This window comes from Erinaceus europaeus, chromosome 4 (genome assembly GCF_950295315.1).
Source record: "Erinaceus europaeus chromosome 4, mEriEur2.1, whole genome shotgun sequence".
NCBI classification, from domain to species: Eukaryota; Metazoa; Chordata; class Mammalia; order Eulipotyphla; family Erinaceidae; genus Erinaceus; species Erinaceus europaeus.
In genome coordinates, this window is record NC_080165.1 from 82,150,854 (window position 1) to 82,295,032 (window position 144,179).

General features: G+C 38.0%; 1 protein-coding gene and 1 non-coding gene across 3 annotated transcripts; one reads left to right on the top strand and one right to left on the bottom strand.

Annotated features, from left to right (window-relative positions):
• Positions 1-1,969: 1,969 nt before the first annotated feature.
• Positions 1,970-110,701, bottom strand: PHF3 (PHD finger protein 3). Of its 2 annotated transcripts, XM_016194816.2 has the most exons (16): positions 110,316-110,701; positions 92,742-93,010; positions 54,563-54,721; positions 46,763-48,542; positions 39,077-39,386; positions 32,572-32,752; positions 26,137-26,284; positions 25,905-26,061; positions 19,839-19,955; positions 18,947-19,078; positions 18,048-18,183; positions 14,543-14,738; positions 12,545-12,692; positions 8,815-8,904; positions 5,212-5,407; positions 1,970-4,810 (listed from the first exon to the last, which is right to left on the bottom strand). In XM_016194816.2, the coding sequence occupies exons 2-16, from the start codon at positions 92,983-92,985 to the stop codon at positions 2,700-2,702; spliced, it is 6,105 nt and encodes a 2,034-aa protein (XP_016050302.2). In that variant the 5' UTR covers positions 92,986-93,010; positions 110,316-110,701; the 3' UTR covers positions 1,970-2,699. The 2 variants fall into 2 exon arrangements, with proteins under 2 accessions (XP_016050302.2, XP_060045978.1); XM_060189995.1 differs by lacking the exons at positions 1,970-4,810; positions 5,212-5,407; positions 8,815-8,904; ... (6 more) ...; positions 26,137-26,284; positions 110,316-110,701 and adding an exon at positions 110,088-110,234 and having other exon boundaries at positions 31,464-32,752.
• A 2,241-nt stretch (positions 110,702-112,942) lies between these two features.
• Positions 112,943-113,046, top strand: LOC132538465 (U6 spliceosomal RNA). The gene has a single exon (XR_009549825.1). It is a non-coding gene; the product is annotated as a U6 spliceosomal RNA (small nuclear RNA).
• Positions 113,047-144,179: the final 31,133 nt, after the last annotated feature.

Below are 144,179 nucleotides of genomic sequence, written 5' to 3' on the forward strand. Positions count from 1 at the left end.
CTTTCTTCACCTGAATCTTACAAAAAAAAAAAAAAAATCTGATCAAACCCTCCATCCAATTAAACCAGTAAAATCAGACTTAATGACTACACATTTTAAATTAAAAAGCTAGTTTGGGAGTAGAGCACTAGCGCAGCAGGTTAAGCACAGGTGGCACACAAAGCGCAAGAATCAGCATAAGGATCCCAGTTTGAGCCCCCGACTCCCCACCTGCACGGGAGTCGCTTCACAAGCGGTGAAGCAGGTCTGCAGATGTCTTTTTCTTCCCATCCTCTCTCCCTTTCTGTCCTATCCAACAACAACTACATCAATAACAATAAGAACTACGACGATAAAAAACAAGGGCAACAAAAAAGGGAATATATATTTTTTAAAGCTAGGTGGTTTTTTTTTGTTTGTTTTGTTCTGTTCTGAGTTTTCCTTATGAAGGGCAGGCTGGGATGGGGAGGCTGAGAAATGGATAATAAAGCACTGAAATCGCTACAAATGGTGTTTAGATTGTCTACAATGTTTTCTAACAGTTTAACTTCCAGAGGAAAAGATCACAATAGACTTTATTCAAACACAAGTACTCTGCCTCAAAACTTTTTAAAAGTATTTATTAATGAGAAAGAAGAAAGACATCACTCTGGTATATGTGCTGCCAGAGATTGAATTTGGGACCTCATGCTTGAGAGTCCAATACTTAATAATCCACTGCACCACTTCCTGGACCACTGCCTCAAAATTTTTATGACAACTTCCAAAAAAAAAAAATATATATATATATATATGGAGGTGAGGTAGTAAACTAGATAAATAGCTAGATTTAGAGCTTCATTTTTCTTCTCTCCAGTGAGAATAGTAAAGCAGGGCTGGGGAAATAGCACAATGATGATGCAAAAAGACTTTCAAGCCTGAAGCTCTTAAGTTCCAAAGTTGCTGGTTCAAGTACCACCTCTGCCATTGCTGAGCAATGCTCCGTTTACAACACAGATTCAGTTTCAAAACCCATTTTTAATTCAATCAACAGATTTTCTAATTTTATTTATATATATTTAGGATAGAAACAGAGAGTAATTGAGAAGGGGTAGGTGGAAAGAGAATAAAACATCTACAGTAGCTTCCCTCTTATAGGTGGGGACCAACGGATTGAACCCAGGTCCTTGTCCACTGTAATGTATGTGCTTTACCATGTGCTCTACCACCTAGCCCTATCACTACTTTTAAAGAAAACAAGCTTTATCCTAATTATGTGAAACTGCTTATACCTTCTGTTCATTATGGGTCAGTGAAGATAGTGATCTTGCTCTTTTTCATGGCCCATCAATATAGTGTGTAGTTTAGAATGCAAACGCATTTAGATGTAGATAAATAATAAACTGTTTTCTATTTAAGCAAAACTAGCAGAAGAACTCAGTTACCACCAAAACAAACTAAAAGTTAGTATCACTTAAAAAAATTCACAGGGACCAGGTGGTGGTGCACCTGGTTATGTGCTCACATTAGTGTGCAAGGACCAGGGTTCAAGCCCCTAGTCCCCACCTGCAAGGGGAAAGCTTCACGGAGTGGAAGCAGGGTTGCAGGTGTCTTTCTGTCCTTCCCTCCACTTTCCCTCTCAATTTGTCTCTTACCATTAACAAATAAATAAAAATATATGTATATTTTTAAAAATTCACATCACATTTCTCTTAAGAGTTCCTATGGTTGTACAATAACTAGTCAGTGTAACAAATTTTTGATATGTTTGTAGCTTTCAGAAACAAACATATAGTAGGACATAGCTGCACAGTTTTTCATTGGTCATTCCAAATTATAGCCTATTTAGAAATAGACATTTTGTCAATAGCCTACAATTCAATCTTTCTCCTCCTCATCAGACATAGCTACCCAAGTGTGTTTGACTAAGTGACAAAGAATGTCTGGAAGATAATTTAAACTCTTAAGAAGTATTTTACTACTGAATTTCAAATCACACACACACAGAGAATAGGTGAGAAATTTTTATCATATTTAGAATCAAAATATCCCTTAAAATATTTACATTTTACAGTAAAAAGGATAGCAAAACACAAGATCATGTACAAGCTTAAGTATTCAAGTTTCTGAAGAGCCAAAATAAAAGGAAAATGAGAGCCTAACACAATGCTATAGCATATGGTAATAAATGCTATCAGTGACTGCAGAATAAAGCAATAAATTTACTCTTTAAGTTTCTGATTCTTGGTAAAAAAAAATGCGCGATTAATGATTAATATAATCTGGTTATGACGTTGGTTGGCTTTTTGTTGCTCCTCTACAATCTCTTTAACAACAGTGCAATTTGAAACAAACTTACAGAGCACACTCAAATTACTCTCAAATTAGTCATATAAAAGACATTCACTAAAAGCAGTAAATATATTCCATAGTTAACCATATTTACCAATTAAAGAATAAAACTAAATTTTCTAAGCCTTTATTGCATATTAATAAAACAAATCTTTGAATATACAGCAATGTGAAACTTTTAAAAATATTAAATTCCTATTACTAAGGACAGTTGGTATGAAGAAGGGATGAACACTGGTACAGAAGACTCTGCACCGTACAGAATTTATTGTTCTGCAAACCACCAATATTAAAAATTTAAAAGATGGCACGATCCTAGCAGGCAATCAGTTTTTAAGATACAACATTTAAAAGTTACTTAAATGTAATCTTGAAGCCGCCTGCAATTTTTACCTTTTGCTTTTAGCTCTGTCAGTGTGGTCTCTATCTTTGTGGTACCTATCTCTGTCCTTTTCTCCTTCTCTATTATGTTTACTTTTCTCTCGTTCTTTGTCCTTTTCATGGTCTTCAGTTTTAGGCTTATCTTGTTTCTTGTCTACATTTCTACTATCTCTGCTTGCCTTTCCATCTGCCCCACGATCAGATAACCGTGCCCTCTCTTTATCTTTGTGACCTTCCTCTCTGCTTTTTCTGTCTCTGTCTTGGGGTCTGTCTCTGCGTCTATGCCTCTCAGATTCTTGATCCCATTCCTTGTCATGCCTCTCTCTTTTCAAGTGATGTGAGTCACTATAAAATCTCTGGCGGTCCCCTTTGACCCTATTAAATGGCCTGTCCAGTTGCTGTTGGTCTTGCCTACCCCAAGGATCACTGTGACGCCTTTCTGGTCTTCTAATGTCTTTAACCTGATAAAAATTTTGTGGCCCTATGTATCTCGATGCTTGTGAAAGGGGACCTATCATGCGCTGTGGTTGGCCTGTCACATGAACAACAGGTGGCCAGGGAACCATAGGATTTTGAGCAAATCCAAAGCCTGGAGGGGGAAGTAATGGGGGTGGCAAGTGTGGGGGAAATCCAAACATGCCTTGTGGGGGGATATTAGGAGGCCCTGGAAATGTAAACCCAGGGGGATTGGATTTGAGATGCTGAAGGCTGGGCTGTTGTGGCCTTATCAGTGAGAAGTTTGCACTTGCCCTGGGGCTGGTGCTTCTAGAGGTAAAGTTGACAGTTTTAGAAGGAAATTCTGATTGGCATGTGCTTCCACCTTCAAAATGAGATGTTGCTGTTGATCCTCTTCGAAACTGGTGTAAAGTTTCAATGTTTTGCATTAAAGTATCTTCTTTTAAGGGTTTTGTTTGTTCTGCTTGAGAAGTGTATATCTTTTCAACTGATGGTGAGTTCTGTGCCACTCCTGAATCATCACTCTGCTGAACACAAGAGGTTTTCTCTATAGAAGACAACTTTTCCTCTACACTGACCTGTTCTGCTAAGTGTTCCTTGTTTGATAGACTAGGCAGGGTGTTTTTTTCACCATTCTGGCAACTATCTCCATCTTTGCTTTCTGAAGACATTATCTGCTGACTTCGCCCTGCAGCTTGTCTAGGGTCTCTTTTCAGGTTGATAAATTGTGGGGATCTTGTATTAGCAACAATATTCTCACTACAACTCACATTGCCATCTGAGTTTCCTTTTCCCACATTAGACCTGCATGAAGAGCTGGTATTTGATGTCTGATTATCTTGTAAATTATTCTCTTGATCTGGCAGCAGTTGCTTTTTTAATGTTCTCTCTTTATTCTCCACAGTTTCCTCCTGCTTTGACTGAATTGATAAATTTGTTAAGAATGCTTCTGTAGAAACATCTGGTGGTTTACCTCTAAGACTAAGATTTGTCAAAGGTCCAGGAGAAATGGAAGATCTCATTACTGGTGTTTCTTCTACTACTACTGAATTACCTTCAGATTCTGAAAGATTGTCTGCTTTGACTTTTACCTCCTTGGCCTCACCATCAGTTACTTCCATTTTATCTATTTTCTCTGCATTTGGGCTGGCTTGCTCATTTATAAATGGAATTTCTTTAAGAGTGTTTTGTTCCATCACTGACTGATCTTGTTCATATACTTGATCAGTAGTTCCCAAAAGGCTTTGAAGAATATCATCCACAGGAAGAGGCTTATTTGCTAAATCCAGAGTAGAAGGTTGATTTTCCCAGCCAATCAATACCCCAGGAAGGAATCTTAATGGTTTTGATGGCTCCTGTTTGGTGACTTCTGTTAAAGGCTCAATTAGTAGTGGAATGTCTTCCTGAAGAGTTTGCTGAGGCTTATTTCTCTGCTTGTGTAATACAGTTGTAAAAGAATTAAAAAAGTCACTTTCTTCCTCTGGTGCTTCCTCTGTGGAAACTTCTATTTTACTTTTTTTATCAGGTGGCACTGCTATTTGCACATTTTCAGGAGCCTCCACTGTATGACTAGTACTAGCACTAGCACTAGCACTATGTTGCCGCTTCAGTTTCTGACGAATAATTAAGCCCAACAACAGATTAGGTCTATGCAGTTCAAGCCCTGTATAAAATAAAGAAACATCAGTTAATATTCACTTTCAGAAGTCATAGTAAAAAGTAATATTCTATCACAGCCGACTAAATGGGCATCTCTACACCTGCCACGCCAGTTCTTAAGTGCTGGATTCCAAGAAAGTAAATAAATTTCCCAAATCCCACTTTATTTTAATCATAATCTTTTATTAATGTGTACCTACAAAGCCAGGTAGTGGCACACATAGTTAAGCATACACATTACAGTGTGCACGGACCCAGGTTCAAGCCCCTGGTCCCCACCTGCAGTGTGGAAGCTACAGAAGAGGTGAAGCAGTGCTACAGGTGTCTCTCTCTCTCTCTCCTTCTCTCAATTTATCTCTATACAAAAATAAATAAATCAAAATAGTAAAAGAAATGTATACCTACCAGGTCCATCAAAAGGCACAAGAGGGTGTGGAATTTTATCTGTGGCACCCAAAGGAATAAGGTACATATCTTTAACCTGCTTCATGTTATTAGCAGCTACTCCATAGCGTTTTCTGCTGCTGAAGTATGCAAATAGCAAAGTATAAGAAATTTGATCCTCTTCTGTTACAGGTGTGAAGCGAACCACACAAATTTCCTATTTAAGAAAATAACAAACATTTGCTTTAAAATAACCTAAACAATAATTTGGTTTTAAATACTATTTCTCAATAATCTATTGATTCTAGAGATAATTTATGATGGTGATAGCTACCATTAACATGATTTTCTAACTCAGATAATAATAATGAAAGGAAAAAAAACCTCAGCAAGGGATCTTTGCTAAGCTACTGAAGTATACTGAATATACTTCACCTGAAGTTATGCCATAAGAATTCAAGTAACCCATGGGATACTAATCTGCAACCAAAAAGATAATTTATTGTGTCCTTTGGGGCAAAATGGATGGAATTGGAGGTGATTATGTTTTGTGAAATAAGTAAAGAGATGAAAAACAACTACCTAATGGCTTCCCTCATATGTAGAATCTAGAGAGCTGATACACATTACAAAACAGAAACAAGAAAGTTGTTTCTAAGACTTTGTGAGAACTATGGTGGTTATCTTTGGAAGGTGGGAAATTGAGAGACACAGAACTTTGGCGGTAGGGGTGGTATATAGAACTACACTCTTTAATCTTGTAACCCACTACTCAGCGCGAGCGTGCACGCACACACACACTCTCACATAAAAAAATAAATTGAGTAAAATTAATTTGTTAGCAGTGACACACTTGTCACTGGCAAAGATAACAATTAAACTCATCTTTTGATAACCATACTATATCCAGTGTCGTAATATCCATAGAAGGTTGCCTATATTCTCGGCATACAGCCAACAAATAGTATTTACCACCACAAACACAAGTTTACTGATAATCCAATTTACAAGGACTGAATTTAGGGATAATGGGTTTAGGTTTAGGTAAAAAGACCTGTCATAAATACAACTCAGCTATTAATCCTATAAAGCCATTTTGTTTATTTAGGAATTCATTTGCTTGCATCTGGGTCCCTGGCCTTGATCAAATAGAAAAGATAGTTCCAATTTGGTATTAATGTAGTAATACAGAAGAGGATTTTTTTTTTTTTTTCACAGAATAGGGTGGCAAAATAGCTCACTTGGATAGTGTGTGGCTTTGCCATATGCATAACCCAGGTTTGAACCTTGTCCCCACTGTACTGAAGAAAGATTCAGTGCTGTGGTCTTTTTTGCTCTCTTCTTCTGCCTCTAAAATAAATAAATAAATAAATTAATTAATTAATTAAAAGAAAATAATAATTGATAGGATTTTGACTACAGAGACTATATAGTCTGTGCTGATGCTGAATACCTATTTGTGGATACATAAATGTTTTATACTCTGCCCAAATATACTGAATGGTCACTTACCTATAACTGTGTTTATTATTTTATTAATTTTGAATAAAGTTTAGATGCTTAAAATTTAGCCAAAAATAACGTTCACTTAGTAAAGATTTTTTAATGTCTACCATGTAGTAGGTACTATTATTCCATAGAGAAAAACTATGTCAATAGTTATTTTTTCCTGTGTAGTTTCTATGAGTTAAGAAGTAAAAAAAAATAGTGAGGGGGGGAGAAGTATTGTGATACAGACTACTAGTTAGTTAACTTCTAATATCTATCTTTCTTTCCTATTAGAGTGAAGCCCTTAACTTTCAACTGGGCACATGGCCGTTCCAAAAGCGATTACATTCCTCAACCTCTTTATTAACTATATAAAGCTATATAAGTTTTTACCGGTGGAAATCAGAGGAAGCAAAACTCTTGTTTTTTATATATTTATTTTATTTATTTATTCCCTTTTGTTGTCCTTGTTTTTTTTTTTTATTGTTGTAGTTATTGTTGTTGTTGTCGTTGTTGGATAGGACAGAGAGAAATGGAGAGAGGAGGGGAAGACAGAGAGGAGGAGAGAAAGATAGACACCTGCAGACCTGCTTCACTGCCTGTGAAGCGACTCCCCTACAGGTGGGGAGCCGGGGTTCGAACCGGGATCCTTATGCCGGTCCTTGTGCTTTGCGCCACCTGCACTTAACCCGCTGCGCTACAGCCCGACTCCCAGCAAAACTCTTAAGTGCAATTCCTAAGTCTTGCTTTTACAGCAACTAGCAGCAAAATCATTCCTTATCTCATTCCCATTCTTCCTCCTCCCCCCATACTTATGAATCAGTGTTAAACAGGCCTGAAGGATAAGGGCAACAATATTGGAAACAACAACAACCAACAAAAAGACAGAAGGGGTCTGGTCTCTGCATGATTCTATAGCACCACAGCTGCTCAATCACCCTCAATGACTAACCTACTTAAGAAAATAATAACAACAACAACAACTCCAGTACTGAGGCACTGTATTTAGGGTCTCTTTATTGTAACAACTTAGCCTACATCCTAACTAAAACAAATGTCTATAATCAATGCAATGTGACATTCCAAAATAAATCCTAGTAGTTATTCTAAAGTTTTTCCTTTTTCTTTTTTAAAATTTTTATTACCTTTATTTATTTATTGGATTGAGACAGCCAAAAATTGAGAGGGAAGGGGTGACAGGAAGGGAGAAAGACAGAGAGACACCTGCAGCCCTGCTTCACTACTCGCAAAGCTTTCCCCTTGCAGGTGGGAACCAAGGGCTCGAACTGGGGTCTTTGTAGCATGTATGCTCAACCAGGTGCACGACCACCCAGCCCCAAGTTTTTTCTTTTTTAAAAAAACACCAAAAAAGCACACTAGAAAGGGGGCCTGCCTGACTCCCTACAGAAGTGTTTTTTTTTTTTTTTTTAAAGATTTTATTTATTCATTAGAAAAATAGGAAGAGAGAGGGAAAGAACCAGACATCACTCTGGTACATGTGCTGCCAGGGATTGAACTCAGGATCTCATGCTTGAGAGTCCAATGCTTTATCCACTGTGCCACCTCCCAGACCACTACAGAGGTGTTCTTATGTGTGACTTTTGCACCTCCGCATTCAGTCTTAGGAAATGTCTTTAGTTTAATTAGGCAAGTTATACAGATCAGAATTTGTACTGGCAAAAATCACGCAGCATATGTACCAGAGTGATGTCTGGTTCTCTCTCTTCCTATCTTTCTAATGAATAAACAAAATCTTTAAAAAAAATAATAAAACACCTCTGTAGGGAGTCAGACAGTAGGTCAGCGGGTTAAGTGTAGGTGGCGCAAAGTTCAAGGACCGACTAAGGATCCCGGTTCAAGCCCCTGGCTCCCCACCTGCAGGGGAGTCGCTTCACAGGCGGTGAAGCAGGTCTGCAGATGTCTTTCTCTCCCCCTCTCTGTCTTCCCCTCCTCTCTCCATTTCTCTCTGTCCTATCCAACAACAACAACAATAACTACCAATAACTACAATAATAAAAAACAAGGGCAACAAAAGGGAAAAAATATATAGAACACCTTTGTAGTCTAGTTTTCAGATATTCTTTCATAGTGGTATGGTGGGGAGAAAGGAGGAAAAAAAAAAAAAACTTTCCTTACCTTGGTTCCTGATGCTTTAATTTTTTCCACATAATCCCAAACCGTCTGAGGTGATATCCTACCACCTACTTGAATACTATCTGGTAGATCCTGTGATAAAAATAAATATAATCAGAGGAATACCAAAGGAGACCACCTGGGACTGCAACAAGACAGGACTAGATTGACTTCAGAAACCCACCAAATCACCGGTGAGTGCAAACACATGTGGCTAGTGGACAGAGAGGCACCTAGGGAGAGATTAAGTGGCTGTTAGCAGCCCGGCAGTTTACCAGTTGAGACACCACTTCCAGTCTCTTTCACAAACAAAAATAATCAATCTACAAAGGATAACTTTATTATAATGCTAATCACTCACAATTTTACTTCTGAGGCTAATTTGAAACAATGACAAAGAAAGTAAATAAAGAGATCATTAAATAGTGAACAAAAATTATACTTATGCTTCCAAAGCCATGAGTTCCATAACTACAGATAAAAAATATGGACTATATAGTTAAGTCTAAAATAAATGCATACTAAACTTTCAAATTTATCTTATCCTTGAGTTAGATCCCTAAACAATATAGTATAACAACTATTTACATATTTCATTGTATTCAATATTGTAAATTATCTATTGTAAATTATGTATAGACTATGTGTATGTTACATGTGAATACTAGTCACTTTACATATGAAATTAGAATTTTCTTTTTTTATTGCCACCAGAGTTATCGCTGGGGTTTGGTGCCAGCACTATAAATCGTCAATCCCAGAGGCCATCCCCCCCTTTTTTGTTGCCCTCCCTCCTTCCTTCCTTCTTCCCTTCCTATTTTGTTTGATAGGATAGAGAGAAATTGAGAGAGCTGCACTCCCTTGTAGGTAGGGAGTGAGGACTCAAACCCAGGTCCTTGCACATGGTTATGTGTGCACTCAACTGGGTACACCACTGCCTGGCCCTGAAAACTTGATTTTTTTAAAAGTAAAGTTAATGTTTTTAAAATATAATATACCAAGTAAGCTATGCGTGAAAGTAGTAATTCAGTTAATAATCAGAAACGTAATTAAAACTAAATAAACTGATCAACACTAAACAGGAACCAAGATGGTGAGTTTACTAAGATCAGTCTATTCCAATGGAAAGTATATGTTAGCCTTTAAAAAACATAAATAGGTATGTGGCCCTGGAGGTGAAACAGTGAGTAATAAATAGGACTTGCATGTATGAAATCCTGTGTTCAATCCCTGATATCACAGGTGCTCCAGTTATACTCAGGTTACAGTTATAGCTCTTCCTTTCTCATAAATAAATAAACTTTTTTTAAAAAGTGGGCTTTTTGAAAAACTGAAAGGAATTTTTTAGCCTTTTGCCTTCGTGGTTAATGGACAGAGTGAATAAAAAAGCTAATTTCAATATGAACATAATAGCAAAATACAACCTCAAGAAAAATATAGTGTATGTGTGCTACATAGAGAAAAATATAAACTTTCTTCAAAATAGTCCAAGAAGTGCTGTACTCTCTGATTTATCATAATATTGAAAAACTACACCTAGCATTTTCAATAAATGCTTACCAGTTCCTCCCCTTAGGTATAAAAACAACCAAGGCATGATTAGTAAACAATTTGTTCAGCTTTATATGTTAATTCTTTTTTTAGCCACCAGGTTCCAGATGATGCCATAATGCAAACCAATTTCCCTGGAAAGACAACCCCACCAATGTGTCCTGGAGCCCTGCTTCTCCAGAGCCCTGCCCCAATAGGGAAAGAGAGAGACAGGCTGGGAGTATTTATCAACCTGTCAACACCCATGTTCAGTGGGGAAGCAATTACAGAAGCCAGACCTTCCACCTTCTACACTCCATGATGACTCTCGCCCTACTGGGGGTGGGGGTGGGGGGGGAGGCTGGGAGTATGGATAAGACCTGCCAACACCCATGTTCAGCAGGGAAGCAATGACAGAAGCCAGACCTTCCATCTTCTGCACCTCATGGCGACCCTGGGTCCATACTCCCACAGGATTAAAGAAAAGGAAAGCTATCAGGGGAGGGGATGGGATACGAAGTTCTGGTGGTGGGAATTGTGTGGAGTTGTAACCCTCTTATCCTACGGTTCTTGTCAGTGTTTCCTTTTTATAAATAAAAATTATAAAAATTGAAAGACAAAAAACAAAACAAACAAACACAAAAAAAAAAACAAACAAGGACAGAACTGCAGCAACTATGGCTATTGGTTTCATGGGTATACAAAGTTTCAAAGGCAATCTATATCATGTTCACAGAAAAAGGCAAATAACTGAGAGCAGTGGATTCATAGTGCTGGCACTGAGGCCTGGCAATAACTCTGCTGAGGGAAAGAGAAAAAAAGGAAAGGAAAAACTGTACTCATAAAATTGGGGTAACATAATTTTAAGATTTATTTATAACAAAAAATCTTCCTATGGTGAGCACTGAAGGTAAAAAGTATGTCAATATTTTATGTAAGTCTTTATTTAGAGAAAAACATCCATGTGGACACTCATTAATCTCTAAATTCTCGAACATATTGCAGTATATCATGAAAAGAGTACGTAAGACTCATAGGTTTAAACTTTCCAAATAATAGTTTTCTATAATTCAATAACATCCCTTTATGAACTTATAATCCCATTAGTTGAATAGTGTGATGGTTGTTGTTAATGAGTACTTTATTATTAATTAAAGTGAATTATTCACTCCTGTGAGAATGTCATACATCAGAAAAGGTAACAGCAGCAAATGCTGGAGAGGGTGTGGGGTCAAAGGAACCCTCCTACACTGCTGGTGGGAATGTCAATTGGTCCAACCTCTGTGGAGAACAGTCTGGAGAACTCTCAGAAGGCTAGAAATGGACCTACCCTATGATCCTGCAACTCCTCTCCTGGGAATATATGCTAAGGAACCCAACACACTCATCCAAAAAGATCTGTGTACACACATATGTTCTTGGCAGCACAAAGCTGCCAAAACCTGGAAGCAAGCCAGGTGTCCAACAACAGATGAATGGCTAAGCAAGTTGTGGTATATATATATATATATTCCTCAGCTATAAAAAATGGTGACTTAACCGTTTTCAGCTGATCTCAGATGGACCTTGAAAAACTCATGTTGGGGCCGGGTGGTGGCTCACCTGCTTGAGTGCACATGTTACAATGTGCAAGAATCCAGGTTCAAGTCCCCGGTCCCCACCTGCAGGGGACAGCTTCACGAGTGGTGAAGCAGTACTTCAGGTGTCTCTCTGTCTCTTTTGCTCTCTATCCCCTCTCCCTCTTGATTTCTGGCTGTCTCTATCAAATAAAGATAATAAAAAAATTAAAAAAAGAAAAATTCATGTTAAGTGAAATAAGTCAGAAACAGAAGGATGAATATGGGATGATCTCACTCTCAGGCAGAAGTTGAAAAACAAGATCAGAAAAGAAAACACAAGTAGAACCTGAACTGGAATTTGAATATTGCACCAAAGTAAATGACTCTGGGGTGGGTGAGTGGGGAGAATACAGATCCAAAAAGGATGACAGAGGACCTAGTGGGGGTTGTATTGTTATATGGAAAACTGGGAAATGTTATGCATGTACAAACTACTGTACTTACTGTTGAATATAAAACATTAATTCCTCAATAAAGAAATTTAAAAACATAAATAAAGCGATTTATTTATTTATTTATTTATTTTTACTGCCTACTGCTTTCAGAACCACATACGCTAAGAACAGCAAAATAATTCACAGTACCTCTGTCAAGTATTCAGGAGAACCAGACACCGGGTAAGCTTTGGTAACAAATTTTGCGACAGAAGGCATGTTGATAAAACCTTTCCAAATGAAGTTCAATCGAGCCAGGAAAGTTGACTCAACTTCGACAGTTCCAGGCATCTCTGGACTACAAAATAACATTAAGAAGCTTTTATTCTAAAGATATGCACATGAATAAAACCACTTCATATATCGTTATCAACTGTTTCTTTTTTAGCACATTAAAGAAGTCAAAATGTGTAAAGGCTATTGACTAAAGAATATGTATTTTTATTTCGTTGACTTATGCTATGGGAGCATACAGGCGGTTTAATAGTAGAGCACCTGCTTTACATGTACAGAGCCCTGATTTGACCCCCGGCACCACCCAACACCAACAAAGACAGAACAAATAAAAAATCCATAGGCAGTAAAGGAGCTGTGTTTTTTTTTTTTTCTTTCTCTGTCATAAACATAAAACGGGTCAGAGAGGTGACTCAACAGTAGGATGTATGTATGAAACTGAGTTCAATCTTTAGTACTGCATAAAATGATGTTCATATTAATATAGCCATGCTTTACAAAGCCATTTTTTCAGACTGACGGTGATGAATTAAGCCCCAGAGAAGTGCAGTTTTTCTTTAGTGACCAATCCCTTGCCTTTTGGGACCAACATAACTAAAGGGAATTTTAAAGTGATCAAGGCCAACTAAACAGCACACTTGGATATTGTGTTTTGTCACCTATACAACCCAAGTTCAAGCCTGGCCCTCACCACCATGAAGGAAGCTTTGGTGCTGAGAGGGAGAGGGAGGAGAGAGAGGGGAGAAGAGAGAGAGAGGAGTAGAGAGAGAGAGAGACAGACAGACAGACACGGAGAAAAGAGAAAGACTGACTGACTGACTGACTTCTGGAGGCATGGCTATGGAGTAACAACTTTCTCATATCACTTCCCTAAGCAACTAGAAAAAGGAACAAAAAAAATAACCTGAAAACTCAACAAAATACAACCAGGATTCTTTAGAAACTACTAAGCCACAGGTGAGTGCAAAAATGTGTAGATTCCCAGGACTCAAAAAGCCATACTCAGTGATGGCTGGCACCAAATTGGCACACTTGCCAGTGACAGGAATGTACCTCTGGGTGCTTAACCTGTGAATTCAGATTAAGAATACTGAACTGCCCACAAGTACCCATTAGTGTTTAAGGGAGGAAAAAAAAAATGTAAGAAAACAGGTCAAACATTCAAGTTTCTAAAATAATTTTCAGAGTCTTATTTATTTTTTTTTTATCTCAAATCAGTTTTGAATACAGGAAGGTAGAATTTCTTTCTTTCATTTATTTTTCTGCCACCAGGGCAGTCACTATTTTTTCTTCCTATTTCTTTCTTTTTGGTAGAGGGTAAAAAGACAAAGAATTACAGATGGTGAGAGACACAAAAAAGAAGAGGCACTTGCAGTAATACTCTACCAATTTCCAACTCTTCCTGGCCAAGCAGCTACACGGCCTGGACTTCCCACCTGCAGATGACTGGGGTCTTGAACCTGAGATCACATGATAACGTGTGCTCTATCAATGACTCATCACTGAGCCTTGTAGGGTTACTTTCTTGGAAAAAAAAGTCACATTTCTGCTTTTAAAGAACTCCAAGTATGATCTGACAATGATTTATAATTATTCTTTTTTTCCCTTAATTTTTAAAAATATTTATTTATTCCCTTTTATTGCCCTTGTTGTTCTTTTTATTGTTGTAGTTATTATGGTTACTGATGTCGTCGTTGTTGCATAGGACAGAGAGAAATAGAGAGAGGAGGGGAAGACAGAGAGGGGGAGAGAAAGATGGACACCTGCAGACCTGCTTCACCGCCTGTGAAGCGACTCCAGCATCCTTAGGCCGGTCCTTGCACTTTGCGCCACATGCGCTTAACCCACTGCACTACCACCCGACTCCCGATTTATAATTATTCTTAATAAAAGTCATAACTAACAGAAATTTACCGAGGAGCAGGAGAAAATGCTGACTTTGGAGACTCCTGCTTCTCCTCTTCAAAGAATTCAGAAGACAGAATATTTGAGGTTGAAGACAATGCATCAGCTAGACTGTCTGCTTCATTGTCTGAATGCTTACGAGATACTCCAATAACGACTTTCACTTTTTTGGGAGACAGATCATCTACTGGTGGTGCCATTCGACCTAAAACCAGAAGAAACCAAAATAAATCATTATTGTAAGCTGAAATTTCTGTAATATCATTAATGATAGTTATTCAGTTTTGCTGATTCAACTACTACACAACCACATATTCCTGAAGTGATTTTAAGCTATCAGCATTTCTAATAGTAAATATTATACACCTCATTTTTTATGTGAAAAGATTAACCTAGTAACTCAGGCTAAAATATAAGCATTATAATTACAGTATTTAACAGCCTTTTTGATTTCCAAATAATAATTTTTAAAATTAAAACTATATGCAAAAAAAAAAAAAAACCAACTACCTGTAACTCAAACAGCCTGGAGAATTTGAACTAAATTTATAAGGAAACATATCCTAGTTTGCGTTATATGTAGTAGCAGTTTAAGACTATATACATAGCGCAGTTACTTTGTCACTAACCATAAAAATTTCAGTGAAGTTTAGAAAATATTCATTTTTAAACCACAGCATCAAGAAAGATCACAAACTTTCTGAAAATATGTAGTCTTCAGCTAGTGTTTTTGCATTCTTTTTTTTTTTAATTTATTTCTGTAATTATTGATGTCATCGTTGTTGGATAGGACAGAAAGAAATGGAGAGGAGGGGAAGACAGAGAGGGGGAGAGAAAGACAGACACTTGCAGACCTGCTTCACCGCTTGTGAAGCAACTCCCCTGCAGGTGGGGAGCTAAGGGTTCGAACGGGGATCCTTACGCCGGTCCTTGCACTGAGCCACATGAGCTTAACCCACTGTGCTACTGCCCGACTCCCATGTTTTTGCATTCTATGTTAGTTTATTGAACTATTACTAGGAAAATTATTAAAATTAAATAGCTAAAAGTATCTTTATAATTTTTCCTATAAGACAATAGATGTACTTATGAATAGATTATGGATAACAATAACTGAAAAAAATTCTTTACTATTGCACAAATTATGAAATGTGCACAAAACTTTAAGAAGATATTTTTACTATAGAAAAACTACTGAATTCACATTTTTATCTATTCTCTAATATAATGACAACGGGTAACAGATCAACTAACCTGAAGAGTTGTTACTGAACAAGGCATACCATTCCTTTAGTATAGTACAGTGAAATCTGACAGTCATACCATTAGTCTTATCTCCTTCTTCAATAAACTGGATATAAGCTGAACTCTTCCTTAACATACCCCAGTATCTAACTTTAATCCCAGTACCTCTAGTTCTAATCCTACCACTATAGTTAAAACTATCTGATGGTATAAAAGCTCTCATATCTTATCACTGTTTTAATTATTTATTTTTTCCTGTTATATCAACCATATAATATTAAAAATTAATAAATTTACTTTTTAAAAAAAATCTACCTTTTATCTCCCACTTGGACTAGAGTAAAGGCTACCTACCTAGTTTCCCTCCTTTTCACATGGATTCTTTAATTGCAGTCTCTTCTCAAAGTCAGGTATACAAAAATTCTTAGTTATCAAGTCACTCCCTGGTCTAAAAACCCTTCGATATTATTTACTGATCTTAGATAAGATAAAATACCAATCTCTTTAATGTAGTCTACAAAAGTAGACTGTTTAACATTTATATATATTTTTATTGACAGGACAGAGAAATTTTAAGGGATGGGAGATACAGAGGGAGAAAGAAAGATACCTGTAGCACTGCTTCACTGCTCATGAAGCTTTCTGCTTGCAGGTGGGGACCTGGGGGCTTGAACCCAGTAGGTCCTTGCACATGGTAATGTCTCAATCAGGTGTGCAACCACCAGTCCCAAAAGTAATTTTTTAAAGTTATGATCTGACTGTAAAGTAATATTTTATAACAGTACCTATTATTTACCTATACATGTAAATTCATATATCTAAATATTTCATAGTGGGGTGAGATAGCATAATGGGTATGCAAAACACTTTCATGTTTGAGGCTCTAAAGTCCCAGGTTCAAGCCCACCTAAAACCATAAGCCAGAGCTTAACAGTGCTCTGGGAGAAGGGAAAAGGGGAGGGGAGGGGAGAGGAGAGGAGGAAAGGAAGGACGGGGAATGAAAGAAGGAAGGAAGGAAGGAAAGAAAAGAGAAAAGAGAAGAGAAAAGAAGAGAGAAGAGAAGGGAAGGGAAGGGAAGGGAAGGGAAGGGAAGGGAAGGGAAGGGAAGGGAAGGGAAGGGAAGGGAAGGGAAGGGAAGGGAAGGGAAGGGAAGGGAAGGGAAGGGAAGGGAAGGGAAGGGAAGGGAAGGGAAGGGAAGGGAAGGGAAGGGAAGGGAAGGGAAGGGAAGGGAAGGGAAGGGAAGGGAAGGGAAGGGAAGGGAAAAGAGAGGAGGGAGGGAGGGAAGGAGGGAGGGGGCGGGCCTATATACTCACAACCTTGTGTGTAATGCATGCATGTGAATCTGTGTTTTCTAGTCATGTATAGGTAACTGAAACTAAAGTTTGACAAAGTTCTACTTAAGTTTAGGAGTGTTATTCAAAGTAGTATTTTTTATTCTATTTTTGTCTGCTAGTCATTATTTATTTCACTACTCAATTACAATATGAAGTCTGAAAAGCTATAGCTATTAAAGTACTACAAAACCAGATTTCTAAATCTCTTTAAACAGTATGTCTCTATTTTTGTCTGCCTTTTTACATGAATTCCTAGTATCTATTAATAAAATAATAAGTGTTTCTTGGCAGACACACATCTCAACTCTCATATCTCAGCTTAACTATCAATTTCTTAGCTAATTTGCTCCTAGTACCCAGTTTAAGTTAGACTTCCTTGATAGTTAACTAAATTTGTCACTATTTTGCCACTACATTAGTTTCTCTTCTGGTATGGGTAATATCTTACTTTTTACCAGTACATTCCCTGTACAAATAAGAGCTTGTAAGAAATAATAGTTCAAAATACATTTATTTAATGAGTGGCCAGAGATAAGCACATTAGAGAGAAGGCAATTTCTGACATCTTTCATGTTGTATTATAATAAAATAGAAATACTAATTTACAACTCCACTCAGTAAATGACAGTACCATCAAAACTGTCTGCAATTTGTTTTATCTATTCTACTAGTTAAATTTTCATCAGCTGACACTGGTTAATACATTGTAATTTTACATAATATAATCAATTTAAGATAGTAAGCTACTCTATGATATTGAAATATACCAACGGCAAAAATCAGTCACAAAAGTCATACTACCCGTCAAAGGAAATGGGTAGGTAATTTACTACCAATACTAGGTTAACAAAAAGTTACTGATATCACAAGTAACAAGTACTGCCCCATCCTTTCTAAATGAAAGCAACATTTTATAAGGAAAAATGGCCAATTACCTATGCAAATTTTACAATTAAGATCAAAAAGATGTTGTCTGTGCTGACTAGTGGTATCTTTAGACATGGAGTCATTATCTTCTTTTTGTTTTTCAGATCCTTCTGTCTTTTCCGATGACTTATTCGCTGTAGATTCCTAACAAAAATTAGAGTAAAAAAGTTTTAGTAGACAAAATTTGACAATTAAAATTAACTTATAATTCAAATTAATACTTTTCCAAAACAAACTTGTTCCTTCACCTGTTGTTTTTTTGCTACTTCCTTAAAATAATAAGCATATCAATGACTTAAAATACAGCAAATCCTCAAATAGTTCTTACATATCAAAGCTTCCAAAAAGATTGCATATTACTTCCTAATATTTGGGGGGGTGGGGTGGAGAGTCAAGACTTCTAAAAAGATTGCATATTATTTCCTAATGTTTGGGGCGGGGGGAGTTCTCAACAGTCAGATGTGCCTACTTACTTCCCCTCCCCCACTAAGTCATAAAGACCCCTGGAAAATACATTTAAACAACTGTCCAACAGATGAATACTATATATGTTAATACAAATGATAAAATCTCAATAAAACCTATAAAATGGGTTACTTTTTAAAAAATTATTTATTGGGGACTAATGTCTTACAGTCAACAGTAAATACAATAGTTTGTACATGCATAATATTTCTGTGTTTTCCACATAACAATACAACCCCCACTAGGTCCTCTGTCATCCTTTTCCAGGACCTGTACTCTTCCTGCCCACCCATGCCAATCTTTTACTTTGGTGCAATTAAAATAGGCTACTTTAAAAGGTGGACTACTTTAAATTCTTCTACTTTACAACTAGGCAACTAAACCTTTTCTGAGTCTTCATGTTCTGGGCACTAGAAAATATGACATTTTAATTTTTATTTACCTGAATTTCCATTGCTGCTTCCTGCTCTTTCATTGGAGCATCACTTTCAATTTCTATTTCACCTTTATGAGTTATTTTTGTGATTGGTCGTCTTTCCACTTCTCTCTGTTCTTTCTCAATCATTTCTATGGTCTAGTAAGAAATTATTTTAAGGAAATGTTGTATAATTTAAAATATAGATTTCTAAATGTGCCATTTTAAATTGTTAAATGATAAAAGCATCATTACAGCTCACTTTTAGTCTTTGCCTGGTTTCACAAATAACATTCTGAGTATTTACATAAGCCAGGGAATTATTCCATACAGAAGCTGCATGGTGGTGCACTTAGTTAAGTATACGCATTAGACTCAGGCTTAAGCCCTTGGTTCTCAACTGCACAGGGAAACTTTACAAGTGGCGAAGCAGTGCTACAGGTGTCTCTTTCTCACCCTCTCTTCCTCCCCCTTCCATATCAGTTTCTTTCTGTCTTTATACAATAAATTAATTAGAGAGAGGGAGAGAACACAGAAGCAAGTGAGCTCTGGTTAAAGAATAAGGGTAAAAATGAATTATTAGCAAATACACACGGAACAGAAAGTCTGTGTTACTGTACATTCTTTTTTCTTTAATTTTTTTATCTTTATTTATTGGATAGAGACACTCAGAAATCAAGAGGGTAGTGGAGATAGAGAGGAGAGACACCTGCAGCACTGCTTCACCACTTGCAAAGCTTTGCCTCTGCAGGTGGGGACCGGGGGACCCAAACTCGGGTCCTTAAGCACTGTAACATGTGCGCTCAACCAGGTGCGCCACCACCCAGTCCCAATGTACATTCTGAATTATCTGTGTAATTCCTAATATCTGAAAAGCAGATTGAGATTCAGTCACAGACATATTTATAAATAATCTTACATGTCTATTTTCTCTTCGTCTCCAAGCAGCTAATTCTTTAGAAGCTAATTCCTCAGGACTCATTCTTATAAGATGATCAGGGGTTACTTCTCCTTTTAGTACTTTTTTAAATAGTATCTGAAAAATATTTAAAAATGGGAAAATAAATATTTTTGAAGCGGAGCTACTATACAGAAGCATAATAAAGATGCAATTTGAAACCTGAAGGAAATGTTTGTTTATTAATACATTATCTACAATACAGAATAAGAGAGTTGGGAACTGAATGTTTGACCCCTGGGCCATATATAAACTGTGAAGTCATCTGCTCCTGCCCTGTCAAGACAACTAGAACTTTTTTCATACCAACTCTAAGTATTAATTTTCAAGTTAATAATTTCATATGATTTGTGAATGACATTATAAATCTGTGTATAATATGAAAAAAATGCACCACGGTAAACCCTTTAATTAAATTACTTGGACACAAGTCAATCCAGGCAATAGTGATCAATAATTTGAAAAGTACTGATAAAGGGAACTCATAACATAATATATAAAATGGTTAAAAAAACAAGAAAAAATATTGGAGACTCGAACCAGGACAAGAGTGCAGCTAAAAGTCCTCCAGAGGGTGAAGCACAAAACAACGAGTTCAACATCCAAACATTAGCTAAGGAAATAACAAGAGTGAGTAAAGAATTTGAAAAAATTATAATCAGAAATGCAGGAACAACAAATGAGAATATGGAAGAAAATTCTAATTATCTCATGGTTATTAGAGAGCTGAAAGCTGAAATCGCTGAGCTAAGAAGGCAACTAGTTAAACAAGCTAAAACAGTATCAGAGCAGGGCAACAAAATAGATGAACTCCAGAAAGCAGTAGAGGGTAGAGAGAATAGAATCTATGAGGCTGAAGACAGAATTAGCAAGATTGAGGATGAATTAGAGACAACTAAAAAAGAAGTAAGAGATCTCAAAAAGAGATTAAGAGATGCTGAAAACAACAACAGAGTCCTATGGGATGACTTCAAAAGAAACAATATACGCATTATTGGCTTACCAGAGGAAGAAAGAGAAGGAGAGGAAGAAAGCATTCTCCAGGCCATAATAGCTGACAATTTCTCTAGTCTAGACAACACCAAAGACATAAAGATTCAAGAAGCCCAGAGGGTCCCAAAAGGAATTTACCAAGACCTAAAGAAACCAAGACATGTCATACTTAGAATGGAAAGGAATAAGGATAAAGAAAGGATCCTGAAGGCTGCAAGAGAAAAACAAAGAGTCACCTACAAAGGAAAACCCTTAAGATAAGCAGCAGACTTCTCCATACAAACACTACAGGCCAGAAGAGAAGGGCAAGATATCTATCGAGTGCTCAATGAGAAAGGCTTTCAGCCAAGAATACTATATCCTGCTAGACTGTCATGCAGACTAGATGGAAGCATCAAAACCTTCTCAGACAAGCAACAGTTGAAGGAAGCAACCATCACCAAGCCTGCCCTGAAAGAAGTTCTGAAAGGTCTCCTATAAACACCAGACCACCACAAATAGGACATATATCAAAACACTCTAAAACTCTTCAAGAATGGCGTTAAAATATTTTCAATCTTTGATATCAATAAATGTCAATGGCCTGAATTCACCTATTAAAAGACACAGAGTAGGAAGATGGATCAGAAAACACAACCCAACAATATGTTGTCTACAGGAAACCCACCTAACTCAACAAGACAAACACAGACTTAAAGTAAAAGGATGGAAAACTATCATACAAGCCAATGTCCCACAAAAAAAGGGCAAGAACAGCTATTCTCATATCTGACATGATAGACTTTAAAATAGATAAGATTAAAAAAGATAGGAATGGACACTACTTAATGCTCAGAGGATCAATCAATCAAGAGGACTCAACAATTATTAACATCTATGCACCCAATGAGAAGCCATCTAAATACATCAAACTTCTACTGAAAGAGCTACAGCAATATATTAACAGTAACACAATCATAGTAGGGAACTTCAACACCCCACTCTCTCAACTTCACAGATCATCCAGGAAGAAAATCAATAAAGACATAAGGGAGCTAAATGAAGAGATAGATAAACTAGAACTATTGGACATTTTCAGAGTCATTCATCCCAAGAAACTGGAATACACATTTTATTCAAATCCACATGGATCATTCTCAAGGATAGACCATATGTTAGGCCACAAAGACAGCATCAGCCAATTCAAGAGCATTGCAATCATCCCAAGCATCTTCTCAGACCACAGTGGAATTAAACTAACACTTAACAAGCAACAAAAGATTAGTAAGAGTCCCAAAATGTGGAAGCTCAACAGTACACTTCTTAACAACTTGTGGGTCAAAGAGGAAATCAAGGAAGAAATCAAAATGTTTCGAGAGTTCAATGAAAATGAAGACACAAACTATCAAAATATTTGGGACACAGCTAAAGCAGTCCTAAGAGGGAAGTTCATAGCTATACAAGCACACATTAGGAAACAAGAAAAGGCACAAATAAACAGCCTGATTGCACATCTTAAAGACCTAGAAGAAGAACAACAAAGGAATCCTAAAGCAACCAGAAGGACAGAAATCACTAAAGTTAGGGCAGAAATAAATAACATTAAGAATAGGAAAACCATACAAAAGATCAATGAAAGTAAATGTTGGTTCTTCGAAAGAGTGAACAAAATCGACAAACCTTTAGCCAGACTCACAAAACAAAAAAGGGAGAAGACCCAAATAAATCAGATAGTAAATGAAAGAGGAGATATCACAACAGACATTGCAGAAATTCAACATATCATGCGAGGCTTCTATGAACAACTATATGCCACCAAGCTAGAGAACCTGGAAGAAATGGATGATTTCCTAGATACCTACCAACTTCCAAAACTAAGTAAAGAGGAAGTGGATAACATGAACAGGCCCATCACAGCTAATGAAATTGAAACAGTTATCAAAAATCTTCCCAAAAATAAAAGTCCTGGACCAGATGGTTTTACAAAGGAATTCTACAAAACTTTCAAAGAAGAACTAATACCTCTACTTTTAAAAGTCTTCCAGAAGATTGAAGACACTGGAATACTCCCTGCCAGCTTCTATGAAGCCAACATCACCCTGATACCAAAAGCAAATAGGGACACAACCAAAAAAGAAAACTACAGACAATATCTCTGATGAACACAGATGCAAAAATATTGAACAAAATTCTAGCCAACCGGATACAGCAGTATATCAAAAAGATTGTTCATCATGACCAAGTGGGGTTTATCCCAGGCATGCAAGGTTGGTTTAATATACGTAAGTCAATCAATGTGATCCACCACATCAACAAAAGCAAGACCAAAAACCACATGGTCATATCAATAGATGCGGAGAAAGCCTTTGACAAAACACAACATCCCTTTATGATCAAAACACTACAAAAAATGGGAATAGATGGAAAATTCCTGAAGATAGTGGAGTCTATATATAGCAAACCTATAGCCAACATCATACTCAATGGTGAAAAACTGGAAGCATTTCCCCTCAGATCAGGTACTAGACAGGGTTGCCCACTATCACCATTACTATTCAACATAGTGTTGGAAGTTCTTGCCATAGCAATCAGGCAGGAGCAAGGAATTAAAGGCATACAGATTGGAAGAGAAGAAGTCAAACTCTCCTTATTTGCAGATGACATGATAGTATACATGGAAAAACCTAAGGAATCCAGCAAGAAGCTTTTGGAAATCATCAGGCAATACAGTAAGGTGTCAGGCTATAAAATTAACATTCAAAAGTCAGTGGCATTCCTCTATGCAAACACTAAGTTAGAAGAAATTGAAATCCAGAAATCAGTTCCTTTTTCTATAGCAACAAAAACAATAAAATATCTAGGAGTAAACCTAAGCAAAGAAGTGAAAGACTTGTATACTGAAAATTATGAGTCACTACTCAAAGAAATTGAAAAACACACAAAGAAGTGGAAAGATATTCCATGTTCATGGGTTGGTAGAATTAACATCATCAAAATGAATATATTACCCAGAGCCATCTACAAATTTAATGCTATCCCCATCAAGATCCCAAGCACATTTTTTAGGAGAATAGAAAAAATGCTACAAATGTTTATCTGGAACCAGAAAAGACCTAGAATTGCCAAAACAATCTTGAGAAAAAAGAACAGAACCGGAGGCATCACACTCCCAGATCTCAAACTGTATTATAGGGCCATTGTCATCAAAACTGCTTGGTACTGGAACATGAACAGACACACTGACCAGTGGAATAGAATTGAGAGCCCAGAAATGAGGACCCATACCTATGGACATCTAATCTTTGACAAAGGGGCCCAGACTATTACATGGGGAAAGCAGAGTCTCTTCAACAAATGGTGTTGGAATCAATGGGTTGAAACATGCAGAAGAATGAAACTGAATCACTGTATTTCACCAAATACAAAAGTAAATTCCAAGTGGATCAAGGACTTGGATGTTAGACCACAAACTATCAGATACTTAGAGGAAAATATTGGCAGAACTTTTTTCCACATAAATTTTAAAGACATTTTCAATGCAACGAATCCAATTACAAGGAAGACTAAGGCAAGTATAAACCTATGGGACTACATCCAATTAAAAAGCTTCTTCACAGCAAAAGAAACCACTACCCAAACCAAGAGACCCCTCACAGAATGGGAGAAGATCTTTATATGCCATACATCAGATAAGAGTTTAATAACCGACATATATAAAGAGCTTGCCAGACTCAACAACAAGACAACAAATAACCCCATCCAAAAATGGGGGGAGGACTTGGACAGAATATTCACCACAGAAGAGATCCAAAAGGCCGACACACACATGAAAAAATGCTCCAAATCTCTGATTGTCAGAGAAATGCAAATCAAGACAACAATGAGATATCACTTCACTCCTGTGAGAATGTCATACATCAGAAAAGGTAACAGCAGCAAATGCTGGAGAGGATGTGGGGTCAAAGGAACCCTCCTGCACTGCTAGTGGGAATGTCAATTGGTCCAACCTCTGTGGAGAACAGTCTGGAGAACTCTCAGAAGGCTAGAAATGGACCTACCCTATGACCCTGCAATTCCCCTCCTGGGGATATATCCTAAGGAACCCAACACATCCATCCAAAAAGATCTGTGTACACTTATGTTCTTGGCAGCACAATTTGTAATAGCCAAAACCTGGAAGCAACCCAGGTGTCCAACAATAGATGAGTGGCTGAGCAAGTTGTGGTATATATACACAATGGAATACTACTCAGCTGTAAAAAATGGTGACTTCACCGTTTTCAGCCGATCTTGGATGGACCTTGAAAAAATCATGTTGAGTGAAATCAGTCAGAAACAGAAGGATGAATATGGGATGATCTCACTCTCAGCCCGAAGTTGAAAAACAAGATTAGAAAAGAAAACACAAGTCGAACCTGAAATGAAATTGGAGTATTACACCAAAGTAAAAGACTCTGGGGTGGGTGGGTGGGTGGGGAGAATACAGGTCCATGAAAGATGATGAATGACATAGTGGGGGTTGTACTGTTTAATGGGAATCTGGGGAATGTTATGCATGTACAAACTATTGTATTTACTATTGAATGTAAAACATTAATTCCCCAATAAAGAAATAAATTATTAAAAAAAAAATATGACAGTGCAGGTTTGGGGAAACAACATAGTAGTAATGCAGGAGAAGAGTGGGTCTGGAAAATAAATAAATAAATATTTAATAAACTGAATTAAACAAGGGACATAATAGAAAGAAAACTCACATAAATTAGGCTGAGAAAAATTTATTTTTTTATTTTAAGAGATTTATTGTAAAAGCCTCGGAGTGGCACAGTATATAAAGTGCTAGACCCTCAAACACAAGACTTTTCTTGAGTCTCATCTCCAGCATTGTATATGCCAGGGTAATGCTTTGGTTCTCCATACCCCCCCCCTCCCAGTTATAAAAAGAGAAAGAAGACTTAATGTATAACATAGTCACCAATATACAAAATTCACAATTCAATTCAGTAGTAAAAGACTTTAAAATCACAGGATCCTATAAACATAAAGCATACTTACATTATTTTTAGGATCTTTCAGGTTGAACATCAAACTTCTGTATTTATTCTTGTATTTAGCATCAGTGTCCCGAAAAAAAGAGAAAAGTTCTTTTTCAATTTTTGTGGCAACTTTTGTTGCCTTTTCTTCTGGCACCTTCAAATTTGAGTCTGTAAGTCTTAAAATTAGAATTAATTAATATTTAAGTATATGAAGAATATGTTTTTAAATCTTCTATAATAATGTGTCTTACCTTTTCATAAGAATGTCTTTGAGAGAATGCCTGACACTTTGTCTGATCTGATCTGCAGAAGGCTTAGCAGTAGAAGCAGCAGAAGGATGTATACTAGGCACTCCTTTTTCACTTTTCTTCTTTTTCATCTCTTGTTTCTCATGAGCACCTAATTTAAATATTAAAACTGATTAATTTTTTAATAATTTAATGCATACATTTGTAAGAAAAATGAAATGACTAAAAGTTATTTATAAATATTAAGTCAGAACCCAAATCCCATTGTGATACTGAAACTCTAATTTGAATGAACTTTAATTAGACAGATTAAATGTAGTCCTAAAGCTATAAATAATCGTGATTAGAGCTAGATTCTTTTCACATACATAAATATTGACTTTTAAGAAACTATTTAGAAAAACAAAAGAAAAGAAACTACTTGGGAGGCCTAGAAGTAGCACAATGGATAAAGTTCAGGACCCAAGTTCTATCCCCAACATTACTTGGGCCATAACGATGCTCACATTCTAATCCCCTCTCTTCCACTCAAGCAAATAAATAAATAAGTAAATAAATAAATTAGAAAAAATATTTAGATGGTCTGAAAGGGAGTACAGTGGCTAGATCACTGGACTGACAAAACATAAGGTCTTAAGTTCAATTCCTATGATCAAATATGCCAAAGTAACAATCCCCTGTCCATTAAATTTTGAAAAAAGTCGAATTAGAAAATTTGATTGTGCTCCAGGTGGTGGTTCAGTGGGTAAAGCACTGGACTCTCAAGCTGGAGGTCCTGAGTTTGATACCCAGCAGCACATGTACCAGAGTGATGTCTGGTTCTTTCTCTCGTCTATCTTTAATAAATAAGATAAATAAATAAATCTTAAGAAAAAAAAGAAAAAGAAAGTTTGATTTAGGGAAGGGGTAGATAGCATAGTGATTATGCAAAGAGACACTCATGCCTGAGGCTTCAAAGTCCCAGGTTCAATTCCCCAAACCGCCATAAACCAGAGCTAATTAGTGCTCTGGTTTAAAAAAAAAAAAAAAAGCAACATATTTGATTTAAAAAAATCTGATGTAAAAATGGTAGATGGAACAGTCATTTGTTAATATCACATCTGATAAGTTTCTTCTAATTTTAATTGTAGTTGATATGTTAATTTGAATAAGCTTTTCAAATGATTTTTCAAATCTATCAACACTAATTCATAAAAACACCCCCAAAATCTCAATTTCAAACATCTCACTAATGTGACTAACATACTAGCTTATTGACTCATTCTGAGTTTAATTTTGTGCCTAGTAACTTCTGGTGGTCCTGCTTCATTCTTCTTCTGCAAGTGGTCAGTCAGTTTTTCCAACAACATGTATTATAGAGTAATTCTTTTCTTCACTTCATGTTCTGGATTCCTATGTTGTAGGTTAACTGTCCATAAATGTGATAGCTTAACTCTGGGCTGTCAATTCTATTGATCTGAGTGTCTATTTTAGTTCCAATAGCAAACATTTTTTATTACTATATCCATGTAATATTGTAAATCAGGGAGTGTGATACCTCTTTCATATTTCTCAGGACAGCTTCAGGAAATCTCAGGGCTTTTGTTTGGTGGTTCCAGATAAAATCCTGTAGCATTGGGTTCTATTCATTTTAAGAGGTTGATAGGGAGTTTGACAGGAATTGCATTCAACCTATGCATTGCTTTTGGTAAAATGGTCATTGTAGATGTTTATTTCTCCAATCCATGAGCATGGGAATCTTCTCATTTCATTGTGTATTACTTATTAATTTATTTTATTGGTTAGAGACAGAAAGATATCAAGAGGGAAGGCGGAGGTAGGGAGAGAAGAAGAGAGATACCTGCAACACAGCTTTGCCACTCTCGAAGCTTACTTCCTGGATGTGCAGACAAGGAGCTTAAACCTGGATCCCTAAACACAGTAGCATGTATCCTCAACTGGGTGTTGAGCCCCCTTTCTTGTTGTCTTACCCTGTTTTATAGTTATCCATAGTTTTCAACGCACAAGTCTTTTGTCTCCTTTGTTAAATTTATTCCTAGAGATCTAATTCTTTCTGATGCTATTGTAAATGGGATTGATTTCTTCCTAGTCAAGTTTATTGTATGCATAGAAATGTATCTATGACTTCTGAGTATTAACTTTGTAGCTTGCTATTTTACTAAATTGCCTAATGTTCCTAATGTTTCCAAAGAATTTTCTACTGTATTCTTTAGGGTTTTCTAAATTGTAATCTTTCCTCTTTCATTTACAATCCAATTTGTCTTCTCTTTCTTCTTCTTATGTCTGGCTAGGAGCTTGTCAATTCTGTTTAGACTTTCAAAGAACCAGCTCTTAGTTTCACTGATCTTCTTGAACTTTTTGTTTGTTTTCAGTGCTAATGATCTGTCTCAATTTTTATTATTTCCCTCCTTCTACTTACTTTGGACTTCTGTTATTCTTTTTCTGAATCTTTCAAGTGTAGCATCGCTTAGTTGAGCTTTTCCTTGGCTTCTGATATGGGTTTATATTGCTGTGAATTTCTCTCCTAATACTGCTTTTCTGTGTTCTATATTATATTCTGATAGTTCATGTCCTCTTTTACATTTGTTCCAGTAAAGTTCTTTTAAAAATTTTTTTTAGTATCTTTATTTATTTATTGGATACAGACAGCCAGAAATGGGGGAAGGGAGGATAGAAAGAGAAAGAGAGAGATCTGCAGCCCTGCTTCACCACTTGTGAAGCTTTCCCCCTGCAGATGGGGAGCTGAGGCTTGAATCTGGTACCTTGCGCACTATAATGTGTGCACTTAATCAGGTGTGCCATCACTTGGCCCCATTCCAGGAAAGTTTTAATGTCTTCCTTGATTTCTCCCTTGCTGAAAAGTTGTTTAGAAGCATTTTGTTAAGCCTACATACTTTTGAGCTTTCTCTCTTTTTTTGTCACTTGTTAACTAGGTTTAACTACACTGTGGTCTGAGAAGATGCTTGGAATGATTTTAATGCTCTTAAATTTACTGGCACTGTCTTTGTGGCCCTGTATATGATCTACTATTTTTGAAAATGTTTTATGTGGGCGCAGTTAATATATGCATTGTTTTCTTGAGATGGAAATTTAAATAGATACACATTAGGCCAAACTTATCTATCTCACTTAGAAAACTTATTTCCTCATTCATTTTCTGTCTCATTGACCAATTTGGGATAGTAGGGTATTAAGGTCCCTTACTTTTACTGTGTTCTATTGGTGTTTATCTTCAGTTCTGTTAATAGTTGCTTTATATATTGTGATTCTTCCTCATTTGATACGGATTTACATCATCTTGGTTAATCCATGATCACTATGTAATATCCACACGTCTTTTATTAATTGAACTATCACTGTCCATGATTTCTTTTCTGGCCCACTATCTTGAATTACTGTGTTTTAGCCTTTAACTCTGAGCCTGTGCTTTTCTTGTCCTCCTAAATTAAATGGGTTTCCTGTAAGCAGCATATGGTTGAGGTGTATCTCCTGACCCACTCTACTGTCTTGCGTCATTTAAAAGAATTCAGTCCATTGGTATTAATGAAACTGGATTTAAGAGTACATATTGCCATTGTTTGGGTGTTATGTTAGTGCTTTTATATAAAACTCTTTAGAACTTTTTGGAGGGCAGGTTTAGTGGTGACAGATGCTTTCAGCTTTTCCTTGTGAAACTTTTTTTTTGAATTTTTTTATTATCTTTATTTATTGGATAGAGACAGCCAGAAATCAAGAGGGAAACAGGAGACAGCAAGGGAGAGACAGACACCTGCAGCCCCACTTCACCACTCATGAAGCTTTTCCCCTGCAGGTGGAGACTGGGGTTTGAACCCGGGTCCTTGCACACTGTAACATGTGTGCTCAATCAGTGCGCCACTGCCCAGCCCTGCTTGTGAAGCTCTTTATTTTCCATTCATTATAAACGAAAAGTCTAACAGAGTAAAGTACCCAAGGCTAGAAGAGTAAAGTAAAATCTGTTGGCAATCTTATGGGGTTTCCCCCTACAGGTAATTGTTTTTCTCTTGCTGCCCTAGGAATCTTTTCCTTAGCCTTAGTTTTTGTCATTTTATGTGTATTTGGGCTTATTGTGGGTGGCACACTGCATTTCCTGGATTTGTAAATTTTTCCCTTTACTCAGAGTAAATTCTCAGCTATTATCTCTTCCAAATATGTTCTTCCCCTTTCCTTCTTCGAGGACACCTATGATGTCTATATAGCTCCTTTTAATATTGTGCCATAAATCTTTTTTTCATTTTATTTTATTTTATTTATTTATTTAGCTTTTCTGTTGTTCTCTGTCTCATCTTTAAGCTCTCCTGTTTAATTTTCAGCCTGTTATTCTATCATTTTGTTTCTCACTTTTATTTACTAACTTAGCTACTGTTGTCATTAGTTTGGTGGGAACTGAACCTGGGAATTCAGTCTCAGGGATGACAGTCCCATATGCTCTTATGTCTCCAGCTTTCTCTCTTACATCAAATATGCTCTCATTCTACTGGGCTATTAAGTCTTTACAAACATGCTATAATATTTCCTTTATTTTCCCCCCCTTGATTCCATATCTAATTCTAGCTACCACATATTTCCACTCTCTTTAATAACAAAATCCTTGCATTATATACATTATCTCTAGTTCCTTTTCATTCTCCATTAGCCACTACAATTAGCTTACTCCCTAACATTTCACCAAAATTATTTAAGATCCCTAATGAGCTTAATTTCGTGTGTGTGTGTGTGTGTGTGTGTGTGTGTATTCACTTAATTATATGTTTATATAGTATCTGGCACAATGATTTTTCCTTTTTTTTAGCCAGAGCACTGATCAGTTTACAGTGGTGTGGGAGACTGAACCTGGGACTTCGGAGCTTCAGACATGATAGTCTCTTTGCATTATGAAAACCATTATGCTATCTATGCCCACTCTGACGTTTCCCTTTTTGAGACTTCACCTGGATTTTAAGCCACCATCACTTTTAATTCTCTTACATATGCCATCTATCAAGTTCCTCTGCCGAATTCTCTTCTTTACAAATTCTAAATGCTGATACTCTCCAAGAGTTCTGTTATTCCTTACTCATTGCTGAGCTGTTACTACTAGCTGTATATATATATATATATATATATATATATATATATATATATATGCTCATGATTTCATTTTTTTCAGATGTTCCCTTTTTTTTTTGAGGTATCACGATTTGCAAATTTAGTGTCTTGAATAAGAATACCATAGCCTTTCAAAAGTTACACTGCCATACCATACTCACCACTAAACTATCAATATTTTTCCACCAAAGTCTACTGAACTCCTGTCATCCTTAACATCCACTCCCCCAACTTACTCTGGTAACCCCAGTTTTGCTCAGCTCTGGCTTATGGTAATTAACAGAGGGTTGTTTTTTTTTTATTTTTTTGCATAGTATATTATGCTTCCACCCCTGAATCTAAAGGTTTCTTTACATTTGACTTTACCTCATTACCTTTACTTTAATCTCTATATACTTTATATGAATGAGATCATTCAGTATCTTCCTGTTATAAAATCACACTTAGTATTTCTTGTAAGGTCAGCTTAGTGGTAATGATTCCATTAACTGTAGTTGTCTGAGATGCTCCTTTTGGGGATCACGATCTTACCCCCCCCTTCCCCCCTTCTGTCACCTCCAGTGCTTTAACACTGGGTTTACCTTGAGATAGAGAGACAAAGATGCAGAGAAAGAAGGAAGGAAACCACAGCTTCCTTCAGTATGGTGGAATAGGGCCTGGGAATGAGCCTGAGTCACTCATATCACAGCAGCACACTATCCAAGTGAGCTATTATGCCTGCCCTGGACTATGATTTTAAATAGTAACTTAAGTACTGGTAAATTCCATTCTATTTTTCTCTCATAAAGCACAAGCTGTGGGAAATTACTGATTTTAAAAAATATTTTACTTATATACCCATTTATTTTGTAATATAAACAGAGAGAAGTTGCAAGGGGAGGCAGAGGGAGTGGGGGAAGAGAGATACCAACAACACTGTTTAACCTCTCATGAAACATCCCCCAATAAGTGAGGACCAGGAGCTTGAACATGAGTCCTTTCACACTGTAATGCATGCTCAACTAGGTGTGCCACCACCCAGCCCCTGTATTATTATTATTTAATTGTCACCAGGGTTCTTGTTGGGGTACCTGCATGACAAATCTACTATACCCCATAGCCAGCTTTTCCTTTTTTTTTTTTTTAAGCTGTCTGTCTCTTAGTTCCTGAGTTCTGTAATGTCAGGACATTAACTTAACTATTATTTTTCTGAAATTTAATATAATAATTTTAAATTAGTCAATGACCTAAACTATGTTTACTGTCATTAAAATGTTACATTTAAATTTTTTCTGATGCTGACTGATAGCATACAAAATATATAATTATTTTAGAGCATGTTAATTTTACTACCTTGTTTTGAAGCTTTTTCTCCTGTGCAAGTGGTTACAGATTCTTTTGGTATTTTTTCACTTTTTTCTTCTGAAGATCGCCTAGGTAAGATTGGTTGTCCCATTTTTCGAAGTGGAGCTAGTTGCCATTTTTTAATTTCACTATCTCTGCTGTCTGATGAGGTTTTGCCTTCACCAGATTCCTGAAAAGAAAAAGGAAAAAAATGGCACTGACTCATTAGAATGAAAACTTAGTAAATTATTAAATTTAAAATATAAAACCAGTCTCAATAGTATGAATGTGAAATTAAATCCAATTAGTATTATAACCTATTAAGATCAAGCACATTTCATTATAGCCCAAAAACCATTTTTAAAAAACTAAGATGTAAAGAAATAACTCTCGGGGGTCAGGCGGTAGTGCAGGGGGTTAAGCGCAGGTGGTGCAAAGTGCAAGGACCCATGGTAAGGATCATGGTTTGAGCCCCAGCTCCCCACCTGCAGGGGAGTCGCTTCATAAGCAGTGAAACAGGTCTGCAGGTGTCTCTCTTTCTCTCCCTGTCTTCCCCTCCTCTCTCCATTTCTTTCTGTCCTATCCAACAACATTGACATCAACAACAACAACTATAACTACAAGAACAACAAAATAACAAGGGCAACAGAAGGGAAAATAAATAATAAAAATTAAAATAAATAAATAGCTCTCAATTAGAAGGGGGAAAAAATGACATTACTCTTTTCATTGAAAACCTGGGTTGGGGGGCCAAGTGATGGCACACCCAGTAGAGATCACATTAAAAAGCACAAGGACCAAGCACTGCAGGTGTCTCCTTTTCTCTCTTTCCCTCTCTATATCCCCTTTCCTTCTCGAATTCTGTCTCTACCCAATAAATAAATAAAATACATAAATAAATAAATAAAATAAAACCCACGCTAAGCAACTATACTCTGTAGAACATATCATAGCCCAGAAAGGAGAAACAAAAAAGATCATGTTCATAATAATATTAGGGGAAAACTTGGTATAAAATAAAGGTCTCAACTGTAGATTATGAAATTATGAAAGGAGAAAGAAATTTGTGGATATACTTGGCATCTATATTTACCACTATTTTTCTAGTAATTGTATTAGAAAGCGAGTTAAGTAGAATCTTCTTGGCTGCAGATATGAAAAAAAGGAGGGAGAAACTGTGGTTAAACAGGCATCATAGTGTCCACTATTTTTCTAAAATAAATGTTATGGGCTTTTGGAAAAGTCATGTTGCAATTTTGAACAGAAAAACAAAAAAATACATCATGACTTTTCCAACAACCCAATAATTCAACTGTATGTATTACAATGTACCTACTGACATTTTTAACTCACAGTAAGTCATCAAGATACATATCACTATCATCAAGATACATATCACTATCATCCTAATCATTATAATGCCCCCCCCAAAAAAAATACTTGTGGTGGTTCAGGAGGTGGCGCAGTGTAGAGGCACTGGACTCTCAGGCATGAGGTCCTGAATTCGATCCCCAGCAGCACATGTGCTATCTTTCTCATTAGTAAATAAATAGGGGAGTCGAGGGGTAGCACAGTGGGTTGCACAGGTGGCACAAAGCACAAGGATCTGCGTAAGGATCCCGGTTGGAGTCCCTGGCTCCCCACCTGCAGGGGAGTCGCTTCACAAGCGGTGAAGCAGGTCTGCAGGTGTCTATCTTTCTCTCCCTCTCTGTCTTCCCATCCTCTCTCCATTTCTCTGTCCTATCCAACAACAATGACATCAATAACTACAACAATAAAACAACAAGGGCAACAAAAAGGGAATAAATATTTAAAATAATTTTTTAAAAAAATATTTGTGAACTGGAATTCTAAGACCTTTGTGAGTACTTCATCACATCAAATTTAGTACTTATTTTTTGCTTCTTTTTTAGATAAGCGTCAGAGGGAAGGAGGGAAAGAGGAAGGGAGGGACAGACGGATGGACACAGAGAGACAGAGAGAGAGAGACACAAGACACAGACACCAACTAAGACCAAAGCAAGGGGCAGGGGAGGACACGACTTAAACTTGGATCATTCACATGGCAAAGCAGCACACTAAGTGAGTTATTTTGCTGGCCTAGTAAATTAGTACTTGAAAGACAGGGAAGAAAACTTTATCAATAGACTTAAAAATGTTTCATAGAGACAACGACATTTTTTTAAAAAAACTATTTCACAGGACTAGGAATCTCCTGATTTTTAAAATTTGCTTATTAACTTCCAACCTCACCAATTAGACTTGAGAGCATAAGTGTATTTCAATTGGTGCTATTTACACTAGTCTGGTGCCATAACTGTTATGTATTCAGAATTCAATAAATGGTTTAATATAAAAAGGAATAAGAAGTGAAACTTAAGAAAGCTAAGCTGGGAAAATAGCTCAGATAACAGAGTGCAGATATGCATTTTTAAGGCTTCAGGTTCAATTCCTATTGCTTCATGTACTAGTGCTGTTTCAACTTTTCTTTCTCATGTGAAATTCTTTCCCAGAAACATCTTTAAAAAAATCCGTAAGATGATTATTATTTTCAGTTTTAAATAAAAAGCAAACACCACAGGCTAAAATCAAACAAGACTAATAGAATTTAACAGTCCATTACTAAAAAATAATGACAAAGGAGTAATTTTTTAAAGGACACATTTACAAAATCACATTAACCTATATTCACCTTCTGACAGAGACTAAATGAAGGGATTTTAACAAAGCATTTCCAACATTCATGTTCATATCTTTTTAGGTAAAATGGAAACAACTCAGTTATATAACAGAATGAACTATATTTCTAAATTGCCAAGATATTCTACATGAGAAGTGATGATTGTGATAAAAATTTCCCCAAAGATATATGATAAACTATTCTCAATGGAATACTCAGACATACATTGTACAGTATCAATTATTTTAAAATTAATCAAGTCAACAAAGCAATATATCAAAAGAACAGAATCTGACCCTCAAAAGTCTTGGCAGACAGAAAATGCTTGACATAACCAGTATTTGGCAAACCAAAATGTTCTATACATTTTTCAGAAACGTTCTACCTAAAACAAGTTTATAAACAATAGTCAGGAGTTGAAACAGAACATGCTTATGCTCTTCAATCTGAATAATTGGAACAAAGAGATTTCTAAGTTTCATTCCAACTTTATAATTCATGTTTTCTGTCTTTTGGTTTCTTTTATTTGGCTACCCATATAAATTTGCTAGCGCTAAGTTTCCTCCCTCACATTAGCTAAAACATGAACAAATCAAGGATTAGAAAAATTAGACAATAAAAAAACAATGAAAATAAATTGTTCAGACAGTTGTATGTATGCAGCTGTGTTTGCTGAGTACTAACACAGTTTTATTAAGAGCACGAGTGGAACAACACAGTACATATAAGAGCACATGATGTTACACAATAATTATATAGTAAAATATGTAATACAAATTCAATGCATATACAAGAATACAGAGGTAAAACACTGGTGTATACACACAGTATTTCTGAATTTTTTATAAAATGCATTGTGCAATTCTAATTCAAATACTAACCAATCAATAAAGTTTATTTCTAATTATGTAAAAATTATATACTCAAATGTGTATAATATCTTTGTAGTAAAAGCCAATATAATTAAAATGCAAAACAGAAACCAATTTATGATGAACCACCTTCTTTTAAGCCAAACATAGGAAGACACAAATGGTAACATTATTACATGGTAAAAACTGGGGTGGTGACAGTAGTGCACTTGGGTTGAGCTCACATATTACCATGTACAAGGACGTGGGTTCAAACCCTTGGTCCTAACCTGTAATTCATGAGTAATAAAACAATGCTGCAGGTGTTTCTCTTCCTCTCTCCTTATCTCCTCTACCCTATGAATTTCTCTCTGACCTATCAAATAAAAAAAGTGTTTGTGGAGTGGGGGGAGAAGATGGTCACACAGAGTAAGGGATTTGTTGTGAAGGCACAAAGTCCCAGCAATAAACCTGGTGGGGAAAAATAATTAATTTGGTGTTTTTTTTTTAAAGCATCTGTTTACTCAGCTATTGTAATTTCATACTACTCTGACTTGTAATATTGGCTTCTGATAACAAAATATTTCCCATATGACTTGCACACTTTCTAATTGCCACCACTATTACTGCTGGAGCTCAAGTGCCTATATGATGAATCTACCACTCCTGTCAGTTATTTTCCCCTTTCTTCTTCTTTTTTTTAAGATTTTATTTATTAATGAGAAAGGAGGAGAGAAAGAAAGAACCAGACATCACTCTGGTACAAGCTGCCGGGGACTGAACTCAGGACCCCATACTTGAGAGTCCCATGCCCTATCCACTGCACCACCTCCCGGACCACACTCTTTCTCCTCCCTTTCCTTCCTCCCTTCCTTCCTTCCTTCCTTCCTCCCTCCCTCCCTCCCTCCCTCCCTCCCTCCCTCCCTCCCTTCCTTCCTTCCTTCCTTCCTTCCAATATATATAGAGAATTTGAGAGGAAAGAGTTGGGCACGATGTGGTGAAAGACATTTACAGTACTGCTTGTGAAGCTCTGCCCATGTAAGTGGGGACCAGGTCCTTGTGCATAGCACCAAGTGTTCTGTACTGGGCGAGCCACCACTCAGCCCTTACTTTGCACCTTGAATGCTGTGTTCTTTCTATTTTTCTTCTCTAATTGATAGGATATGTTACATTTTAGTTAGAAACTATGATTAAACAGTAACTTAAAATGAGAAAATGTGTGGTACTGGGACAAAAATAAGCATGCATTATCAGTAGAAACCCAGAAATAAGCCCTTATATAACTGTTTGTGTGTGTGTGTGTGTGTGTGTGTGTGTGTGTGTGTGTGTGTGTGTGTGTGTGTATGTAATTAAATCAGGGGGACTGGGTGGTGGTGCACCTGATTGAGTGCACGTTACAATGTGCAAGGACCTGGGTTTGAGCTCCAAGTCCACACCTGCAGAGGGCAAGCTTTATAAGTGGTGAAGCAGGGCTGCAGTTGTCTTTCTTTCTCTCTCCCTCTGTATCTTCCCTACTCTCTAGATTTCTGTCTCTATTTAATAAATAAAGATAATTAAAAAAATTAAATCAATGTACTACTGAAACAAAAATGGACACCGGGTCAATGGAACTAAATAAAGAGCACAGAACTAAACTCACACAAAGGGACCAAAACTGTCCAATGGGGAAAAGAAGGTCTCTTCAACAAATGGTACAGAGAACTAGACTGTCACATACAGAAAAATGAAACTAGTGGTCCGGGAGGTAGTGCAGTGGATAAAGCACTGAACTCTCAAGCATTAGATCCTGAGTTCAATCCCTAGCAACACATGTACCAGAGTGATGTCTGGTTCTTTCTCTCTTTCCTCCTATCTTTCTCATGAATAAAAACATAAATTCTTCAAAAAAAAAAAAAAAAACAAGAAAAATGAAACTAGACAACCAAGTAACACCCTGCACCAAAATTAGTTCAAAAGGGGTCAAAGATTTAGATATTAGCTCTGAAACTATAAAATACACTAATTACCATATCAATGAGACATTAATGACCATTATCAATGAAACACATTGGTACCTTAACATCAAAGATGTATCTGGAGACTCAACCCAATGAGCAAGACAATCTACAACAAAATTAGATATTTGGGACTATATCAAATTTAAAAAACTTCTACACATCAAAAGAAATCTCTACAAGGATAAATAGGCAGCCTATTTGCATACCACACATCTGACAAGTGGTTTATAATGAATATTTACAAAGAACTCATACAACTCAACAAGAAAAAGAACCTAATTAAAAAAAAAAAAAGTGGATATGAACACACAGTTCTCTAATTTAAGAAGAAATACACACACGGCCCACAGACATATGTGGGAATACTTCACACATGATTAAAAAATGCAATTTAAAACCACACTGAGAGAACCTCACACCTGTGAGAATGGCGTTCATCTACAAAACAGGAAAAGACTGTGGGAGAACTATGGTGGTTATCACTGGGAGACTGATGCATAGATCTATGGTGGTAGAAGTGATGTGGTACTATACCTAAATTACCTTATAATTTTGTAAATCACTAATAAAAAATAACAAAAAAAGAAAAGGAGCCATCACCAAAACTGAATGGGAGATGTTTACACATCATACATCAAACATAAGATTCAACAGCAAAAGCAGCAAAAACCATGAAACAGACCTGTTCAGACACTTCAGACCAAAGATAGCCAAAAGGCAGATGAAAAAACTGATCCATCCCAGTAATCAGAGAAATGCACATCAGGCAACGAGATACTACCCCACTCTTGCAATCCATTAAAAAAAGAGAAATAAGTGCCCGTAAGGGCATGGTGGAAAAGGGTCCTTTACACTGTTTGTTTATGTAAATGTAATTTTGGTCCAGTTCTTTGGAACAGTCTGGAGACTCCTCAAAAATATTAAAAATGGATTTATTGAACATTCAGTTCTTCAAAAAAAAATTAAAGAATAATTAATAAACTTACTCGTTTTAAAATTTTGACTTTGTGCTTCACTGTGTCATCAACATATTTAGTTTTGTCATTTGTTGGTGGATGTTTTACTAATCCAAACTTTTCATATTCCATTGTTTTATCTTCACTATGGATATCAACTTTAGCTTGGTTTTCTAAAATATCTGGATCTACTGTTTCAGTCTTTTTATCTTCTTCAGCACAACATTTCATGCACACATATTCTTTGTCTTCTTCTCCCATTTGCTGTGCTTGAGAAAGACTTAATCCAACACAGTCACCATGAAACCAGTCATCACATCTCCCACAGCCAACCATAAACCTGGGAGAAGGGAACAAAACAAACAAAAAAATCAATATATTAATATCAAAAATGAGTCTTAAGTTTCATTATCTTACTGCCTGTGATCTTACATGTTCTATCTACTCATCCTAACGGTTCTATGTAGAACAAATTTTTAAAATATATATCCTATAAAAATGAATTCATTAAGTCAAATATTTCCCTCTGGCATGAGAAAATACTGAAAGAAAAAAGACCAGAAGAATGGAAAAAAAAAAGGGACAACTAACATTTGTCATTATACAGAGTAACAAGTTAATGTAGAAAAACATTCCACCAATAAGGATAGCTAATAATCATAGACAATCCTAGTTATCACAAGGATCCAAAATCAAATATAAAAGTGGAGAATTATCTAACAAATCATGAAAAAAATTGTATGTCAACAAAAAAGGAACTCAAACACACAGTGAAGCCTCACACATTGTTTATTACACAAGAGTATAACTATTCTCTGTGTTGAAAAACTCTGATGATATCACACTGATTTCGCTGAAAAATTCTTTAGTTTTGAGTTTGGAATTCCTTCTTACTGATCAAGTGCTTTAGATAATGAACATGTTGACCCAAACTAGGGTCCACATGCTACCAAAGCTGAAATATGCATGGGAGTCCAATGCCTTACCAACTCTGCCACCTCTCAGATTGTTCAAAGACCATATTTTAATGTCAGAATTATAGCCCAAGTTTCAACCCTTAGAGAGTATCTTGAAAATGGTCATTTCAAATTTCAACAGTAGTACTCCCCTCTTCCTTATGTACCCTTCCAATGTGGACTAAAATGCTGTTGGATTTCTTCATGTCTAAATCACCATTCTTCTCATTCTCATTCCCCACCCCCACCTCTCCCAACCTCCAAGAGCACTGCTCAGCTCTGGCTTATGGTGGTGCGGGAGACTGAATCTAGGACCTCAGAGACTCAGGCATGAAACTTTTTTTTCCTTTTTTAAATATTTCCTTTTGTTCCCCTCGTTTTATTGTTGTAGTTATAATTGTTGTTGTTATTGATGTCACTATTGCTGGATAAGACAGAGAGAAATGGGGGGGGGGGAGAGAAAGACACCTGCATATCTGCGGCACTGCTTGTGAAGCGACTCCCCTGCAGGTGGGAAGCCAGGGGCTCGAACCGGTCCTTGCGCTTTGTGCCACCTACACTTAACCCTCTATGCTACCACCCGACTCCCACAGAAGTCTTTTTAATAACCATTATGCTATCTCCTTCATCCTAGAAATCACCATTCTTTACCCTGCTGGATAATGCTAACATACCAGCTTACTTAGGTAAATCATCATTTCCTCCAAAATTCAAGTGGATTGGAAAACGAAACAAACAAAAAACAGCTTTATGCCTAGAAAGAAACGGACAGGGAGGGGCTGGTTTGACATTCAGAAGAAAAATTCTAAAACTATGATATTTATTTTAAGGATGGTTTCTGGCACACAAGCATTCTACCACTAAACCACCAATGCTGATGGATGGTTTTTGTCTTTAATTGAATCTGTTTTTTCATACGAGATCGGGAGTGTTCAGGGCGGTATGGCCATAGATTGAATCTTGATGATGCAAATGTATATATAAAAAAAATACAGGTGTTCCAATTTTTTCTGTTTTAGGTTGCAAAGTCACAAAATTACTTCTTGAAAGTGACTAATGTCTTTGATAACCTGAATAAAAGTTATTAGTGATTTAGATCTATTTCTGCTATCAGAGCTATATTACAATTTTTTTCAAAGCATGATTTTTTCCCTGAAATAGCTTTAATAAAACAACTTAATAGGGAGTCGGGCGGTAGTGCAGTGGGTTAAGCGCACATGGCGCAAAGCACAAGAACCGGCATAGGATCCCGGTTCAAGCCCCCGGCTCCCCACCTGCCGGGGAGTCGCTTCACAGGCAGTGAGGCAGATCTGTAGGTGTCTTTCTCTCCCCCCCTCTGTTTTCCCCTCCTCTCTCCATTTCTCTCTGTTCTGTCTAACAATGACTACATCAATAACAATAACAATTACAACAACAATAAAAAAAAAAGGGCAACAAAAGGGAAAAATCAATAAATATAAAAAAAATTTTTAAAAACAACTTAATAACTGACAATTGACTGTAGATTAAACTTTCAAAAAAATACATATCTAAGTATCAAATTATAAACACACATTTAAGGAATTTCCCACCTGTAATTAATTTAGTAATAATAGCTTTATAGACATAAAATCAAGTAACTATCTTACCAGGCCACATTACAAAATTATTTTGGCAGTTATCTACTCAAACCTAAGGTTCTACAAAATCCTTAGTGCTACCTATGAGCATACTGCTTAAACTTACGTGAGCAACAATTCAGTTAGAGATTCTGGGAAATTTTTTAAAAATGAGAGGATCTAGAGAAATAGCATAATGGTTCTGCAAAACAGTTTCATGCCTGAAGCTCTGAGATCCCATGCTCAATCCCCAGCTCTACCATAAGCCAGACCTGAGGAGTGCTCTGTTCTTTCTGTGTCTTCCTCTCTCTCTCCCCCTCTCTTTATAATTACACAATGAAAGAAACTTCACTACTGTCATGTCTGTCTGTCTGTCTCTTCCTTTTCTGTCACTGCCTAAAACAAGTAACTGAATAAATAGGAGGCTTGTCACAAAAAGTTTTTTCCCTTTTCACATTATTTCTCACATTACAAAAACATGAAGAGAAGCATAGATAACATAGATAACAGACTTACTCTGCCATTTCTACTCTGATCAATCATTACAAGTCAAGATTACAGAATAAACATCGACAAATTCTTTACAGAATTCTACAACAATTCCACATGTAATATAAACCTGGAAATGATATCTTTCAGTAAAGTAACTAGAGCTGCACAGAATTTAGCTCAGGATCAAATAACCAGACACAATGAGCTTGGATGAGATAAAAAAAAAAATTCAAAAATACTTATGTTCTGTCCTCCTGTCTTCATTCACAAAATAAACTAGATCAGATCTACCATGAGAGCATTAAAAACTAATTTAAAAATCTAATCTCAGTCAAGGCATGAGCCAAAATATACTTACAAAAATTTCAAGTTTCTTCAAAGTAAATCAGAGGCAATACTGAGAATATCTATTCTTAGCAAATTTATGTCACATTTTCAGTTACAATGAAACTGCCTCAAGAAGAGCCTCTAGTTCTGTTGAACGATACTATAAATATATATGTACTCACTCTTTTCTGAGAAAAGGATTACATTCCAATTACATTCAATCACTACTTTGACACTAATAATCTAATCTGGGAGCCCAGTGGTGGTACACCTAATCTGCTGAGAAACTTGTCTATAAAATGTTTAAAATCCTAAGGAAAGCTAGAAACATTATATAAATATCTTTCTATTTAAAAGATGTATTTCAGTAAAAACCATGAGTTCATTATGCTAAAGGACTTCTTTTTGTTTCAAAATTTCTTCCAATCAGGCTGTCAAGATGGCTGCACTTGGAACAGTGTGCTTGCTTTGCCATATGCACACCTACCACCACAACCAAACTGAAGAAAGATTCCATACTGTGGTCTCCTTTCCACTGCTGTTTCTCTGTCTAAAATAGTTGGCCTGAGACAATGAAGCCCAACTGACAATAACAACAACAAAAACAAAAAATTTTCCAGTACAGGACCTTTTTACAACTGGGTAACAACAAGTGTAATACAAACTAAAAATAAAAAGATCCTCTGGATAGGTAGGAAAATACAGTAACTACAAAGTAGGTAATATGTGATCACAAGGGCTCCTTCCACTAGATGTTTAAAAGAGGCTCAAGGAACATACACATACACACACACATACACATGCCCGGTTTTAAAAAAGAATATACTTGGGAGTCAGGCAATAGCACAGTGGGTTAAGTGCAGGTGGCATAAAGCGCAACAAGGACCGGCCTAAGGATCCCGGTTCCCCACCTGCAGGGTAGTCGCTTCACAAGCGGTGAAGCAGGTCTGCAAGTGTCTATCATTCTCTCCGTTTTCCCTTCCTCTCTCCATTTTTCTCTGTCCTATACAACGACGACATCAACAACAACTAAAACAATAAAAAGAAAAAAGAATATACTTTGTTATAAGGCTGAATCTGGAAACTAAAAAGCAAAAAAGCTACAAGATAGGTTAAGCATCTAGGAGAGTCAATAGCTACTGTCTTTAGATACAGAAATGGCTTATGTTCAAATACTACATTTGGCATACCATGAATAAACTTACATTAAAAAACAATTTTCTATTGAAAGCATAAATAAGAAGCTAAGCTCTCAACTGCAGTATGTATAAAATGCTGACAAATTCTTTACAGAAAAAAAGCTGTCACGAGAGGTAGATCATGTAATTTTACCAAATAGTTTTCATTTTAGATGTATGGGATTGAAGAGCTAGATGAAATTATTTCCTCTATAACAAGTCCACATGTAAGAAAAGTCTGCAGGGCCAGGTGGTAATGCACCTGGTTGAGCGTACATGACCTGCGTTCAAGCCTCCAATCCCCACCTGCAGTGGGAAAGCTTTACAAGTGGTGAAGCAAGGCTGCAGGTGTCTATTTCCCCCTTCTTTCTTGACTTTTGACGGTCTTTATCCAAAAAATAAATATAATTAAAAAAATGATTTCCAAGTGTGACTTTCCTGATAATATCATATTCACAAATATGAATAAAAAAAGAATAAATAGAATTTTTTTTTCAGTAACCACACGGTATACAAGCTAACATGCAAAGGGGAAAAAAACAAAACAACCAACTATGTAGCTTCTATATACACAAGTTGAGGTAATATGAAATGGTGGTTCTAAAAATGACTATCTCCAATGTTACTATACAGTGTACAAATTGACTGCATAGGGCAAACTCAAATTCTTATTTTTTTCCCCCTGACATATACAGAGGAAAAGAGAGTGAGAGACAAAAGCACTAAAACTTCCTTCAATGTAGTGGAGGCCAGGCTCAAACCTGACACACTATTCAAGTGAGCTCTTTCACTTGGACCTAAACTCAGAACTCTTATTGCAACAAATATTCTAAGTTATTTTGCAGACTGGGGAAAAGAAACTCTCGGTTATATAGAGTAGGTACAAAACCTGTATTAGGTTTAAAATTGCAGAGGCGAGGGGGCAGAGAAGGACATTTTAATACCTAATCTTAATTTTAGAAAAATGACTGCTAATGTAAGTGAAATGTCAAATTATTATTTAAAAGCTCAGAGGCAAACTCCTAAGGACTAAGCCATTAGAAACAAAGTTCATCTATTAAAAAGCTATTAAACCACATAGGCTATGATTCCATCACTTCATTCACTTTTTAATACTTCTTTTTTATTACTATGATCATGTGTCAGTGTGATGACTTTAGAAGATTCAGACAAGTAGAGCTGACTTATAGGACTGTCTAGTCCTTAATTATTTTTGACCTGAAAATTTAGCAGATCAAAAATCATAGGGGCACATAAAGTGAAAATGAAAGTAAGTTTATCTGTGACCTTGGGAGAACTACTGCAGTTTCCAATGGAGGGCATGCAGACATAAAACTCTAGTGGTGGAAGCCCTATAGAATTATCTTACAGATCTATAAATCAATATTAAATGACTAATAAATTAAAAAGCATTATAATGAGTTTTAATTATTTAAAAGCTGAAATATATTGTAAAGTTGAATGCCATTGCCAGTGTTAGAAAGTTAACACTAACACTGAAAATGGGCCACAGGTTTAGTCACAAATGAAGACTCCATTTAACACAAAACTCAGTTATTTCTTTACAGAACAGCTACAAGACCTCCCACCTAACATTCTCCAATCACCTCCCACATACACACCAAAATACTGTACTATGACACATTTTGCTAAATTGTTCCTCCCTAAAAATTTCCTTTTTGTTTTTCCTTTTTTTTGTCATCAAGGTTATCGATGGGGCTTGGTGCATATACAACGCCATCACTGCCAGTGGCCATTTTTTTCTTTTTCTAGCAGAGATCAAGAGAAATAGGAAAAGAGAGGGAGAGGAAGAGAGTAGAAGAGAGGGAGAGAAAGAGACGCCTGCAGTACTGCTTTACCACTCATGAGAAGCTTCCTTCCTGCTATGGGGAACAGGGCTTAAACCAAGAACTTACTCATGGCAATATGATGCTTTATCTGTGTGCCACCACTGGCCCAAAAAGTTTGATTTTGATGTAATTGTATGGTGCTGGGAAAAGTCATTCTAATATTTACTGTCATGAGTAAGAGTAATACTACAGTGTATAAGTTATAGTGTTATTTTCAAGAGTTGACAGAAGTTCAAACAGCAATCTCAACACTTGAACAATTAATCTTTTAGCTACAAATTCCATTTCATCTTGCGTTTTCAAAATAAAAAGCAAATTAAAAAATGCACTTGAGGTTGGGGGATAGGCAGTGCCTGCCATAAATCTACAAAACAATGAATCCAAATAATGTGTAAAGGTTATGTTACGATAACTTAAAAGAGGGAGTCAGGCGGTAGTGCAGCGGGTTAAGCACACGTGGCACAAAGCCAAGGACTGGAGTAAGGATCTGGGTTCCAGCTCCAGCTCCCCACCTGCAGGGGCATCGCTTCACAAGTGGTGAAGCAGGTCTGCAGGTGTCTCTTTCTCTGCCTCTCTCTGTCTTCCTCTCCTCTTTCCATTTCTCTCTGTCCTATCCAACAACGACGACTACAACAATAAAACAAGGGCAACAAAAGGAAATAAATAAATATTTTTAAAAAGATGAATTTAAAAGACTGGCATTCACAAGAAATCCTTTAAATTACTAAGCCATTCAAAAAAAAAAAGGCATTTTCTTTTCATCCCATATTATGTACAAAATTCATTTGGATAATTTAACAATTTTTTTAGTTATCAATTTTCATTCCAAGGTCTGGTGTGATAGGTATAAAGTCAAGAAAATATGACTCATTTTTACCTCTCCTCCCAAATCTTCAAAAGAAAAATAAAAATTTTATTACAACTTTCATGTCTTACTGCTAGTTCTCAAGTCAAAGAAAATAATTTACAAGATCCAATAAGGTGTAACCATTTTCCAATTAGCAGAAAAGTTTCTTTTTTTTCCAGATGCAATGACTAAATTATATGCTCTAAATTGTTACAATTACAAAAACATCCATATATACCCATCATTGGTGAAGTTGTTTTTTAATGTCCTAAGATGACATATTTGTTAATTCAGTGACTCTATCTTCCTATCATTTATCCAGAACTGATGAGAAGCCTTTTGTTTCTGCAAAAATCACACAAAACGTTCTTATACTAACCTACCACCTTTAAAAATAAAAGGCAATTTCTCTTCATTGTACGCATCTTACACACACACACACACACACACACACACACACACACACACCTGTTGCCATGTGGTTTTTTGCAAAACCAACACTGCTTGCTGGGAGTCCACATATATTTGGCTTCAAATGATGAGATTTGATCTGAGCCTTCTCTTTTTATAGTAGCTATGTTGTCTGGAATGAACAATGGTGGTTCATCCAAGGAAAAACTTTTACTGCTTCTTCTTTGGCGGAGTTGTAGATTCTTCTCAGATTTTTTCATCTTCAGTTTATCCTCCTCCTTAAAATGATCTACACCTGCATGTTCAAGCTCTTCCTTTACATGACTATTGGTCTTTGTGGAGGCAGCCAGCTGCTGTGGCTTATGACACTGTTTCTGGTTAGAATGCAATGCATGTCCAGTTTGAGCAGGATGTTGAAGATCTTTAGAACCACCAGGGTGGCTACTGGGCTTATCACACAAAGAGTGAGTTAAGGGTTTAGGAACCTGCAATAAATTTTGATCCTGTGATGTTTTCTTCAATATAGAATGAGACTGATTTTTCCCAGATGTGACACCAGAATTGCAAGCGAGAATCTTTAAATCTTTATCAGATTTTTTTCTCACTTTGGCTGATTTATGAAAATTTTGCTGAGATTTTAATTCATCAGCATTTCGTTTTACACTTTTGACATTAACTTTAGTTTTACTGTGTACCAATCCATGCTTTGCTGTAACTTTCTTCATAGAATCTGTGGTCATGTTTTGTTTAAAATGAATTAAAGGCTTTGTATGTTTGGACTTTATGCTTTTTAACTCTAAGCAAGAAACACTACTTAACTGGTTGTTTTTTTCATCCTGAAAGTTCACTGTTTCATGAGATTCCATTTTAATATTTTCAACAATTTTCAACTGTTTTGTATTTTGGTCAAGACTATCACCAGTTGCATTTTCTAAATGACTAGGTTCTTGTTCAAAGGTACTAGTACCAATCACATCTATTTTTGATTCATTAAATTCAGTGCTCTCCAACTGTGTATCATTAGATTTTTTATCTTCACAATAACCCACAGGTTCTAGTTCATGTTTTTGAAGAGAGTTTTCAACTTTATCAACAACGTCCAAAGTATTCTCCAATTCTAACTTACATTCATCTACTTCATCCACAGAAAAAGACACATCCACATGACTTTTTTCTGTTTTATTTGGATTTGTACAGGCAGCATCACCAAAGACAGGTAGAGAAGATGTAGTTTCCTCAGTAATTTGGTCATCTTCATGGGGTAATATTACAGTGTCCTTTGATTCTTGTTTCATATATTCCTTTGCTCTCACTTCTTCAGTATCAGTTTCATTCATTTTATCTGAAATAGTATCATTCTGTTCATGTTCTTCTTTATCTGAAAACTTTAAAAATGGGCTACTAACAGTCTTACTATTACATTCCATCAGAGTTTCACTTTTCCTGTCTTCAGTACTAACACAAGTCTCTGAAAGGAGAGGACAATTTAATTCATGAGATACATTTGTTTCTCCCTGATTGTTACACATATCCTTTGAATCTAGGCCAGGCTCATCTTTCATTTCAAAATAAGTTGATACTGCAGAATGACTTGAGGACACTGGTACTTCTGAAGCCAATTCTATTTGCCCAATATGCCGGCTACTCCTCCTGTTCTCTTTATAGTACTCAGTTTTCAATGATGTACAAACTTCTTCTTTAATTTGACACCTTTCTGATTGTTTCGCCCCTGCTTTAGGGGCAGATACAGTCTTCCCCGATGCTTTTTTGGTGCTATTTACAGGTGCCACATTTGAACGCTTGGCAAGAGTGCTTTGACGTAAACTTCTTACTTGTTCTATCATAAGAAAAAATAAAAATAAAAATAACTTAGCTATATTGCCACGTCTTTTCATTTCAATGCATTTTAGAATATATCACTCCTTTATTTTATGACCTACAAGATTATTTTGCTCATTTCAATGAAAATGTACTGAACAGTCATTCATGATTGTGATCTTCTATTGTTATATACAGATTTATATAGTGTGTGTGTGTGTGTGTGTGTGTGTGTGTGTGTGTGTGTGTGTGTGTGTGTGTGTGTGTGTATAATGTATGGATGAATGTACAAGTGTTAGATTTTATAATATTCAAAGTTCTACAAATTCTGGCAAGACGTAGCTACCTAAGAGGGGCTAGACTAACATGAGTAAGGTCCTGGGTTCAATATCAGCAGTGCATATGCAAAGATGATGCCCAGTTTCTTCTCATCCTCTAACCCCTCTTTTTAATAAATAAATAAATAAACAAATAGGGCCAGTGAAAAAGCTCACTTGGATAGTGCGTTGCTTTATCATGTGTGCAACCCAGATTCAAGATTAGCCCCCTGAAGGAAGCTTCAGTGCTATGATCTATTTTGTTTTCTATCTCTCTGCTTCTTTTTCTCCAAATAAAAAAATTATAATAAATGAATAAATTTCAAAAAGGAATGATAACTATAGTGAAGGGGGAAATATATAATTCATATTAAAACTTACTCCTATAATAAGATGTCTTTAACAAGTTTCTTTTGTCTAAGAATTAACCCGAGAGTTATGCAAGTAAAATAAACTTCCTTTATACTGATATCCATCTTATAACAAGATCATGTGGTTTCTACATATATTTAAAATATATATAAAGCCAAACAAATTAAGGTACCATCAAAGTCTGAACTAAATCACTTTTCAGAAAACAGTATGTGAGTTTCAAGCACAGTCTCAAAAGAACTCTAATTCTTTTATGTATTTCATTTAAAATGGCCATTTTAGCATCTATGCTAATACTAAAAAAGCGATATATACACTAGAGAGATAGATATATTTTCAAAAGAGAAATTACAATTAAAAAGAATTAAGTCAAGAATATATACCGGAAGGGGAAATTAGGAAAGTATGAAGAGAAAAAAGCTTTCACCTTTAACACTCTTAACAAAGAATCTGTTAAATTAGTTTTTTCCTCCTTTTCCTATCCTGATGTTACCTCCAGGAGGAGAAACCAGAGTGAAAAGAAACTGGAAAGAAAAAAGAACAAATAAACCACTATAAAGAAAAACAACCCAACAGCTAAAATACAAAGTAAGAAGCTATTTATCTTATAAGCATATACAGATTCAGTACCTGTAAAATCAACTCTACATAAAAACTGAACAAACCAACTTTACAAGAAAATTCCCTTCCTTTCAATGCAAAGCCCCACTATATACCAACATATAGGATATTTCCCTAATTTTCATATATCTCTCAACTATAAGGTTATTAAAGGCTTCACTTGTTTATAAGTGATATTATATAACATATTATAAATAGTAAGTAATATCTATGTGTGTACATATAAATTCATATACTGAAATATATCCTGGTATAATTACTAATAGCATACTCTCATTCTCAGTATTGCCCCAGTTTAAACAAACAAAAAAAATTACATGGTCATCCTTATCTTCCCCTAGGACTAAAATAATATCTGGTCATTAAATAAATACTGGCCACTTTCAACCCTTGTAATCCGGCTTTCTCAAATAAAGCCACTTGCTGCGTTCAAAAAAAAAAAAAAAAAAAAATACTGGCCACTTTCAAAAATCACTTAGTGAGGCAACAAAGGAGGTGGGATAGCAGTATAGCACAGAACTTGCAAACAGAGGTCCCAAGATCATTCTCTGGCACCACCTATCTCATAGTGATGTTCTGGCATGCATGCTCTCGTAAACTATTTTTAAAATTACTTGATGGCAGAGGGGTAGCTCAATGTGTACAGCATGAGCCCTACCAGGTTCAAACCCCAACACTGCATAGTTAACACCATAGCACCTGAGGAAGAGCTATGGCTAATGTAGCAGAGCTGTGGTATGTCTACCTTTTTCCCTCTCCCTACCCCACTCCCACTGTCTCACTCACTCTCCCTACTTGAAATAAAAAAAAATTAAAAAGTTAAAAGCAAAACAAAACACAAAAACCACATCTTGGAAGCAGTGGAATCATTTGCGCACAAGGTTCACAGAGATTTTTTAAAAAATTGTTTTTTAGAGAATTATAAATTGTTGACATGTTCTGAAATTTTAATTACTTCTGAGTGGTATTTAAATGCTCCTAAAGTTCTAGAGACAGCTTATAATTATTCTTAACTCCTTTGTTTTATACACCTGCTCTGAAATAAATGAAGAAGGAGAAGGAGAAGGAGGAGAAGGAGAAGGAGAAGGAGAAGGAGAAGGAGAAGGAGAAGGAAAAGGAGAAGAAGAAGAGGAGGAGGAGGAGGAGGAAGAAGAGGAAAGAAGAAACAGAAGAAAAGAAAAAGAATGAAAAAAATGGGGAAATGGTAACAAAGGGAAAGAAAGAAAAAAAACACCGAGGCATCCAAATCACCTCTAGTGTGCTGTGGGCTGGGCTTGGGCCTGTGTCACACTCATAACAAAATAACTTCCCAGGTGAGCTATCTTACCAGTCCTAAATGATTAACTTTTATGCCCATTACCTAAATGTCTGCGGAAAACAACACATGAACAATAGCACATTCAAGAGTGAATGAACTACAATTAAAAGTTGGGGTTTTTTGGGCAATACTGACTGATTTATAAAGTCACTTTTTATGTAGCCCAGGAAGTGGTGCAATGGATAAAGCACTGGGCTCACAAGCATGAAATTCTGAATACCTAGCAACACATGTACCAGAGTGATGTTCAGGTTCCCCCCACTCTACTTGATGCTAAATAAATATAAAAATGATTCACTGCAACAACAACAAAAATTTGCTTTTTATTTCTAAAAATAACTGCTGCCTTAGTTTAAATTTGGTTATAGAGAACAAAAATTACCTGTCAAAAATATTTATTCTGTTATTTCTCAAAACCACAATTACAAAAAAAAAAAAAATTAGAAACTGACTAAAAATATAAACAGAAGGCAAAGGAGACAACTCAGAAGCAGGCTGGGAATATGGATCGACCTGCCAATATCATGTGATGCCCTGCGGAGAAACAATTACAGAAGCCAGAACTTCCACCTTTTGCACCCCATAATGATCCCAGTCCACACTCCAAGAGGGATAAAGAATAGGGAAGCACAGGGCAGGGTGGTAGTACAGCGGGTTAAACTCACATGGTGCAAACCATAAGGACCAGCACAAGAAGCCACCAGCCAGCATCTATAGGGTAAAACTCTGTTTTACACTCTTCAAAGACTCTTCTTTAGTTTTATATTAGAATTAGGAAAGAGTTTTTCTTTTTTTATTTAATTGATTATGATCAACAAGTCCGTTCGGTAAGAGGGGTATAATTCCACACAATTCCCACCACCAGAGTTCCTCATTCCATCCTCTCCATTGGAAGCTTCTCTATTCTTTATCCTTCTGGGAGCATAGACCCAAGATCATTATGGGGTACAGAAGGTGGAAGGTCTGGCTTCTGTAAGTGCTTCTCTGTTGAACATGGACATTGGCAGGTTGACCCATATTCCCAGCCTCTTTCTAAGGAAAGACTTTCCCTTCCCCTTCCCCTCTTCCTTCCTTTCCCCTTCCCTCCCTCCTCTCCCCTTCCCTCCCTCCTCTCCCCTTCCCTCCCTCCCTCCCGCCCTCCTTCTTTCTTTCTCTTTCTTTCTTTCTTTCTTTCCTCCTTTTCCTTTTCCCCTTCCTTCCTTCTTTCTTTTCTTTTCCTCCCTCCCTCCCCCCTCTTTCTTTCTGTCTTTCTTTCTTTCCTTTTCCTTTTCCCCTTCCTTCTTCTTTCTTTTCTTTTCTTTCCTCCCTCCCCCCTTTCTTCTCCTTCTTTCTTTCTTTCTTTCTTTCTTTCTTTCTTTCTTTCTTTCTTTCTTTCTTTCTTTCTTTCTTTCTTTCTTTCTTCTTTCCTCAGTGATCCACAAGACCATAGGACAAGAAGGGTAGAACTAGAGTTCTGCATCACTTCCCTATTCTTTTTTTTTTTTTTTTTTTTTTTTTTGCCTCTAGGGTTATCACTGGGGCTTGGTGCTTGAACCCACTGTTCCTGGAGACTGATTTTTTTCCCCTTTGTTGTCCTTGTTGTTTGTCATTGTTGTTGTTAATGCTGTCATTGTTGGATAGGACAGAGAGAAATCAAGAGGACAGAAAGAGAAAGACAGACACCTGAAGACCTGCTTCACCACTTGTGAAGCAACTCCCCTACATGTGGGGAGCCGGGGGCTCGAACCGGGATCCCTACGCCGCTCCTTGCACTTTGTGCCACATGCGCTTAACCCACTGTGCCACCGCCCGACCCCCAATATGGAATTTAAAAAAAAAAGATATGGTCTATCAAACACTTTAATAGTAGCAGTTCCAGAAATTAAGATCTTAAAACTATGGATAATAATGAGGGGAGAATGGCATCCCTGAAGGTCCAGTGAAATCCTCAGAACTGTGTACCTTAAGGGTGTCTTAGCTTTCCTCACTCTTATAAAATTCTTTCTATATGGCATAGGACATAAATAAATATTTTGGGGTAGAGGAGACAGCATAATGGTTATAACAAAAGACTCATGACTGAAGCTCTGGGGTCCCAGGTTCAACCCCCTTACCACCATAAGCTAGAACTGAGCAGTGCTCTGGTAAAATAAATAAATAATAAATAAGTAAAATATATTCTTGAATTCTGAAGGAAAATTACTTCCAACACTGAATCCTCTATTCAACTAAGCTAGATTCCACTGTCAAAGGAGATCATGTTTAAGCCTACAAGGCTTTAAAATACTTTTTTACAAAAAAATATATATATATTTATTTTCTCAGAGAACTACAAAAAGATATGTGTCACCAAAATGAAGGGGTTAAACCAAAACAAAAAACAAAACAAAACAAAAAAAGGGAATAGGAACTATAACACAGCACAGATTTCTCAGGGAAAAAAAACTGTAAAGGGAGAACTGGATAACAGCTATGCAGCAGGCTCACAGGGTTAACACCAGTTCCCCACTGGAGCAAATAGACTTCTTAAATAAAATGATAAGGGAGCTGATATGCACAAATATCTTTAGCAAAGATTTAGAAGAGTGGCAGAATATAACTACAGATATACATGTAGATATAGATATACATACAGGGTGGGAGAGAGTATAATGGTTATGCAAAGGAGTTTTATGCCTGCAGGTTTGAAAGCCCAGGTTCAATCCCCCATACTATAAACCAGAGCTGTGTAGTACACTGGTGGGAGGCAGGCAGACAGGTGCACAGGCCAGGTGAGCTTATTTTCAAATGTGCAAGTTATAAGCAAACATAGAAATTATTAAATTAGAAAGATTAAAAAAAATTTTTTTTATAGAACAGAGTCATGAAAGCAAAATTACTAGTGTGCTGTAACAAAATAATATATTAAAAGAAAGAGTATGTAATGGAGCTAAAGAATGTTAAATTTAGGGGTAGGTAGCATAATGGTTATGCAAAGAAACTCTCATGTGTGAGGTTCCAAAGTCCCAGGGTCAAGCCCTCACACCACAATAAGCTAGAGCTAAGCAGTGTTCTATTTTTTTTTTTAAGAATGCTAAATTTACATCATCTATAGTGGTAAGTCAATAAATACCTACATCACATTAATCAAAAAGTAGCAAGACACATATATTACTTTCAGACCTGGAAGTAATAACCAAAAAATTAAATGAAACCAACAGAAGAGTTGAACAGTTTCCTCTAGGAAAAGTAAATAGTATTGTGACAAGTAATGAAACTTTACAGAACCAACCAACTTTAAATTGCATGAATGCAGAATTTCAGTAAAAAATTATAATTCTGCTACCAGGCTGACAGATTCTCAACTAACAAAGCACACAGTAGCAAAAAGCAACTCATCATATCTTTTTCTACACCTTTGATATTCTAGCTAGATTTCTTTGAAAGGATTACCTTGTGCCATTAAACGAGGTGATTTTCTGGGTGATCTCACTGAATTTTCTTCTACTTTATCCCTCAAATTCCTGTTAGGTAAAATTAGTTCTTCATCAATAGCATCACTGCCACTTTGTTTAACAACTCCTTCGTCCATAATATCGTCAAGACCAACGACTAGGAAAAAGCAAAAACAATAAAAAAAAAGTTTTTAAAAACAAAGAATGCTAATTTTAAGTACTTAAAAGAAGCATGGGGGAAAGTGTGAGAAAATGTAATGCACTGCAGTGTAGGCCTAAATACTAAGACTACTCCAAATATGCAATTTTGCCACTATCACGTTTCAAAGTTCTATCTTATGAGGTAACTACAGATTACCTGCAATCTTTCTTGATTGGGTCTCAACTATTAATCTCATTCAGCATTCACTGCACTATTATGATGACAAGCAGCTATACTAGAATACCTCAATTATCACAGTATCAGTAAAGTAGTACCAGATTAAAAAAAAATAGTGACTATAGGTTCATGCTAACATCTGAAGGAATCTAACTGGAATTCTATTATCTTAAAAGTTTATACTATATATGAAAGGCATACTTTTGAGTAGTAGCAAGCACACACACAGAAAAAAATGAAAAGAATAATTAACTTTTCCATCCCTACTCAAATGCTGGGAAACATACCTGTTTAATATATCTATACAATGAAATTACCTTCTCCTAGTCAAGAGAGAAATTTGTTTAATGAGATTGAGGAGAAAATGTGGAAAAAAACTGAAGGATAGATACTATTATCATTGAATTTATTTCTACATATAAAAAATGTCACATATCTAAATGACATCAACATTTCTAAATTTGCAATTATATAAAGTCTTATTTTAAAAAACATTATTTTAAAAAAATAATAATGTATTTAGATTGTGAGACCTGAATTCAGACTCCTGATAAAATACTTAAGTAAAACTTGACCAAGTCATTTAACTTCTCTACCAGTTTATCTCAAAAAATGAGAATAGCAGTGTCTGTCCTACCTACCTCACAGGGTTGTTGTAAGGATCAAGTGAGATGATGTAATGGAAACTCACTTTGTAAATTTAAAGCACTATACAAATATTAATTATTATCTTCATCCTAGGGGTTAGAAGGAACCTCAAGAAGTTATCTAGTCCTCATCTCTGTATCCAAGTAGAACTTCATTTAAAAGAGCTCAACAAGATAGTGGTCTATCCTAAAATTTAAAGAGAACAAAATTCTTCATAAATATACTTTTAATGATACAATCTTTTTGGAAAAAAAAAGCTGACAATAAATAAAATCACAAAGCTGCTTATACACTTTGACCAGGAAGTAATAAAAAATATGAGAGATTATTTAACTCCTATTATATCCTAAGGAGCCAAGCACACCCATCCAAAAAGGTTTGTGTATTCCTATGTTCATAGCAGCACAATTTTGTAATAGCCAAAACCTGGAAGCAACCTAGGGGTCCAACAACAGATGAGTGGCTAAGTAATTTACAGTATATATATACAATGGAATACTACCCACTATTACAAATGGTGAATTCACCTTCTTTACGCCATCTTGGATGGAACTTGAGGAAATCATGTTAAGTGAGATAAGTCAGCAGCAAAAGGATGAGTATGGGATGATCTCACTCATAGACAGAAGTTTAAAAGGAAGCAGAATGGAAAACACTACGCAGAACTTGGACTGGAGTTGGTGTACAGCACCAAAGTAAAAAAAGAATGTGGTGGGGGGGGAGGGTTCGTCAGAGGAGGACCTGATGAGGGGTGTACTGGCATGTGAAAATATTATGCATGTACAAACTACTGTATTTCACTGTTGAATGTAAACCATTAATCCCCCAATAAGGAAAGAAAAAAGCTGGCTAGAAAACCGATCTTTGATAGTAACAGCCAAATCTCTATGTACATTTAAACAAAAAGAACAGCAAGAAAATAAATGGAATTGTTATCACTACTATATAAGAAAATACTTTTTACTTTTTCCCCCTTTCTAATTTTTATTAGATAGGACAAAGAGAAATTGAAAGAGGACAGAGAGATAGAGAGAGGGAGAGAAAGACAGACACACCTACAAACCTGCTTCACAGCTTGTGAAGTGGACCCATCGCAGGTCGGGAATGCGGGTGTTGAACCTGGGGCCTTGTGCTTGGAAATAAGTGCACTTAACTGGGGGCACCGCTGCCCAGCCCCCATAATTTGACATCTTTACAGACTTGTCTAGCAGATACCTTAAGTTCAACATTGGAAACAGCATTAACTCCACCCAGTCTTTCTCCCCTCAATAAAACTGCTCCTTCTTGGACATATCCAGTAACAGTAAACTCTAGAACTACTCTTAGCTCCTCTCTCCTCATAGCTCACATCCAAACAATTTTATTAACTTTATTTTAAAAATCCATCACTGTCTGACCATTTATAACCTTTCCCTACTAACATTCTACTCAAAATCACCAGCATCTCTCACGAAGACTACTAGCCTAAGAAACAAGAACATAAATAGAAAACACAAATTAAATTTTAGACTGGGTGTGCTGTATTATATCAAAGCAAAGAAAGGCAGGGAGGGAGGGGCTCGGGGAAGATGACTAGAGGGCTCTGAACCCCAATTCCATCAGGACCCTGAGAGAGAAGAGGTTAAAAAAAAAAAAAAAAAGGAAGGACCAGAAGTAATTAAGAAGTGTATGACTTAGAAAGGGAGAGAAGGCAAGGAACACAAAGAAAAAAATGGTAGAAAACATATATAGACAGATAAAGACAGTTGTAGAAATAATAGTCAACTATATCTGGGAGAACCACTACAGTTTCCAATGAAGGGAATAGGAGAACTCTGTTGGTGGCAACGATGTGGAATTGTACCCATTGTAATTCTGTAAATCACCAATTAAAAAAAAGAGAAAGAGGAAGGAAGGAAGGAAGGAAGGAAGGAAGGAAGGAAGGAAGGAAGGAAGGAAGGAAGGGAGGGAGGGAGGACGAAACCTTTCATAGCAGTCTTTCACAGTAGTTCCAAAGAATCAGAGGAATCAGAGTGAGGAAGATGCCAGTGCAGAGGGGGTAAAGAGTGGATCTCACCTATTTTTGAGATCCAGTGCTCTATAAAAGAGGAAGACGACAGTCGGCATGGAGGTGACACCTATCTTGGGGAGATGTAGAACTGTACTCTTGTGATATGTAAATCAACATTTCCTTAATAAAGTAATAATAAAAAGTTTCCAATGTCTAAAGATGCTGTATTGTTACCCTCTACACACACATGCATGTGTACACGCATGTTCAGTTTATTCTCCACTCAATCATCACTATGGTCCTTCTAAAATATTAACTGATTTCACATTACTAACTCTGTGTTCAAAACTCTCCAAACCCTTAGATATCTGTCCAAAATTATAACCAGAGTAACATATTTTCTTCATCTCAAAAACATCTATCTTTGACAAGCTCTACATTGTCTCCAGTGTTTTCAGGCCTTTTATTGGTTGGACAAGGCTACCAACAACTAAAGCAACTATTTTAGCCCCAAATTCTTATATAAAAATACAAGTACTACTAATGGTCAGAGAATGCTGTGGTAATTAAATTAATATTGTAAAGTGCTTAAATAAATCTGGCACTCAAAAATGCTCTACACTGTTAACTACTTTGTTCCACAGACTTCCCCCTTCACCCCACCATCAAAAATTTTATTTCCGACTTCCGGAGGCGGAGCTACGAGCAGCAGATCGCTTTCTCTCCTCTCCTCTCCTCTCCCGGATCAACTAGGAATACCAAAGGAGACCACCCAGACTGAAACAAGACAGGACTAGAATGACCACAGAAACCCAGTAAATCACCCGTGAGTACAAACACGCGTGGCTGGTGACAGAGAGGAGAGAGGGGCCTAAGGAGAGATTAATTGACTGCTAACAGTTCGACAGTTTGTCAGTGGAGACACCACCTCCAGTCTGCTCCACCAACAAGGGGACAGCTGAAGGGAGGAAAGGACTCCCCAGAGACTCACCAAGTACAACTCTGAGTCTCCATTGCTACTACCCTCAGAATCTGGAGCAGCAACAGGGAGGGACACCAGGGCACAGAGATCTAACCGGCAAACTCAGGAGAAGACCTATACCTCGGTGGCATAGCTGAAGGGCTGTGAAAGTCTCTTTGCATAACCACTGGATTATCTCTGCCACACCCTGCTTTATCTCTTGGTCAGGAGTCATTGATTAAGCCAAGAAGCCTATTGATAGTTTAAAAGCCCTCAGGCTACCATAGCCTACAGGGGAAAAAAAAAAAGGCTTTTACACCACTGAACTCCAACTCAGGGATTGAAAAAACTGTTAACTTATATAAAATGGTTAAAACAACAAGAAAAAATAATGGAGACTCGAACCAGGACAAGAGTCCAGCTAAAAGTCCTCCAGAGGGCAAAGCACAAAACAACGAGTTCAACATCCAAACATTAGCTAAGGAAATAATAACAGGAGTGAGTAAAGAATTTGAAAAAATTGTAATCAGAACTGCAGGAACAACAAATGAGAATATGGAAGAAAATTCTAATTATCTCATGGTTATTAGAGAGCTGAAAGCTGAAATTGCTGAGCTAAGAAGGCAACTAGCTGAACAAGCTAAAACAGTATCAGAGCAGGGCAACAAAATAGATGAACTCCAGAAAGCAGTAGAGGGCAGAGAGAATAGAATCAATGAGGCTGAAGACAGAATTAGCAAGATTGAGGATGAATTAGAGACAACTAAAAAAGAAGTAAGAGATCTCAAAAAGAGATTAAGAGATGCTGAAAACAACAACAGAGTCCTATGGGATGACTTCAAAAGAAACAATATACGCATTATTGGCTTACCAGAGGAAGAAAGAGAAGGAGAGGAAGAAAGCATTCTCCAGGCCATAATAGCTGACAATTTCTCTAGTCTAGACAACACCAAAGACATAAAGATTCAAGAAGCCCAGAGGGTCCCAAACAGAATTAACCCAGGCTTAAAGACACCAAGACATGTCATACTTAGATTGGAAAGGAATAAGGATAAAGAAAGGATCCTCAAGGCTGCAAGAGAAAAACAAAGAGTCACTTACAAAGGAAAACCCATAAGATTAGCAGCAGACTTCTCCATACAAACACTACAGGCCAGAAGAGAATGGCAAGATATCTATCGAGTGCTCAATGAGAAAGGCTTTCAGCCAAGAATACTATATCCTGCTAGACTGTCATCCAGACTAGATGGAAGCATCAAAACCTTCTCAGACAAGCAACAGTTGAAGGAAGCAACCATCACCAAGCCTGCCTTGAAAGAAGTTCTGAAAGGTTTCCTATAAACAACCAGACCACCACAAATAGAACATATATCAAAACACTCTAAAACTCTACAAGAATGGCGTTAAAATATCTTCAATCTTTGATATCAATAAATGTCAATGGCCTGAATTCACCTATTAAAAGACACAGGGTAGGAAGATGGATCAGAAAACACAACCCAACAATATGTTGTCTACAGGAAACTCACCTAACGCAACAAGACAAACACAGACTTAAAGTGAAAGGATGGAAAACTATCATTCAAGCCAATGGCCCACAAAAAAGGGCAGGAACAGCTATTCTCATATCTGACATGATAGACTTTAAAATACATAAAATTAAAAAAGATAGGAATGGACACTACTTAATGCTCAGAGGATCAGTCAATCAAGAGGACTTAACAATTATTAATATCTATGCACCCAATGAGAAGCCATCTAAATACATCAAACTTCTACTGAAAGAGCTACAGCAATATATTAACAGTAACACAATCATAGTAGGGGACTTCAACACCCCACTATCTCAACTTGGCAGATCATCCAGGAAGAAAATCAGTAAAGACATAAGGGAGCTAAATGAAGAGATAGATAACCTAGAACTATTGGACATTTTCAGAGTCATTCAGAGCAAGTTGTGGTATATATACACAATGGAATACTACTCAGCTGTAAAAAATGGTGACTTCACCGTTTTCAGCCGATCTTGGATGGACCTTGAAAAAATCATGTTGAGTGAAATAAGTCAGAAACAGAAGGATGAATATGGGATGATCTCACTCTCAGGCCGAAGTTGAAAAACAAGATTAGAAAAGAAAACACAAGTCGAACCTGAAATGGAATTGGAGTATTACACCAAAGTAAAAGACTCTGGGGTGGGTGGGTGGGTGGGGAGAATACAGGTCCATGAAAAATGATGAATGAAATAGTGGGGGTTTTATTGCTAAATGGGAATCTGGGGAATGTTATGCATGTAAAAAAAAAAAAAAAAGAAGTAGAAACGCAAAGCAGAAATTGACTGAGTTTGGAGTATGGCACCAAAGTAAGAAAGCAGAAGTATACTAGAGTTTGCAGTGAGTACCTCCCTAATACTTCCTCTCCACTTTTCCAAGCTTTGGGTCCATGATTGCTCAACAGTTTGTTTGGCTTTGTATGTTAACTCTCTTTTCAGTCACCAGGTTCCAGGTATCATCAGGATGCCGGCCAGACTTCCCTGGATTGAAGACACCACCAATGTGTCCTGGAGCTCAGCTTCCCCAGAGACCCATCCTACTAGGGAAAGAGAGAGGCAGACTGGGAGTATGGACCGACCAGTCAACGCCCATGTTCAGCGAGGAAGCAATTACAGAAGCCAGACCTTCTACCTTCTGCAACCCTCAATGACCCTGGGTCCATGCTCCCAGAGGGATAGAGAATGGGAAAGCTATTGGGGGAGGGGGTGGGATATGGAGATTGGGCGGTGGGAATTGTGTGGAGTTGTACCCCTCCTACCCTATGGTTTTGTTAATTAATCCTTTCTTAAATAGAATAAAAAAAATGGAAAAAAAAATTTTATTTCCTTTCCCCTTCATCAACCACCCTTCCTTGCCAAAAAAAAAAAGGGAGGGGGGAAACAAATAAACCATTTTCATCTGCTCTGTTCTTACCATTGGGTTCCTGTTTATTAAACAAATTTTACCACCTTTCAACCACTAAGTTGCAGATGTGACCATGACACCATTCTAACTTCCCTGGACAGATGACTTCACCAATGTGTCCCAGAACCTCACCTCTCTAGAGCCCTACCCAACTAGGGAAAGACAGAAACAGGCTGGAGGTATGGATCAATCTGCCAATGTCCATGTTCAACAGAGAAGCAATACAAAAGCCAGACCATCCATCTTCTGCACCCCATAAAGAATTTTGGTAAAGAATTTTGGTCCGGGAGTCGGGCAGTAGCGCAGTGGGTTAAGCACACGTGGGGCAAAGCTCAAGGAATGGCATAAGGATCCCGGTTCGAGCCCACAGCTCCCCACCTGCAGGGGAGTCGCTTCACAGGAGGTGAAGCAGATCTGTAGGTGTCTGTCTTTCTTCCCCCCCCCCCCCCGTCTTCCCCTCCTCTCTCCATTTCTCTCTGTCCTATCCAACAATAACATCAACAACTATAACAATAAAACAACAAGGGCAACAAAAGAGAATAAGTACATAAATAAATAAAAACTAAAAAAAAAAAATTAAAAAAAAAAAAAAGAATTTTGGTCTATACTCCCAGAGAGGGATAAAAAATAAGAAACCTTTCAACAGAGGGATGGGACACAGAACTCTGATGGAAGGAACTGTGTGGAATTGTACCCCTGTTATAATCATTGTTATATTATTAATAAACTATTTATACATAAATCATAAAAAAAATATTTGCATTCTACCATATAATTAAGCTTAAATTTAAATACCATAAGTAATTATTTAAACTAATTTAAATAAACATTCATTTTTATCATGAATTTGAATTCTTGGATGTTATTTTAAATGCTTAAACTCTTATCTATAAAATATAAAATATGTGTTTAAATACTTCTAAAGATGATTTGTCAACTTGAGACTGACTGATATTTTAATGCATTGCATTTATTGCAATATGTCTATAAAGACTGAATATTCAGTTAAAGTGCATTAGAAATCCTGCTGAGTATAAATTTATCAAATATCCAATTGTATGTGACAACTGGTATGCAGCACTAGAAATATGTATAATTTCCAAGTAACACGTCAATCTAGTACATTCACCTTGTTTCACTAAGAGTTGGAGCCTTTCTTGTGCAAGCATGCCGTATACTGTTTCTGTATTATTTCTCAATAATAATTATTTTTTTAAAAGTAGCCAGTCCTATTCAAAACATCTACAATAAAGGAAACTCAATGCACTCAACTATCTAAAGGTAAATAAATGTACTAACATACCAGAGAGGGTGTGTGTGTGGGGGGGTGTAATTTTTCCTCTTTCACAATGTAGAACCAGATAGTGTTCTGAATTTAAATCACATTAAATGGCTTCCCATCCCTTCCAATAATCCTGATTAAACCTACTAAATTCTGATGTCAGTCAAGTATCTAAATGAAGTCCTAATAGTAATCCAACTTTAAAATACTTAACTCCAATCTATCTTTTGGGAAGAGGAAACAAGTAAGATTTGTTTTAAGGAATAAAACCAATTTGTTAAGTTTTTTTTTATTTTGATAGGATAGAGAGGTACAGAAGGTGCAATAGTGAATAGGGTGCCCAATTTACAGGCATAAGGCCCCTAGTTGACATACAAAAGATGTTCTCCGTCTGTATATGAGTGTATCTGCCTAGCCCTCTCCTCTTAATAATAAATAAGTAAACATGTAAACCATTTTTAAAGTTGGTACTTAGGATCACACTTCAGAAACTAAAAATCATTATTTGTGATGTCAAATAGCAATGGTTAGGGGGCCAGGTGGTGACACACCTGGTTAGGTGCATGCATTACAATACACAAAGTTCAAGTCCCAGGTCCTACCTGCAGGGAGGAAGAGAGCAGTCAAATAATGCTACCAGTGTCTCTCTCCCTCTCTACTTCCCCCTTCCCTCTCAATTTCTCTCTGTCTGCAAAATAAATTTTAAAAAATTAAGAAAAACGAAGATTAGAGTTTTTTATAGGGCTTATGTTCTGATGTAGAAGAATAAGGATACATCCATCCTCTAGGGTATATGGAGTTTTCTAATAATGCACAAGAGAGCATCAAATCTCTACTTTGCCACCCTTCGGTGTAAGCTCTTTCCAGCATGGATAGTCAAACATTCATTCCAAAATGAGATTGTGGAGTAAGAAACACCATCAATTCTATGTTCCATATAGTAGACCATTTCAGTATAAATTTATTGCTTTGGATACTACCGTGTTCTTAATTTGAAAAATGTATATAATCCTACTATATACAAATTATCTTTTAATTCTTTTTTATACAATACACTTAAAATATTTATTCAAGAGTCAAAAGAAGACAAGTACTTCTCATTACTATGTATCTATCTCACTGTATGGTTTTCCAAAAGGACTATAAATAATAGAGCAAGGAATTTTTATTAAATGTCAGTAGGACCTCACTCAACTTGAGTCTAGGTTTTTTTTTTTAAAAAACATGGTTACTAAAATGAATGACAAATACTTTAGATATGTTTAGTTCTTTTTTGTATTTTCCTTTCTTAAATTTATTTCTTTTTATTACTATCAGGGTATCACTAGGGCTCAATGCCTGCATGACAAATCCACCACTGCTGACCACCTTTTTTTTTTAATCTGATAGTACAAAAAAAAAAGTGAGAGGAAGGGGAGAAATAGACAAGAAAAACATTTGCAGCGTTCAATTCACCACTTCACTGCTTGTGAAGCTACTCCCCCCCCCTCCCACCTCCCACAAGTGTGTGTAGAGGGGTGCGTAGAGCTTGAAACCAGGTAATATGGATGCCACCATCCCTGGCCCCGTTTTTGGATTTCTTAAAATGTTGCCTACTTTCTTGCTCAGGTTCAGGTTTGGGGTTCTGTGGAGCCAGGGTGTAGTGCATGCTTACATACTACACCTTAGCACTTTTTCACTCAGAAATGAGAGCAGGAAAGAAACCACAGCACCAAAGTTCCCTCCAGTGCCAGAGCACCTCTCATTTAGTGCCAAGGCTCAAACAGGTGCTATGTGCATGGCAATGAAGGTCAAGTATACAGGACACAGGTTTTAATATGTTTTTCCTTAAATAATCTATAGTAAACTGCTTATACAGTATCTGTATTCCTTATTTGATGTATTTTCCTTGTTTATCACGTTTTAGTATTATGTTATGTAAGTTTAAGTTATTTTCTTTGCAATACTATCTTCAATTATCCCAATACTAGTAAACTAATCATTCTTTCTGCTGTAAGTTACATTTACTTTAACAAATTCTAATGTCTTATTATTTCAACTTTTGTTAAACTCTACTTCACACTTCAGGGAAATGGATTTTTTTTAATCAAACAATTAAAAAAGAAAAAAAATTTTAAAACTGGGTTAAATGAAGCTAAACAGTTCCCTTCACTGCCCATCTTCAATGTGCTAAAGAGTACTATATAAGGGAAAGAATTACATATAGTATGACTGCTTTCTAAGATTTGTATTTCTATAACCACTTATGCAAAAAGACACAATCAAACTGTTAACAATGGGTTATTCTAGAGATGGTTCCCTTATTTCCTATTCATACTTTCTAATCCACCTGACTTTTTTTGTTGTTGTTGTTAAGTGCATTTTTCCAAAAAGTGTGACTCCAGAAGAGGAAGTAGAGGGGAAAAGGAAGGAAGGAATAGGAGCTGAAGAAGGGGAGGCAGCAGCAGCAAGGTAAACACTAAAAAAGATTTTCTATGCAGAGGGATATGATGTTACTGGTGCCATATCTGGTTTTAGCATTTTCATTTTTATCAAAGTTGTAAGTGCTAAGCTACATGGCTAAATGAGCTGTCTCATCTCTAGTTTCACATGTTAAGAAACTCAAAGCCAACTAACAATTTCTTTGCTTTCCTCTTACTGATCTTCCATACTTCACTGTGAAAATGGAAGTATTAGTGAAACCTGGGAGATGCTATGGTAAAATAAGGTGTTAGACTCTCAAGTGCAAACTACAACATTACATGTCAGAGTGATGCTCTGGTTTTCTTGTTTTGCAGACACCTATCATGGGGAGACAAGAAATCGCAACCACGTACAAACAACTGTACTGTAACCCATCAATCTACCCAAATAAAATTACATAAAATAAATAAATCTTTTGAAGAAATGTAGCCATTACTACTATCCTTCACTGAAAAGTTGGGATGAAAATTAAATGAAGGGGCCAGGTGGTAGTGCACCTGGTTGAGCTTACATGTTACAGTGTACAAGGACCCAGGTTTGAGTCCCCCGTCCCCACCTGCAGGGAGAAAGCTTTACAAGTGGTGAAGCAGTGCTGCAGGTGTCTCTCTGTCTCTCTCCCTGTCTATCACCCCTCTCAATTTCCGGCTGTGTCTATCCAATAAATAAATAAAGATTAAAATGAAATTTTTTAAAGAAAATTAAATGAACTAATGGAACTTCTAGCAAACACAATGCTTCACATACAAAGAGTTAGACTACAGTTAAATAAAAGCTAACTTTGGAAAACTAACAATGACCAGGTAGACACTGTTCATAACCACTTGCACGTTTGGGACCGGGTGGTAGCACAACTGGTTGAGCTCACACAGCACAGTGTGTAAGCAGCTAGGTTCAAGCACATGGCCCCCACCAGCAGGGGGGAAGCTTCACAAGTTGTGAAGCAGTGTTCTAAGTGTCTCTCATCTTTTTTCCCCTTTCTCCTTTTTCCCTTTGAATTCCTGTCTCTACCCAAAAAATAAATACATAAAAAAAGAAAGAACTTATATGTTTGGGTTTATGGCAACTATAGCAGTATAACTAGGAGTACTCAGTTGCTTAAGGTTGCTTCTTGGCTGTTAAATTTGTTTCTATTTAATTTTTCTTTTCTAGTGTATGACAAATGGATTGAAAATCACTGTCTCACAGTTCATTTATACAGTCCAGCAATTATACTCACTAAAGCAAAAATAATAATAATAGTAATTATAAATATAGTCTCGAAGCACAACCCAAGGGGTCACTAAGCTATTTATTAATAGTGACTAGCTTTAATCTAGCATTCTGTATTTATAACAGAAATCACCATTTAAATAACTACATATTCTTCATTTCCTATTTCTCTACTTGGAAAGTACCTTACTCAAGATCTTCAAATGGCTGGCCATTATTCCAAAAGAATGCAGCTACTCTTAATGACACCTACATAGAGTTGTCTGCCCTGACCAACTTGACTCACAAAAAGGTCCATGTCATCATAAGCAAACATTTCCTATGTCCTATAACTTGCAAGCAAGTCAAATACTTTCTTACAAACACCACTATATCTTCCAGCACAAAAACAGCCAAGTATATGACTGGTACACATATACAGATCTGTTATATGAACAAAACAGTACTGACCTATTTTGAAGTAAATTATTACATTTCACAGTTGTTGAAACCAGGCTATAAAATTGCTGGTGCCTAGAATACAATTTAGCAAAAATATTATTTTAACACAGGAATCAGTTAAGAAAAAAAAAAAATGCAACTAAATCCTCATAACAGGGACCTTGCCATTATGAGGGATTTTGTTTGTTTGTTTTTAATGTTTTGAGTTTCATATCTGAATTACATCATGACTACTGGGTTGTCAGAAAATGACTCATTTTAGCATAGAAAAAATGTATCATAACTTTTTCAGCAACCCATAGGTAGGCACTTGGTTCACTTTTACTCCACCATACAAGAAAAATCAAACACAAACAAGTCCAAGCAGGAGTTAGGAGATATTCTCACCCAGTAGGGAACAAACCAGCCATGCAAAGGGCCCAGGTTGAAACTCTGGCACCGAACTGAAGTGCTGAGGCACCAGAAAAGTACTGGCATTACAATATTTCTCTCTCCTTCCCCACTGCCTCTCTCTTTCTTTGTGGAAAAGAAAAGGGAAGAAAAGAAAAGACAATGAAAAAGCCAACCAAGTAGTAGTGGAACCACATATATGTGAGACCCTAGCACCACAAAAATAATAAATAACAACAAACTTTAAAAAAAAAATTACAGTAATGTCATCAATGACATTAAAACATTATATATTTTTCAACAGGTATGACTTAAACAATTCAGATTTCTTCTGTCACAGTCCAGCAAACTTTTAATAACATCATATATAACATTATTAAATAGAACACAAACTCTATGAGAACAGGAATTCCTCATTTTTCTCACTAAGTCCTAGAGTAGCAGCTGGCAAATAAAATTCAGTCTTAAACACAGCTAAAGTGGAAAAAGGTATGAACACATGGGAAAATTTCATGGTTCCCAAGTTTCTATCTCAAGAAATTAGATCCTCCACATTCACTAGATTCCAATCAGAAAGTAGCAGTTAGTAAGCAAAAGAAAAAGAATAAAGGACATTTACTTTATTACAGTAATTTTTATTGGCCCCTTATAGAACTCAAGAGTGAGAGCACTAATTAGGGGCCAGGAAATATCAATAGCTTATCAGGTAGTAAGCAAGGCTTATAGTACATTTGGGTTCAACTTGTCACTATAATGGAGCATAGTACCATCAAAACTCTGTGGATGGTGGTGAAGTAGTATACTGCATGTGTCAATGTGGTCAGCTCTTTCTCCTGTCTCTCCCACCCTCTCTCTCAAAGGATACAAAATAAAAGCTTAGCTGAAGATACCACTCAGCAATACAACACATGTGTAAGGCCAAGAAAAGAAATCAACCCAAAGTGGCCAGACAGTGGCACACCTGGATAAGAACGTGCCTAACAGTGCACAAGGATCTGGGTTCAAGCTCCCAGACCCCTATCTGAAGGAGGAAGCTTCACGAGCAGTGAAACAGTGTGAAACAGTGCTGCAGATGTTTCTCTGTCTCTCTCACTCTTCCTCTCCCTTCCCCCTCAATTTCTGTCTCTATCCAAAAAGAAACAAAATAGAATCAATACATGAAACAACCAAAATTCCACTCAGAAAAACATTTTTTTAAAGAAACTGAGATCTATTTTACTCAAAGACTTGTTTACTTTTTAAGAAAGTGAGTGGGGGAAAGTTCAGAGTATCATTCCTACATATGCAGTACCAGGTATTAAAGCTGGTACTTAATACCAGTACCAGGTAATAAAGTCAGTTCTGCACCTATTGAGATGATACCCCAGCTGGGGGAGAGAAAAAAAAAAACTCTTTAGTTACTCAGCAAACTGACGAAATCTCTAACTGAAAGAAACCTTGATCACGCATATTAAAGAGATTAAAAACACTGACTTTAATTTAAAATAGTGTCCCAAACTACCAGATGATTTCTTTTTTCCTTTTTTTAACCAGAGCACTACTCAGCTCTGGCTTATGGATTGAACCTGGGACTTCAGAGGCTCAGGCATAAGCAAGAGTCTCTTTGTGGGGAGTCAGGTGATAGCGCAGCAGGTTAAGTGCACATGGCGCAAAGCGCAAGGACCATTTGAGTATCCCGGTTTGAGCTCCTGGCTCCCCACCTGCAGGGGTGTCGCTTCACAGGCTGTGAAGCAGGTCTGCAGGTGTCTATCTTTCTCTCCCCCTCTGTGCTTCCCCTCCTCTCTCCATTTCTCTCTGTCTTATCCAAAGACGACGACATCAATAACAACAACAATAACTACAACAATTAAAAAAAAAAAAGAGCTGATCAATGTGGTCTTTCTGTATCTCTGTCTCTTTATCATTAAAATAAAATATTTTTTTAAAAGAGTCTCTTTGCATAACCATTATACTATCTATTCCTGGCCTCCAGATGATTTCACTCATATGTACAATCTAGAAAACACACATTTGGGGGAGGAGGAGGAAGAAGAGGAGGAGGAGCAGAGGATATAACAAAAACAACAACAGAAGCAAGAAAATTGTCTCAAAGGCTTTGAAAACTACAAGGGTTGGAGATGGAAGGATGGGGACACAGAACTAATGCTGGGTATGGAGTGATGTGGTGTGGAACTATATACACTGTAATCTTATAATCTTGTAACCTACCATTAGTCACATATAAAAATATATAAAATTAAAAAATATGGAAAATAAGTGTCCCTAAAATACCTAAAATTAAATTTAAACATAATTAAATAAATTAAAGACACAATAAATATAAAACTATTCCATATTCATGGTCTGGAGAAATACTGCTAAAATCTCTTTTCTATCCAAAGAAATGTACAGACTCATCACAATCTCTTATCAAAATTCTAGTGGCATTCTTCAACAAAAACAGAGCCCTAAAACTTGTATGGTATCGCAAGACTTCAGTGAAAGTAATCTTTAGAAAATAAAGCAAGCTGGTATCCCATGTAAAACTGGCTTCACACTATATCTCAAAGTTGTAGTAGTCTGTATAGCATGGTGATGGCATAAAAAACAAATCAATGAAACAAGAGTTTAGAAATTAGGTCATATAGGTACAGTCAGTTAACCATGCAGATATACTCAACTAAGTAAGAACAGTGCAGTAAAGACTGTGTATAGAGAGGAAAGGATAGTCCCTGCAATAATTTGTTTTGGGAAAAGTGCAAAAAACATGCAAAAAGAAAGAAACTAATCAGACTATAGTGCAAACATTTGAGCACACATGTTAACATGTGAAACTGCCTGGATTCAAGCTTCCAGTCCCCACCTACGGGGGAGGGGGGCTCACAAGCACTAAAGCAGTGTTTCAGGTGTCTCTTTCTCTTTCCTTGTCTATCTCCCTCTCAATTTATGTCTTATCAAATTAAAGGAAAAAAATTAACCCTAGTAAAAAAAAAAAAAGAAACAAACCCCTACACATAAAGATCAATTCAAAATAAATTAAAGACTTTAAGACACCACTAGAAGATAGGTAGTAAGTTCTTCTGACACAATTCTTGGAGATTTTTATTTGATGACAAAAACAAAAGAAAAAAATAAACAAATGAGATATAGCAAACTGAAAAGCTTCTGTACAGCAAAGGAAACCATAAACAAAAGAAAATACAACCTGCCAAGTGAGGCAAAACCAGTAATTAATACTCAAAATATAGAAACACAGTAATAATCATCATCATCATCATCACCCCCAATTAAAATGAAATGAGGGGCACACCTGGTTAGGTGCATACATTACAATATGCAAGGACCTGGGCTCAAGTACCCAGTTCCCACCTGCAAGGGGGAAGTTTCACAAACAGTGAAGCAATGCTGCACATGTCTCTCTTTTTCTCTCCTATATCTCCTCTTTCACTCTCAAAAATAAGTAAACGTAATAAAAAAATATTTTTAACAAATGAGTATCAAGGACAAGTATAAATTTAAGACAGTGACAAGTAAATGTATACATATTATACCAATCTTTCTACTTCAGTATGTTTTGAATTTTCAAGATACAAACTTAAAACTGCAGGACAATATAAAGATAAATTACCCTTAAAAAAAAAAAAAAGGTAAATTACCCTTTACCAAGTATCTAAAGAGGATACAGGAATCAGGCAGTGGCACAACCAGTTAAGCACACACATTACAAAGACAGGGTTCAAGCTTCCACTCCCTACCTGCAAAGCTGTGTAAACACAGCTGCCTATCTTTCTCCCTCTCTATCAACCTCTCCCCCTCTCAACCTATCAAATAAAATAGAAATGGAAGAAAAGTAAGAAGATACATTTGCTTTATAGTCTATTTTGCTCTAAAACAGAATTAAAATGACTTTTAGGAATACACTGTGGGCCCGTGTAGTGACACACCAGTATAGTGTACAAATTACCATGAGCAATGAATGACCTGGGTTCAAGCTACTGGTGACCACTTGCAAGGGGGAAGCTTCATGAGCAGTGCTACAGATGTCTCCTCTAGATCAAAACAAAAAGAAAAAAAAAAAAAGACTACTGAACTGATGGAATTCCCTTTGCCCTCAGTCTGTAAAGTCTCTTTGTTTCTTCACTGCAGGTAGCCTCTATCTCTGGCATGAGGAGGTTACTGCTTCCCAGTTTTTTTGTTTGTTTTTGCTTTGTTTTTAATTCCTATGAGATCACCCCAAAGTATTCAAAGTAGCTGCACGTTTTGTTATGTATGTGCCTAGCTTTGAACCCTGTCACTACAGGAGAATGCTATAGTGCCTCTCCCTTTATCTGAATGAAAAGGCAACCCAGGAGCAGTGAAAATGATCATGCACTGAGGTCCCATCTACACACAGACAAAAGGAGACAGAGAAAATCCAACGTTTATTATATTCTAGCAAAACTCTGTGGGAGTAAGAAAAATATACATTGCATCCTGTCTCTAAAAAAAAAAATACATCAGTATTGCTTTTTAAAAAAATTCTTTATTTTGGATAGAGACAGAGAGAAACTGAGAGGGAGAGAGGAGATAAAAAAAGAAAAAGAGGGAGTCCGGCGGTAGTGCAGTGGGTTAAGCGCACGTGATGCAAAGGTAAGGATTGGCATAAGGATCCCGGTTCGAGCCCCTGGCTCCCCACCTGCAAGGGAGTCACTTCACAGGTGGTGAAGCAGGTCTGCAGGTGTCTATTTTTCTCTCCCCTCTGTCTTCCCCTCCTCTCTCCATTTCTCTCTGTTCTATCCAACAACAACGACATCAATAACAACAATAATAAAAAAGGGAAATAAATATTAAAAAAAGAAAAAGAGACACCCGTAGAACTGCTTCACTGATCGTAAATTTCTTTTTTTTTAATATTTATTTATTCCCTTTTGTTGCCCTTGTTGTTTTATTGTTGTAGTTATTATTGATGCTGTCTTCTTCTTCTAGCGTTTGCCATTGATGCTGTTGTTGGATAGGACAGAGAGAAATGGAGAGAGGAGGGGAAGACAGAGAGGGGGAGAGAAAGACAGACACCTACAGACCTGCTTCACCACCTGTGAAGTGACTCCCCTGCAGGTGGGGAGCCGGAAGCTCAAACCGGGACCCTTAAGCCTGTCCTTGCGCTTTGCACCATGGGCACTTAACCTGATGCGCTACCGCCCGACTCCCACTGATCGTAAATTTCACCCCCCCCCGCAAGAGAGGACCAGGGACTTGAACCTGAGTCTTTGTGTATGTACACTCTACCAAGGGTGCCACCACATGGCACTTCACCATTTCAACATATACTAGTATAAGAATTTTTATTAGGTGGTCCAGGAGGTGGCACAGTGGCTAAGGCACTAGACTCTCAAGCATGAGGTCCTGAGTTCGGTCCCCAGCAGAACATGTACCAGATTAATGTCTGGTTCTTTATCTCCCTTCTCCCATCTTTCAAATAAATAAATAAGAAGTTTTATTAGGAGTTAATTATACTAAGTAGATGCTAACCTAAACTGTGGAAGATACATACTGGAAATGATGTACCTACAATAACTTTGTGGAGGAGGGAGACAAACAACAACAAAACTACAAATTTCTCTGAGCATATTATGACTGAATTTATTAAATTATGTTTGAATTTTTCATTTGTCATTTTGGTACATTATTTTACACATTATCATTGAGATTATTTTGATATTTGGTTTTAATAGCCATCAAAGTGGAAAAGATAGCTCAATAAAGTAACGTGTATTCAAACAGAAGGCCACTGCATGCAAGCCACAAGAATTGTCCAGCTCTGGCTTATGGTGGTGCTGGGACCTTTGGTACCTCAAGCATAAAAGACTTTTTGCATAATCACTATGCTGTTTCCCCCAGTCCCCTAACTAGTTTCTGTCAAGAATTCAAAGGTTTTTATAGCAAGATAGGGTATTTCTGCCATCTTCAATGTCTCTGTTGTTCTTTTAAGGCATTCAGAAGTTATTACATTTTTTAAAAATGTTATCATTTAAGGGCCATCAAGATAGCTCATGGTTGCTTTGTCATGGGCACAACCAAGGTTCAAGGCCAGTCCCCCACTTCCCAGTTTTGTTTCCTCAATCTCCTGCTTGAACTCCAGAGTGCTTTTTGTATCCCGGCACTGTATTTATCCTAGTATGTTGCTACCAGGTCACTTACTGGGTCATCTTAAATTTTTAGCCAAGTATGAGGCCCTAGTCACTACCACATATGAGAATAACACATGAAGAGGAACTTTCACAAGCAGCAGGGTCAAATTGTGCTATCTTTCCCTCCTCTCTCTCTCTCTCCTTCCTTCCCTCCCTTCCCCTGTATCTAAGAAGAGAGAAAACACACAGACACACAAAAAAAGTAAGTGTATAAAGAAACCAATGTTGCATGTTTTTCAAAGTGGGGGCCTCAAAGGAATAATCTCACTACTCCCAAGGCTGCTTTTTCATTCAAAGAAACAGAGACAGAGAGACACAACACCAGTTTCATATGGTGTCAGTCTTCCAACCTAGGCCACACACTTGACAATACACACACATCTTATCTGTTGAGCTATGTATCCGGCATGAAAGTAAATTTGTTTTGTCATGTAATGGCTCAGAAATTATTGAGAACTGGTATAGAACTCCGCCACAATATCAGGGAGCTAAGTTCTTCATACCATGTATTATTACATTATGCATGATTGCTATTTCTAACTTTACCTCACAGAGAGAAATGGTCCCTGCACAGAGCAAACTGGATACTAACTAGTCAGAGGAATAAATAAATTAATTAATTAATTAAGTGAAGATGTTGTGTTCCTTCCATTATAATCATATCCTTAGACTATGAGTTGCACATGCCATTTCTCCCACATCCCATATACCACAGCTTATAAAGTGGTCACATCTAACAATAAAGTAAGAGTGAAAAGTATTGTCTCGGGTGGGGATAGATAGCATAATGGTTACGCAAAGAGACTGTCATGCCCAAGACTCCATGGTCCCAGGTTCAGTCCCCCGCACCACCATAAGCCAGAGCTGAGCAGTACTCTGGTTTAAAAAAAAAAAAAGTATCAATTCTATTTTGGGTGACTTTGTATCCAACTGAAAAACAGGGATAATAAAAAAAGGGGAAATAAGGAAATAAGAAAAGATGGCTGGATAAATATTATGCAACAACTACCCCTCTCAACAATTTTGTAGTTTCCTCTGTGGAGAGGCTAGTATCAGTACTTTTTAAAAAATATTTTATTTATTTGTTCATTTATTTATTTATTTTCCTTTCTGTTGCCCTTGTTTTTATCATTGTTGTGGTTATTGTTGTTGTTATTGATATCATTGTTGCAGGGTAAGAAAGAGAGAAATGGAGACAGGAAGGAAAGACAGAGGGGGAGAGAAAAATAAGAAGCCTGCAGACCTGCTTCACTGCTTGTAAAGTGACCCCCCTGCAGGTGTGGAGCCAGGGGCTCGAACCAGGATCCTTATGGGATCTTTATACCGGTCCTCGAGTTTCGAGCCACCTGCGCTTGACACACCGTGCTACAGCCCGACCCCCTCAGTACTTCATTGGGAAACTGACCCTAGCTCACAGGTCATCCTCAGAGATTTGAATATGATGCTTTTTCAGAGCTTATCCTATTTCTTTTTTTTTTCTGAGCTACTTATCTATTCTTTAACCTTTAACTAATGGTACCTGGGTTTCAGTTCTTAAAACTGCTACTCCATATACAAACTTGTTTGAATGTGCTTATCAGCAAGATAGTTCTCTTTTCTTGGAATTAAGATTACATCCCCAACATGTGGGAGTTCAGAAATCTAGTTTTAATCTGTAGTTTTTCAAACAAATAATCTTACAAGAGAAGTATCAGAGGTGTCAGTTCTATTTAAGAAAACCATTAATAACTAAAACAATCAAATGGTTTCAAACATCACTTTAAATAAAAATATCTAAGTGTTATTTACTGTTAAGTTCCTTAGACTCTCTCTAGCTGCTTACCCACTCAACTTAAAGGGACACCATACACACTGTATTTTCTGTTATCCACTGGAAATAAATAACAGTTGTATAACCCAACTAGTAAAATACTCTTGTCCTAATCTTATAAGCTATTAAAGAAAAATAACTTTACCAGGAAAACAGCAAGTAGGTTAATTACATGCTTAGACCAGTTTCCTTAGACTAAGGACATTTCTCTGCTTTAATTATCCCATAGCAAGTTACCAGGTTTGTTTTTTTTTAATGTACATTTGGTAAATTCACCCTTTACAATATACTTGGACACATAAAGTATATGATAAAAGTCTAAAGAGACCCAAAGAAATCTAAACAGTGACAGTGGTGAAAATAGTAATAAAAAATTCTGCAATCCTGCCATGACTGGAAGAAAACAGCAAGAATAAATAACTGGAACTAAAAGGGGTAGAATCTGTAAAGTTTATTCAACAAGTGACCACATTAAAAATAGCATAGGGAGTCGGGCTGTAGCGCAGCGGGTTAAACGCAGGTGTTGCAAAGCATAAGGACCCACATGAGGATCCCAGTTCGAACCCCGGCTCCCTGCCTGCAGGGGAGTCGCTTCACAGGCGGTGAAGCAGGTCTGCAGGTGTCTATCTTTCTCTCCTCCTCTGTCTTCCCCTCCTCTCTCCATTTCTCTCTGTCCTATCCAACAACGACAACAACAATAATAACTACAACAATAAAACAACAAGGGCAACAAAAGGGAATAAATAAAATAAATATTTAAAAAAATAAAAATATAAAAATAGCATAGTGTATAAAACAAAAAATTATACTCAAATGGACTTATGTTTGAAATTATGAGGTTTCTCTAATATACTGTGAATTATAGAAAATTATAAAGTTAATGGATTACTACTATGTAATTAAAAAGACAGTGTCCTTCACAAGAAAAAATGGATAGAACTGGAACTGATTATGCTTAGTGAAATTCTGGCTTCACTTGTGGAATATAGAGAACTGAACACAAGACAGACAGAAAGAGGGAGGGAGCCAGGGAAAGGAGAGAGGTAGATAGGCCAGGCAAACTATCTCTAAGTCTTTGTGAGATCTACATGGAATTAGATGCCTGTAATTGCACTGTTTTGTAAAATATTAGAAAATCACTATTTTTCTTTTCTTGATGACTTCTCATATTCAGCAAGAAAGTTCAGGGATGTATAAAGTTCAAGGCAGACTATGTCTTCCAGTAAGTGTACTTTAAACAAGTAAGTAACCTTGGGGCTGGGCAGTGGCACACCTAGTAGAGCACACAGCTTACAATGCTCAAGAATCTGGGTTCAAGCCCCCAGTCTGTACCTGCAGGGGGAATCTTCACTATCACTGAAGCAGTGCTACAGAGGTGGGGGTGGAGGTGGGGTGGAGCAGAGAGAAAGAAACAGACACACACACACACATCCATCCCCTATTTCCTTCTCTGTATGTGTGTCCGACCCTATCTCCTTCTGCCCTCTCAATTTCTGTCTATCCAATAAATAAATATTAAAAATGTTTTTTAAAAAGCAAATACATAGCCTTGTTGAGCATTAGAAGAACATCAATTACATATGAAACTTTAAGTACAGTAAAAACTAAGATCATGCTTTGCTTTAGACAACATTGTCTATCCACTGGGACAGAACACTCACTATGTGATTATGGCCTGAAACTACTCACTAGCAACAAATTTCTCCAAGTTAATGTTTATCTTTTTAAGTCTCAATTTTTTTCAACTGTAAAAAATGAAGGAGGCTGAGGAGAACAGACAGCATAGTGGTTATGCAATGGATTCACATGCCTGAGGTTCTGAGGTATCAGATTCAATCCCCAGCACCTCCATTAGCTAGTTTAGCAGTGTTCTAGCTTCTATTGCTCTTAGTCTTTCATTAATAAATCAATATATGAAAAGGATTAAATTTCACTACTTTTTATCTAGCCTAGCACCATACTTAATGCTTTACTTGTTAACAGTTGTACATGACTTGTCTATTTATACTAGTTAGCTCTTAGTAAAAGCACATCCTTCAAGAACCTTTCTAGCACTAATGACTAACTAAACCAATGGCCAATGACAATCTCTAAAGTCCTAGATCTTATATAGCTAAAAGTCACTGATTTTATTTCAGGTATCCATCTCTCTCCTATATACACTTTCTTTGAAAGAAAAAACAACTATCTTCTTGGTTTTTTGTTTGTTTTTTTACCAGAGCATTGCTCAGCTCTGATTCATGGCTGTGCAGGGATTGAATCTGGGACACCTGAGCATGAGTCTCTTTACATAACCATTATGCTATCTAGCCCTCCCCCACTTGTTCTTAGAGCGAAATTGGGAGATAGGGGAACCTCTGAAGCCTGATTTTGTTGACTGAAAAGCCAATTTTAAAGGTACTTATGGACACATTAAAAAAAACTTGAACAAGGAGGCATTCTATAAAACAACCAGCCATTCAACCTTCTGCACCCCACAATGATCTTGAATCCATACTCCCAGACAGATAAAAAGCACAAAGTTCAGCCTGAAGATCCCAGTTCGAGCCCCCGGCTCCCTACCTGTGTGTGTGTGTGGGGGGGTGTCTCTTCACAAGCAGTGAAACGAGTCTGCAGATGTCTATCTTTCTCTCCTGTCTCTGTCTATCTCCTTCCTCTCTCAATTTCTGTCTTATCCAACAACAATGACAGCAATGACAACAATAACAATCACAACAACAATAAAACAACAAGGGCAACAAAAAAGAAAAAATATCCTCCAGGAGCAGTGGATTCATAGTGCAGGCAATGAGCCCCAGCAATAACCCTAGAGGCAAAATAATAATAATAAAAATATCTAAGCTCATAAAGATTTTGTGAAGTTAATAAGATAATGCTAGTAAAGTACTTTTTAGTATTTTATATATTAATATCTAAACATATTATCTATTTTATCATCTTCCTTCACATGTGATCCCTTAAATTACAAACTTAACTGACTCTGCCAGCAAATGACACATGAACTACTTCCTCAAAAATCATGCCATTCAATTTAGTTTTGTGACAGTATACATGAACTAGTAGTAGTAGTTATAAAAATAAATTACCAGGTTCTGAGAATGTGACACCTTTCTGATGGTTACAATTACGTGTCAACTTGGTTATGGCTATATTTGCTAATATAACAATCTAACTATGTATCCAAGAATACAGTATAATGATTACGCAAAAGACATTTATGCCTGAGGTTCCAAGGTCCAAGGCTCAATCAACAGCAACACCCTAACCCAGAACTAAGCAGTGCTCTGGTTAAAATTAAAAGTCACTCTGAAAATGGCCTTCAGATGAAGTGAACATTTAATAAGATAACAGCACAGGAATGAAGGCCATAAGTCTCTTTGCTTAACCACTGGATTATCTCTGCCACACCCTGCTTTATCTCTTGGTCAGGAGTCAGTGATTAAGCTAAGAAGCCTATTGATAGTTTAAAAGCCCACAGGCTCCCATAGCACATACGGAAGAAAAAAAAAAAGAGGCTTTTAAACCACTGAGCTCCACTCAGGGATTGAAAAAACTGTTAACTTCCACCAATGTAAACCCTTTAATTAACTTACTTAGACACAAGTCAATCCAGGCAATAGTGACCAATAATTTAAAAAGTACTGATAAAGGGAACTCATAACACTATCAGAGCAGGACAACAAAACAGATGAACTCCAGAAAGCAGTAGAGGGCAGAGAGAATAGAATCTATGAGGCTGAAGACAGAATTAGCAAGATTGAGGATGAATTAGACACAACTAAAAAAGAAGTAAGAGATCTCAAAAAGAGATTAAGAGATGCTGAAAACAACAACAGAGTCCTATGGGATGACTTCAAAAGAAACAATATACACATTATTGGCATACCAGAGGAAGAAAGAGAAGGAGAGGAAGAAAGCATTCTCCAGGCCATAATAGCTGAAAATTTCTCTAGTCTAGACAACATCAAAGACATAAAGATTCAAGAAGGCCAGAAGGTCCCAAACAGAATTAACCCAGACCTAAAGACACCAAGACATGTCATACTTAGAATGGAAAGGAATAAGGATAAAGAAAGGATCCTGAAGGCTGCAAGAGAAAAACAAAGAGTCACTTACAAAGGAAAACCCATAAGATTAGCAGCAGACTTCTCCATACAAACACTACAGGCCAGAAGAGAAGGGCAAGATATCTATCGAGTGCTCAATGAGAAGGCTTTCTGCCACGAATACTATATCCTGCTAGACTGTCATGCAGACTAGATGGAGGCATCAAAACCTTCTCAGACAAGCAACAGTTGAAGGAATCAGCCATCACGAAGCCTGCCCTGAAAGAAGTTCTGAAAGGTCTCCTATAAACAATTAGACCACCACAAATGGGAGATATATCAAAACACTCTAAAACTCTACAAGAATGGCCTTAAAATACCTTCAATCTTTGATATCAATAAATGTCAATGGCCTGAATTCACCTATTAAAAGACACAGAGTAGGAAGATGGATCAGAAAACACAACCCAACAATATGTTGTCTACAGGAAACCCACCTAACTCAACAAGACAAACACAGACTTAAAGTGAAAGGATGGAAAACTATCATACAAGCCAATGGCCCACAAAAAAGGGCAGGAATTGCTATTCTCATATCTGACATGATAGACTTTAAAATAGATAAGATTAAAAAGATAGGAATGGACACTACTTAATGCTCAGAGGATCAGTCAATCAAGAGGACTTAACAATTATTAACATCTATGCACCCAATGAGAAGTCATCTAAATACATCAAACTTCTACTGAAAGAGCTACAGCAATATATTAACAGTAACACAATCATAGTAGGGGACATCAACACCCCACTCCCTCAACTTGACAAATCATCCAGGAAGAAAATCAATAAAGACATAAAGGAGCTAAATGAAGAGATAAACTAGAACTATTGGACATTTTCAGAGTCATTCATCCCAAGAAACTGGAATACACATATTACTCAAGTCCACACGGGTCATTCTCAAGGATAGACCATATGTTAGGCCACAAAGACAGCATCAGCCAATTCAAGAGCATTGCAATCATCCCAAGCATCTTCTCAGACCACAGTGGAATTAAACTAACACTTAACAAGCAACAAAAGATTAGTAACAGTCCCAAAATGTGGAAGCTCAACAGTACACTTCTTAACAACTTCTGGGTCAAAGAGGAAATCAAGGAAGAAATCAAAATGTTTCGAGAGTTCAATGAAAATGAAGACACAAGCTATCAAAATATTTGGGACACAGCTAAAGCAGTCCTAAGAGGAAAGTTCATAGCTATACAAGCACACATTAGGAAACGAGAAAAAGCACAAATAAACAGCCTGATTGCACATATTAAAGACCTAGAAGAAGAAAAATAAAGGAACCCTAAAGCAACAAGAAGGACAGAAATCACTAAAGTTAGGGCAGAAATAAATAACATTGAGAATAGAAAAACCATACAAAAGATCAATGAAAGTAAATGTTGGTTCTTTGAAAGAGTAAACAAAATCAACAAACCTTTAGCCAGACTCACAAAACAAAAAAGGGAGAAGACCCAAATAAATCAGATAGTAAATGAAAGAGGAGATATCACAACAGACACCGCAGAAATTCAACATATCATGCGAGGCTTCCATGAACAACTATATGCCACCAAGCTAGAGAACCTGGAAGAAATGGACGATTTCCTAGATACCTACAAACTTCCAAAATTAACTAAAGAGGAAGTGGATAACATGAACAGGCCCATCACAGCTAATGAAATTGAAACAGTTATCAAAAATCTTCCCAAAAATGGACCAGATGGTTTTACAAACGAATTCTACAAAACCTTCAAAGAAGAACTAATAGCTCTACTTCTAAAAGTCTTCCAGAAGATTGAAGACACTGGAATACTCCCTGCCAGCTTCTATGAAGCCAACATCACCATGATACCAAAAACAGACAGGGACACAACCAAAACAGAAAACTACAGAGCACTATCTCTGATGAACATAGATGCAAAAATATTAAACAAAATTCTAGCCAACCAGATACTGCAGTATATCAAAAAGATTGTTCATCATGACCAAGTGAGGTTTATCCCAGGCATGCAAGGTTGGTTTAATATACGTAAATCAATCAATGTGATCTACCACATCAACAAAAGCAAGACCAAAAACCACATGGTCATATCAATAGATGCAGAGAAAGCCTTTGACAAAATACAACATCCCTTTATGATCAAAACACTACAAAAAATGGGAATAGATGGAAAATTCCTGAAGATAGTGGAGTCTATATATAGCAAACCTTCAGCCAACATCATACTCAATGCTGAAAAACTAGAAGCATTTCCACTCAGACAGAGCTGCCCACTATCACCATTACTATTCAACATAGTGTTGGAAGTTCTTGCCATAGCAATCAGGCAGGTGCAAGGAATTAAAGGCATACAGATTGGAAGAGAAGAAGTCAAACTCTCCTTATTTGCAGATGACATGATAGTATACATGGAAAAACCTAAGGAATCCAGCAAGAAGCTTTTGGAAATCATCAGGCAATACAGTAAGGTGTCAGGCTATAAAATTAACATTCAAAAGTCAGTGGCATTCCTCTATGCAAACACTAAGTTAGAAGAAATTGAAATCCAGAAATCAGTTCCTTTTTCTATAGCAACAAAAACAATAAAATATCTAGGAGTAAACCTAACCAAAGAAGTGAAAGACTTGTATACTGAAAATTATGAGTCACTACTCAAGGAAATTGAAAAAGACACAAAGAAGTGGAAAGATATTCCATGTTCATGGGTTGGAAGAATTAACATCATCAAAATGAAAATATTACCCAGAGCCATCTACAAATTTAATGCTATCCCCATCAAGATCCCAAGCACATTTTTTAGGAGAATAGAAAAAATGCTACAAATGTTTATCTGGAACCAGAAAAGACCTAGAATTGCCAAAACAATCTTGAGAAAAAAGAACAGAACCGGAGGCATCACACTCCCAGATCTCAAACTGTATTATAGGGCCATTGTCATCAAAACTGCTTGGTACTAGAACATGAACAGATACACTGACCAGTGGAATAGAATTGAGAGCCCAGAAATGAGGCCCCACACCTATGGACATCTAATCTTTGACAAAGGGGCCCAGACTATTACATGGGGAAAGCAGAGTCTCTTCAACAAATGGTGTTGGAAACAATGGGTTGAAACATGCAGAAGAATGAAACTGAATCACTGTATTTCATCAAATACAAAAGTAAATTCCAAGTGGATCAAGGACTTGGATGTTAGACCAGAAACTATCAGATACTTAGAGGAAAATATTGGCAGAACTTTTTTTCGCATAAATTTTAAAGACATTTTCAATGAAACGAATCCAATTACAAGGAAGACTAAGGCAAGTATAAACCTATGGGACTACATCCAATTAAAAAGCTTCTTCACAGCAAAAGAAACCACTACCCAAACCAAGAGACCCCTCACAGAATGGGAGAAGATCTTTATATGCCATACATCAGATAAGAGTTTAATAACCAACATATATAAAGAGCTTGCCAGACTCAACAACAAGACAACAAATAACCCCATCCAAAAATGGGGGGAGGACTTGGACAGAATATTCACCACAGAAGAGATCCAAAAGGCCGACACACACATGAAAAAATGCTCCAAGTCTCTGATTGTCAGAGAAATGCAAATCAAGACAACAATGAGATATCACTTCACTCCTGTGAGAATGTCATACATCACAAAAGGTAACAGCAGCAAATGCTGGAGAGGATGTGGGGTCAAAGGAACCCTCCTGCACTGCTGGTGGGAATGTCAATTGGTCCAACCTCTGTGGAGAACAGTCTGGAGAACTCTCAGAAGGCTAGAAATGGACCTACCCTATGACCCTGCAATTCCCCTCCTGGGGATATATCCTAAGGAACCCAACACATCCATCCAAAAAGATCTGTGTATACATATGTTCTTGGCAGCACAATTTGTAATAGCCAAAACCTGGAAGCAACCCAGGTGTCCAACAACAGATGAGTGGCTGAGCAAGTTGTGGTATATATACACAATGGAATACTACTCAGCTGTAAAAAATGGTGACTTCACCGTTTTCAGCTGATCTTGGATGGACCTTGAAAAAATCATGTTGAGTGAAATAAGTCAGAAACAGAAGGATGAATATGGGATGATCTCACTCTCAGCCCGAAGTTGAAAAACAAGATTAGAAAACACAAGTCGAACCTGAAATGGAATTGGAGTATTACACCAAAGTAAAAGACTCTGGGGTGGGTGGGTGGGTGGGGAGAATACAGGTCCATGAAAGATGATGAATGACATAGTGGGGGGTTGTATTGTTAAATGGGAATCTGGGGAATGTTATGCATGTACAAACTATTGTATTTACTGTTGAATGTAAAGCATTAATTCCCCAATAAAGAAATAAATTATTTAAAAAAAAAAAAGAAAAGAAAAAAAAGAAATTGGTACAATTCATAAAGACACTTTTTTCCCAGAGCACCGTTCAACTCCTAGTTTATGGTGGGACAGTGGATTGAATATGAGACTTCAAAAAGTCAAACATGAAAGTCTTTCTGCATAACCATTATGCTTTTTTTCCTCACCTAAAGCTATGCTTTTTTTTTACAATGCTGATCAATTACTTTTCTCTGAAATTCAATGGAGTACACACTTTCAAGCATGAGGTCCTGAGTTTGATCCCTGGCATTATGTATGCCAAGATACTGCCTTTGTCTCTGTCTGTCTTGAGAAATAAATCTTTAAATAAAAAAAGGAGGTTAACAAAATAGCTCACTTGAATAATACACTATTTTGCCACATGCACAATCCAGGTTAAAACATGACCTCCACTGTAAAACTGAAAGAAGTTTAAGTGTTGTGGACTCTTGTCTGTCAGGTAAGTGAGTGCACTCTCTATCTGTTTTAAAAAAACAAAGTGTAAACTTGGAATGAACTTATATGGACATTGGGATCCACACTATGTAAACGGCAGTTTGATACCTCTCCCCCAATAACAAGCAAACAGGAAGAAGAATAACTATTTGGAAATGTATAAGACACCATAATGGTGGAAAAAAAGACTTTCTTGACTGAAGCTCCAAAATCACAGGTTCAATCCTCTCTGCACTACCATAACTAGGTGAGCAGTGCTCTGGTCCTCTTTCTCTCTCTCTCTCTCTATCTCTCTCTCTCTCTATATATATATATATATCACTCATTAAAATAAAAAATAATAATAATACACGTATTTTTTAAAACTTAAATCATATTAGATAAGAGGCCTACCATGGTTAGCTCAACATATTGATTAACATGTTGCCCCAAATCAACACTGCCAGATACTGGAACCAAAACAGACAAACAGGGCCAGGCAGTGGCACATACACTACAATTCACAAGGACCTGGGTTCAAGTCTCTGGTCCCCACCTGCAGGGGGGAAGTTTTGCAAGTAGTACAGTTGCAGGCGTCTGCCTGTCTTTCTGCTATCTCCCACTCCCCTCTCAATTTCTCTGTCTCTAATAATAAGTAAAATTTAAATTTAAAAAAGAGAGAGAAAATACAGACCAGAAGAACATATCTGAACATGCAGAAATAAACCTCCACACTTATAAACACTATATTTTACAAGGGAGCCCATATTAAATGGAGGAAGGAGTGAGTCTCTCTTCAATAAATGTTACTGGGAAAGTTGGGTTGAAACATGCAAATAAATAAAATTAAACCACCACATATCACCATGCACAAAAGTCAACTCCCAATGAACCAAAAGCACAGACACTATCAAAAACACAGAAGAAGAAAAAACACTGGCAAACACTTTATAACCTGTGACTCAGAAATGTCTTTAAAGACTAAAATTCAACAGCAATGAAAATAAAAACAAAAATAAACCAATGGGACCACATCAGATGGAAAAGTTTCTGCACAGCAAAAGGTACGATCACCCAAAAAGAATGGAAGAAACATTTTTATAGAACAATTTTCAGGAAAAGGACGAATAACTAAAATACATAAAGAATTCAATAAACATAGCAACAACAACAACAAATAAACTAACAACCCTATTATAAAATGGGTTTTGAACAAGGATATAAACTTCACCAAGGAAGAGATTCAGAGGGCCAACAGACATGTGAAAAAGTGCTTAGTCATCCCAGATCAAATCAATGAGCTTCCCTGATCCAGCTTTCTAATCCTTTTTTCAACTATAACACCATCTCCCCAGACAATAACCTGGGTTCACCTGCATATTAGCTGTCAAAAACTAGAAAAGTCATGGGCCCCTTAGAATATACTTAAAATAGACCTACTAGCTTTTTCCAAAATGGAGACCCCAAATCATTATCTGCAATATTCTTGGCCTTTAGGATCACAATTAGTAAACAATTTGTTCTGCTTTATTATCTTAACTTTTTCTCAGCCACCAGGTTCCAGATGCTACCATGATGCCAACCTGACTTTCCTGGGCAAATGACCCCACCAATGTGTCCTGGAGCCTCATCTCCCCAGATCCTTGCTCCACTAGGCAAAGAGGGAGACAGGCCAGGAGTATAGATCGGCCTGCCAACCCCCATTTCAGCGGGGAAACAATTACAGAAGCCAGACCTTCCACCTTCTGCACTTCATAATGACCCTGGGTCCATACTCCCAGAAGGATAAAGAATAGAAAAGCTTTCAATGGAGGGGGTAGGATATGGAGTTCTGGTGATGGGAACTGTGTGGAATTATACTCCTTTTGTGCTATGGTTTTGTCAGTATTCAATTTTATAAATAAAGTAAAAAAAAAAAAAAAAAAAAAAAGAACGTGCTTAAAGTCACTTAACATCAGAGAAATGTAAATAAAAATAAGGAGATGGTTCTTTCCACCCATGAAAATGTCTGCCATATATTAAAAAGGACAGTGGGGGCTATTGGTGGTGTGCCTAGTTGAGCACACACGTTACTATGTGCATGTACGAACCCCCAATGCTCACCTGCAGAGGGACAATATTTCTTAAGTGGTAAAGCAGGTCCGTAGGTGTCTAATCTTTCTCTCTCCCTCTCTATCCCACTCTCCCCTCTCAAATAAAATAGAAAAAAGATGACCAAAGGGAGTAGTGATTCATAGTGCTAGAACTAAGCCCCCATCATTAACCCTGGTAGGAAAGAGGAAAGAAAGTAGGAAAGAAGGAAGGAAGGGAGGGAGGAAGGGAAAAAAAATAAGAAGATGGACAAACACTAAAAACAAATGTTGGAAAGGATGAGGGGAGTGGGGATGAGGATACTTCTGCACTGCTTGTGGAGATGTAAATTGGTCCAACCCTGTGGAAAACAGATTTGGAAAAACACTAAAAATAGACCTACCTTTTGACCCAGAAATTTCTCTCCTGGGGATTCACACAAAGGAAATAAAAGCAACTATCAGGGGGAAAAAAATCCATGTATGTACAACTGTTTATAGCAACACAATTTGTGATAGTAAAAACTTGGAAGCAACCTAAATGTCCAGATAGATGACTGGCTAAGAAGGTTGTAATATATACACAATGGGATACTACTACTCTACCATTAAAAAAATGATGAAGTCATCTCTTTACTTCATTTTGGATGGAACTTGAAGACATGTTAAGTAAAATAAGCCAAAAAGAAGGCAAATACCGAATTATCTCATTTGTGGGTAGAAATCAAAAAATAAGGACAGAAAGGGAAAGTACAAAGCAAACCTCAGAATGGTGTGTATTGTACCAAAGCAAAGGACTCAGGAGATGGAAGGGAAGAGAGGTCTCTTGCATGATGATGTAAAAAGAACCTAAATGGTGGGTGTGTTCTGCAAAGAACTTACATGGGGAGATAAGAAACTGTACCCAAGTGCCAACAATTGCACTCTAAACCAATAACCCTCCAATAAAATGATAAAAAAAGAAACGCCCCCCAAAAAAAGTATAAAGCCATAAAGACTTAGTCTCAGGAACACATTAGGACACCAAGCACTTTCTAGAAAAAGTACAATATGTTATTTCCCAAGATTCATAGATGACAAGCCCTAAACTACAGGACTACGATAAAAAGTTAAAAATGTTTGTGCTAAAAACAGGCAGTACTACAGTACTAATAAGCTTGGAAAACCAAGATTCTTTGCTCATATAAAAAGGAGGAATGCTATTTTTTTTCTTCCCCCCCCCCATTTTTGTTGCCCTTGTTATTATTATCGTTATTGTTGCTATTGCTGACAGAAAGAAATCAAGGGGGGGGAGACAGAGGAGGGGAAAGACAGACACCTGTAGACCTGTTTCACTGCTTGTGAAGCGACCCCCACCCCCTGCAGGTGGGGAGCTGGGGGCTTGAACCGGGATCGTTACACTGACTGGTCCTTGTGCTTTGTGCCGTGTACACTTAACCGCTGTGGCACCACCCACCCCCTTTTTTCTTTTTTATACTGGAGCACTGCTCAGCTCTGGCTTATGGTGGTGTAGAGAAATTGAACTTGAGACCTCAGAGGTTCAGGTCCGAGTCTTTTTGGATAACCATTATGTTATCTCCCCCTCCCACAAGCTAAAATTCTGGTTAAGCAATAATGACTAATATATATTACTGGGAAAAGGGTAGTGGTTGAGCGCACATGTTACAATGCACAAGGACCTAGTTCAAGCCCCTGTTCCCCATCTGTAAGGGCAAAGCTTTGCAAGTGGTAAAGCTGTGTTGCAAGTGTCTGTTTCTCTCTCCCTCTCTATCATCCCCTTCCCTCTTGATTTCTGACTGTCTATATCCAATAAATAAATAAAGATACTTTTTAAAATATATATATACATACATACACACACACACACACACACACACACACACACACACACACATATATATATATATATATATATATATATATATATATATTACAAATGTCATTCATGATAGAAAAGCAATTATCACAGGAGACAGGGCAGGGGCACACTCAATTGAGTGGACATTACCATGTGTAAGTAAGGACCAGGATTCAAGCCCCTCCTTCCCATCTGCAAGGGGTCCGCTTCATAAGCAGTGAAGCACTTATGAAGCACGTCTTATCTTCTCTCTCCCTACTTCCCCCTCTCCTCTCAATTTCCTTCTGTTCTAATAAAATAAAAAGAAGAAAAATGGCCAACAGGAGTAGTGGATTCATACATCTGGTACCATAACCCTAGTGGAAAGAAGGGGAAGGGAGAGGAGGGAAAGGAGGGGTGGAGAGGAGAGAGCTGGGAAGGGGAAGGCAGGAAAGAGGAGGGAAGAGGATAGGAGAGCAAAGGGGGAAGAAAGGAAGAAGGCAACTATTACATATAATGTTAGCAAATTTTTTCCTTCAGAGTTAAAAAAAAAATTATTAATCATCTCTAAGCCTGCTATAAAAGTTCAAGGGTGTTTCGATGTGCTTTATCTGCAAAACTACCTTGAGGAAAACTTTCAACTTAATAAATGGAGATTTATTATGTGGTAACCTAGAGTAGACATCTTGGTTTCAATGAAGAATGCAGTCGCTACAAAAACAATCTAAATGAAAAGTCTTTTCTGAATTCTGAAATATATATAGCATTTCTGTCTGTTTCAAATAAATAAAATTAAAGTCACTGAACTTTTCAATGCATCACAGAAAGAAATAACTATAAAAATCTGTTTTATATTTCTGAATCATAGTTATGTAAAGGGAAGCACATTTTTGTTTTTTAAGAAATTTCTTCTTAACAGTGATACTGTCCATTTTCCAAACATGATTTCAATGAGTTTGAATATATTTCTCAAGTAGTGTATACATAGTCATTAACTTGAACCTATTACTTGGGAAAATACTATCTTAAGAGAATGGGACTATTCTTAGGAATGGCAAAAACTGTTCTACTCATCAAGATGAAACATTTCCCCAGTACTAAACAACTACCTTTAATTACTAGAGTTAAAAAAAAAAGAAAGAAGAAGTATCACTTGGCAAATCTAAAAACCACATGCAAACACTTCAACTACATTAAGAAATACTTTACAGAGCCAGTATTTCTGGTGGTGGCGCACCCAGTTGAGTGCACATGTTACAATGCACAGACCTGGGTTTGAGCCCCCAGTCCCCACCTGCAAGGGGAGGGGAAAGCTTCAGGAGTGGTTAAGTAGTGTCTCTGTCTTTCTCCCTCTCTCTCTCTGTCACCCCCCTTCCTTCACAATTTCTGGTATCTCTATCCACTAAATAAATAAAAATTTTAAAAACAAGTTAAAAAAAAAAAGAAATACTGTACAGTCTGAAGTATCAGAAATCTACTGGTTACCTCTCAAAATAAAACAATTATCATCCTAAACTGTATGCATCTGACAGATTACTAAAAGTAATCTCCACCTTTCTCTATAAGGGTTTTTAATTTTTATGAACTTTGGAAACAACTGTAGTAATAAGTCAGTCAACTGTCTTCAACAACTACAGCAACCAACTTGGTTCAGGCAAAACAGAACAAGACATAGCAGTTACTCTGCAATTTTTTGCCAAAACTTGGGTTATAAAATGCTCATAATCTATAGCTTTTACAGAAAAAGCCTAAGGAATTGACCTAAGGTATACTCAGATCGGTATCTGCAAGGCAATTAATAAAGACTTACAAAACCAGAGATAAATATGATAAAAACTTTTTTATCCTATAGCAAAAAGTTTGGTCTGTGAAGAGTTGAAAGCTATAAAAGTGATTCACAGAGGAGTTTTACTATCTTGTTTACAATTAGCATTTCTTTTTCTTTTTTTAATTGCTATCAAGCTTACTACTGCAGTTGGGCACCTGCACAACTCCACATATTCCAGCAGGGGGTGAGGCGGGGAGTAAACTGGTGCGCATGTGCGTGTGCCTGAGCTTCTAATTTTCAGAGACAAAGAGAACTTGAAAGGTGTGGATGGGACCAAGACCTGCCCCACTACTTTCCCCACTGCAGGTCTGGACCCAGGATTTGAATCTGTGTCCTTGTACCTGCTAACATGGGCACTCTACTGGGCACACTGCCACCAGGTCCCTATTACAATTACATTTCTTCTCCATAACTCCCTTTAATCTAAATTTATTTCAAGTCAAAAATTTCTAATTTAGTGTTCTGCATTTTGCTATTAGAAAAATATAAAGTAGAGCTGGGTTGTGGCACACCTGGTTGAGCGCACAGGTTACAATGCACAAGGACCAGGGTTCAAGCCCCCAGTCCCCACTTGCAGGGGGAAATCTTTGCAAGTGGTAAAGCAGGGCTGCAAGTGTCTCTCTTTCTCCCTATCTCACCTTTCCCTGTCTCTATCCAATAAATAAAGATATTAAAAAAAATTAGAAGAAATATATAAAGCCCTCTTACTGAACTAAGTATCCAAAAGAAATGTATGCAATAGAATCCAAAGATATCAAGGGAAGAAGATAGTCAGGGACCTTGCCCACCAGAATCCACAGAAATCCCCTGCTTGATGACACAATGAAATCTAAACAATCCTAGACAGAAAAGCTTTTAGGTTTCCCCACATAGTTCCTTACATATATTAAAGATATATATACAAGTGTGTTTCAGAACTAGGGTAAATAACTGTAGTGACAAATGTAGACTAAAATTTAGAAAGCTGAGGCTTTTAAAAGTTTGTTTACAAGGTAACAGAATCATAAACAATAACCACACTTCAAAAAAAAAAAAGTATTTCAATAGATGCTCTAAATTTTCTATTAGCAAAACAAATATTCACCCAAACTGGAGATTTGCACAACAATAAAACTTTTTATATCAACAGAAATTTAAAATACATACATATATATGTATGTATGTATGTATGTATGTATGTATGTATGTATGTATAAAGGTAAGGAGGAACACTGAAATTACTAAAGAGCAAGAATTTAATTTAATAAAGAAATCTAACATGATGATACAGTTGCCAATTCTTGACCCAGTAAAACATCAGAGGGTAACTACTTCCAGTATTGAGCAGGTAAGTAGTAAGTAACTATTCCTGAATTGAACAAAACTGTGAAACTTTTATACAACCAAATCCTGTCAAGTGTTTTGACAATAAAAATAACTAGATAAACTATACAAGAACCAAAGTAAAAAACTGAAACAATGCATACAAAAAAACAAATCCTTTCATGTTTTTAAACATTTAAAATACAACAACAAAAACAATGTAAACCTACATAACACAACATAATGTATATACTTCAGATACACCAATAGCATACACCGGTAGCAAGCAATTCAAAAGACTTCAGCATTAAGAAGTTGAAAAAAATTCCGTAACAGTCACAGTGTTGAGGTCTTCTGGCAGAGCAATCTGAAAATTTATGAATATCAGGCCACCTAGTCCAAAGTTTAAGTATTAAAATATTAAATATTAGTAGAAAATATCAAAAGGAAATAAAATAATTAGGTTGTTGCAAAAATCATGATGTATTTTTCTATGCAAAACTGCATCATGACTTATCCAACAACCCAACACATATAATGAAAAATCATGGTGCAGAAGAAATCTAGTTATTAAAAAATAGACCAACACTAACATAAATTTGTACACTATTCTAGAAAATAGTAAAGAAAAGCCTTATTTTTCCATATAAAGCTGATTATTCTTTATCTAATTTTGGCTTACAAGACAGATAACTGTCCCAATGTTTGTTCTGTTTTTCTTTATAAAAGGCACTTTGTCCACATATTAGCATTTAAGAATTAGTTTAGGTTTGTAGAAAATTACCATCTTTAATCTTGTAGTTATTTCAACTATAGATCTCAGAGCAATGCTATCCAGTAGAAATATAATGTGTACTTTCCTTTTATATGTTTTTAAATTAACAAGTAGACACTTAAAAATAAAGGCAAAATTAAATAGTAGATTTAACAAAAAATATCCAAATGTCACTGCAACAAGCAATCAACATTTGAAAAATTTTAGAGTATTTTATATTAATTTTAAGATACTTAGTCTTTAAAGTCAAATGTGCACTTTACAGCACACCTCAATTAAGACCAGACTCATTCCAAATGATTAGTAGTTACATAGTCTAATAGCTTCTATGTTCGACAACACAGATTTGGAGTTCTCTGTTTCTGAGACACATTTAAAAAATAGCAAAGATTTGCAATGGGAGCATAAACTATCAAAAAGTCAAAAACCTAGAGTGGCACTGAAAAGAATAAAAAGTAAATTCAGGTGTTCCCCCTGACTTGACTCTGTATTAGAGTTGGGGTGATTACTAGGCAATTTGCTGGGGAGAATTCCAATTTATATCTGTTGTCAATTAGTATCCCCCTTTCAAGAAATTATCTGATCACTCTAACTATATCCATGAAATTCTTAAAGATAACTCAACACTCTCTGGAACAAAATTTCTTTTAATTTTAATTCTGATGCCTGGATAAGAAGCTCTAAATACATAGGAAAGAAACTAGAGTTCACTACTCTGCTCCAAAAAAAAAAAAAAAAAAAAATTCCTGCTAAAAAAATTTTATTTTAAACTCAAAAAAAAAAAAAAAAAAAGTAAGAATTACCTGTTGAACAAGGCATCTGGAAATTGGGATCATTGCTATCCAAAACAGGCAAACAGAACTGGTTACTTGCAGATCCTAGCATAGGATCCTTATCGCTGAGCATGTTCTTCAGCGAGTCCTCTAAGACATTTTGACTTGTACTAAAATCCTCACAGACTTCATTCTCCAGGTTGGATCCTAGAAATAGGGCATCATCTAAGTGTTCAGTAGGAATTAAATGATTAAATGTATCAACTATATCCATGAAGACTTCTGTGTGTCTTTCAGCCCTATAGAAAGACAAAAAAAATACCATAAGAAATAAAGCTATCAATTGATAATCACCTAAAACCAAATTATTTTAATAGCTTTTAGTCTAAGAACAATATTAAGGTATTTTGAATTTTTTTTAAATCCTCACTGTTTGTATAAATATATATACATTTGGACATGTAAAACGAATCTTTTCTAAATAATGTTTCTTCATCATGCATGTAGAATATCATTTTAGCAGAAATTCTATTAAAAGTTTACTCAATGCATTATTTTCAGGGGAAAATTATATATGTTAATAACTGAAACATATGAATTGCATGGCCTAAACAAACAAAACAAACAAACAAAAAAAAACCCACGTTTTTAACCATAATCTTTCCATAAACTAATAATCAGACACTGCTTTTACATCAAGTCCATGTGAAAGGGCTAGAATCAGATTACTGACCCATACTCCATTAAAACTGTAAAATTGACTTGTTTTATTTACAAAGTATTTAAATTTTTTAAGAAAATGTAATATAGAAAAAAGGTTTTGTAGGGGCACAGAGAAAGATACTATTAACTAAACACAACTCAAAACTACACACATACGCAGGAACTAATGTGCAGATACACACAATTTAGGGGAGCTTTATAAGGATGAGATAATTGACAAGAGAACAATACATCAGAGATTTCATTTGAGTGAATTATGTAACCTATACATACATCAAACTGGCATCCTAATCAAACTGTACCTATACTTGTTACTACTCAGTTCAGCAAAGATCTCACACTCTAGTGGTCTCAATGATAAAGAACTGAATCATTTTTAAATACTGACTTAAAAAATATTGAATAAACACTTTTTCAGGTTGAAAGATAAATCTACTAACATTCAGCTTGCTAGGAAGTTCTACTAATTAGTCTTAAAAACATCTTTGGTCACAAAATTTCAAATTTTTTTAGGCTAGCTCCAAATCTACCAAAATTTCCCCAAACCGCCCTTAAAATTTTCCCCCCTAGGAAAATGAGGTAAAGGGAATTTCAAAGACACACTACAATTTCTTGGGTATGTCGTACATTCTGAACATTTTACCTATATTTAATTTACTCCCTAGTAGTAATGTCGTATTACTAACCTCATTTTACAAACAAAATGGACTTAATCTAAATGTCTCAGCCAAGGAGGTGGTGCAGTGGGTAGTGCTGAACTCTTAAGGTCCCCAGTTTAATTCCCAGTGTCAGAGTTATGCTCTGGTTCTCCCTTTCTCAATCAATAAGCAAATAAATTCTAAAAAATAATTTAGATGTCCACCCGAAGTTACTCAATAGTTAAAATTTAAACTGAAATTTCAAGGATCCACAGCCCAGAATTTTAGACATGAAGCAACAACTGTATCTACTGTAAACAATTAATACCTCCAATTTAAAAAGAAAAAAAGCTTAAAAATTAATTTACAAGCTAATTAATTTCCACAGTGACCTATGGAGATAAAAATCGACTAAATTTGACTCGTTAACGGCTCTTCTCTTAAAATATACTTTCAGGGGGTCGGGCGGTGGGGCGGTGGCGCAGTGGGTTAAGTGCATGTGGTGCAAAGCGCAGGGACGGGCATAAGGATCCCGGTTCGAGCCCCGGCTCCCCACCTGCAGGGGAGTCGCTTCACAGGCGGTGAAGCAGGTTTGCAGGTGTCTTTCTCTCCCCCTCTCTGTCTTCCCCTCCTCTTTCCATTTCTCTCTGTCCTATCCAACAAAGAACAAGATCAACAATGGCAATAATAACCACAACAAGGCTACAACAACAAGGGCAACAAAAAGGGGGGGAAATGGCCTCCAGGAGCAGTGGATTCATGGCTCGGCAAAATATATATATATATTTTTTTTTTCAATAAATCAGCTATTGCCAAGGACCTTAGATGAGGATGGGCTGCAAAGACACCATAACATATTGGGGAAAGGAGGTAGTGAAAAGATTTTAAATCTTTTTTAAAAAACCTTACCAGAGAGCTACTCAGCTCTGGTGCTGGGAATTGAACCCGGGACCTTGGAGCCTCATGTATGACAGTCTTTTTTGCATCACCACTATGCTCAATCTCCCCAATCCAAAATATTTAAAATCTTAATAGTGGCAATAGATTCAAAAGTGTGCACAGACACAGAAATTCATCAAACTGCTCATTTTAAACAGACACAGTTTATTTTACCTAAATTTATGAAAGGAAGTTTCCTCACTTCAACAAGTTACTCCCCTTCTTGGTAGAAGAATCTCAGTATCTCTTCACAACATTTATAGTGTTTATATTGAAATATTAATAAGCAATGAGATTAACAAAATAGCTTATTGACTATTTATTTTACATGCATTCTTAAAATAGAAAATAAAGCTCACAATGCTAATAAAAGCTAGAAAACTTTAATTCTCTTTTCATTACTTAAGAAATGTTATCATACCTAAGTAATATTTCCAACTAGTACAGTTTGGTTCCAGAATTAGTTTACTTTAACACATTTCTCATAATCAGAAAAACGGCATGGAGTCAAGTGGTGGTGCACAAATAAAGCATACTAAGGGACCCCAATTCAAGCCCCCATCCCCATCTGCAGGATAGGGTGATGAAGCAGAGCTGCAGGTAGTAGTGGGCGTGTGGGTGTGTGCATATGTGAGTCTCTACCTCTCCCTTTCCTCTCAATTTGGCTGTATTAAAAAAAATTAATGTTCACAAAATTAAGTAGATAAAACTATCAACAGTATAATCCAGTATCATTCAGTTAGCTAGAAAGGTACACCAGTAAACCAGTACATCAGTTATAAAACTCTTAAGGTTTTTCAGATTAGTTCCAAATCCACAAAATTTTCTCAAGATGGCTTCTAACTTTTCTCTGAGAGGAAAGAAGTTTCAAATATACTCTAAAATTTATTGGGTATATAGTATATGCTGAACATTTATCTGAATGTACTGGAATCCAAAATTTACCAGTGGTCCAAAGTATCTTTTTTCTTTAGAGTTCCCTCCCAATTAGTTGGGTTGTCAGAAAAGTGATGAATTAGTTTTTCTATGCAAAAATACATAACGTCTTTTCTGACAAGCCAGTATTTTTCCTCAGACCAATAGAAAGTTGAAAATAGGGGCCAGGTGGTGGCGCACCTGGCTGAGCACACGTATTACAATGCACAAACACCTGGGTTCGAGCCCCCGGTCCCCACCTGCAGGGGGAAAGCTTTACGAGTGATGGAGCAGGACTGCAGGTGTCTCTCTCCCTATCAACCCCCTCCCTCTTGATTTCTGGCTGTCTCTATCCAATAAATAAAGATAATAAAAAAATTTGTTTAAGTGAAAAGAAAAAGACAATTTCAAAATGACTCTCCTTCTAAAAATGACTTGCAAACATTTGAAAATGGGATGGGGAATATAGCATAATGGTTATGCAAACAGACTCATGCCTGAGGCTCCAAAGTCTCAGGTTCAATCCCCCGTACCACTGTAAGCCAGAGCTGAACAGTACTCTGGTGTTTCTCCCTCTCTCTCTCTGCATCTGTATCAAAAATAAAATAAATATTTAAAAAATATATAAATGCACTCATGGGGGTCGGGCGGTGGCGCAGTGGGTTAAGCGCATGTGGCGCAAAGCGCAAGGACTAGCATAGGGATCCCGGTTCGAGCCCCTGGCTCCCCACCTGCAGGGGAGTCGCTTCACAGGTGGTGAAGCAGGTCTGCAGGTGTCTATCTTTCTCTCCCCGTCTTCTCCTCCTCTCTCCATTTCTCTCTGTTCTGTCCAACAACGAACAACATCAACAATGGCAATAATAATAACCACAATGAGGCTACAACAACAAGGGCAACAAAAGGGGGGGGGGGAAATGGCCTCCAGGAGCGGTGGATTCATGGTGCAGGCACCCAGCCCAGCAATAACCCTGGAGGAAAAAAAAAAAATGCACTCATTCCACAGCAATATGAACCTGCTAAATTTTATAAATTTAGCTTAACATTTTCTTGTCACACCGTCTACTAATATGTACCTAGATATAGATTAATGTTTACTAAACTGCTACCATTTTATAAAAAAACCAAAAAAATTTTTTTGAAAAAAATGTTAATAGATTAATAAGATTCGAAACCTTCAAGATAGGGGGCTAGGTGGCACAACACCTGGTTGAGCACATGTTACAGTGCATAAAGATCCAGGTTCAAGCCCCCAGATGCCACCTGCAAGGGAAAAATCTTTGTGAGTGGTGAAGCAATATGGAGGTGTCTCTCTGTCCCTCTCCCTATCTCCCCGTACCCTACTGATTTCTGACAGTCTCTATCCAAATAATAAAGGTATTTAAAAAATTTTAAAGAAACCTTCAAGATAGAATATTAAAAATCCCAAATTAATGGGTCCAAATAAGGCAATTTGCACAGGACACAATACAAGACCAAGCATTTTATGACACTATTTTACATCAATGAGACTGATTTCTCCTTCATAAAAAAAGGGGGGGGGGGGAGTCGGGCTGTAGTGCAGCGGGCTAAGCGCAGGTGGCGCAAAGCACAAAGACCTGCATAAGGATCCCGGTTCAAACCCCGGCTCCCCACCTGCAGGGGAGTCGCTTCACAGGCGGTGAAGCAGGTCTGCAGGTGTCTATCTTTCTCTCCTCCTCTCTGTCTTCCCCTCCCTCTCTCCATTTCTCTGTCCTATCCAAAATGACAAAAACAATAATAACTACAACAATAAAACAACAAGGGCAACAAAAGGGAAAAAATTAATAAAATAAATATAAAAAAAATTTTTTAAAAAGGGGGGGATATTATTAGAGAAAGAGAAACCGAGAACCAGAGCACCATCACTCTGGCACATGTGATACTAGGGAGTGAACTGGGGATCTCAAGCTTTAAAGTTTAGCCCTGGGAGTCGGGTGGTAGCCCAGTGGGTTAAGCGCATGTGGCACGAAGAGCAAGAACCAGCATAAGGACCCTGGTTCGAGCCCCTGGCTTCCCACCTGCAGGGGAGTCGCTTCACAGGTGGTGAAGCAGGTCTGCAGGTGTCTGTCTTTCCCCCCTCTCTGTCTTTCCCTCCTCTCTCCATTTCTCTCTGTCCTATCTAACAACAATGACATCAATAACAATGATAATAACTACAACAACAATAAAAAAAAAGGGCAACAAAAGGGAAACTAAATAAATATTAAAAAAAAAATAAAATAAAAATTTAAAAAAATTTTTTTTAAAAAAAAGTTTAGCCCTTTATCCATGCACCACACCTCTTTGGTCACAAGACTAACTTTTCATATGCTTATGTTTCAAATAGCACTCAGGAAATTCCAAAGGAAGAAAGCCAAAAAAAGAAAGAAAGCCAAAAATTATAGCATGTAACGATTCCACAATACTATCTTGAAAGTAGTATTTAAAGAGACTGGGGGTGGCATAATTAATTGGTTGAGTGCACCTGTAACCATGTATAAGGACCTGGGTTCAAGCCCTGGGTCGCCATCTGCAGGAGAGAAGCTTCAAGAGTGGTAAGGCAGTGCTAAACTTTTCTTTCTTCCTCTCTCTCCCTGTTCCCTTTCAATTTCTGACTCTATTTAAAAATAAACATTTTAAATAGTATTTAACTGAAATAAAGTAATTTAGTTTTTTTAACGTTTTTTTATTTTTTTTATTTAATTTCCCTTTTGTTGCCCTTGTTTTTTTTTTTTATTGTTGTTGCAGTTATTATTGTTGTTATTGATGCCGTTGTTGTTAGACAGGACAGAGAGAAATGGAGAGAGGAGGGGAAGACAGAGAGGGGTTAGAGAAAGACAAGACACCTGCAGAACTGCTTCACCACCTGTGAAGTGACTCCCCTGCAGGTGGGGAGCCAGGGGCTCCAACCGGGACCTTTAAGCCTATCCTTGCGCTTTGTGCCATGTAAGCTTAACCCGCTGTGTTACCGCCTGACTTCCAGTAATTTAGTTTTTAAAAAACCAATTTTAGATGTCAAGTGCTCATTGTCGAAAATAAAATTAAAATTCTCCATGCTAAAGTAGAAAACAAAAATTAGACAATTATAGAAATACTAACTTGTATACATACCAATCTACTAAACACAAATATGGGATCATAAATTAGGCCAGAGAATGAAAAAAGGACTACAGTGGGAAAACTGGTGATATTAGAATGAAGCATGGAGGGAGTCGAGCAGTAGCACAGTGGGTTAAGCGCAAGTGGCGCGAAGCACAAGGACCAGAGTTAAGAATCATGGTTGGAGCCCCCGGCTCCCCATCTGCAGGGGAGTTGCTTCAAAAGCGATGAAGTAGGTCTGCAGGTGTCTATCTTTCTCTCCCCATCTCGGTCTTCCCCTCCTCTCTCCATTTCTCTGTCCTATCCAATAGCAATGACATCAATAACAATAATAATTTAAAAAAGGCAACAAAAGGTAATAAATACTTTTTTTAAAAAATTTTTTAAAAAGCATCCAGGAGCAGTGGAATCATGGTGCAGGCACCCAGCCCCAGCAATAACCCTGGAGGCAAAATATAAATAAATAAACAAATAAAATAAAGCATGGAATTTAATCAGTAGCAATGTACCAAAGTTATCCTCTAGTTCTGATAAAAGCAATAAGTCAGATGGCGCAATCAGGAAATGTCTATAAAGAATACACAAGAACCAGGGCCTGGCAATGATATATCCCACTAAGTGCACATAGTAAGAAGCACAAGGGCCCATGCAAGAATCAGGTTTGAACATCCATTACCTCCACCTGTAGGGGGTCTGCTTCACTATTCGTGAAGTAGGTCTGCAGGTATCTCTCTCCAGTAGGTCTGCAGGTATCTATGTCCCCCTCCTCTTTCGACTTCTCTATCCTATCTAGTAAAATGGAAAAAATGGCCGCCAGGAGCAGTGGGTTTGTAGCACCGTCACCGTGCACCAGCAATAACCTTAGAGGCAGAAAAAATATATATACAGGAATTCCATGCTCATCAACTTTTCCATAAATCTAAATTACGAGTATTTTTAATGTAGTGTTACCTAAAATACAATGTAAAGTTAAATGTATAAATATCAGGCTGTCGGAAAAAGCATGCAATAGGGGAGTTGGGCTGTAGCGCAGCAGGTTAAGCGCAAGTAGCAAAGCACAAGGACTGGCTAAGGATCCCGGTTCGAGGCCCCAGCTCCCCACCTGCAGGGGGGTCACTTCACAAGTGGTGAAGCAGGTCTGTAGGTGTCTCTCTTTCTCTTCCCCTGTGTCTTCCCCTCCTCTCTCCATTTCTCTCTGTCCTATCCAACAACAATGACATCAATAACAACAACTACAAAAATGAAAAGTAACAAAAGGGAAGATAAATAAATATTTTTAAAAAATTTTGAAATCATGGAATAGTTTTCTATATTTCTCTAAAAAAAATGTGTTATATGGGGCCGGTGTGGCACACCTTGTTTAGTGCACATTATTACAACACAGTAACCTGGGGTTTGTCTACTGTGGCCCCCCCTGCAGGGGGAAAGCAGGGCTGCAGATGTCTCTGTCTCTCTCTAACAACTCCTTCCCTCTCAATTTCTAGCTGTTTCTATCCAATAAATAAGTTAATTTTTTAATATTTATTTTATTATTGGATAGAGACAGAAAGAAATTGAGGGGGGGAGATAGACAGGGAGCAAGACAGAGAGACACCTTCAGCCTTGCTTCACCACTTGTGAAACTTTCCTCCTGCAGGTGGAGGCCAAGGTTTTGAACCCGGGACCTTATGCATAATGTGTGTGCTTAACTAGGTGTGCCACCACCTGGCCCCATAAAGATAATTTTTAATTAAAAAAAAAAATGTGTCGTGACTTTTCCAACAGCTCAATAGATCATCATGTAGGATACTACATTCTTTGCCATGCTCCAGTCCAGGTTTATGCCCTGGCATCACATGGGAGTGCCACTACACTTAGGGAAATTCTAGGACTTTGGTGTCTCTCTTTTATTCTCTCCCCCCACTCCCACCCCCACCTGTGTTTGTGTGTGTGTATGTAAATTAATGAAAAAAGCAATTCTGAGAGTGATGAAATGAGTATCTGCAAGGCCCTTGGACTCCACACAGAGACAATGAATAAAGCTTTACATACAATGTTCTAAGATAGCCAGTATGCAGTCAGGTCTACTTAAGGAGAACAGGTAAAAGCTGATTCAGCATATGTATTAAACTGATTATTTGATTTAAACAATTTCTGATTTCTCACATTAAAATTTCACTTAAAAATCCTTCCTTGAGGGGGCCAGGCGGTAGTGCAGCAGGTTAAGCGCACATGGCGCAAAGCGCAAGGTCTGGCATAAGAAACTGGTTCAAGCCCCTGGTTCCCCACCTCCAGGGGAGTCATTTCAGAAGCGGTGAAGCAAGTCTGCAGGTGTCTTATCTTTCTCTCCTCCTCTCTGTCTTCCCCTCCTCTCTCCATTTCTCTCTGTCCTACCCAACAACAACGATAAACAACAAGGGCAACAAAAGGGGAAAAATGGTCTCTAGGAGCAGTGGGTTCATAGTACAGGCACCGAGCCCCAGCAATAACCTTGGAGGCAAAAAAAAAAAAAATCCTTCCATGTATTTACTATACATTTAATATTAAACTAAGTTAAATACTAAAATATAACAAATCTATTTGAATATAACTTAAGTGTCTAATGGTATTGCCCATAACCAGTTAAATCAGTACTAATAATCTGGGATTATATAAATTATTTCTGGATTCATGGTTATTCTTCATGTTTATAGATAATAAAAATGTATCCATGTAAGTCAGAGAACTGAATTATCAGCTTAGTGAAAATTTCTCACTTATGCAGGAATGTAGCTAGTGGAATACATGGTTAGCATGAACTGGGGGCTCAATTCCCTTGGTACCAAAAAACTTAAAAGATTACACCATTAAAAGTACTTGTCTTTTGGGCCTAGACCTCTAAAAGACCCCTCTCTCCACCATCACTGGTCACTTCCATCAAAAACATCATCTTATAAGCCCTTCCCAGGGTCTCTCCAGGACCTCACCCTCACTGTAAAGTAGCAATGGTAGGAACTAGCCCACTTTCCCAACAGAAGGTTGGGCCAGCCTACTTTGCCACTTGAGGAAGACTGGACCTGAAATGAGTGCAGCCTAAAATATTCCCAAATGTGACTATGGACTGTGAGCTCAGACTGACAAAGACTCAGAGGTATACAGGTTCCTGTGTTAAATAGCTGGGCCCTGGGTCTTAAGGATAGGGTAAACAGTTAAATGTATTTATATATTTTCTTCAAGTTGGGGAGCTAAGCTCTGCTCATTTCTAGTTCTAACCTCAACTCTGACACCATCTTCCCAGACAATATTCTTAGTCCACCTCCATGTTAGCTATCAAGCTCAAGCAAAAATTATTAAAGTCTTGAGCCCATAGGAATATACCTAAAATAGACTTCCTAGCTTCTTCCCACCCGAAGACCAATAAACAACATGTGCCAACTATGAGCAGCAAGGTTTCATCCTAATGGACTCAAAATATGATTAAAAGTAAGCATCAGAACACTGACTAAAACTTAGTCTGAATCCTAGGGTATTTCCCACTTTAAAATGTTTAATCTGGGCCTCAGAGGTGGCACAGTGGAGGGGTGTCAGACTCTCATACATGAGATCCCGAGCTCAACCCGTAATTTCACACAATCCAAAGTGGTAATCTAGTTCTTTCCCCCTCTTGCTCTGCATAATAAACAAATAAATAAGACAAAACTTAAAAAAACGTTTTAAAAGGCCAGTGAAACAGCCAATTGGGTTGTGGCATGTATGAGTCCCTGGTTCAAGCCCAGCCCTCACCATACTGAAGAAAGCTTTCATGTTGCGGTCTCTTTCACTCTCTCTGTGCCTCTGCTTTCTGTCTCTGAAATAAATAAACAAAACATTTAACCTATGTCTCAGAGAGTATACTAGTCAAATTTAGTTAATGTTGATATAATGAACATACAATCCAGAAAGATTTAGACAACACCAACAGAAAAAAGAAAAAAAAAACACTTTTAAAGACAATTCCCTTTAAATTATGAGTAAACTGTGACCTGGGTGGTATCACAGGAGAAAAAGCACTAGGTTCTCAAGTATGAGGTTTTGATTCCTAGTATTGCATGTGTCGGGGTAATGGTCTGATTGTCTCTTTTCATTTCTCTTTCATATCAATAAATCTTTTTCAGGGCCAGCTGTTGGCACACATGGTTGAGCACATACAGTACCTACCATGTGCAAGAAGCTGGGTTCAACCCCCCCACTCCCCATATGCCAGGGAGAGAAGTCTCACTAGCAGTGAAGCAGTACTACAGGTATCTCTCTTTCTCTCTCCCTATCTTCCCCTTCCATTTGTTTCTATCTCTATCAAATTCATAATAAATAAAAAATCAATCGTAAATCTTCTTTTTAAAAAAAAAGAGTGAATTAAAACTGACAAAGCAAACTATGCCTTCTATGTGACGCAAATGTGGTAACCACTATGCTACTGGGGTAAAATTAAGCCTTTTGTAATAATTTTTTTTTTTTTTTGCCTCCAGAGTTATCACTGGGACTCCATGCTGACACTAAAAATGCACTGCTCCTGGTGGCCTTTTTTTTTCCTTTTTTCTTTTTTAATTTTTCTCCTATTTTACTCGATAGGACCAAGAAAAATTCAGAGAGGAGGGAGAAATAGAAAGATAGACACATGCAGATCTGTTTCACCACTCATGAATCATCTCCCCTGCTTGTGGGGGAACCCAGGCTCGAACCCAGGCTCAAACTCAGGTACTTGCATGGGTCCTCTATGTGTGCTTCACAGGGCGCGCCACTGCCTAGCCCCAATATTCAATATTTCCTTTTTTTTTCTTTCTTTCAATATTTCCTTTTTTATAAAGTACATAAAGCCCAACAATAAATTGCTAGGCAGGGGTTCAACGGTTTCCAGCCTGTCTTACGAATATGAAGCCTCAGGTTCAATCCCTAACACATGAGAACTAGGATGGTGAATTGGTGCTTTGTGCTCTTTCTCATTAAAAATTAAAGTAATATTATTTTAAAAGACCTTGTTTTTGCTCCATGGTACCTCATCAAGAAGTCACTAACGCTACCAAAGGCCTTAACAAGTTATGCTATGCTGAAGCTCTGTCTCCTGTAGTCTGTATTCCAGGGAGCAGAGGCGTGTGTTTGGGTGTGTGTGTGTGCCTGTGCATGTATGTATATTATAAAATCTATGAAGAAAAAAACAGAGTACCATGATTCTTCAACAATTTGTTTGGCTTTGTATGTTAACTCTCTTTTCAGCCACCAGGTTCCAGATGCCATCAGGATGCCAGCCAGGCGTCCCTGGACTGAAGACCCCACCAATATGTCCTGGAGCTCAGCTTCCCCAGAGACTCACCCTACTAGGGAAAGAGAGAGGCAGACTGGGAGTATGGATCAACCAATCAACGCCCATGTTCAGCTGGGAAGGAATTACAGAAGCCAGACCTCCCACCTTCTACAACCCACAAGGACCTTGGGTCCATGCTCCCAGAGGGATAGAAAATGAGAAAACTAGGGAGTCCGGCTGTAGCGCAGCGGGTTAAGCGCAGGTGGCGCAAAGCACAAGGACCGGCATAAGGATCCAGGTTCGAGCCCTGGCTCCCCACCTGCAGGGGAGTCGCTTCACAGGCGGTGAAGCAGGTCTGCAGGTGTCTATCTTTCTCTCCTCCTCTCTGTCTTCCCCTCCTCTCTCCATTTCTCTCTGTCCTACCCAACAACAACAACAAGAATAATAACTACAACAATAAAAAAAAAAAACAGCAAGGGCAACAAAAGGGAATAAATAAAATAAAATAAATATTATTAAAAAAAATGAGAAAACTATTGGGGAGGGGATGGGATATGGCGATTGGGTGGCGGGAATTGTGTGGAGTTGTACCCCCCCATCCTATGATTTTGTTAATGTCTCCTTTCTTAAATAAATAAATAAATTTAAATAATAATAATGTACTAAGAAAAAAACAGAGTAATGGTGATGAAAGGGAATGTAAGCATTCTACATGTGGTGGTAAATGAAGCTCCTTTGAATAGAACAACACTGTGATGCAAAACCTGAAATGTAGGAGTTAAGAGGAACAAGAGTTCAGGCAAAGACCTAACAGATTAAATCAAGCTGCCAATTCATCAAGTATGCCAATTACACACAAATCTAACCAGCAATATTTGTAGAAAAATAAAAATATCACTAGGAATGATAATAAAAGACAAAACTGAATAATGTACCCATCAATATTTTTCAATCAGAAGTGATCATGCCCCTCCAAGGGACATCTGACCATACAGAGAACCTTTTGGTCATGGCAACTGGAAGGCATGCTACTATCATATAGCAAACATACTAGAGTATGTATGTACTTCTGTATTTCATGCACTCGACTTTTATAACACATTGCTCTTAATATATGACTAATGAAATGTTTAAAAATGCTAAAACCAAAATGAGATATCCTTTCTTCCAAAATTAGGAAATATGCATCAGCCCCAACACATAAAAACAAAATTGATTATCCTCACTGTGGTATTATCAACTATAAGCGTTGCTATTTTCAGTCTAAAGTTGTAGAATGTTTTCATATAGCCACAGATGTCATAAAACAAGAATGTCTCACAAGAATTACCCAGGCAAAAAATAGTGCTAAAATTAAGAAACTTTTTTTTTTTTTTTTTTACCAAAGCACTGCTCAGCTCTGGCTCATGGTGGTACAGGAGATTGAACTGGAGACCTCAGAGCCTCGGGTATTAGAGACTCTTTGGATAACCATTGTGCTATCCCCCACCCCAGAACTATATGTTTACTAATTTAATTTTTGTAACAGTGCTGTATTATAATACTAGTAATATAAACCCCCCAAAGGAAGTATAAAAGAAATATAAAATACTTTGTATTACACAGTGGAGCAAAAATCTGAACCCAAAAAATTTCATCTGACTCACCCCCCCATTATTACCATTTCCTTACACAGATTAATTTATAAAGGTTTGTTATGTACCAGGAAATGTGCTAACCAACATAATAAACATAATACCCCATGCAAACAATTAATTTAATTTAATCTCCACATGCAAACAATTAGGCAGGTATTATTAGTCTCTATAGAAGAAAATCTAAGGCTTAGTAAAGTTACACCCTTTATTACAGAATAAATGACAGAACTGGCTGACACAACATTAACCACTACGATATGAAAGCATTAAAGATAAGTATCCTTCCCAGATAAAGATGTGAAAATGACTAAGTGTCTAAGTCATATGGTATAACACAATTCTACAAAGCACAACCCTACAAAGCAATGCAACCTAGTCATCATTCTACAATCTTTCTTCAATTTCTAGTCCAGTTCCACTGTTTAGAATCCCCTGATAAGATTTAAAAGAAAATATATCTTCTAAATTTAGAAGGGGGAAAAAAAACTACATTAAACACTAAGGTGCCAACCATATTAAGACCAAGGCAGACCTGAGAAGCTAAAAAAAAAAAAAAAAAGAACTATCAACTACAAGTTGATACTGGCAAAAGAAAAATCATTCCAGAAAAATCATTCCAGCCAATAGGTAATCATTTTCTTCAAAGTTTATCCTGTTGACATTATGGGGTCTATTAGGAATATGGATTAACCATGGAAACAGAGGAAATAATACATTAAAACTATATACTAAACTGCCTAGATAACAATTTAAGCTAACAGGTATTTGGCATGTACTATGGGGCTTATCTACCATAACTTTCAAAAATTCAAAACTCTAATAAATGAAACTGTCAACAGATTAAACTTACTCATTTTAAAATGTTTACTTAATTTTTATTCACCCCCCTTCACTGTACAAATGATCATAAACATATAAATTCTTCAACCACCAAAAATCTAAATTAAATACACAATGCAATGCAGTAAATACCCACTCAATATTTGACAATATAATCCCACTTGTAACTCTTGAAATACCGTTCCCATTTACTCTAGTATGACTTAACATCATGTTTCTAAAATATGTTCCTTGGCAGTACAATCAGCACTTATATCAACAGTTTGAATAGATCAGTATTTTCAATATCTTTCCTTAGTAATCAAAAGGAAACTAAAAAATATTTTTCCTCAAAAATACAGCAGTTTCATGAATGTGTAACAAATTGCTGTCATTTTTATAGTAAAAATATGTGTGCTTAAGAAAAGGTATATCACACTTAGAACAAGATTTAAGAGAGAAATAGAGCTCAAGACGTACTGCTCGTGTAAAGACAGAAATACAGCAGCCTACTGTCAGAACGACTTCCTGCGATGTGAATGAGCAAAAATGTTTAAAAAGCAGCAATCAAAACCCTGAATTTTGATAGTGCATGAAGTGGTTATGGGCAATGCACAATTTTGAGAAGCTAACCAATAAACTCTGTATCTCACTGAAAAATAGAAAAGATTTTAACTTCAGACAAGAGCTAACATGTGCAAAGGGTTTCGTGAGAAATCTGTGTAAAGAAAAAGAACATTGCATATTTACAAAAGTAAAATGTGTAAAAAGATCTTTCATATTTCCATGTCAAAGAAGACTGATGCTACCTACTACTCTAAAATAGAACTGCAGGCATAATTACCATTCATCAGTTTTCTCACATGTAACACACACTATGTAAAATTTAAACACGAAATGGGAAGACAGCACAATGGTTATGCAAAAAAGCTATCATGCCTGAAACACCAGCATTCCAGGTTCAATTCCCAGTACCCCCATAAACCAGAGTAGTGCTTTAGGAAAAAAAAAAAAGATCCAGCAGGGGTAGATAGTATAATGACTATGCAAAGAGACTCTCATACTTGAGGCTCCTAAGTCCCAGGTTCAACCCCTGCACCACCATGAACCAGAGCTGTTCAGTGCTCTAGAAAAATCAAGCAAACGGAAAGAAAAAAATCTAAATTAAAAAAAATTATTTAATGAATTTATTTATTGAGAGGGAGGAAAGAAGGCGTACAGCTGAACTAAGCTCTGGCATATATATAGTACCAGGGATTCAATCTGGGTCCTCAGGTTCAGCAAGCCTTAAATTCTGCTGTCAAGCTACTTTCCCAGTCCTAAAAATCTAAACTCTTAAGATAATTTTGCAACAATGCAAAATGTCACTTGCTACTTTATTTATTTATCTTTACCAGAGCAGATGATGCTGGGGGCTGAAATGGGAACCTCAGAGCCTCAAACTTCAAAGTCTTTTTGCATGGTCATTACACTGTTTCTCTGGCACTTGCTGCTTTCAAATAGTTTTATTAACAAGCTAATCCATAAATCCTAAATATTATCAACCTTTCCTAAGCGATTTCCAATACTCAATCCAAGTTTTATCTTAAAATTATATATTTAAATTAAGACAATTTCAACTTTACTATCATGAAACTTGCCTTTAACCAAAGTTATTTGTCATCCACATTTATACAAGTCGCTTCTCTTAGATTTGACTTAGCTGAATGAGCAACCATAGAAGCAGATATAAATTATCTTAAGGTCTATCTCAATAGTAAGGAATGCTTAACAAGTTCAGTGTTTTAATGAGGTCTGTTATGCTTGCAAGCAACACAAAACTGTAAATATTTTACATTCTCACAGTCTTTAATATGTGAACAGACCTATAAGGAATGTCAGAAAACATTCAGTAATGTCCCTTCAGTAATTCATTTGTTACCCTTTAGACACAAAGCTTAAAACTCAAGGTTGTAATTCTGTGTACTATAAAAGAGTGGCCCACTTCAGCTGAAATCTTTCTGCTGCTAGATAGGACTGAACTGTCTTTGGCTTACGCAGAGCAGTTAACTCCCAAAAATACTCCCACACACACTTAAAAAAAAAATAAATAACTTACTATCATGGGAAAATAGAGTATTTTAAGATAGTAGTAGAGGAAAAATTCATTGCAATATGTGGCCAGTAAACAGAAAAACTGAGGAGAAAAAAATAATCATAGAGAAGTATCAGTGGCAGTAAAGTAAAAAAAAAAAAATCTCTATCTGAAATAGCTTTTATGCAGCATTTGTGTTCTGGAATGAAGATAAAAAATTTAAATTAGAAACGAAAAAGATCTCCTAGTTCCTTGACTCTTTCCTACCACAAAAACATCTACAAACATTTCCACAATGCCAAATACTTCATTCAAAAATGATAGAAATGAATGGGTAATGGAAGAACAAGTTTTGGAAAAGCTCATACAACCAGTTTGGAAAAAAGAAGATTCAAGTTCATCTCCAAAATAGTAACTAAATAAATAGAGCAATGTACTATTTAAGTATCCCTTAAGTTGACTATCTTTTTACTTGTTTCAACTTCAAATAAAGTGAAGACAGCATCTAAGCAAGGCTTATTTGTCACTGCTTCGTTTTAAATCGCATAAAGTGAAGATGTGTTGCTGTCATTTGCATTAACAACAATCCATGATCATGTTCGATGAACAATTCCTGAACATCAATAATCATACACTCAAGGCATCTCGAACCCTAAGTCTCTAAAGAAATGGCATTTAAAAACCCAAAGATGGGAAAAGGTCATGGGACTCGGCAATCCATCGCTGGACCGTGTATGCATGGTATCAACATTCTCTTTCTCTCTCCTCCCCGCCCCCCTTCCGTGTCAGGTGATCAGTTATTTAGCACCATTAACACGCACGTATCGACAAGTGGTTCATTGAATTACAGGTATTCTCCGAGGCAAGATTCTAACCTTCTCATTTTCAACCAAGCAAAAGGAGGCGACAGTTTGGGTCCCGAGCACAGAAAAAGAAAAAGAAAGGAAAGAAAAAAAAAAAAAAAAAAAGCGCGGGGTAGAGAGGATGGATGGAGCTCCAACTCTTTCTCCAAAAGCTGGGACCGGGCTAGGCCTCCGGACTTAAGGCCGCGGAAGTCAGGGCCCCGAGCTCAAGGCCGGAAACTCATGATGGGAAGAAAAGGTTCAAGGGCCGGGCTGGGAACGCTGCGAGGCGGGCCTCCGCGCCGGCCTCCCTCCCTTCCCTCCTCCCTCCCTCCTTCCTGGCCTGCGCGTCCGCGCGGCGGCAGCAGCACTCGCCCCGAGGGCCCGGGTGCAGGAGCCGAGGACAGGCCGCCGTTTCCACCCTCCGCCTGGCGACCCCGCCGCCGCAGCTTCCTACCCCAAACCCGCGGTCCAAACGGTCTCGGGCGGGAGAGCCGCGGACCCGGCAGGCCCAGCGCGACGCGCAAGAGGCCGGAGAGAAAATTCCCCGGCTACGCGGGAGAAAGGCGCCGAGTGTCCGCAGCCGGAGGGGTGGGGAGGCCCGCGAAAGCGCTGTGCGTGGGTATGGGGCAGGGGGAGGGGAGGATCGCCTGTCTCCCTGGCCGCGGCCAGAGCTGCAACTCACCCAGCTACGCCAGACGAGCGCTACCACTGGTAGCAAGAGGAAGATGGTGGCCGCTGCCGCCGCCGCCAAAGGGGGGCGGGGGGTGGCGGGGGGTGCCGCGAAGAGGGGGTACGCGCAGGACGTCGGCGTCGCTGCCACAGACTCTCTTCCTCTGGGGGCCCTGCGGCTGCGGCTGACACTGCCCTAGCTTCCGCGCTGCTCTTCTATCCTCGTGGCAGCCGCCGCCGCGCAGGGCCCGAGGGTGGCTCGCCTCGTGGGGATAGTGCGGTGGTGCGAAACCCCGCAGCCATCGGCGTGCGGCAGCGGCGGCGCGGGGGCAGGAACGGGGCCGAGTCACGTGATCCCACTGTTTACCGTTCCCGGGGCCGTGGCCTGCGCCTGGGCCGCGCCTGCGCACTGTGTGTCTTCCGCGCCACGCCTCCGCTGCGCGGGGAGCCAGGAAGACCCTCCCAGTCTTCAGAGGGTGCGGCTGCGCCGAGGCCCTCTGCCTTGTTTTTTTTGTTTGTTTGTTTTGTTTTAACCTTGTGGGCGGTCTGAAGTGCAGCCTACAGTGTACGGCTGCTTTTACTTAATCATAATAAATACTGAAGGGAGATAGGGAGATAGCATAGTGGTTAGCAAAAAGACTTTAATCCTTGGAGGTCTGAGGCCACAGAGGTGAGTATGAAAGGACATTCTGGTTTCTTTCTATCGTTCCTTCTGTCTCTCCTTAAAATAAATAATTAAATTAACTAATAAACACTAAGGCTTCTGAGTACGTAGAGTATAAATGGGCAAATTTACTCCCAGCCCCTCTCCCCAGCTATATAGATACATATACTTTTCTTTAAGTTACTGAGCCCAAACATCCCAGCTGGCCCTACCCAAAAGCCTCATCTTTAGTCAGGCATGTCCACCCTTACCTCACCCTTACATAGCAGATCTATCTACTCTAGGACATAGTTGCCTTCTCCAAGAGACATACTTAGCTTAAGTCAGCACTTCAAGTGTGATCAGGGAATCCCCTAAGGGGTTCACAAAACCTTGCAAAAGATCTTCAATTATTTTCCAACCCCCCCTTTTTTATTCCATTCAGTCATATCAACATGTAGTAATCGGTTAAATGCAGAAGCAGAGATGAGTATCTCACCATCTATTAAACCAAATATTGAAGAGTGCTAGGGAGATAGCTTACCTGGGAGGGCACCGATTTTCACCCTATGGGTGACCCACGATCAAGAAACACACACACACACACACACACCTGCCATACTAGAGAAGCTTCATGTGCTGTGGTGCAAAGCTTTGTTTCTATCTGGAAAAGTTGACGAATGTTGGCCAGAGCCAGTGAAGCTCTGGCAACAATAAAAAAAAATCTTTTGAAGAAATTTACAAAAAATTAAATCTGTCAGTATCAACAACTATACTGTAAACTATTAACCGCTTCCCATAAGATGGATATATATAATATATATAATATATATGTTATTTCCATATATGGAAATAACTCAGTGTGTTGCTTTGCTATGTGCATCACCCAGATTCAAACTGGACCCTCACTACATTGAAAGAAGTGGTGGTGGTGGTGGTGAACTGAAAAAATAATTTTTAAAAAATAATAATAAAGCCTAACAAATAGCTCTCTTGGATAGTGTGCTCTGCCACAACCCAAATTGGAGTCCAGACTCCACCTCATTGAAAAATACTTTGGTGCTGTGGTCGGGCTCTCTCTCTGCCACTATGTTTAAAAAAATTTTTTTTTGTTAATGAAAGTTGTTGGGAAAGGAATAATTTATGATGTTACTTATGGTAATGGAATTTGTTGATTTATTTTTTAATTTTTCTCTAATTTCTAAAACAGTAAATATTAGTTTAAACTAACCCATACCAAAAAAAAAAAAAAAAAAGCCCTTGAAAGTCCCTCAGTGATTTTCAAACCAAAAAGCCTGAAAATCTTTGTACTAGATTATATAATTCCAATGTGAGTTAGGCTGGCCATTATCTCAGTCCTTAATAACTGCTCTGAGGTAATTTTCTCTAGTCATCACTGACCAAAACGAGCCCATTAAGGACAAGAATTGTGCCCTTTATCTGTAGAGACCTTTGCAGTATACCCACTAAAAAACCAACAGCTATCATCTCTTGTTCTCTAATAAAACCTTTAGTTGTTGGCTTAAGCCTAACACTAACCACAGGCCACAAAACAAGATTTGTGAATGGTGGAATAGCTCACAGCTATATGGTATGGGTCTAGTCTTTTTAAAAATGTTTTTATTTATTATTGGATAGAGACAAAGAAAAATTGAGAGGTGAGGGGGAGAGAGGGAAAGAGTCAGAGAGACACATACAGTCCTGCTTCACAAGTTGTGAAGCTTTCCCCCTGCAGATGGGAACCAGAGGCTTGAACCTAGGACCTTGTGCACTGTAATGTGTGCACTTAACCAGATGTACCACCACTGTAAGGATGCCTGTAAGGATCTATTCTTTACTTTTTCCAGGTATTAGGCAGTTTGAGCACTTGAGACTAAATGCTCTTTCCACCAAGGATGTTTAAATTGTTCTAATGCTACCTGTTTCTAGAGTCCATCAGTTAACTTGATTCATTAGTCCTTAAAACATTATTTTCAATATTTTAAAATAAAATTTTAATGCTCAGTTAAGCAACACATATGCTAAAATTGGACTAATGTAGAGAAGAGTAGCATGACCCTGCACAAGAATGACACAAATTTGTAAATCACTACATGATCTAACTCTTTTTTTGAGAAAGGAAAAATAAGTAATAAAAATTCACATGGGTGGTCTGGGAGGTGGCACAGTGGATAAAGCATTGGCCTCTCAGGCATGAAGTCCTGAGTTCAATCCCCAGCACCACATGTACCAGAGTGAAATCTGTTTTTTTTTTTTTTCTTTCTCCACCTATCTTTCTCATGAATAAATAAATCTTTTTTTAATAAAAAATTCACATGGACAGAAAAGACCTAGAATTGCCAAAACAATCTTGAGAAAAAAGAACAGAACCGGAGGCATCACACTGCCAGATCTCAAACTATATTATAGGGCCATTGTCATCAAAACTGCTTGGTACTGGAACATGAACAGACACACTGACCAGTGGAATAGAATTGAGAGCCCAGAAATGAGGCCCCACACCTATGGACATCTAATCTTTGACAAAGGGACCCAGACTATTATATGGGGAAAGCAGAGTCTCTTCAACAAATGGTGTTGGAAACAATGGGTTGAAACATGCAGAAGAATGAAACTGAATCACTGTATTTCACCAAATACAAAAGTAAATTCCTAGTGGATCAAGGACTTGGATGTTAGACCAGAAACTATCAGATACTTAGAGGAAAATATTGGAAGAACTTTTTTCCGCATAAATTTTAAAGACATTTTCAATGAAACGAATCCAATTACAAGGAAGACTAAGGCAAGTATAAACCTATGGGACTACATCAAATTAAAAAGCTTCTTCACAGCAAAAGAAACCACTAGCCAAATCAAGAGACCCCTCACAGAATGGGAGAAGATCTTTACATGCCATACATCAGATAAGAGTTTAATAACCAACATATATAAAGAGCTTGCCAGACTCAACAACAAGACAACAAATAACCCCATCCAAAAATGGGGGGAGGACTTGGACAGAATGTTCACCACAGAAGAGATCCAAAAGGCCGACACACACATGAAAAAATGCTCCAAGTCTCTGATTGTCAGAGAAATGCAAATCAAGACAACAATGAGATATCACTTCACTCCTGTGAGAATGTCACACATCAGAAAAGATAACAGCAGCAAATACTGGAGAGGGTGTGGGGTCAAAGGAACCCTCCTGCACTGCTGGTGGGAATGTCAATTGGTCCAACCTCTGTGGAGAACAGTCTGGAGAACTCTCAGAAGGCTAGAAATGGACCTACCCTATGACCCTGCAATTCCCCTCCTGGGGATATATCCTAAGGAACCCAACACATCCATCCAAAAAGATCTGTGTACACTTATGTTCTTGGCAGCACAATTTGTAATAGCCAAAACCTGGAAGCAACCCAGGTGTCCAACAACAGATGAGTGGCTGAGCAAGTTATGGTATATATACACAATGGAATACTACTCAGCTGTAAAAAATGGTGACTTCACCGTTTTCAGCCGATCTTGGATGGACCTTGAAAAAATCATGTTGAGTGAAATAAGTCAGAAACAGAAGGATGAATATGGGATGATCTCACTCTCAGCCCGAAGTTGAAAAACAGGATTAGAAAAGAAAACACAAGTCGAACCTGAAATGGAATTGGAGTATTAATTACACCAAAGTAAAAGACTCTGGGGGGGGTGGGGGGGGGGGGGTGGGGAGAATACAGGTCCATGAAAAATGATGAATGAAATAGTGGGGGTTGTATTGTTAAATGGGAATCTGGGGAATGTTATGCATGTAAAAAAAAAAAAAAGAAGAAGAAGTAGAAACGCAAAGCAGAAATTGACTGAGTTTGGAGTATGGCACCAAAGTAAGAAAGCAGAAGTACACTAGAGTTTGCAGTGACTACCTCCCTAATACTTCCTCTCCACTTTTCCAAGCTTTGGGTCCATGATTGCTCAACAATTTGTTTGGCTTTGTATGTTAACTCTCTTTTCAGTCACCAGGTTCCAGGTGTCATCAGGATGCCGGCCAGACTTCCCTGGATTGAAGACCCCACCAATATGTCCTGGAGCTCAGCTTCCCCAGAGACCCACCTTACTAGGGAAAGAGAGAGGCAGACTGGGAGTATAGACCGACCAGTCAACGCCCATGTTCAGCAGGGAAGCAATTACAGAAGCCAGACCTTCTACCTTCTGCAACCCACAATGACCCTGGGTCCATGCTCCCAGAGGGATAGAGAATGGGAAAGCTATTGGGGGAGGGGGTGGGATATGGAGATTGGGCGGTGGGAATTGTGTGGAGTTGTACCCCTCCTACCCTATAAAAAAAAAAAATGGGGAGGGGGCCAGGCGGTAGCACAGCGGGTTAAGCGCACATGGCGCCAAGTGCAGGGACCGGAGTAAGGATCCCGGTTCAAGCCCCCGGCTCCCCACCTGCAGGGGAGTTGCTTCACAGGCGGTGAAGCAGGTCTGCAGGTGTCTTTCTCTCCTCCTCTGTCTTCCCCATCTCTCTCCATTTCTCTCTGTCCTATCCAACAATGAACGACATCAACAATAATAATAATAACCACAACAAGGCTACAGCAACAAGTGCAACAAAAGGGGGGAAAATGGCCTCCAGGAGCAGTGGATTCATGGTGCAGGCACCGAGCCCCAGCAATAACCCTGGAGGAAAAAAAAAAAAAGACAAAGTAAGTAAAAAAAAAAAGAAAAAGAAAATGGGTATACTTCCTGCTTGCTCTTCTCAAGAGTGTACTATCTCTTTAAGTTTTCTTTTTTAAAAATATTTTATTTTACATTAATGAGAGTGAGAGATACCACCTGTGAAGTGACTCCCCTGCAAGTGGGGAGCTGGGGGCTCGAACCAGGATCCTTACGCAGGTCCTTACGCTTTGTGCCATGTGTGCTTAACCTGCTGTGCTACTGCCCAGAGCCCAAGGAGGACTTTTCTAAATACATCTGTATTCCTTGTAAAAAAATGAGGATAAAATATTTTTTGGTTTTTTGTTTCTTTTAAATTTTATTTATTTATTCATTATTGGATAGAGACAGAGAGAAATTGAGAAGGGAGGGGAAGACAGAGAGGGAAAGAGACACAGAGACACCTACAGCCCTACTTCACCACTCATGAAGCTTTCCCCGTGCAGGTGGGGATTAGGGGCTTGAACCAGTGTACTTGAGCACTAGAATGTATGCTCTTAATCAGGTGCACCACCACCTGGACCCTATGAGGATTTATATATATATATTTTTTTTAAATTTTGATTTCCCCCCCTTTTATTGCCCTTGTTGTTTTTTGTTTTTTAATATTTATTTATTTATTCCCTTTTGTTGCCCTTTTTTTTTTTTCTATTGTTGTCATCATTGTTGGATAGGACAGAGAGAGGTGGAGAGAGGAGGGGAAGACAGAGAGGGGAAGAGAAAGATAGACACCTTTAGAGCTGCTTCACCGACTGTGAAGTGACCCCCCTGCAGGTGGGGAGCCAGGGGGCTCGAACCGGGATCTTTATTCCGGTCTTTGCACTTTGCGCCACCTGTGCTTAACCCACTGTGCTAACACCCGACTCCCAGTTGTTGTTATAATTATTATTGTTGTTGTTATTGATGTCATCGTTGTTTGATAGGACAGAGAGAAATGGAGGAAGGAGGGGAAGACAGAAAGGGGGAGAGAAAGATAGACACCTGCAGACCTGCTTCACCGCCTGTGAAGTGACTCCCCTGTAGGTAGGGAGCCGGGGGCTCCAACTGGATTCCTTATGCCAGTCCTTGCACTTTGCACTCAATATAACTTTTATAAGTTTGGTAAAATATGTTTTTTAGATTTATCTGTTTAATTTATTAACTTGAAAGAGAACCAGATCATCAGTCTGGCACATTTGATGCTGGGCTTTGAACTCAGGACCTCATACTTTCAAGTTCAATGCTTGAGCCATTGAGCCCCCTTCAAGGTTACAGTAGAGTATTTTTTAAAAAAAAAAAATTCACATGGAATGTCTGGAAGGGATTGAAATAAGTGCTCTAACTTGGGGTGGAGAGATGACTTAGGTAAACTGCCTGAGGTCCTGGGTTCCATCCCTTTGTTCCCACAGATGAGCACCAGGTGTATCACCAAAGGAACACCATAGGTGGTGGAGCAAGTACTTTAATCTCCCACTCTACCTCTTTTTATTTTTTATTTTACTTATTTATTAATGAGAAAGATAGGAGAAAGGAAAAAAAAAAAAACAGATTTCACTCTGGTACATGTGCTGCTAGAGATTGAACTTAGGAACTCATGCTGGAAAATTCAGTGTATTACCCACTATGTCATCTCCACACCACCCTCTCTACCTCTTTCTTTCTAAACATAGGGTAAAAGTTGGCTGATGAGGCAATTTAACAGTACCCAAGGCCCTAGGTTCATTCCATGGATCTGAGTGACAATGACTTGGGGAGATACAACAAAGAGATAGTGTGCAGCACTTGCATGTAACAGGTCCTAGATTTGTTCTCCCATCCCACCAGTCCTGAACACTTCTCTGGTAAATCATTATCATCATCTAAATGTAAATCTTTGCTTTTATTCTATAACTTAATGTGAAATTTGAAAAAAAAAAAAAAAAGGTGTTAAACAATTAGATTTTTTTTTTCCCCTGGAACACTACTCAATTCTGGTTTATGGTGGTGCTGGAGATTGGACCTGGAACCTTTGGTGCCTCAGGCATGAAAGAAGTCTTCATGTATAACCATTATGCTATCTCCTCAGCCAGAAACAATTAGTATGTTAAAATAGAATTTTTGTTATAAACAAAATCTGTTCTTAAAGTACTACAATGGAGTAAAATTCAATAGGGACCATCATTAGATGGAAAGCCCTTAAGAAGAGCTGGGGAAATTTTATCTTAGATAAATTTTAGTTAATTTATGAAGGTAAAAAATATATATAAGACCCATAAGCTTGCCACATTTTTTGAAAAATTAAATATTTCTCTCTCTCTCTCCCTTTTTCCAGAGCACTGCTCAGCTCTGGTTTTTGGTGGTTCAGGGAACTAAACCTGGGACTTTAGAGCCTCAGGCACAAGAAGCTCTTTGTGTAACTATTATGTTATCTACCCCCACCCAAAAAAATCAAAGCCACCTCCTGGACTACAAAAAAATCAAAGATTTCTAATCCTAAAAAAAAAAAAATAAATAAAAAAGTCAACAAGCTTACCATAAAGCATCATGTTTTTTTTTTATTTAAGATTTTATTTTTATTTTTTTACTAATGAGGAAGATAGGAGAGAGAAAAAAAAAAACAGACATCACTCTGTTACATGTGCTGCTAGTGATTGAACTTGGGACCTCATGCTTGAGAGTCCAGCGCTTTATAACACTGCGCCACCTTCCAAGCACAAAGCATCAAGGTTCCAGTCTGTTATTTTGAAGCAGTTAAGTATCCAGATTCATACCTTTTTTTTAATATTTATTTTATTATTTTATTTACTCCCTTTTGTTGCCCTTGTTGTTTTTTTATTGTTGTAGTTCCAGATTCATATCTATCCACTAATGATCTTTGCTTTTTTTACTTCCAGATATAAACATAAGCTACCCTGTTGTATGCTTTACATTGGGTTGTTCTAGCTCTCCCCCACCAAGAGGACTGGATCAGTCCAGCTAGATTCACGGCCGCTGGGCCCCTCCCCTAGGAACCCCGAGAAGGTTCCAGGGTTCCAGAGTTCCAGAGTTGGAGAGTTGCAGAGTTAGAGAGTGCTTGTGCCGCTGCGGGGGGGGGGGGGGGGGGGGGAGGGGGAGGGGGGAGGGAGGCAGCAGAGTTCTGTTTGGTGATTAGTTTGTCTTAGTTTATGAATCGTTGTTCCTGAATAAAGAAATACAGCTTCCCTGCCCAGCCGTATGTCTCTGGTCGTCTCTGTTACCCGCCCGTGAAGCTAGCCCGGCCAGCTAGAGCCTCCAAATTTTAACAACACTACCCTGTCCATAATAAGGTTAGTAGAGGAAATATAATTTCCACAATAATATTGAGAATGGCGGGGCTGAGTGGGAGTGCACCTAGCTGAACACACATGTTATAATTCACAAGAACCCAGATTCAAGCCCCTGGTCCCCACCTGCAGGGAGAGAGCTTTGTGAGTGGTGAAGTAGTGTTGAAAGTGTCTCTCTCCCTATTACCTCCTTCCCTCTCAATTTCTGGCTGTCTCTATCCAATAGATAACAATTAAATAATAGTAATAATAATGTTAAGAATTCAAGAAAGAACTAGGCATCACTCTAGTACATGTGCTGCCAGGGATAGAACTCAGGATGTCAAAGCATTTGAGAGTCCAGTGCTTTATCCACTGCACCACTTCCCAGACCACATCCCCCACCCTTTTTTTTCTTCTTTTCCAAAACACTTCTCAGCTCTGGATTACAGTGGAGCTGGGGATTGGATTTAGGGACTTTAGTGGCTCAGCCATAAAAGTCTTTTTTGCATAACCATTATGCTATCCTCCCATTCCAACAATAAATCCTAAAAATAATTATTATTTGGGCCTGTGAAATAGCTCACTTGCATAGTGTGCTTTGCCATGTGCACAACCAAGGTTCAAGCCTAGCCTCTATAGGGCTGAAGGAAGCTTTGGTGCTGTGGTCTCTTTCACACACACACACTCTCTCTCTCTCTGCCTCTCTGCCTATATCTAAAACTTAGTTGTAGTAGTTTTTCTCAATAGGCCAGGGAGCAGCACACGTGGTTAAGTGTATGTATGTATTACTATGCACAAGGACCAGTCCCCATCTGCAGGTAGAAATCTTCACAAGCAGTGAAGCAGTGTTGCAGGTGTCTCTCTGTCTCTCTCTTCCTCTCTGTCCCCTTCTCAATCAATTCCTCTCTCTTCTTTTTTTTAAATTTCTTTTTTATTTAAGAAAGGATAAATTAACAAAACCATAGGGTAGTGTTGGGCTGAGCTTCATTGAGACAGATGTTGTTTTCGCCGGGCTGGCTTCACAGGCGGGTAGCAGACGACCCGGGACTCATGGCTGGGTTGTACGCAGTATCTCTTTATTCATGCAGGATGCAGCGCAATCTATACCAAGCTAAGCTGAACTAAACTAAACTAAAACGAACAATATTGTCTTTATATATACTTCCCAAGTAGGGTGTGAACAGGATGTGACATAGAGAGGGTGGAGAGAAAAGTGACTGGTGAAAATCAGAGTGTGACAAGGAGAGGGGGCGGAGCAAAAACATATCATGAACCAGTGGGGATTGAACCAATGCCCTGCGGTGGTTATGTGAATAGAATACAGTAGTTATGTAAATAGAATAGTGTTAAGCAGGGGGGATTAAACTAATGAAACAGAAGGGGTTTTTAGAAGCATACCAACAGGGTAGGAGGGGTACAACTCCACACAATTCCCACCACCCAATCTCCATATCCCATCCCCTCCCCTGATAGCTTTCCCATTCTCTAGCCCTCTGGGAGCATGGACCCAGGGTCATTGTGGGTTGCAGAGGGTGGAAGGTCTGGCTTCTGTAATTGCTTCCCCGCTAAACATGGATGTTGACGGGTCGGTCCATACTCCCAGTCTGCCTCTCTCTTTTCCTCTCTTTTCTATCAAAGTAATTTTGATAAATTAAGCCTCCAGGGTTATTGCTGGGGCGCGGTCCTGCACCACGAATCCACTGCTCCTGGAGGACATTTTTTCCCTTTTGTTGCCCTTGTTGTTTTATCATTGTTGTGATTATTATTATTGTTGTCCTTGATGATGTTGCACAGGACAGAGAGAAATAGAGAGAGGAGGGGAAGACAGAGAGGGGGAGAGAAAGATAAGACACCTGCAGACTGGTTTCACCACTTGTAAAGCGACCCCCCTGCAGGTGGGGAGCCAGGCGCTCAAACAGAGATCCTTATTCTGGTCCTTGCATTTCGCGCCACGTGTACTCAAGCTACCGCCTGACCCCCTATATATATAATTTTTAAAAGAACATTGAAAAATAGGTTTTTTGTTGTTGCTGTTATTGTTTTTGCTGCTAGGGTTATTGCTGGGGCCAGTGCTTGCACAAATCCACTACTAGCAGCAGCCTTTTTTTTTTTTTTTTTTATATAGAGGGTATATGGGAGGGAGAAACAAAGAAGACATTCCTGTAGCAGTGCTCCACCGTTCACCATGCTTATTCCCTATAATTGGGGACTAGGAGCTGGAATCAGGGTGTTTATGCATGGTAATGAGTGTGCTCTACCAGGTGAGCTAAGATCTGGTCCCTAAAAAATAAATATAAATACGCAAACAATAATAAATAAAATGCCTAGCTTTGACAAAAATTGCTCACTGTGATAGTGTTCCTGCTTTACCATACACAAGATCCAGAAAGTTTTAGTGCTGTGGTGTCTTTCCCTCTCTCGCTCTCTCTCTCTCTTTTTTTTTTTTTACATTTTTTATTATTTATTTATTTATTGGAAAGAAACAGAAATTGAGAGGGAAGGGGGAGATAGAGAGGAAGAGAGAGAGACACCTGCAGCACTGCTTCACCATTTGTAAATCTTTCCCCCTGCAGGTGGGGACAGGGGCTCGAACCTGGGTCCTTGTGCATTGTAACACATGCACTCAACCAGGTGCACCACCACCCAGCCCCTTCTCACTCTCTCTCTAACTGAGAAAGTCATCCCAGAGCAGTAAAGCCCCCGTGATAACAATAATAAAAAGATTAAATTAGCATTTTATATTAAAAGATATTAATAATGCAATAGGTAGGAAACTACTAAAATGGACACTTAAAAGGCTAGTTATTAACTGCATCTCAATAAAACTATTAAAAAGAGGGTTTAGGAACTGAAAAACTAATATAAATAAATATTTTGTCTCTAATGACAGCTCCACTTTACAAGGAAATGGTTATTTGACAAGTAGTGTTATTGTAATTGGTAATAATTGGGGGGAGATCAAAGTCAGGTCATAACCTCATACTTTGTGACAAAAGAATCTCCAGATATAAGACCAACAAGAACATAAGTGTTTGATAAGTGTATTAGCCACACATATATGTATATCTGATATATGACAAAGGGGCCAAAGCCATTTAATAGGAGAAAATCCTGTGAAAACTTAACAGACACATGCAGAAAAATGAAACTAAACCATCAGTTAACATTAAATACCAAAATTAAGTCAAATGAATCAAAGATCTGGATATCAGATGTGAAACTATAAAATACATAGAAAATAACATTAGTTAAACACTTTGAAATCTTAACATAAAAATATATTTGCAGACCTAACCACATTGGCAAGTGAAATTAAAACAAGATTAAATAAATAGAATTACATCAAACTAAAAACCTTCACAATGATACAAGGATAAACTATACAACGATAAAAAAGGAAACCCAATAATTGAAATAAGATCATTGTATATGACAAAGGATTGATTTAAGACATATATAAAGAAACCTAACAGTTTAATGACAAAATAATAAAAATAACCCAATTTTAAAAATGGGTAAAAGGTCTGAATAGACAGTTTTCTAAGGAAGATACACATATGTCCCATAGACATATTTAAAAATTTTCCATTTCACTTATCATTAGACACATAAAAATTATAAAGCCAAATTGAGATCCCATTTCAAACCTGTATGAATGGGTTGCATCAACAAGACAGGAAATAATAGGTATTGGTGAAGACGAGGAGAAACAACAACTATTTTACTGGTGTGTTGCACGAAAGTGAAAGACTCTGGGATGGGTGGGAAGGAGACTACAGGTCCTGGAAAAGGATGACAGAGGACCTAGTGGAGGTTATATTGTTATGCGGAAAACTGAGAAATGTTATGCATGTACGAACTATTATATTTACTGTAGACTGTAGAATATTAATCCCCCAATAAAGAAATTCAAAAAAAGAACTATATTACACTGTTGGTGGGAATGTAAACTGGTATAGCCACTATGGAAAACAGTATTTAGAGTCCTTAAATAGATGAAGGTGGAAATACCTTATGATCTAGCAATACTACTCTTAGGCATATGTGCAAAGAACATGAAAAACACTAGCTAATAGGCAACAATGTCCATAGTTGCCCCATTTACAATAGCCAAGGAATGGAAGCAGCCTACATTCCCATTGACAGACAACTGGGTAAATAAGTCTGGGATGTATTCTCAATTGAAACTACTCTGAAATTTAAAAAAGATAATATTGTCTCCTTTGGAACAAAATGGATGGAACTGGAAGTGTATGCTTAGTGAAAAAGAAGTAAAAGACAGCTACCAAATTGTTTCACTCATAGAGTATAGGAGTATACAGAATTAAAACACATAAATTCGCAAATAAATGAATAAATAGTCATCCAGAATGTCTTTAAAACTGTTTGAGAAATATGGTATCTGGGGGACTTGGAGGTGGGGGGGGGCACAGAACTTCGGCAGTGAGTGTGGTGTCACACTATATTAAATCACTAAGACAAATTTTGTTCAAATGAACGCATCAGAAAATGATCAGCTTGTTTCCATATATCATCCAGCAGATGGGTAATATATTTTTTAAAATGGGTGGACATCACTGATCACTTCCAACAGAAATGTCTTCATAATCCCTTTCAAGGGCCTCTTCAGGACTTTGTCTTCACTACAAAGTAGCAATGGTAGGGACTACCCCACTTTGCCAACGGAGGCTGGGCAACTTACTCTGCCACTCCAGGAAGACTTGTCCTAAAGTGAGTGCAACCTAGAATATTCCCAGATGTGACTATGAACTGTGAGCTCATTCTGACAGAGACTCAGAGGTTACACAGGCTCTAAATATGACTATACATGGTCCCTGAGTCAGATCAATGTAGGAAACAGTTAACTGTATTTATATATTTTCTTCAAGTTTGGGAGCTACTTTCTGCCCTAATCCAGCTTTCTAGTCCTATTCTCAACTCTGGAACCATCTTCCCAGACAGTATTTTCAGTCCACTTCCATATTAGCTACCAAGCTCAAGCAAAAGTTACTAAAGTCATGGCCCCCTAGGAACATACCTATAATAGATTTCTTAGCTTCTTTTCACCCTAAAATCCCTATTCTCATCTGCTCTATTCCTACTTCCTGGCTCCTCTTTATTATTGTCTTGCTTAATATCTGCCTTTCTGACACCAGGTTACAGATGCTACTATGATTTCTATGATTACATCCTGAGATCCCTGGGCAGACAAACTCATCATAGTTTCTTGAAACTTCACCTCCTCAGAGTCCTACCCCACTAGGGGAAGATAGAAACATGCATGGGGTATGGATCAACCTGCCAACACCCATGTCCAGTGGAGAAGCAATTACAGAAACCAGAACTCCCACCTTCTGCATCCCAAAATGAATTCTGGTTCATTCCCCTAAAGAGGGAGAAATGTTAGGGGAAGATGACTAGAGGGCTCTGAAGCCTAATTCCATCAGGATGAAGAGAAAGAAGAGGAAAAAAGGGAGGACACTAGGAAGTAGTAAAAGGTGTAGTATGACTTGGAGAAGACAGGACCATAGAAAAAATGGGCAAATACATGCAAATATAGACAGACAGTTATAGAAATAATAGTCAGCCAATATCTGTGACCTTGGGAGAACCACTGCAGTTTCCAGTGGAGGGAATGGCGACATAGAACTCTGTTGGTGAGAACGGTGTGAAATTGTACCCTTGTTATCTTATAATATTCTAAATTAATATTAGATCACTATCAAGAAAAATTAATGAGTGGGTCCCAGAGATAGCTCAGTTAGTAGAGCATAGGAATTGAGTGCATAAAGCCATAAATCTAATGTTCAGCATCACAGATGCTATAGTTGGTTTCTCTCTCTTTTTTTTTTTGCCTCCAGAGTTATTGCTGGAGCTCAGTGTCTGCACTACAAATCCACTGCTCCTGGAGGCCATTCTCCCCCATTTTTGTTGCCCTTGTTATTATTGTTGGATAGGACAGAGAGAAATCGAGAGAGGAGGGGAAGACAAAGAGGACGAGGAGAAGATAGACACCTGCTTCACCGCCCCCCACCCGCAGGATCCAGGGAGGTGATGTGGGGGGTGGACTCTTAACCAGGATCCTTAAAAACAGTCCTTGTGCTTAGCGCCATGTGTGTGCACTTAGCGCCAGTGCGTGCGCTTAACCCGCAGCACTACTGCCCAGCACCCTATAGCTGGTTTTTCTGTAGTTAGCTTTCTCTCACACAGTTTTTTTTATTTCTCAGAACAAGAGAAGAGATAGAGATAGTCAGATATTAGCAGCTAGGGAAATAACTCAATAGTATAGGATTTGCGTGCATGAGTTTGTGGGTTTAGTCCTGATACTTCATAAGCGAGAACAGCAATCCGATTCTCATTATGTCTCTTTCTGTTTCATTAAGTAAATAAATACATATTTTATATCACCACACTGTGTTGATGTGAGCATGGATAAAATGTCATATATTCAATACAAATTAATTATTTTCTACAGGGTGATTTGGCAATATGTATTAAAGCCTTCAAAAATGTAATGCTTTTCATGTGGACTTTTCTTTTATAGGACTGTATCTATAGTAATAGTAGGAGATGGCTGGAGAGACAGCATAATGGTTACACAAGATACTTTCATACCTGAGGCTCCAAGATCCCAAATTCACTCCTGCTTTCTACCATAAAAGCCAGAGCTGAGCAGTACTCTAGTAAATGATTAATAATAATAATATCAATATACTGGGATTGGTAGCATATATTACCATAAGGACCTGTGTTCAAATCCCCCTATCCCCACCTGCATGCAGGAGAGCATTTTCAGTAACAGTGAAAGTGTTTCAGGTCATTCTCTCTCTCTCTCTTTTTCTCCCTCTCCCTGACTCTATAAGAAAGAATAAAGAAAAAAAAAACACTGAGAATAGTTGAGTCATTGTGCATACACTGAACCCCAGCAAAAATCCTGGTGGCAACTTTTTTAATTTAAAAAATAAATATACAGTAAAAAATTATTATAATTTGTATAGCTGTAAATTTTTCTTTTTTATTATTTATTTATTTATTAGATAGAGACAGCCAGAAATCGAGAGGAAGGGGGAGACAGAAAGGGAAACAGACACCTGCGACACTGCTTCACCACTTCTGAAGCTTCTCCCTGCAGTTGGGAACTGGGGACTTGAACCCTGGAACCTTTGTCTCAGCTCATTGTAACATGAGTGTTCAACAAGGTGCACCACCACCCAACCTTGCTCTACATTTTTTTCTACAGCATTTTAAAATTTGCATAGCATTATATGGATAAAACATTTGCTCTGAAGTAGTAACAGAAGTATTAGAATGACCTAATGAACTGAATATTTTTCTACCTCTTGGAGATCTTTAAAATCTGCCCCTCCTCTGTACTTTATTACTGAAGTAGGCTTACATCTAATCTGTTTTCCTTCAACCTATTGACTACATGATAAGGACATAGTTTTTCTTAAATGCCAAGGCTAACTTAATGAGGTTACTCTGCTTATGCCTCTGCCTTTCACAGTTCCACATTGACTAAAGTTTATGTAATCTTATGTTATCTTCTTTAGAATGATTCAAAATCATCCATGATCAGATCTCAACTCACTGGTCTTTTTTCTTCCTTTCTATGATCCAGTTACTAAAGTCTCCATAATTTAGTGGCAAAAACTCATGCTTTCATTTATTTGTATATGCTGCTGCTACTTCTGGAAAGTACTACATGATAAACTGTTACTCAGATGTTTCCTTTACAAGATATTTCTCATTTGTCTACCTCCTCACTATCTGCTTTGTATACTATATGTCTTCTGTTATAGAATTTTAAGTCTGCTTGCTGTTACCTCCTTTGACATTTAAGCTCTTTGAGAAAATAAAGGTAATTGTATTTTTATCCCTCTGTAAGTAACCAACACATTGCCTGGGGCAGAGGTAGATAGCATAATGGTTATGCAAAGAGACTCTCATGCCTGAGGCTCCAAAGTCCTAGGTTCAATCCCCCACACCATCATTAGCCAGAGCTGAGCAGTACTCTGGAAAAAAAAAAAAAGAAGAAATCAACTCATTACCTGTCTTATTTGGTGAGTGTCACTTCACACAGTCCTGAATTTTCATACTGTTATTTGGTTCTAAAACTTGTCTTTTAAGTACTTACATTAAAATAATCCAATATAGTAGACATAATAAATATAAGTTTGTGTTTTTTCTTAGTGTAACTTCACATTTTCAAGTACTGGCAAACTAACTTGGGTATACTGAATTATAAATCTTTAATGTATATTAGTATACATTAAATCATAGTGAAACCCGTTTTAAGCACTGTATGTTGTTAATTTTTCCATAATTATGTTCTACAAAATAAGTTTTATTTTGCTGGAAATTTTTCCCCTTTTCTGTAATTTATTTTAGGATATGAACAGGGGTGTCCCTTACTTAAGGTTTGTGATAACTTAAAATGCCTCAAGTTAACCGGGTTTCATGACTCTTCTCAGCAACAGTCAGCTGCTCAGACAGGCAATGAGAATATGGAGAATTGCTTTCAATTTAAATTTAGATTTTTCCAGACAAGTGCCTGTTAAGAAAAGAGAAGCAGAAGCAACCAATGGCACAGCTACATACAAGATACTGGGTACTATACAGCAAACCCTAACAAAAGGACTTCTCAAAGTTAACCCAATTACCAAATAATGTGATGATAACATTAACTATAGATTGTCTTTTTGAACCCTAAGACAGCAGGAACCTCACATCTCCACTATAGAGCCTATATTTCCCCCAGTCCTGGAACCTTAGGGCCCACTTTCCCGCATGCCTCTCCCAATCCATATCAAATAATATTGCATCAGCCGATAGCAACCTAATCAACACAACGACTGCCACCTCAACATGCTTCAGCTCAGACTGTGTCCAGAGACTTCACGTGTGGAATGACAACCCTTCAGCTTCATTACTCGGGTGAGACCTTTCCTTTCATAGTATTCTCTAATTCCATCCCAGGTGGTTCACTTTCTAACAAAGTCCCAAAACCTAGATATGGACCAGGTACTGTGAGAGAGAGCATATGTTCACACGTATCCATTAACTAGTGAAAAATATATACCTGAAAGCAAAAGTACACTAGAGTTTGCAGCGAGTACCCCCCTAACACTTCCTCTCCACTATTCCAACCTTTGGGTCCATGATTGCTCAACAATTTGTTTGGCTTCATATGTTAACTCTCTTTTCAGCCACCAGGTTCCAGATGCCATCAGGATGCTTGCCAGGCTTCCCTGGACTGAAGACCCCACCAATGTGTCCTGGAGCTCTGCTTCCCCAGAGACCCACCCTACTAGGGAAAAAGAGAGGCAGACTGGGAATATGGACCGACCAGTCAACTTCCATGTTCAGCGGGGAAGCAATTACAGAAGCCAGACCTTCCACCCTCTGCAACCCACAAGGACCCTGGGTCCATGCTCCCAGAGGGATAGAGAATGGGAAAGCTATCAGGGGAGGGGATGGGATATGGAGATTGGGTGGTGGGAATTGTGTGGAGTTGTACCCCTCCTACCCTATGGTTTTGTTAATTTATCCTTTCTTAAATAAAAAAATAAACTTAAAAAAATTGTAAAAAAAAAAAAAGAAAAGAAAAGAGAAGCAGGGGCTGGGTGGTGGCACACCTGGTTAAGCGCATGTATTACAATGTGCAGGGACCCTGGTTTGAGCCTCTGGTCCCCACGTGCAGGGGGAAAGCTTTATGAGTGGTGAAGCAGGGCTGCAGGTGTCTCTCTCGCTCTCTGTCACCCTCATCCCTCTTGATTTCTGGCTATCTCTATCGAATAAAATAAATATAATTTAAAAAAAGAAAAAAGAAAAGAAGCAGAGGGTTGGGTGGTAGCACAGCAGGTTAAGCGCATGTGGAGTCGCTTCACATATGGTGAAGCAGGTCTGCAGATGTCTATCTTTCTCTCTCCCTCTGTTTTCCCCTCCTCTCTCTCTGTCCTATCCAACAATGACATCAATAAAAACAATAGTAATAACTACAAAAACAATAAAACAACAAGGGCAACAAAAGGGGGGGAAGCAAATTTAAAAAATTAAAAAAAGAAGAAAGAAAAGAGAAGCAATGGATTTAATTTGTTTTTTAGTAAGTAATAACTATGATGAGCCTTCAACACTTGATAGCACAGGAAGTAAAGACAGGAAGGAAATGATCTATAATGTGAAAATGAAGGGATTACAACCACAGGCCTAATAGATCAAAATCATTTGGCTCTGTCAGAGTCAAAAACATTATTATTACCCAACACATCCATCCAAAAAGATCTGTGTACACATATGTTCTTAGCAGCACAATTTGTAATACCCAAAACCTGGAAGCAACCCAGGTGTCCAACAACAGATAAGTGGCTGAGCAAGTTGTGGTATATATACATAATGGAATACTACTCAGATATAAAAAATGGTGACTTCACCATTTTCAGCTGATCTTGGATGGACCTTGAAAAATCCATGTTAAGTGAAATGTCAGAAACATAAGGATGAATATGGGATCATCTCACTCTCAGGCAGAAGTTGAAAAACAAGGTCAGAAGGAAAAAAAAAAAAAAACACAAGTAGAACCTGAAATGGAATTGGTGTATCGCACCAAAGTAAAAGACTGGGTTGGGTGGGGCAAATACAGGTCCAAGGAGGATGACAGAGGACCTAGTGGGGGGTGTATTGTTATATGGGAAACTGGGGAATGTTATGCATGTACAAACTATTGTATTTACTGTTGAATGTAAAAACATTAATTCCCCAATAAAGAAATAAAAAAAACACATTATTATTAATTGTTGTTAAAATTTCCGGAAGGCTCCAGCTGGCCGGGCTTGCTTCACGGCGGGTAACAGAGACGCGGAGACAACGGCTGGGCAGGGAAGCTGTATTTCTTTATTCAGGAACCACGATTCATAAACTAAGACAAACTAATCACCAAACAAAACTCTGCTGTCTCTTTGCAGCGGCGCAAGCACTCTTTCCTTTTCTGTAACTCGGGAACTCTCCAACTCTGGAACTCTCTGGCCCTCTCTCTCTTCTTCTCGAACTCAGAAACTCTCCAACTCTCGTACTCGGGAACCCTCTGAAACTCTGGCACTCTCGAACTCAGGAACTCTGTCTAACTCAGGAACTCAGTCTAACTCAGGAACTCAGTCTAACTCAGGAACTCAGGAACTCAGTCTAACTCAGGAACTCAGGAACTCAGTCTAACTCAGGAACTCAGGAACTCAGGAACTCTGGCTAACTCTGTCACTCTCGAACTCAGGAACCCTCTCCCGGGGTTCCTCTGGGGCGGGGCCAAGCAGGCCCGCGAAATTAGCAGGCCTGATCCAATTCTCTTGGCGGGGGGAGGGCTAGAACAAACCAATGTAAAGCATACGACAATTCCCCCTTTTCTTTTTAACTAAATGACTATAGTATCAAGGGTGTGGGGTGAACAGAAACATATATAACAAAAACCAGCATGTTGCCAAGGGAAGGCCTGAGGGGGCCATATCTGAAAAAAAAAAAAACATTTCTTGCCTCTGGAGGGCTACTTGCCTCGACGGGCAATTGCATGGGGGCAGGGAACGGCCTAGGGTCCCACAGGCAGCTGGCTGCAACTTACTTACTATGAAACAAAACTTGGTATTAGCATATCTACTGCACGATCCAACGTTTCTAATAGAGAAGGAATTTGAGACTTTTACATATCAACAATGTCTTTTAACCTTTTGTTACACCCATTCAAGATGGAGACACACCCTAGGTGTGGGCTGGAGAGGAAACCTCAGGCATGAGAATAATTAGCATAGCCATTGTGCGATCTACCATTTCTAATAGAGAAGGTAGTGTTTTACATATCAACAAGTCTATTTAACATTTTGTTTAGACCAACTTAGTTAAAATATATTGATTGTTAACTAATTTTTACCTCAGACTTTAAATGTAAGTTAATTTTATCTTTATGAGAATTACATTGAAAACCTTTTTCATTTAACTTTGACTTGTAAGAATTTAGCCTTAAAGCTACTGTTTACCAAACTTTAAACATACACATAAACATGGTCATTAATACACAAGGAGAGAAACCTTTGTTAGGAAGACATGTCATTTTAAACACAAATTTAAATCTGTACTGTCTTAGTTGTTGGGGGGGAGATTCACCATCCGGAGGTGGCTTCCCACGCAGCTTCACTTTTAGGAATTGCAGGTTGCGATCTCTGCACAAATCTCTGCATACTCCAGCTTGTCTGCCTTCAGACCAGACCGGCGGCTGGAGATCTCGTGTGCCCAGTTTCAGCAGGGAGCCTGGGGGTCCGGGAGGCCTGGGATGGTTCCAGAATTTATAGCAAAGGGCAGGCGGGCCAGTTTTGTAGAAGGTGTGGGCCTAGGTGCCCAGGGGTGGCTGCCATGATAGGCCGCCGCGGCCCTGCCCCATGGCCCTGCCATGTCTGCTGCCGTGCTCGCAGTGGCTGAGCAGCGTGGAGGGATCACGCGTCCAGTGCCCTGCTCTACGCGGTGGAGAGCCGGCTCCTGTGGGCTGGCCTGTGTGCTGGCATTGGGCTCCAGCATGTTGGCATTGGGCTCCAGGGGCTCTTGTGTGCTGGCGTAGGCCTCCTGTGGGCTGCGGGGCTGTGGGGCTGCAGGCGCGGTGCGCGGGGTTGTCTGGGCGCAGCCGGCTGGCTGGCTGTTTAACCAGGTGGAAACAGCAGCTCCGCGCCTCGCCTCCAGCCTGCTGGCTCTTCCCGCTGGCTGTTCTGAGTTCGCCCGAGCGAGTGGAAACCACAGAGTGGTCCAGAGATAAATGTTCCAGAAACAGCAAAACAGTCTCGTGAAGAAAGAGCAGAGGCCTTTGGAGATCTCTTCACAAGCAGAAGAGAAGGCCATCGTGCATAGGTAGCCAAATTGTCTTTACTTATCTCAGAGATGCGCAGGTCAGGTCCATGTGGGCGCCATTTGTTGTTAAAATTTCCGGATGGCTCCAGCTGGCCGGGCTGGCTTCATGGTGGTGAACAGAGACGCGGAGACAACGGCTGGGCAGGGAAGCTGTATTTCTTTATTCAGGAACAACGATTCACAAACTAAGACAAACTAATCTTGAATGGGTGTAACAAAAGGTTAAAAGACGTTGTTGATATGTAAAAGTCTCAAATTCCTTCTCTATTAGAAACGTTGGATCGTGCAGTAGATATGCTAATACCAAGTTTTGTTTCATAGTAAGTAAGTTGCAGCCAGCTGCCTGTGGGACCCTAGGCCGTTCCCTGCCCCCATGCAATTGCCCGTCGAGGCAAGTAGCCCTCCAGAGGCAAGAAATGTTTTTTTTTTTTCAGATATGGCCCCCTCAGGCCTTCCCTTGGCAACATGCTGGTTTTTGTTATATATGTTTCTGTTCACCCCACACCCTTGATACTATAGTCATTTAGTTAAAAAGAAAAGGGGGAATTGTCGTATGCTTTACATTGGTTTGTTCTAGCCCTCCCCCCGCCAAGAGAATTGGATCAGGCCTGCTAATTTCGCGGGCCTGCTTGGCCCCGCCCCAGAGGAACCCCGGGAGAGGGTTCCTGAGTTCGAGAGTGACAGAGTTAGCCAGAGTTCCTGAGTTCCTGAGTTCCTGAGTTAGACTGAGTTCCTGAGTTCCTGAGTTAGACAGAGTTCCTGAGTTCCTGAGTTAGACTGAGTTCCTGAGTTAGACAGAGTTCCTGAGTTCCTGAGTTCGAGAGTGCCAGAGTTTCAGAGGGTTCCCGAGTACGAGAGTTGGAGAGTTCCTGAGTTCCAGAGTAAGAGAGAGAGTGCTTGCGCCGCCGCAAAGAGACAGCAGAGTTCTGTTTGGTGATTAGTTTGTCTTAGTTTATGAATCGTGGTTCCTGAATAAAGAAATACAGCTTCCCTGCCCAGCCGTGGTCTCCGCGTCTCTGTTACCCGCCGTGAAGCCAGCCAGCCCGGCCAGAGCCGTCCGAAATTTTAACAACAATTAATAGAGACCCTAAATTTGCATAAAGCCCAGTAAAGTCAAGCATGTTATGGTTAATTCTTACCATTGAGTTTTCAAAGAAAAATGAGTTCCGAACTAGGTTATAATTATTAACTATTGTCATTTTAAACTCTTATAAGAGTACAAAGGACTTTGTCCATCCTCTTTTAGAACTATATTTCTCCTTGTCCTGGATTCTCTGGGACTTCACTTAATCCTTTACCTCATTATACTGCCTTTTGGTCTCAACTAAATCAGTGCTACCTGTGTCACCATGCCAACTCATGCCACTACTGCCTTTTTGCTGTGGATTGTCTCCAGAAATGCCAAGCCTCAGATGCCAGCTTCCAAACTTCTTTTGCTTGATGAAATCTTTCCTAACACTAGGAACTACTAAATCCATTTCAACTTGTGCATTTTTCAAACAAAGTTACAGATTATAGATATAGGTTAAGGCCTAAGGTACTGTGTACATATGTTCATGCATCCATAGGTTAGGGGCATTTCTATAAAGTAAAAAATGCTTAGTAGTCCTTTGTGATTAGATTCAGAACTAATAAGCTTGGTAATCTATTAGAATGGCTTCAAGCCATCACAATAAATTCTTCTTCTCCTTTTTCTTCTTCTTTTCTTCTTCTTCTTCTTCTTTTTTTTTTTTTTTACCAGAGCATTGTTCAGCTCTGACTTGTGGTGGTTCAGAGGACTGAACTTGGAGCTTTGGAGCCTCAGGCATAAGAGTCTCTTTGCATAATCATTATGCTATCTACCCTCTGCCCCATAATAAATTATTTAATCAACTATTTATTACTTAGGCCTAGGCATCTTCCTCTCATACCCCTACTTTACTTCCCACAACCACTCTAGCTATTCAACTAACTCCAAAAGAAATGGTAAGAAAGGTTTATTCTTCCATCTTATAACTTCTTCTGATAGGGCATCAATATTATTGTCACCACTTACCAATCTTTAAAAAGAAATACTGTGTACAAATAGCCAAGAGATTATATATACTTCAATCAATGGTGGGGAAATGACTCCAAGAGGGAGCTCAGCACTTATGTATCAGTAGTTGGGGAGGTGGTGCAGTGGGTAAAGTGCTGAACTTTCAAGCATGAGATCCTGAGTTCACTCTTACGTGTTATACTAGGGTAATATCTGGTGAACTCCATCATTCTCATCCTCTCTCTCTCTCTCTCTCTCTCTCTCTCTCTCTCTCTCTCTCTATATATATATATATATATATATATATATATATATATATATATATATATATATATCTCCCACTCTGTCCTATCTAATTAAAAAATAAAGGGGCCAGGTGGTGGCACATCTGGTTGGGCACACATGTTGCAATGCACAAAGACCCAGGTTCAAGCCCCTGGTCCCAGCCTTCAGGTGGAAAGCTTTGCAAATGGTGAAGCAGGGCTGCAGGAGTCTCTCTGTTCTTCCCTCTACCTCCCTCTTCCTTCTCGATTTCTGACTGTCTCTATCCAGTAAATAAATAAAGACAATAAAGCAAATTAAAAAATAAATTAAAGGCTGGAGTGCAGATGAAGAGTTGGGGGGGTCTCCATCCTGTAGATAGCTAGTAAGCATATTTTAGTTATATTCCAAAGGGTCTGCGGCTGTCCTAGTTTTTTGTTTGTTTGTTTTTCCCTGAACCTGAAATCTGATATGCAGGTGGATCCTGGTTATTGTCCAGGGAGATGATGGCTGGAAAAGGGACCAGAAAGCTGGATCTGGGAAGAGAGTAGTTCCTAAATATAGGAAAGGTATATAAATATTGTTGACTGTAAACCCCATCGATTTGATCTGATCTGGGGCCCATATACAGCTTAGGAGCCCATGTGACCTCTGCATCCCTGTAGATCCAATTTCACATTCTGTGGTCATCTGCACTACTTCAGCCTTTAGGTTCATGATTAGTCAACAATTTGTTTGGCTTTATATGTTAACTCTCTTTTCAGCCACCAGGTTCCAGATGCTGGCATGATGCCAACCTGACTTCCCTGGACAGACGACCCCACCAAAGTGTCCTGGAGCTCTGATTCCCCAGAACCCCGCCCCACTAGGGAAAGAGAGAGGCAGGCTGGGAGTATGGATCGACCTGTCAATGCCCATGTTCAGTGGGGAAGCAATTACAGAAGCCAGACCTTCTACCTTCTGTAGTTCACATTGACCTTGGGTCCATACTCCCAGAGGGTTAAAGAATAGGAAAGCTATCAGGGGAGGGGATGGGATATGGAGTTTTGGTGGTGGGAATTGTGTGGAGTTGTACCCCTTTTATCCTATGGTTTTGTCAGTGTTTTCTTTTTATAAATAAATAATAAAAATGAGTATATAAATTAAAAAAGAAAGAAATGGCCACCCAGAGCAATGGTTGATTAGTCCAGGCACCAACATCCCAATGATAACTTTGTTAAAAATAATAGTAATTAAAATAATAATTAAAAAATAACTAAAATAATAATAATTATTATTTATGCATCTGTGAAAGAGAGAGTGAAAACCAGAGCATCACTCTAGCATATGCAATTCCACTGATAGTATTTGGGATATTAAACATGAAAGTCTGGCATTTTGTCACAGCAATATAGTTCCTCTTCATGAGATCAAATGTAGTCTCTAATTTTTTTATATATTAGACTTCATATTGCTGAGTTAGATTGCCTGTTCATAAATAATCTATATTATCTTATTAAAAAGCTTGTTTATAGGTTATGTTTTAGTCACTTCCTTGTATTTTTGATTTCATTTAAACTGTTACAAAGAAAAACAAGGGCAAAGGTAGATAGCATAATGGTTATGCAGAAGAGACTGATGTCTGAGGCTCCAAAGTCCTAGGTTCAACACTTTGCACCACCATAAACCAAAGCTGAGCAGTGTTATAGTAAAATAAATAAACAAATAAATTACAAAATCTTGTGTTCAATGTGGAACTTTAAAAATAAATCCTATCTTGGAACAATTTAAACTGCTTGCCATACAAATGAGACTTACCTAGCTTGCCAGTTCTGAACAAATCTGAAATCAAGCCACCTAATGTTAATATTAAATATTACAGTGATGGGGGCTGGGCAGTAGTAGCATACCAGGTTAAGTGCATATTGTGTGAAGTGCAAGGATCCAAGGACCCACACAAGGATCCTGGCTCCAGCCCCTGGCTCCCCACCTGCAGGGGGATTGCTTTGCAAGTGGTGAAGCAGGTCTGCCGATGTCTATCTTCCTCTCTCCCTTGCTATCTTCTGCTTCTCTATCAATTTCTCTCTGTCCTATCCAACAGCAACAACAATAACAGCAGCAACAATGGAAAAAAGATGGTGGCCAGGAGCAGTGGATTTGTAGTGCAGGCACCAGACCCTAGTGATAACCCTGGAGGGAAAAAAAAAAAAAGAGTTATGAGAAATAGAGTAGATGGGGAAAAACCTGCATGACACAAGATTGTGTTTACAATATAAACTGGAAAAGGAATGATGAGAAGTTGAAGATGATATAGCTAGTCGTTTTATCTGCCTGTTACAGAATAGATTACATAGCTAGTAGAGCACGTCACTGAGAGTTATAAACAAAGCTAACTCTTTTTATAGAATAAGTAATAGTGCAAAGGTTAAGGGACCTGATTTTAAGTGTATAATTTTCCTTATGGCACTACCTTACCATATATATATATTTGCCTCCAGGGTTATTTCTGGGGCTCGTTGTCAGCACTGCAAATCCACTGCTCCTGGAGGCTATTCCCCCCCATTTTTGTTGCCCTTGTTATTGTTATTATTGTTATTGTTGTTATTGATGCCGCTGTTGTTGGATAGGACAGAGAGAAATGGAGAGAGGAGGCTCGGAAGACAGAGGGGGAAAAAAAGACAGACACCCGCAGACCTGCTTCACTGCTTGTGAAGTGAATTCCTGCATTTGGGGAGCCAGGGGCTCGAACTGGGATCTTTTGCACTTTGCGCCACCTGCGCTTAACCCTCTGCGCTACTGCCCGACCACCCACATTACCATATTTTAAGGACTGTCTGTTAAGTAGACCTATTCATTCATTTGGATTTCAGGCTCTGCTTAGTCTTTAACCTATCTCCAAGACTACAAAAATGGAAATGACAAATGTGAATATAATGGTTTACTATTGTTATGTAGTGAATCACAACTGGTGGAAGTTCAGTGCTTTGTCTTTGAAAGTAGTTATGAGCAACAAATTAAAAGTGCCTGATAAAAGTTTTCAGTCTTTCATTGAAGAGAACTTCCCTTGGAGTAGGAATCTAAACACAGAATTCAGTAAGGTTAGCACTAAGTCTCTCCTCCTTTGTTGCTCCTGTGTGTTATCAAGGTCATCATTTGTAATCAAACACAGTAAGATCAGGTGTGATGTACTGCATCAAAGCAAAGGCCCCGGGGGAAGAAGGAATGGGGTGATACTAGGGTCCTGGTACATGATGGTTGAAAAGTACCTATGCTGGGGGAAAAGAGTGTTTTGCAGACACCTATCATGGGGAGATGAGAAGTTGTACCCATGTATCAGCAACCATTATAAATCAACCATTATCCTCTATAAAGTGATTTTTAAAAAGTTAAAAAAAGTGTGTTAATCTTAAAATCTACAGGGAGACAAGGATATGTAGTATTTGCTAGGAGGGTCCAGACCTCCATAAGAAATATTCTTTTGGGGAGTCAGGCTGTAGCGCAGCGGGTTAAGCGCAAGTGGCGCAAAGCTCAAGGATCAGTGTAAGGATCCTGGTTCAAGCCCTGGCTCCCCACCTGCAGGGGAGTCGCTTCACAAGGCAGTGAAGCAGGTCTGCAGGTGTCTATCTTTCTCTTCCCCTCTCTGTCTTCCCCTCCTGTCTCCATTTCTCTCTGTCTTATCCAACAACGATGACAACAATAATAATAACTACAACAATTAAAAAAACAACAAGGGCAACAAAAGGGAATAAATAAATAAATAAAATTAAAAAACTTAAAAAGAAAGAAATATTCTTTTGGGCAGGGATAGTTTAACATGCTAGAACACCAATTTGAATGCCTTTAACTCTGGATGTCCTAGGTTCAATGCCTACCTTTACTCTATGTCAAGGCTGAGAGGTGCTCTGCTCTCTCTCTCTCTCTCTCCCCCCTCTCACCACAATATGGCAAAAACAATTATATTGTATCCCTGTGACAAGCAACATTTGTGACTGGAGTTAAGAACAACTACTGGGTTTGTCATTTTATCCATGTGCTGTGATATTTTTTTTTAAACCAAATAACAGTACGGAAATTCAGGACTGTGGGAAGTGACACTAACCAAACAAGACAGGCAATGTATTGATTTCTAACTTCTCCTCCTCCTCCCCCTCCTCTTCCTCCTCCTTTTTCTTCCTTTTTTTTTTTTTCCCAGAGCACTGCTCAGCTCTTCCTTAAGGTGGCATGGGTGATTGAACCTAGGACTTTGAAGCCTTAGGCATGAGAGTCTCTTTGTATAACCATTATGCTATCCACCCTGCCCCAAAGTAACTTTTATTAGTGATTTAATAATTATTGACAAGATTGTAAGATAACAGGGCTACAACTACATACAATTCCCACCACCAAAGTTCTGTATCCTGTCCCCTTCATTGGAGGGTGCCTTATTCTTTACCCCTTTCTGGAAGTATGGTCCAAAATTCTTTATGAGGTGCAGAAGATGGATGGTCTGGCTTCTGTAATTGCTTTTTCACTGGACAAGGATGTTGGCAGGTTGATCCACACCCCCAGCCTGTTTCTATCTTTCCCTAGTATAGGGCTCTGGAGAGGTGAGGTTCCAGGACACATTGGTGAGGTCATTTGCCCAGGAAGTCAGGATGTTGTCATGGTAGCATCTATCAGCTTGGTAGCTGAAAGGCAGTAAAATATAAAGTAGGACAAATTGTTTAATAAACAGTAACCCAATAGTAGGAATAGAGCAGATGAAATTAGGGTCTTCATGGGGGAAGAAGCTAGGAAGTCTTTTTTAGGTATGTCCCATGTGGCCCATGACTTTAGTAATTTTTGCCTAAGCCCAATGACTAATATGCAAGTAGATTAAAAGTATTGTCTAGGAAGATGGTGTCAGAGTTGAGAGTAGGACTAAAAAGCTGGAATAAGGCAGAAAGTAGCTCCCAAATACGAGGAAAAAATATATAAATGCCATTAACTGTTAACCCCATCAATCTGACACTTCTCTTCTTGATCCCCTACCCTGTGATACTGCCTCTGCTGACCTCAAAGTAAATCAATGCAACCAGTGCCACCATGCCATGTTTCACTTCAGGCTGTATCCAGAGACGTCATGTCAAGACTGAGATGTCAACCCTCCAACTCCAATAATCTGTTGAGACCTTTCCTAACACATGGGACTACCTAGTTCCATCTCAAATGACACACCCTAACAAAGTTACAGATCCTAGATAAATACCAGGGCCTAAGGGACAGGGTGCATATGCACATATATCTATAACTTAGGAAAAATATGTACCTCAAAGTATAAGTGCTCAATAGTCTGCTGTGAGTAGACTTAGTAAGTTCAGCAAGCAAGTAGAAAGACCTAAAGAAGACACCATAAAGTACCTAATCAAATATTTAATGCTTAGGCCTAGACACCCTCCTCTCCTACCTCTTACTTCAACTTACCTCAATCACTTGTCAGATAAGGTAAGGACTACAAAAGCTAGCTAAGGGCAAGAGACTGGCACACTTCAATAAAGGCCTTTTTGGTCAATACCAGGCTACCCCATCAACTGGGGCTTTAGTCAGGGGATCCTTGGATTCCCACAAAGATAAAAGGGGCTTAGACCTCTAATAGACCCCTTTCTCTACATCACTGCTCATTTCCCTCAGGAATGCTATCATAAGACCTCTTGTGGGCCTCTCCAGGACCTTGCCCTCACTATATAATAGCAATGGTAGGGACTGCCCCACTCTGAAGGGAGGCTGGGTCAACCTCCTCTGCCACACGAGGAAGACTGGTCCTGAATTGAGCACAGCCTATAATATTCATTCCTAGCTGTGATCATGGACAGTGAGCTCAGACTGACAGGGATTCAGAGGTTACACAGGCTCCTGTGCTAAAGATGAATATATATGGGCCCTAGGTCAGAACAAAAGAATTGTAACATATCTCATCTCGATTATTTGCTGTGCTTGATATCATCCTTGTCAGTTCCTAAACACGGCTCCTAGGTACAGAGACCAGAACATCCTTGCTTCAGTTCTTATGATACAAATTTATACTTCTGATGCTTGAAAAAACTTGAGTTATATTCTTCAATTATAACCTTGAGTTAAGACCTTTAAGGTTGCAGCTGCTTGTGAATACTATACATGATGCTTAATCAAACCTTTTTTTAATCAGTAGTTCAAATTAAGCTTAAAAACCAGTCCTGAACTAGGATAAAACTTACAAGTCAATATTTTTTAGCATATTCTAATAGTTATACACCACCACCACAATTTAAGAAAATTCTCAGGGGCCAGGTGGTAGTACACTCAATTGAGCACACTTTACCATTTGCAAGGACCTGGATTCAAGCCCCCAGTCCCTTCCTGCAGCGGGAAAGCTTAGCAAGTGGTGAAGCATGTCTGCAGGTGTCTCTCTTTTTCTCTCCCTCTCCGAAGCTCCAAAGTCCGAGGTTCAATCACCAGCACGACCATAAGCCAGAGCTGAGCAGTACTCTGGTAAAAGAAAAAACAAAAAATGAACAAACAAAAAAACTCAGAGGAAAGGTGGTGGCACACTTGGCAAAACTGATATGTTATCATGTTTAAGGACCCAGGTTCAAGCCCTGATTTCAACCTGCAGGGGGAAAGCTTCATGAACGTGAAGCAGTATTTCAGGTGCCTCTCATTATCTCTCCAACTCTACCTTCCCCTCCCCTCTCTACTTCTCTATCCAAATAAATAAATATTTAAAAATAAATAAATAAATAAATTTCAGACAGAGAGAACAAGTAAAAAATACCATAGCACAAGCTCATCGGCAGCGTTTCTCCAAGTGCCTCAATACTCCCCAGTAGTGTCAGGGCTGCAGACTGTGATAAGGCTGCACATAGTCAGGCTTGTGCTTTATTGCATGAGCTGTCTTCTGCACCCTTTATTTTGACTTTGACTGGTCCAAACTGGAACTGAGAAGGAAATTCAGAATTCCCACTGGAACTTGTCAGTGGAGACTGCACAACAGAGCTCTTCTTGACTTACTTTCTCATTTCCATACCAAAAAAATGACCTAAAGTATGCATTACTTCCCTGGGAAACCCCTAAATATCTAGGGAATGTTACTACATTAAAAAAAACTTTTTAAAAAATCATCTTTATTTATTCAATAGAAACAACCAGAAATCAAGAGGGAAGGGAGAGGTAGAGAGGTAGAAACAACTGCAGCACTGCTGTACCCCCCCTACAGGTGGGGGCTGGGGTCTTGAACCCAGGTCCTCGTGCATAGCAACATGTACACTCTATCATGTGTGCCACGCATGGCCCCTTGTTGCTACATTCTAATTCTACTCTTATCAGCTTCTCACTTCCCTTTGTGCTTTTTTAAATTTTATTTTCCCTTTTGTTGCCCTTGTTTTTTATTGTTGTTGTAGTTATTATTGTTCTTGTTGATGTCGTCGTTGTTAGGACAGAGAGAAATGGAGAGAGGAGGGGAAGACAAAGAGGGGAAGAGAAAGGTAGACACCTGCAGACCTGTTTCACCGCCTGTGAAGCGATTCCCCTTACACTGGTCCTTGCGCTTCACGCAACCTGTGCTTAACTCTGCCGCACTACGGCCCAACTCCCTTCACTTCCCTTTTGAAGGTTGCTTTATAGTCTGTGCTGGCGAAATTATTGTCCCAAGTTATAAATGGTTCTTGCCAGTAAAGTCCTTTATTTCTATTCATCTAGTCTTGTGATTTTTGGATGACACACGCAGTTCCAGGACATGGAAATTTGCTTTCATGCATTCATTTTGTAGGCAAATCATCAAACCCAGCCTGAAAGTTTTTTTTTTTTTTAAAGTCCTTCTAATGAGCTGGGGAGATAGCGTGTAGGACTTATGTGCAGGGGGTCCTAGATTTAATCCCCAAATAACTAGGACTGAATGGTACTGTAGTTAGAAAAAAAAATGTTCTTTTCAGTTTCAGCTATCTTTCATGTAATGACAAATATTCCATCTTGTTATTTGTATTTTTACAGTTGTCCCTCGCCGCTTTGTGCTTTGACTTTCTTGGCTTCGGCGTCACTTTACTGTAGTTTTTTCAAATATACTCATTAAAAAGTTGATCTAAACAGTTAAAATGACAGTTAAAATGTACTCAGTTGTTTGAGTCAATTATACACCCTTGTATTACAATTACAATTACTGTATGTATGTACTGTAGGCGTATGTATTTAAGCATCCCCACAAATCCTTCAGTCCTTCAATGCAGCCACTGGACTACTCCTTGTGTGTTTTTGAAATCGGGTGTGGGGAAACCAAGCCAATCAGAGCATGTTTCTCTCATAGGTGCTTCTACATCACTAAGCATCTGAAGCATCTTTGCTCGTGTTTGTGATTTCTGAGAACCTTCATCTAAGGCCCACAATGGCTCCTAAACGTGCTGCTTCTTCTAAGCCTTCTGAAGATGAAACTAAGCGCCAGAGGAAGATGCTTACCATCTTACCATCAGGTGAAACTCTTGGCTATCATCAAAGATGGCAAGAAAATCATGGAAGATTGCCCACCATTATGCTCCATCTGTAAAGATGAAAAGAACATCTGTGCAATGGCTACTGTCTCTTTCAACAAGGAATCAAAGCTGAAGGGGTGTTATTTCATGTCTAGAGGACTCTAGTAATGTTAAAAACTGTATTTAAGGGCGGGGGTAGATAGCATAATGGTTATGAAAGTGACTCTCATGCCTGAGACTCCAGAGTTGCAGGTTCAGTCCCCCGTACCACCATAAGCCAGAGCTGAACAGTGCTCTGGTAAAAAAACAAACAAGCAAAAGTATTTAAAAGGTTGTAAACAGGTTTTCTATGCTCTACCTACAAAAATATTCACTTTATAAAGAATCCTGCTTCTCAGAAATTCACTTATTGTGGTAGAGTCTGGAACTGATTAACTGCAATAAGTGAGGGATGACTGACTGTATACCAATATATAAGCTGTGACTTATGGTAGTGCCAGGAATTGGCCCTGGGATCTTGGAGTCTTGGGCAAGAAGGCATATTTATATAGATACTGTACTATCTAACCATACTTGAACAATTTTTATAAGAATGTGATGAAGCAATTTTAAAAATATAAGTGACAAAATTAATATTTTGCTTTTAATTCTTCCTCACCAGAATAAAAAAAGATTCCCTAGGACAGTTTTTTCCTTCAACATTATAATATAAATAAAACCAAATAGCTAAAAATACTATTATTTAAAAAATATTATCTTTATTTATTTTTGATAGAGACAATATGAGATAAGAGGGGTACCTAGAGAATGAGAGAAAGAGAAATATCTGTAGCACTCCTTCACCACTCGTGAAACCTCCCCCCTGCATTTGGGGACCCGGGGCTTGAACCTGAGTCATTACACACTGTTATGTGTATGCCCAACCAAGTGTGTCAATGTCTTGCCCCAAAATACATTTCTAAATAATTCTTTTTATAGTGTAAATTCTAGCACACCAACTTTTCCTCCAAAAGTTCTAAAGGTCATAACTAAGCTGATTATAAAATCAAATATGGTTTTATTTTATTGTTTAATTTTTTTCTAAATATCAAATTCATTTAGATATAATGTTCTCTTTAACATTATCTAACGAGCATTTTATATTAATATTAACTATAAGTCAATTGCTTATATCTAACACTTGAAAGTTTCTTGAAATTACAAAAATATATTTATTATATATGATTTATTTTATAAAATTTACAAATAACTTACAGTTATAAAAATCATGGGGTGAGAGTGGTGGCACACATGACTGAGTGCACATGTTACAATGCATAAGGGCCCGGGTTCCATCCCTGGGTCCCCACCTGCAGAGTAAAAGCTTTGCAAGTGGTGAAGCAGGGCTGCAAGTATCTGTGTCTCTCTCCCTTGCTATCACCCACTTCCATCTCAATTTCTGGCTGTCTCTATCAGATAAATAAAGATAATAACACTAATAATAATAATACACTTTAAAAAATTATGAATAAATCTCACATTTATTCTATTTGCCTTTTTTTTTTTTTTTTTTTGGAGATAGATAGAAGCAGAGAGTGAATGTGAAAGAGACCACACTACCTAATTTTCTTTCAAGGCAATGGAGGCCAAACTCAAACCTTGGTCATGCACCAAACAGAGCAGCATAATATCTAAGTGAACTATTTTACTGACCTTCATTTACTTCGTGTGT

Coding starts and splice junctions, on each gene's coding strand:
- PHF3 (XM_016194816.2), bottom strand. CDS start 92,985: ATGGATATAGTTGATACATTTAATCATTTAATTCCTACTGAACACTTA. Junction 54,722..92,741: donor CCAGATGCCTTGTTCAACAG/GTAATTCTTACT, acceptor GCTTTTTCCTAG/TCGTTGGTCTTGACGATATT. Junction 19,956..25,904: donor TGAAAGATCCTAAAAATAAT/GTAAGTATGCTT, acceptor AATATTTTTCAG/ATACTATTTAAAAAAGTACT.